The sequence below is a fragment of the Boleophthalmus pectinirostris genome, unplaced genomic scaffold (genome assembly GCF_026225935.1).
Source record: "Boleophthalmus pectinirostris isolate CB_2022bp ecotype Guang Dong unplaced genomic scaffold, ASM2622593v1 HiC_scaffold_3, whole genome shotgun sequence".
NCBI lineage: Eukaryota > Metazoa > Chordata > Actinopteri > Gobiiformes > Gobiidae > Boleophthalmus > Boleophthalmus pectinirostris.
This window is the reverse complement of record NW_026571299.1, coordinates 17,126,141-17,249,177: the sequence shown is the minus strand read 5'-3', so window position 1 is coordinate 17,249,177 and position 123,037 is coordinate 17,126,141. Positions and strand designations below refer to the sequence as shown.

Genomic DNA, 123,037 nt, shown 5'->3' with positions numbered 1-123,037 from the left:
GAATAATAGGTACTGTGACGTCATAGTGTTTTTAAAGGGACGGTACCACATTTTTTTCACATAATAATGTAAAATCTGCTCCAGTACAGATACACTGTCAAATCAGCTCTTACAGCCAAAAATGTTCTAATCTAATTATAAAGCATTTTTATCATCCATGAACTAGGCAAAAAAGGCTTGTATGCTGTTAGCATGCTAGTTGTTGTCAGTAGTACAGTGACAGCAAAAGTCCACTCTGATCTACGAATGTTATCAACATATTGAGGTGAATAAATAAACTCATTTATCATGCATTTATACAATTACAAATCTTTGAGTTGCTTAAAAAGTAGCTGTGAGCAGGGTCACCTCTCTGTGGAGTTCTTAAGTGTGATGTCTTTTACGGGTTCAAGGCTGGCAGCATTGTGGCGAAACTAAATAAATAAATAAAAAATTTAAAAAACAAAATCGTCTGTGAAGTTGTAGTTGAACTTGGAAGTGCTCTATAGATCCAATTTGCAACATGACCTGGTAGCATCACAATACCTGTTGTTTTTGCAGTCATAAATTTAATGCCCCACAATGGTATATTCTAGGCACAAAATAACCACTCCACAGAGACAAGGTGGCAGGACGAGTGCACCATTAAGCACTTAAAATCACGAGATTAACATGAAAAAGTCTGGACCCAATAATTAACAAAAATTGGAGGTTCAGCATATGATTATTCCTTCAAAAACTGTCAATCGCCCTTAGCGTTAGACCTTTTGAAACTCTGTCATGACCGCCACTTATGTTTTCATTGGGAATCTAATCTGTTTCTGCATTTGTCTTTCCAGTGGCAGCATGATAGGCAGGGACAAGCCTCTCTACCTCACCTGAAACTGAAGATCCGATTGGTCGAAATACACAGAGGATTCTACAGTGGCCCCTCCTGACCCCGCCCCCTGCATCGCCCCGCCCCTCCCACCATCTCCCCCGACCTATCAGACACACGCGTACATTCACATCCATACCAATCTCCACGCCTCCTTTTTGTCAGTGTAACCATTCTTACTCCAAAATTTGTGAGTTTTTTGACTATAGATGACTACTGTCTGTACCACTTAATGTATTAGCAGTCTTCTTGCTGTTTAAATTTGCCAAGCACTTATACAGCTCCTCCCCCTGCTCTGTTTTTTGGAGTTTTTGTGTCCTTTTCAAAGCGATCCAGACCAAGCTTCCGAGCATCAGGATCTCATCAAGCTTTAAATTACAATGAACAGGAAAAAGACTGGCAATTTTGGGGTTTATTTTTATTTTTATCAATTTTATTGTTTCATTCTGTTTTGATGTTGTTGATTAATATCTGAGTTATGGCCCATTTCCACCAGTGGGACAGTTTGGTTCAGTTTGCTACAATATATTGTAAGATTAATGATACAGAAAAGGTATGTATAATTCATTCATCACTAACTTCTTTTTAAAGGTGCACTACTTAACTTTTCTGGTAGAGGTTGCACTCGTTTCCATGGAAATGTCACTCCACAGTATGGGATTAAATGGATCAGTCACATATTCAATCTATTGCAGGTTTTTATAGCTTAAAATACCTTAAAAAAAATGTTTAAAATGTTCTTTTACTTTGGAGTCGCCTCTCCATAAAACTAACCTGTAACTCGGGTTTGGTGGCATCATCTGTTTGTCTCCATGGATATAAGTTTAAAACAATACTCTGGAACATTTCAGGCAATGCAATAACATCTCGATGAGACCAAGTTGTCCACCCTCCATCTGAAAAGTTACACAGTCCACCTTTAGTACTTTTAAGTTGCATCAGAAATACATTTATAGAATACACTCTTACTGATTTAGTTTACTACAATCACAACTGATACTGAGCCGCTAATAACTGCATTTATTGAGAACATAAACACAACTTTGAGTCATAGGATCTGGCAACTCAAAGCAAAGAGCTCATTCTGCTTTCTGATTGGATAATCAATCAGTCGACTCACAAAAGTGTAAATATAACAGGATCTGGGAACAGAGATGGTATTTTTTACACATTGCATTTGGGTGGAACTATCTGAAAATAACTTAAACACATGCATAGCCATTCATGATATTCTATTTGTATAAACAGCATTCTTATATGTGTATAATATCCAAGCCAGTGATACAGTACATCAGGAAGTTTACAATTAGATTACTTTTTATCCTTCCTACATCTTACCAAACTGTTCTGTACATTGGTGGAAATGGTGGTGTTTTTTGCTTTTAACTCCGCCCTATAGAGAAACCCCTTCATACTTATAGAAACCATCTTGTTACAACATTTTCAGAAAACCCAAATGATTATTATCGCTATTATAACAAAGAGCTGAGGTTGTAAACAAGACCATTTTCTACAGGACACGAGAAAGCTAAACTCCACTGAGCCACATGATTGTAAATATGACTTTTGTGGGATCAAATTGGGGAAGTTTCAACAGATTTTTTTTTTCCTTTTCTTTATTATAACATTTACATCTTTGCGCGAATGGTGTGTGTGCGTGTGTGTGTGTGACAGAGGGATAGAGAGTGAAAGAGAGAGAGAGATCCTGTTGAATGTAGCCCTTTTAAAGTGTATGTGCGGCAGTGTCTGGTGAATATTAACATCCTCGTGCAGCTGGCTCTCCGAAGAACATTTCACTCTCTCATTTTTGCATCAAATCTGTACTCACTGGTCTGTTTGTGTCCATGAAATTTTATCTAAACTGAATACAGGCCATAGTAAATATAACTCATTGAAGGGGCACTATGTAATATTTACAGCTTGTTTCATGGAGATGTTATTGCTTATTGCAGTGAATGTTCCACAGTACGGCTAACACTGATTTAATTTCCTATGCTTAAAGAACACATATTGTGCTTGAGCCTGCCATATAGTTATACTCTACAACATCCATGGGTCATTATGTTATAATTTGCACATATTAAATTGCAATATTCATCTCATCTACAACTTAATAAAAAAATCAAACTGCCCAATGGGAGCTGACATTGCAGTAAACATAATCAAGAGTTGCCGTGTACTGGTAGTATATGGACTGATGCAGATTTTATTTACATTTTGGACCAAAATGACTACGCAACTCTGCTGAATCCCACATGTATCTCCGATTAAGGAAATAAAATCGGGGAAATCAATAAGTAGAAAGCAGTGGGCATATGCTGGTGGCGGTGAAAAATAGCCAGGCTGGTGCCACCTAGTGCCTCCGCTCAATTTAATTTCTCCCCAGCGACTAGCTCAGGCATCGGAATACACTAGACGGTTTGTAAGAACCCCGGAAGTGCTGGCACCAGCCAGTCAGCGAAGAGCCATACATTCTGTGTTGGCAACAATTCCCGAGATCGAGGATTTAAAGCTGGAACAAAGAATGTTTTGTGAATTTTATCAAGGGGAAGACGTTATTGCCCTTCTTCCTACGGGATTTGGGAAAAGCTTAATATACCAGTTAGTCCCGTTAGCGGCGCATTGCATTCGTCACGACCAAATAGCAGTGACTGGTTAAATAAAAAAGTACCCGCCTACCGTCAAGCAAAAGGATCCTAATGCTGCAAGATCAGACGGTTTCCATGAAGTAAAACCGACTGATGAGTCAGGCTAGGTGAAAATCGCTAGGTTTGTCAATATGGCATCTCGAAAATAAGTGATTAAAGATTACTCAAACATATATAAATCACTCCAAATGCATCTCTGAGAGGGGATATTAGACAGGGAAACAACTATAGCACAGTTAAAAGCTATAACAAGTTGATTTTGCATTAAAAACATCTTGAAAAAACATGAATTTTTATTGTGAGTGGCGTCGCCTCTCCACAGATCTCAACTGTAACCTGTTTGTGCCACCCTCTTGACTGTGGAACATTCCAGGCAAAGCAAAAACACTCAGCCTGAAAAGTTACATATTGCACCTTTAAACTGAAAAGTCTTTGTTCAAATTTAAACAATACAATACAGATGACCCTTTTTCTTTTGTTTGTGGACATACAGAATTTAATGATTTTTTTTTTCTTTTCCCCCTTGTTGGTGTTTTCAGAAATTTTGGTTGGAAAAAACTTTTTTTTTTTTGCTGACATCTGTTTTTATTACATTTACTGTAGCAGAATTTTACTTCAAAAAACTATAACTTTGTGTAAATCCCTGCCAATTGTAGGTATTTGTAAAGCCAGTAATGATAAATATTTGAAATGGTTATCAATCTAATGTTGTTTTTTCTTTTTATTTTCTAGTTGCCCATCAGTCATTTTGGCATTTTTATTTCTTATTTATAAAAATGAAATCACTTTTGCTTCTTACAATGAAGGTGTATTTTTATTATTTTATTTTTTGCTTATTTGATAAATCGATGACCATGCAATTATTATTATTTTGTTTTCTACATTTGTGATGCTGCTGTTTTCTCCTCTTGTCGGCAGCATCTATTCGTGTCACAATGCTTATTTTATTTCAAACCTGCATAATAAAAAATGTTAAAACGTTTGATTTTATCTTCAGTTTTTTCTAAAATTTCCATAACTTTTGCCAGGAAGTATGAAGTGATATTGTACTAATTGAGCATACCTACATCAGCCATTTTGGGGGTCGACTTGGTATCCATATATTTATATTTAGCAGTAATAGTATTGGGTAATCAGCTGCAGTTGTTTCCACAGAGATGTTATTTCTTTCACAGTATGGTATTTAACTGATCCATCTTGCGGGTGAGTGGGGAGTCCCTGCCTCAAGTGGAGGAGCTCAAGTATCTCAGGATCTTGTTCACGAGTGAGGGGGGGATGGAGCGTAAGACTGACAGGTGGATTGGTAAAGCATCTGCAGTAATGTGGTCACTATATTGGACAGTTGTGGTGAAGAGGGAGCTGAGCCAAAAAGCAAAGCTCTCGATTTACCAGTCAGTCTATGTTCCCACCCTCATCTTATGATCACAAGCTTTGGGTAATGACCAAAAGATCGTTGATACAAGCAGTCGAAATGAGTTTCCTCTGCAGGCTGACTGGGCGCTCCCTTAGAGATAGGGTGAGGAGCTCAGTTACACGGGAGGAGCTTGGAGTAGAGCCGCTGCTCCTCCACGTCGAGAGCCGTGAAGCTTCCTTATGGAAGTCCCTGCTTAGACTGCTGCCCCCACAACCCGGCCTTGGATAAGCGGAACCAAAACGGACAGATGGATGGATCTTGCATTCATGAATTTACAAGTGATTTTATTGCTAAAAATGTATTAAAAACATGCATTAGTACTGTGAGTGGGATTGCCTCTTTACAGATCTGACCTGTAACTACTTGCTGGGATCATCTGGCTTCATGGAGATATGCAAGTTTAAATCATAGACTGCATAAAGAACTAAGCGAGTGTGACGTCCTCCATAGTGTTCAGCTCCAGTCAAATGAAGCTCATGGTGAAATAAAACCACCAGGACCATGTAGAGAGGAGTGATATGAACATTTTCAGACAAAAATGATGAGGTTGCAGCAGTTACAGAGAGAGGGGTGACAATTTTTAATGTAAAGTCAATTGAGACTCGATGGAGCCTCCATGTCCACTTCATATCTGGAGCACAGCAGCTAGCGGGTTACCTATGACCATTTATATATACAGTCTATATAAAATATATGGTTTAAATAAAGTGTGGAAAATCGCAGACAATAACATCTTTGGCACACCCTTTGCTATTTCTCGTGATATGTTGATGGTACAGAGCCTGTACCCAATTTTGTTCCATGTGTCTGTGCAAATATTAGGATGCTTGGTGTGTGTGAATCTGTGTATCATTCGTTCATTTGTTTTTCAAAATAAAACCAAAAATAAGAAAATGAAAAAACAACTATTTTCTTCCATTATTTGTCGAAAAAAATGAAAAAAACAGATAATGATCAGTTTTTTCAGTTTTTGATTTTGTGTTTAAATGAAGAATGGAAAAAATGGATAACGGCCGTTTCCCGTTTACATGACTTCCGTGACTGTGATGCCAGACTGAACCAGGACTGATCCAGGTCCGGGACCAGAGTGGGACCAGAGCGGACTCTGAGCTTTGACTCCGAGCCTCCGCAGGGTCCAAGCCTCAGCTTCGAGCTCTGGCCCTGCCGTGAGCTCTGAGCCCTGGTCCCAGTCTGGTCCCGGCCTGGTCCCAGCCTGGTCTCGGTCTCAGTCCCACTCTGGTCCCGGGCTGATCTCGGTCTCAGTCCTGCTCTGGTCCCGGTCTGATTCCAGTCTGATCCTGGACCTGGATCAGTCCTGGTTCAGTCCGGCATCGCAGTCACGGAATGGTCGTTTTTCCATTTTTCATTTAAACAAAAATCAAAAACTGAAAAATCAAACCTTTATCCGTTTTTTCATTTTGGTTTTGGAGACAAATAATGAAGAAAACAGTTGTTTTTTTCGTTTTCTTATTTTTGGTTTTATATTGAAAAAGGAATGAATGAATGATACACAGATTTGTGTGTGTGTGTGTTTTTTGTTTTTGTTTTAATTCAATATTTTACCAGGTAAGTCAACTGAGAACACCTCCTCATTTGCACTGATGACCTGGCCAAAAGGCAGTCTAAAAACTGTGAAAAGAGACATGAGACAGTGAAACATTTGCCGATTAAAGATACAAAAGTGTTAAAAGCATGCGCAATGATCCTGTAAAATACTCTAGATGGAGATTTTTTAAGTCAACAGAGGTAAAAACGAAGTAAATATACAGTAGGTGTGGTGTGCATAAGGTGAGGAATAACCACTGCAATACTTTTCAAATGAACCGTAAAGCTCAATTACAGCACCTTTAAGACTGTTGGTACCTTTTGTAATTTCAGGAATTTTCAAAACTTTTGCACAAAAATCACTTTCAATCACCACCAAGTACACATACCTAAGCTCGCCATTTTGGGGGTCAACTCCGTATCCCTATACTTAAATTTAGCTACGTTGGTATTAGCTAATTAGCGGAGGAGAGTGGACCAGATTGGCAGTAAAAATGTCTTGATAAATACAGGAGCAGATGCAGAGGAGACGTGCACTGCCTCGTGAATCCGGTGCTTCGTAGGCGTTCGTGAGATAAAGGCAATACAAATGTAACATGCACCAAACTCCAGGCACACAGCCAAATATAAGTTTACCCCAATTTAGTTTGACTTTTGACATGAAGTAAGAGAAAATTGACTATTTGGAAGATAGAAGTTAAATGGCAAACTGTGGACTTTGGAGAATTCTAAAATATATATATTTAGATCGGTAATAGTGAGTTGGTATTGGCATGCATGGTCAAGTAATTGTACAAATGCATACTACTTATTTACCAGAGAAATTTCAGTTATAGAGTATGTATCACACCAATAGACTGTATAAAGAAGTGGACTAAGGACATGTGACGTCACCCAAAGCTTTCGGTTCTAGTCAAATGAAGCTCATGGTTCCAAGCTCCATATTAGAAAAGTATTAATGGACAAAATGGCAAAATAAAAACAACAGGATCATGAAGAGTTAATACAAACATTTTACGACCAAAATGACAAGGATCAGTGCAGCAGTTAAAGAGAGAAGGGCAATAATTTCTCAAAGTAAATCAATGGGAAACGTGCCTATGTTGCCTTAGCCTTTTGTTCCCTCATTTCTAAGTTTTTGTTTGTTTGTTTGTTTGTTTTTTCCAAAATAAGGCCTTACATTTCCTTTATCATCAATTTGCATCAGATTTTATTCCCATTTCTCGCAGTTTGATAGTCAATAACCATCCATCCATTTTCTTCCGCTTATCTGGGGTCGGGTCGCGGGGGCTGCAGTCTAAGCAGGGACTCCCAGACTTCCTTCACCCCAGACACTTCCTCTAGCTCCTCTGGGGGGACCCCAAAGCGCTCTCAGCTAGCCTGGGAATTCTTTGGTGTCCCCCAGGCCAGCTGAGAGACATTGTGTGTCCTAGGTCTTCCCCAGGGCCTCCTACTAGTGGGACATGCCTGGAAAACCTCCCAAGGGAGGCGCCCAGGAGGCATCCAGAACAAATGCTTGAGCCACCTCAGTTGCTGCTTTTGACATGAAGGAGCAGCAGCTCTACTTGGAGCTCCTCCAGTGTGACTGAGCTTCTCATCCTGTCTCTAAGGGAGCGCCCAGCCACTCTGCAGAGGAAACTCATTTCGGAGAGACCCTGCCTCAAGTGGTGGTAGTCAATTACACCCAACCTATTATCCAGCAGTAGTTGACTACAGATGTAACGTAGAGGTCAGGGTGCAAAGAATAATAAAATAAGAATAAGAATAAAAAGAAAAATCTCAGAAACGAGGGAACATAGAGCTGTGGGAACATAGGGCTGACCCCTCACTTCCTACTTGTAATGTGGCGGCTAGCGGGTTGGCTTTGCCCATTTACATATACAGTCTATGATCACACCATAAAAGTACTACTATTGACATGAGAAATATACTTTTCAACGTAACATTAATCTTACTCAAGTTTGAGGTTTGGCTGCTTTTCAAAATGTGTAAATATAAAAGTACAAGAGGCTTGAACTGACTGTGAGTTATGTGTGTATCTTGAACCACAGTTTATAGTTCTGTTTTGTTTGGTTGGTTGCTTGGTTTTTCAGGTTTAAATACACAAGTCAATATTTTTAATGCTACTTTTGCTTTGCGTTTTTGCTTTTCCACAAATCAAAATGTTGGCTGCCCAGAGTGACCTTCTGCAATTCTTCAGCGTCAATTCATGGAGAATTTTGGACCACTGAAGCATTCTCCTGACAAGTACAGAACAGAGATGTGTTGGTACGTATGGTGAAAATAATAGTTCTTTACAGGTGAGTTTTGATGATAATTTGTACAAAATCTGACCTTATATGATGCCGTAGAGGACCACAGTGAATAATATTGAAAACTGTAGCCTCATTAGATAAACTACAGAGATACAATGCAGCTTTTAATACCTCAAAAAAAAGTTGTACCTGGATACTAAGAGACATACAGTTTAACCATATGTGTGTTCGTTATCAATATATGGCTCAAACTCATAACTTTAAAGTGCACTGTGTAACTTTTCTGGTGTATTCATTCATATAATGTTTCACAATATGACGTTAAACTTGTCTGTCTCTATAAAGACAAACAGCTGATGGAAACAGGCCAAGTACAGGTCCGATCTGTGGAAAAGTGACCTTGCTCACAGTAAGAATGCAAGATTTTCAAGGTATTTTAGAGGAATTAAAAACATAAAAAAATGAATGCCATACTGTGGAGTATTCCAGGCAAAGCATTAACATCTATGGAGATGAGCAGGTTAGGATTCCAAAGGTATCCCGATCTAGAGAAGTTAGAAGGTTAAAGGTGTATTACGTACATTTTCTGGTGGAGAGTCACATACTTCTTCATGGAGCTGTTATTGCTTTGTCTGGAATGTTTCACAGAATGGCTTTAAACTTTTTATCTTCATGGAGACCAGACCAAGTTACAGGTCAGGTCTGTGGAGAGGCAACCCCGGCTCAGTCACGGTAGGAATGCTTGTTTTTGTAGGGATGTTTGAGCTATGAAACCACCTGTATTTGAATAAATGTATTGTCATACAGTTGGACATTCCAGGCAGAGTAATGACATATCCACAGGACCAAGCAGGTGACGCACCCCTAAACGAAAAGTTGCACAATGCACCTTTAACCCTCTCGGGCTCAAATTAATTTTTAGTATCAGGAAAAATCTGATATTTGGGGAAAATTATAATATGGGGTAGTAATATACAATTCTGACTTTTTATCCTTTGTAAACAAAAAAAGTACTTTGCACTTCTGGCAGGCCGTTTGTGTGTAGCCATTCTTGCACAGTCTGCATTGCCCACGTTTATCAGCATGGATGGGAAAAAAGGCTCCTGAGTAAAAAAAAAGCTCATATAATATGGATGTGGAGTAAGTAGGTACTTGGAATTTAGCTGTTGCAAATCTGCAACGCCTGCCTGGAGAGGGTTAACATAATATAATTTCTTGTTGAATTGGTCCACAGTAGATAACATGCAGTGGAAAAATTGCTATATATGAATAGCATTATCAGAGCCACATCACACAGTAGCTCCTCTGCCTTATGCGTCTCAGTCCTGAAGAGTTATAGTAGATCTAAAGCTTCATACTCAGAACCCTGAACCATCACTGCACAGTTCAGCTGCAGCTCTGTGATCTCGAGTTTGTGGTGGAGCAACAGCAGCCGGAAATGTAGGCGGTTTTAGCACAAAATGCCTTTTGCTTTGTCTTCACCATCAGTTAAGAGCTTCCTTTTTATAGAACAGGAATTGCAGCATCAAGAGCTAGTGAACTAGTGAATTGAATTATAAAATGGGTTTCAATTGCAATGCAGAGCTGTGGTTTCACACAGTGAGGTGTTTGTGACACAATGCGCTGTCACCCTGACCACTGTTTTCAGTTGTTCTGTTTTAAGAAATGCTAAAAGTATTTAAAGTTCCCCCCTTCAGTCAAAGAGAAAGTTCAGGTGGTCACACATGCCTCCTAGAGATAACTCATTATACAGTTAGTTTCAAACTCACTCATCAGGTTCATTTAATGATATGCACCCTGGGTTTCTGTGTCATAATGAAACAGTTCAAGCTGCACAGAAAAAAGAAATATAGAAACAATATAGAAGAAATGACAGTTATTTAAAGCTCCTAGATTATGCAAAACAGATACTTATGATCATTAAGACACGTTATTATGCTGTTACCACATCAAAAACATACCTGGAGTTGTGTTTTGTTTCACTGAGTAATCCTGGATTATTGAGATGTCTGCGTCTCCAAAACTTTAAATGCTGTGTTCCACTTTGTGATGTCATGTCATGTAGTGGTAGTTTTTCAAGTTAGCAGCTACATTTTACCTTTTGTTCAGCAGAAACAGGCAATTCCAGGGCTGAGATTATCCAAAAGATTCTAATAAAACAAACCAGGTATGTTTTTGATGAGAAAAAAAAAAAAAAAAAAAAGATATCATAGATCAGAAAATATAAGAGTAATATAACCCCTTAAAAAACAAAGCGGTGGCCTGTTGGAGATTTTGCCTTATGGAGTTATTCTTAAATTTTAATCACTAGTTACCACATTTAAAAATAATTTGATTTGCAGTACATGTACATCTGTAATGAAAAACTAAAATACCCATTGCTACAGCACAGGCCAAGATATCTGGATTCTGTTTGGATTATGTTTGGCAAACACTGTCAGACTTTTTTTTCTGGGGACCCATATTTTCAAAGTCACAAACACAAACAAAGTCAATTGACATTATTCGTAAATAACAAAATAAAGGTGGATTTGACCATTATTGAACATTAATGAGGATATTTTATTATTGACTGAATGATTGTGTCTCTCTGAACAATTGGTATTATTTAAGTTTTAAATAATAACAGACAGTAAAGCAGAAAAAAGGATGGCAGAGGCATTCTGATTTGCAGTGAATTGATTAATAAATTCATCGCAAATTACGAGAATCTAAGCCCTCTGGTTTGATGAGCACCTGTACGTGTAAGTTTTTTCATCCAGTGTAGCGCTCCAATTTTGTTATTTTTATTCCTAATAACAAACAGTCATTGAACCAGCAATAAAAGGATTCATAAGTCGCCTATTTGGACATTAAATGAAGCCCATTTCTTTTTATTTTCAACATTGAACTGAACCAGCAATATTGGAACAAAATAATCTGTAGAACTGTATAGACCCAAAAAATATCTCTTGCAACCCAGTCTTTTGGAAACAATGACCTAGAATGTTCCTTAATATGGGCGCTCAGTTGGTAGAGCGCTTGTCTACTGATCTGAAGGTTGGTGGTTCAAATCCCGTTCTCCACTTAAACATCACTGATCCATTGACCCAAAGGTTGGAGATTCCAGCTCTTACAGATGAACGTGTCCTTTGGCAAGACACTTAATCCACCTTCTGTGTACACTTGTGTGTGAATGTGTGAATGGCTGGTTTCGGTGCTTTGAGTGTCTTGAAGGTGGAAAATTGTTGTATAAAATTTGTTGTATGGAGATCAGTAAATGATGCTATTATTCCAAGTTAAGGTTCACTTCTGTAGCAATGAAAACATCTCTAACTGAATAAATGCGGGATAGAAAAGTTTACTGTCATATGGAAAATTCTAATCCCATTTTTTAAAAGTTAATTTAAATTCAAAATGTATAACAATGGTCGCTTACGGTTACGGTATTTCATTTATTTTTTATTTTTTTCCCATGTGTCAGCCATGATTAATTCTTGTCACTGTGGGAGCTGACTCTTCTCTATAAATATGATAGTAGATTGGCAATAATCTGATGAGGTCTTCAGAGAAAAAATGTTACACAGCAGTTTCGATCATTAGAATAAGGTGAGGGAAGAGGTGGAGGAAGAGGTCTTTGGGGCATCAACCCACATCCAGTCTGCTCAGAAGCCACCACTCACTGCCTGACAAAAGTACCACAAAGTTCCATAAAGTACCACAAAGTACAGACTGTTCTGTACTGTACACAAATACATGAGTCAGTGCGTTCTGGTGTCCTTAATTCAACTACTTTCTCATCACGATTATACGAGTGGTTCTCAAAATGTGAACCGCAGGTTTCTGTTCTTGGTTCTCAGGTTCTTCTTTATATTGGGCTGTGTAAGTTTTTTAACTTTTTTTTTTTAACTTCTTTATATTTTCCATTTACATTAGGCCGAAGTTCCTACGACAAATTGAAGTAAACGTAAACCAATATACTGATCAAATTAATGTCCCTATTACAGACTCCTAAAAGTGCCATGTGATGAAAGGTCAGATTACACAGGAAATGTAGGTAAATGCAATCTAAATTAATAAATAAAATATATTATTTAGATAAATAATACATTGTCTTTTTTAATATTTTTTATGAAGCTGTCCCCTGGTTCATTTTGAAAAAAATCTTTACTTCTTCAAGCCTTTTGTAATCCAATGAATCGATAGTCAAATATAATATTAATTGTGGCCAAACTTCCTGATCTCAGAAGTAAAGCGGGAATGGGTCTGGTTCTGGGTCTGGTAGTTGGGAGGAGACCCCTGGGAATACCAGGTGCTGCTTCAGTCCTGCTTCAGTCCTGCTTTAGTCATGTTTTAGTGCTGTTTTAGTCCTGCTTCAGTCCTGTTTTAGTCGTGTTTTGGTCCTGCTTCAGTCCTGCTTTAGTCATGTTTTAGTCACGTTTTAGTCCTGCTTCAGTCCTGCTTCAGTTCTGCTTCAGTTCTGCTTCAGTCCTGCTTCAGTTCTGCTTCAGTTCTGCTTCAGTCCTGCTTTAGACCTGCTTTAGTTGTATTTTAGTCATTTTTAGTCCTGTTTTAGTCCTGCTTCAGTCCTGCTTTAGAAACTGTCATTGTGTCCTTTTGTCAGTATCTTACCACCACCAAGTGTGGAGTGAATGAATAATAACCTAATTGTAAAGCGACTTTGAGCGTCTGGAGAAAGTGCAATTTAAGACTAATGCGTTATTACTTATTATTAAATTAACAATTGAAAATACTGCACATCATTAACATCTCACAATAATGCATAATAATAAACCACTATCATTGAAATGGAAGTGAATACATCAGAGGCATCACAGTCACTTTCGATGTTTGTGGACCAGTGCAGCTGCTCGGTCGCCCACACACGCTCCACCTCAGATCCACTCATAATTGCACATTGGAGAGAGTGTTACAGGGAAAGCCTTGTGTTACTGTAATAAAGGCCCCCTCCAGATGTTTGGGATTAGGGACCTTGTTATGTGAAAATACAATATAATTACTGGGGACGATAGGTATTCAGTTCAGTCATGCTCGTGGTATGTACACTATGTGGAAAGGCTGGGGAGCAGATTGGGAGAGGATTGGAGAGAGAGGATGGCATGTTCGAAGTATGGTATAAGAAGAAGCAGAAGAAGAAGAAGACATTTGGGAAGAGGAGAGGTCTGTGTCGGAAAAATGAATGCCATAGCAACCAAGCTGTGGAAAATGCTGCTCTGCCAGTCTATAATAACCAGAAATCAGCTACATTAATAATAGTTTGTTTTTGTAAAAATATTTGTGTTTTGACTTAATGAACTGCATGTTTATTAAATTCCATAAACACAACATATGTCTGCAAATATGATGTAAATCAAATATATTTTTACTGAGGCCAATTTTAATGGCAGTTTATTCTTAAATGTTCTATATTACATAAAACTGACTCTTAGGAGCTTTAAGCCATGTTAGAATACTGTTACCTCCTCAAAAACATCTGGAGTTTGAAAACACAATGGAGAACTTCTTGTATTACAACAAGCACTGGAAAAAAAACAATATCTAGGTAAGTTAAAAAAAGACTTAAATTAAGAACATTTTACTGTATTTGCGTGAAATCTGCTTGACAAGTAAAATTATCCACCAATGGAATAAGTGTGTTTTTCTTAATTCAAGCAATATTACACTTTGCTTTTTATTTTAAGTGTAAAAAGTTGTTGTTTTTCTTATTTTAAGTGTAGCAAGATGTATTTTCATATTTTAACTACAAAAAGTCCTGTTCCACTGACAGATAATTTTACTTGTCAAATGAAATTTACTCAAATCATGATAAAACTTTCTTAATTCAAGTCATCTTAACTTGACTAGATTTTGTTTTTTGCAGTGTGACAAGAGTTTGAGAGAAGAACTCAGCCTAAATATGCACGGTTCATGTGTTAAACATGTGTGAATGAAACAAAACACAACTCCAGGTGCAGTATGTTTGTGATGAGGAAACTACATTATAAGATAGATCAGAAAATAGTGCAATATGAGCCCTTTTTATTAAAAAAAAAATAAAATAAAAAAATAAAAAAACATAGGACATGATGAAGTTGTTTGTGCTATCATCTGAAGTCCAGTTGGTTTAACCCTAGAAGGACTCTCTCACTCCTCAAATACGAGTACCTGCTACGTCAGGTTAGCCAGGCTGGTGCCACCTTGTACCTCCGCTCAATTTCATTTCTCTCCAGTGACTAGGTCAGGAATCGGAATACACTAGACAGTTTACAAGAACCCCAGAAGTTGTAAACCGCACACCAGCCAATCAGTGAAGAGCTGTGAAGCCATGACGTCAAACTCAAGCACCTGTTCGGGTCCCTTTTGTGGAACAGCACAACAGTAAACAAAGTGGTCGAGATGGATGTAGACGAAGCCATACATTCTGTGTTGGCAACGATTCCCAAGATCGAGGATTTAAAACTGGAACAAAGAGAATGTTTGGTGAATTTTATCAAGGGGAAAAAATGTTATTGCCCTTGTTCCTACAGGATTTAGGAAAAGCTTAATATACCAGTTAGTCCCGTTAGAGGCGCTTTACATACGTCACGACCAAATAGCAGCAATTGGTTAAATAAAAAAAGTACCTGCCTACCGTCGAGCAAACAAATCCTACCTAATGCTGCAAGGTCAAACGGTTTCCAGGAAATGAAACCGACAGATGAATCAGGCTAACATTAGGTACACAAATACTATCAGGTGCCTCATCAGGTGTTACAAATATGGGCAGGTGACAGAAATGAATCTTTCTCTTAGTGCAGTCTATTTGAGGGAATTACTGCAGTCCTATACTCCGCCCAGAGCCCTGAGATCAACTGACCAGCTCCTGTTGGTCGTACCCAAAACTAGGCTTAAGACGAGAGGTCACAGAGCCTTTTCTGTCAGATCCTCTCAGACTTAAGACTAGACTAGAGACTCACCTCTTCTTCCCAGCATTAGTACGAGCTAGTCAGGTTATCTTGGTGTTTTTATTGTAGTTTTCACATGTTATCTGTATATATGTATTTGTAACAGTTTCTTCTGTTTTTGTTGACTTGTATGTGAAGCACTTTAGTCATATGAAATTGTTTTAAATGTGCTATATAAATAAACTTGAACTGAATTGGAGTAATGAGGGATTGTGTCGTCAAAATGGAACTATACACCAACTTTTGTTTTTCATCCCTATGAACCATTAAACAGCTTTTGATGTAATTTTATAGTTGTCTTTTGTCTCTGCCTGTTTTTAAACACACTAGCTCTATATTTACTTCTAAAATATACTTCCCAGGGGACATGTGTTTTTGTCAAGAGTCTTTACATTTATTACAATCAAATAAAGTGTTTCTTTCCTCTATATTCTCCAGCTCTGTCTCTCTTTCAGGTAATGACAGACTCCATCACATCACGGTGTTTTCAATCAGCGTCTGCTTTCAAACATACTCCCTCCATTAGTCTGAAAAAACACATGAAAAAAGTCCATTAGATCGAGAGTTTGCCAAACCACATTTTGGAAAAGTTGTGATAAAAATGTTTAACACCAAATATTGAATCCATTGTATTCAGTTTTTAATGCTCCTCATAACATATGATTAAACCACTTAAATAAAATAGGAAAAAATACTTTGTTTTGAGCACCCCTTACATTTTGGATATTTTGTTTTGCTAGACTGAAGGCTTCCTGCGTCAACAACACTCATAAATATACATCGCTTTGCCTGAAATGTACCATGTGGCATTAAAAGTATTTATATCCATGGTGAGATGGAGATGCAATTCAGTAAGAATACACATTTTTCAAAGTATTTAAAAAAATGCCCTTTAACAGAATAAAGGCAAGATAGATAAGTTTAAAGGAACAGTCCGAAATTTTGGACATAGGACCTCATTTCCTAGTTAGTCAAAGTGTTGGAGACGTATGGAGACACTTTTAAAAAAATATTCCATCCAGTCCTTGTACTTGCAGAGGTCACTGGTGCTAGGCTAGTGCATGTCAATGGTCATAGTTAACCTGCCACCAAAAACAGTCTTACCCACTCCACAAAACGCCCAAAGCAAATCACCAGACTGTCGATGTAAATGTCTATGTTGATAGAATAATGTTTGAAATAAATCTAACCTTGCATCACATGAATCATCGCATGTTGAGGAACTATTTTCTCAGCAGTAGTGAATTTAGAATGAAGTAGAATTTTACTATACCCGTAAGATGTTCGGTGATATCAGTCCGCCGCTGCCAAGCTTTCTATCAGAAAGTACAATTCGCTGCTGCTACTCAGACATAAATCCTTCAAATGCAAGGTTTGTTTTACTTCTAAAATCATTCTATCGGCACAGACATCCACATCGACAGTCTGGCGTAATAATAGATTTGCTTCAGGTGCTTGTGGAGTGGGTAAGACTGTTTTTAGCGGCAGGCTAACTATGGCCATTGACATGCACTAGCCTAGCACTAACGACCTCTGAAAATACAAGGACTGGATGAAATATTTAAAAAAGTGTCTCCAACATTCTGGCTAATTAGGAAATGAGGTCATATATCCAAAATGTTGGACTGTGTTTTGTTTTATTCACACATGTTTGAGTAATCCTTTACTATTATTAGTCTGTCTACATCTCCAAAGCTCAAAATGCTCTGTTCCACCTTGTGATGTCATGAAGTGGTAGTTTTCAAGTGAACAGCTACCTTTTACCTTTAGTTCAGTAGAGATTGGTAATTCCAGATCTGAAATTATTCAAATGATTCAAGCGAAGGTGGAGTTTAAAAACACAGGGGAGAGCTTCCTGTATCGCCACATGACATCACAAGGTGGAACAGAGTGTTTTCAGTGTGAAAAAGAGGGAACTCAGCCTAAGGGTTTGTGAGTTAAACATGTGTGAATGAAACCCAACACAGCTCCAGGTAAGTTTTTGATGAGGAAACAACAATATAAAATGAGAAAATAGTGCAATATGGGCCCTTAAAAATAATAGGAATTCACAGATGCAAAATAACAAAATTGTCATGATTGTAGAATTTATTTTGTTGGGATCAAATTTCAGAGATAACACACCATTGTTTCATTTCAATACCAAACTCATATCTTATAGAATATTTATTAACTGTCCTGTTAATGTGGTCAGTATGTTTTTAAATTCTCCATTGATGCTTTCTTCTTATGAGACGTTTTCATCTTAAAACCCTCGACTTCAGAGCCACAGCCGCTCGCTCTGATCACCCTCATCCAGCACTTGTTTAATCTGGCCCATAAATTCCTATTACAATCACAGCAAATGCGCCTTTCATTAGAAACTTAAATTGCATTTCTTAAGCTTGTAGCCTGTAATCGTATTTGCTTTCTCACACCCACTTGTACTCGATCGCTCCTAGGGCCTGTTTTTTCCCTTCAAATTTAACTAAAGAAGAAATTGGTTGGAAAAAAGGATGACATTTAGTTTCTTCCTTTGTTCATTTGGAATTTTGGGTTGGGTATACCTTGCATTGTAGCTCGAGGCAGGACTTACACGGATAAAAGTCCTTCATGCTAAAATAATGAATCTCATTAACTACAAAGTTATACACAGTGTAAGAACCTGTAAAGTAATACAGTATGCAACAACTTTTATTAACAAAAATATAATGTATTCTACCATAATGTTTATCTACATAGCCCAAAGGTAAAACTATAGACTGTATAAATAGTGTTCGTCTCCAGGAAAATGAAGCTCACCAAGACTAGCAGTTTGGAGCCAGGTCCATATTTTTTAGGGGTGTAACAATATCCAAGTCTCACGATACGATATCGTCAAAGTATGAACCTCACGGTACAATATTTATTTCGATATTGTGGGAAAGCTCTCGATATGGTGGGGAGGCTCATGATTAGGGATGTAACAAGATCCAGATCTCTCTGTACGATATTTTCACGATATACATCTCACAGTACGATATTTATTGCGATATTAAAAAAAATAAATAAAAATACTAACCCAAAGAACTAAGAACTAAAAGTGCTTAGAGCTGTTATTTCTTCATGTAGTCTACACTGTAGTCTAGACTATATTTTTTTAGCTATTGCTGCACCATAACTCTTAATTTGAGTAGAGACTTGTAATTCGATGTATTGTGATGGTCCACGAAATTATTGAGAACTTAGACGATACAATATCATATCAATATTTTGGTTAATGTTACATTCGTAATATTTACTTATTTATTTATTTAATAGGGACAGTGCATATTAATGAACATCTACAACATTGCAGTGTGAATATGAAAGATTATGGCAAAAATTATAGTCAATTTTCATCTTTGTATTTAACAGCAAAAACAATGCCCATTTTTTTAGGTATTTTTGAGATATAAAAGAAGAAAGGATGCGCACACATCAGCCAAGTGCAGGTGCAGGACCAACAAAATCAGATGAGCAGGAATAATTAAAAAATCCGCACACTGTTTTAAAGCTCCCAACGTGAAATTTATTGGCAGAACATTTCAGACTACAAGTCCTTCATCAGAGTGCAATATAGAACAGGTGTAAGGGGTGGGGTATATATATATGCCTGGAGAGGGGTGTGTCAATGGGGAATATATATATACAAGTGGGCACATGGAGGCATCTTTACCCAAACATTATGTACACCAGGAGTACAAAACTTTACATACTTTATACAAAATATACTATGTACAAAAATAGATTATCTTACACTTGTTCCGTGGAGATTATAAAACACAGGGAAACCATCAAGAGCTTAAAGAGACAAGAGAGACAGGACAATATACATACATGCTGTGAATATCAAAAACATCAAGAAATATAGATCTACAAAAATGTTTTTATATCAAAGTCTTCATTTAAACCTGCAGGAGCCATAATGTTAAGTGTATGTATGTAGTAAGTTTCTCGCTGTAATAGTAAACATTTATGATGGCACCTCTAGGGGGTTTGTTTACTTTTTCTATACCAGTATATTGAAAGGAACAGAGGTTGTGGCCAGCCTTTTTGAAATGTGCCGCCACAGGGTTGTGTTCGTCATCTGATGCTGCTTCTGTGTTGCTTCTGTATTTGTTGCTTCTATGTTGCTTCTGTATTTTTGAGACATAAAACCATCTGTTACTGAATAAATGTAAGGTAGAGCATTAAATGTCATACTGTGGAACATTCCAGGCGGAGCAATGACATCTCCATAGAAACAAGCAGGTGACAGAAGCTCCAACAGTAAAGTTATACAATGCTCCTTTAAAAAAGTGTTGAGTACAAGTGTCAAATGTACAAGTATGACAAAAAAAAATGCTTTATCAAATTATTAGAAAACAGTCAGAAAATTCCTCCCACTTTAATTGAATCATGTATTTCGTCTCTGTGATATGTGTGTCTGTATTTGGCAGTCTCCATCTGTTTGCCCAGTACTATTAATAAGCGATTGAGATTGAAAGATGGCAACTGTTTCTCACCTCGTTCCTTGCCTTTTTTTCCTCATTTCCTTTCATTGTCATGGAAATCATCTGAGGTGCCAAATCACAGACAATGGAACAACGCCTGAACGCATCACCTGAGCCAAAAAGAACAGGCGTCTGGACTAATTACAATGGGAACAATTAAGACATGTGGGTATTTACTGACAGAGGCTTCACTTGGTAACATATGTCCTTGTGTCCAAAACGAAGCCAGAGGGAGTCTGCAGTATATGATGTGGTTGTCAGGTAAAAAGACGTTACTTACTAGTTAACCCACAGGAGCAGGGGATAATATAATTGTTCTTTTAGGCACAGGAGATTCCATTCATTTGTAAGTTGGCATCTGAATTAGTTGTGTGAAGTTTCAGCATTGATACTGCTCTATTTTCTGATCTATGTTATGAGTTTTGTTTAGTTTCATTCACACATGCTTAACACACAAACCCTGCATATTTAGGCTGAGTGCTTCTCTCAAATGGAAAACACTCTATTCAACCATGTGTCGTCATGTGATAATACAGGAAGTGCTCTGTCTTTTTAAGCTCCATACACTTTCACTAGAATCATTTGGATGATTTCCGCCCTGGATTGCCCATCTCTATTGAATGTAAGGTAAAAGGTAGCTGTTGAGTGGAAAAGAGCATTTTGAGTTTTGGAAATGTACACAGAATGAAACTCCAAGTATGTTTTGATGAAGCAACAACATTCTGACATGTTTTAAAGCTCCATGAGTCAGTTTTGTGTAATATAGGACATTGTTTCCCAAAAACCGGGTCACAACCCTCAGGGTGGTTGCAAGAGATTTTTTTTGGGTCACCTTGTCATGATCTGCTAGCCAGACTGGTGCCACCTAGTGCTTCAGCTCAATTTCATTTCTCTCCAGCGACTAGGTTAGGAATACACTAGACAGTTTGCTACAACCCCAGAAGTTGTAGACTGTGTACCGGCCAATCAGCGAAGAGCTGTGAGACCATGATGTCAAACTCAAGCGCCTGTCTGGGTCCCTTTTGTGGTACAGCACAACAGTAAACAAAACGGACGAGATGGCATGCAGACGAAGACAGACATTCTGTGTTGGCAACGATTCCCGAGATCGAGGATTTAAAGACAAAGCAAAGAGAATGTTTTGTGAATTTTATCAAGGGGAAAGATGTTATTGCCCTTTTTCCTATGGGTTTTGGCACATTACATGTGTCACAACCAAATAGCAATGATTGGTTAAATAAAAAAGTACCTCGCCTACCGTCGAGTGAACGAATCCTAATGCTGCAAGGTCAGACAGTTTCCACGAAGTAAACCGGTTGATAAATCAGGCTTAAAATCTGCATGTAGGTCTGCAACATACAGTTCTGACACATGTTGAAATATTAAGACATGTTTTGTATAATTTCTAATCTTTTTTGTAATTATTTTATTGACTATTTTGTTCCAGTATTGCTGGTTCAATTGAATGTTGAAAAGAAAAAGAAACGGGCTACATTTAATGTCCAAATAGGCAACTTATAGGTCCTTTTATTGCTGCTTCAGTTACAGTTTTTCATAGTTTAAAACATAAGGAATACTAATTGTTCACTCAGTCAACAATAAAATATCCTCATTAATGTTCAGTAATGGTCAAATCCGCCTTTATTTTGTGATTTACGAATAATGTTTATTGACTTGGGTCGCGAACGTTTGTGACTTTTAAAATATGAGTCCTCAGAAAAAATAAATAAATTTAGGAAACACTAATATAGGGCCTTTAAATATAATTTTAATCATGCAGCTACTGTTTTGTTATTGCATTATGGTCTACTCTGACAACTGGTGTGAGTAAAGGCATTCAGCCAAAAGGAAATATGGCATTAAACCCATCTGTCTCAATGAAGACAAACAGATGACACCACCAGGTCAAGTTACAGGTCAGATCTGTGGAAAAGTAAGCCTGGTTATTTTTCCAAGTATTCAATTTTAATCTCATACAGTGGAACAATCAAGCAGGAGGACTGGACAAAAGAATCACATTTGATGAATGTTTCTACAACATATATCTTCATAAACAACATTATACACCAGTATGTTTCTGAATATCTCAAAGTGCCTGTACAAAATCCCATTAGTGGCAGCCATTTTGGTAGGCAAAAACCGTCTGTATCAACAAGTCAACAGCAACAGTACAACATCAACATCGTCATAAAACAGTACAACATCAACATCGTCAAGAGTTATCGGCGTACAACATCAACAATCGTCATGCAACAGTACAACATCAACATCGTCATACAATAGTACAACATCAACATCGTCAACAGTTATCGGCGTACAATAGTACAACATCAACATCGTCAACAGTTATCGGCGTACAACATCAACAATTGTCATGCAACAGTACAACATCAACAATCGTCATGCAGCAATACAACATCAACATCGTCAAGAGTTATCGGTGTACAACATCAACATCGTCAACAGTTATCGGCGAGTTTTACCTTTTCAAAGTAAAGTTTTTGATCCTCAACATTCAGTGACTTAGAGTAAGATGATGAAGTCATGACAAAACAATTAAATGCAAAACCTAATTCAAAATAAGAGGAATTATCTCATGACAGACATACGCAACGCAACTGTCAACACAAATCGAGCGGCTCCACTGACTTTTTGCCTACCAGCCACTGTCGCACGTGCGGAAAAGCCGGATGTAACCAAAAACAACATTTTCTCGTATAGAAGAAATGTGAGCGCTGGCATAATTCTAACAAGTTGTGCATATTATAAATCATTTTCAATCTTAGTTTTAATAATTATCAAGATGTATTTTCTCTCATTTCAATCTAAGTTATCAGAATTAGTGTAGTATTAGTAGTTCACTTTTACATAAATTCATACAGATTTTTTTTTCAGTGCCGTGTATGAATTCTTTAAAAACATCACATTGTCCATCTCTCCAGAACACACACTACATCAGTCACATCTACTCCCTTTTTGAACCTGGCGTTGACATGCACACTCCAGTAGAACAAGGAACCCCAGCCCACACCTCTCAGTATTCCGATCACACACCCCTCTGCTTCCGTAATACAAGTCTACTTTAAAATTCATAACTACATTTGGAAAGAATAAAATGGCTTCTCTGATGGAATATTTTCAAAGAGCTTACTTGAGCAAAAACACAATTCGCTTTGGCATTTTTAATAGGTCTTACACGCCGTCACTGTGCAGGTCTTTATACGTACAGTAATCTTAACAATATATTATTAAAAATTCCAAAGAAAAAAAATCCAAGATCTACCACTGCATGAAATGAGCACTTATAATTCCAGCCTGTGGGAACATTGCACTGAAATTGAAACATTGTCAAGTTAGAATTGGCCTATAGCATAAGTCTCATTTTCTAGATTTCATTTTTGTAGTCTCCATTTGCCCGTGGGGTTGTTTGAATTGAATCAAACAACCCAGATTGATTAAGAAAGACTTTCCAATGACACTTGGTTGTGAATTAGCCCCGCCCACATCCCTCTGTACATATTTGACAAGCAAACGGAGGAGAAAGAGAGGAAAGGGAGACACTAGAGTTGGTTCATTTGGTTACAATATTCAGTCTTGTGTTTCAAAAAGAGGAAAAATTAAAATGAACAAATGAAGAGTTATACTGACATTGGTTATATTCACATGCCAAACCTGAATATCATCTGATTTCTGGAGCTTTATGATTATTTAAAAGCCCTATATCACACAAAAACTGAATTCTTGTGAGCTGTAAGTCATGTTATAATGTTGTTACTTCTTCAAAAAACATACCTGGAGTTGTGTTTTTTGAGTAATTCTGGTTTATTTGTCAGTTTATTTGCTAGGCTGGTGCCACCTAATGCCTCCGCTCAATTTCATTTCTCTCCAGCGACTAGGTCAGGAATCAAAATACACTAGACGGTTCGCAAAAACCCCGGAAGTGCAAGTTTGGGCACCAGCCAATCAGCAAAGAGCCATACATTTTGTGTTGTCAACGATTTCCGAGATTGAGGATTTAAAGCCGGAATAAAGAAAATGTTTGGTGAATTTCATAAAGTGGAAAGACGTTATTGCTCTTCTTCCTACGGAATTTGGGAAAAGCTTAATATATCAGTTAGCCCCATTAGCAGTGCATTACATACATCATGACCAAATAGCAGCGATTGGTTAAATGATAAAAAGTACCCACCTACCATCCAGCGAATGAAATCTAAGGCTGCGAGGTGAGACAGTTTGTACGAAGTGAAACGAAATAAAACCAGCTGATGAATCAGGATTACTGTCTATAGCTTCAAAGATCAATATTCTGTGATCCACCTTGTGATGGCACGTCATGCAGTAATTTTCAGGTTTACAGCTACCCTTTACCTTTAGATCATCCAAGTAAATCTAGTGATCACTTCATGTATTATCACATGACAACTCAGAGCTAACTCAGCAAACTTAGCCTAAATATGCAGAATTGTTGCGTTAAACATGTGTGAATGAAACAAAACACAACTCCAGGTATGTTTGTGATGAAGAAACAACATTAAAACATAGATCAGTGAATATATAACAGTGTAAGATGGGCTCTTTAAGGTGATTTAAATGACATGCAAACCACAAAATCTGATGAGACTAATCAGATGCTCCCTGATCCTAAAGAAATGAGATGAGATAAGATTAGATGTGGCTGCTAATCTGTTTTATTAATAATTTTATAACTCCAAAAATCTGAAAATAATCACGTTTAGGATTCAGCGTGCATGCAACAGCAGCACCAGTGATGCAGTTGTTTTTGTTTACTTGCAACAAAAGGGCATATACCCAACTGAATTTATAGAATGTAGGGATTTTTTGCTCTTGTAATATATTTATTTCTTTTATTTATGTGTAATCTCTTTGTGTGCCATGGTCTTGTCTTAATAATTATTTTATTTTAGATTTTTTTGGATGGTAAATGGTCACAATTTATATAGCGGTTTTCCACCTTCAAGGCATTCAAAACAAACAAACAAAAAAAAGAACCACTCACCCATTCACACACCAGTGCACACAGAAACTGGGGGTAAGGGCAATTAAGTGTCTTGCCCAAGGACACAACAACAACATTCATCTTTGGGAGCGTTTATGTCGAGAGTGGGACTCGAACTGCCACCCTTCGGATCAGCGGAAAAACGCTCTACCAACCGAGATACTGCGCTCGAATTTTAACTCTATTCAAAATATTTCTAATATTAGATTTAAGCATTTTGTTGTAATAGATATTTATCTTGTTTTTGCATATTTCTACTCTCTGTTCTTCTTGAACTTTGCGATTGCAGAACTGGAATTCCGCCTTTGTGCGCCAAATACATGTTCCTCAATCTTATCATAAAATCAAATATTTTGCACGTCTGAAATAAATAAAACTGCGCAAGACAGTTTTCTAAATGATATAATGTGAACCACTCAGATAACACATTTGCTCCGGTACGAAAATGAATTATGGATATTTCTTTGCCATCATCTCTTGTTCTTTTTGAGAGGAAGATAGAGAGTTAGAGTGAAGGAGAAAGAGAGGGGGAGAAAGAGAGACTACTGGATACAGTGGGATGTCCTCTCTGTGAATTAGGTCAGCACCAATCAAAGCCTAAACGCTCCCATCCTGTTCTCCTCCGCTCTGACGGCCTTTGTGTGCGGTGTGGTGGAGAAACAGCGCCCCCTGCTGGCATGACAACAGCACTGACCCCGGTCCAGATGAACGTTTTATGGCCTATATCGATACTTTACTGCCATCTGCCTGCTAGTCGTGTTGTAAAGTTGAATTGCAGGAGCAGCTATGAAAGATTTTATGAGAAGTGTGTTGGATAATTATGTATGTCCCCAACTGATAGCAACGGTAATAAACTTTGGAAATTGCAACAAAATACTATATATTTTTATGGTTTACATCATCACTCTTAAAATGAAAACTTCAAATGAAAAGGGGAGATGGTTTTCTATCACCACTAAAGAGAGATAGCGATAAATAAAATACTTATGTAAATGGCAATATGCTCAAATGGATACTCAGGTCACTTCGAGTCACTCACACATCAAATTCAGAGACATGGCAGGTGAAATGTCTTGCCCAAGAGTACAACAAAAGTTAATGAGGATTAAACCATTTTGGGATTTAAGATGACCACTGCACCATATGGGTCAGTCTGAATAAATAAACAAATTAACTGTGACGAATAAATACATTTATATATTTATTATGTAAAAATATATACGTAAAAAAAGACATAAACACAACCTTTCCTTATGTTTTAGCAATAGACTTATTTCAATGATTTTCTCAGTAATTTAGTAACTGCAATTGTTCTGTTCTAAATACTACTACTACTACTACTACTACTACTACTACTACTACTACTAATACTAATACTACTACTACTACTAATAATAATAATAATAATAAATAATTATTTGTGCTTGACTAAAATAATTTCTTACATTAAAGGGCCTATATTTCACAAAATGGATTCTGGTGAGCTTAAAGTCATGTTAAAATGTTGTTACCTCATCAAAAACATACCTGGAGTTTTTCTTTGTTTCATTCACACATGTCTGAGTAACAGTTTACTGTTGTCCCGTCCACATTTCCGAAGCTCAAAATGCTCTATTCCACCTTGTGATGTCACAAAGCAGTGGTTTTCAAGTTAACATCTACCTTTTACCTTTTGTTGAGTAGAGATTGACAATTCCAGGGCAGAAATCATCCAGATGATTCTAGTGAAGGTGTATGGAGCACTTCCTGTATTATCACATGACATCACAAGGTGGAACAGAGCTTTTTCTATTTGAGAGAAAAACTCGGCCTAAATATGCACGGTTTTGTGTGTTAAACATGTGTGAATGAAACAAAATACAAGGCCAAAGATTCAAGTTAATGCATCTGATATAAAAATGTATTCAACAGATACATATGTACTCTAGTTTATGAAACTGTTTACCTTTTTTCTGTACCATTTTTGGTTCTAAAGTTACATACATTTTAAACAGACCATGTATGAAACATGGAACAAAAATTATTTCCCAAATTTCAAAGACCTGCAAATCATGTAAATAAATTGATGTATTTCATCATATCTTGTGTTATTCGATCTTTGAACTGTTGATGAAGGTACATGATTTAAAAAAATAAAATAAAAAAATGTATTTAAAATTATAAAAATTAGTTTGGAAGGACTGACATATTTTATAGAAATAGTTTCCTTTCATTTTGAAGTAATATTAAAGTATTCGGAAGAAAAAAGCTGATAAATTATGCAAAATCATGCACCTTCTACTTGCTTGCACAATTTTCGCTCCGTTACCATGACCTTTCTTAATAAAAAATCTCATTACTCAAAAAGTAAGAGGTTTTTCAACCAAATCTTGTACCATATGGTAGAAAACTATATGTAAGCAAATATTCAAACCAGTTTGTTAAGGATATGTAAGTGAGAACCGCTAGTTATCACTGTTTGTATTTATTGCCCAAAAAGTGCTGCATATTTCATTCCCCTCGTTATCGACATGAGTTTTTAAATTTTTTTGTCAACAACTTGAAAGAATATCACAGGGTTAACTTTACCCTGTTGGAGTGTTAACTCTTTCCTACATTCTAATCCCTTACTTATTTCAATAGTCCCTCTAGTTTCTGAATAAGAGCTATTTGAATGTAAAAAATCTGCCCCTTTTTCCCTCTGTTACCGCTTGACCGGACCCAACTATAAGCTACATTACAGGTCAGATCTGTGGAGAGGCAACCCTGTTCAGAGAGAGAATTATTGTATTTTTGAGCAACAGAAACATCCGTAATGAATAAATGTTAGATAGATGTGTTTAAAGTCATACCACGGAATAAGCAAGTGACGAACCCTCCACCAGAAACGTTACAGAATGCACCTTCAACAAAACAAAGATGCGAAAAAAGACTTTTTCAATTCTTACAAAAACTATTTCCTCATCCAAAGAACACTATTTGCTTTGAACGTGATCCAAACCCACTTTATTCTCTACACAGGATATTACGTTGCTTGGATGAGGCCACCGGGTCAAAATCTATAGCCTATCTTTCAGCTCCTGCATGTTCTTGTAAACATCTCATTTTGTCCGGCTTGCACACATAAACACGATCCCTCTCTCCATACGATCCATTTCAACATTCCTTTAAACCTCTTCCAAAAACATCATATTCCGCAAACAGCCCCTGCCCCAAAGTGCCCCTCCAATTTTGTTAATCAAAATATATTCACACAATCTCCTCTCCCTCTCCAGTGGATCGCTGAGGCTGATTGGCAATTTCAGCAGCGAAACCACCACAGTTCAGGGGAGGCAGACGCAGAAATGGGCGCAGGGGCTGTTACCATGGAAACGCTTTCAACAAGAGGCGCCTGAATGGTTCTGGGGGGAGAAAAGATGTAGTCTGGTCAGATGTGAATGTTGTGATTTGATAGTGTGATTTATTTTAGTGGGCAGTTTGGGTTTTTACATGGATGATTTTCTGTTAGTGTGGAGCTACTATATGAACATTTTGTACTGATATTACGCTACTAAATAAAACAAATAAATAAAACAAGTAGAGATCAATTGCCCACAATCATTAAATACATAAATACATAAAGAAAGCTGACAAAACATAATATATATTTCTAGTTTCTGTATCTTCTGTGTCGTCAGCATGAGAGTGAAAAATATATAGGTGTATGTTTGCTTTTATTATTTTTAGGGTCAAGAGGAAGAAATAAAATTGTGACCAAAAGCTTCTTGTCTTCTCATATCTCCAAGTTAAGCAGGGCTGGGCCTGGTTAGTACTTGGATGGGAGAACACGGGGAATTTCAGGTGCCACGGTGGGGTGCAGGTGGCAAAAACACTGTGTCATTAGGCAAGACACTTCACCACATTGCCTCGTATGAATGTGGTGAGTGTCGATGGTGATTGGAGGGGTCGATGGGGCAGATTTACAGCCTCGTTTCTGTCACTCTACCCCAGGGCAGCTGTGTAGAGTGAATTAATAGTTAAGCATCTTTGAGTGTCTAAAAAAAGCACTATATAATCAACTACATTATTACTACACTGCAAAAAACTAAATCTAGTCAGGTTAAGATGACTTGAATGAAAACATTTCACTGGATAAGTAAAATTATCTGCCAGTCTCAAGTCTTTTTGTGCTTAAAATATGAAAATATATTTTGCTACACTTAAAATAAGAAGAACAACAACTTTTTGCACTTAAAATAAGGAACAAAATCAAACGTTGCTTAAATTAAGAAAAACACTCTTATTCCATTGGTAGGTTATTTTACTCGACAAGTTGAATCTACTCAAATAAAAATAACAATAAAATGTTTTTAACTTAAGTCATTTTAACTTAGCTAGATATTGTTGTTGTTGTTGTTGTTTTTTCCAGTGTATTCATAATTTAGAACAGGGGTGTCAAACTCACAGAGGGACAAAATTAAAAACTGGGGCCTAACTAAATATTTACTGAAAACATCTGCATGTTTTCTCCTCTTTTGAGATATGTGATGTTGAACTTTTTCTTATTAAAATAAATGTTTCATAATAGTTTTGCTTAAACATTGAATGCAGAATAAGCATAATATGAAATAATAACAACATTTTAAATAAATAATGTCTCTATAGCCTATCTGCATCTGTAGCCGGTGGGCAGCTCTAATACATGTTTGATATGATCTCACGGACCAAATATAATTATATCACATGCCAAATTTGGTCCCTGGACCTGAGTTTGACATTTCTGATTTAGATAGAGCAACAATAAATTTATATTGCATTTTATTTATTTTTTGCCCCCAAACTTGCCTGAAAAAGTCTGATGGCTTTAAAGATCCTAGATTTCACAACATTGACTATTGTGAGGTTTAAACCATGTGATAATTCTGTTACCTCATCAAAAACATACCTGGAGTTGTGTTTTGTTTCATTCACATGTTTGAGTAATCCTTTATAATTAGTCTGTCTACATCTCCAAAGTTCAAAATGCTCTGTTCAACTTTGTGATGTCATGAAGCGGTATGGGTTTAAGCACTTCCCTATTGCCCACAGAACAACTTTAATTTAATTTTGATTGCAGTGAATATTGAGATTTTAGATACTCTAAAGTCACTGTATTTTGCCTGGCTACAGTAAAAATTTAAAGTAACCCAAGAATGTTGTAAATTAAAATAATCACTGAAATATACTCCATTTTATTTTTACTGTAATAAGATGTGAAATTGGTTAACAGTATGGAAACTAAAAACTACAGTATATTGCTTGATCTCTGCTGCCAGTACTTTATTGTAAATTTTAAAAAATACAGAAATATACTGTATTTCACCAAAACAATAATAAGCTGTAAAGTCATATCACAGTATGAACAGTGAAGTGCTGGCATCTCTTTAGTTTTCATGTAAACAACTACTTTTTTCCTTTAGTTCATTAGAGATTGTCAATTCCAGGTGGGGTTGAGATCATCCAGATGATTCTAGTGATGGTGTATGGAGTTTAAAAACACAGTGGCGCACTTCCTGTAATACCACATGACATCACAAGGTGGAGCAGAGTGTTTTCTGTTTGCAACATGAAGTAAATATGTAGGATTTGTGTGTTAAACATGTGTGAATGAAACAAAACACAACTCCGGGTATGTTTGTGATGAGGAAACAACATTATAACAGAATTTACTCCAACTCTGCGTGTATATTGAAGTACACTGAGGAGGTATATCCACAAAAACATGTACAGTGAATCTATAGGCATCTGGACTTGGTGATAAAAGCAGTAAAAAGCAGCATATAGGAGAGCCGCACGTGCCCACCACATTTACAATGGAGCAGCAGGCCCCACAGTCTCCATCACAACCTGCTGACTCCACCATCATCATCATCTTCTTCATCTGGTCCTGTGCAGACGAGTGTGGACTTAATAAAAGTGTCACATCTCCAACTGCACTGTTAAATAAAGATGTGAGAAGGAGGAGGAGGAGGCTACTGCAGTCCAGAGCCGAGGAGAGAGCTTGTTAAAGACTCAAAATGGCTGACCGCACAGTTTGTTGAAGTTATATAAATGTTATAGTCTGTACAGAAGTCACCATCATGCGCAAGAAAGAACAATAAAGGTACACCATGTACCTTTTCAGACTTTTTTAATGCTTTGCCTGGAATGCTGAAGTAACTGCATCTATCGCATTTAATCTATCAGCATTTTTTATTGCTTAAAATGGAAGTTATATAGATTTTATAGTGTACAGTAGGATGCATCAAATTTGAATGGGAAATCATTTTAAAATTTCAAAATATCAATTTGGGTGCCATTGCTTTTTGTTCCAATTAACATAAAAATTACTTTTGCAAAGTTTTGAGGAATTCCATTGAGATTTGGGGTGCCACCTCACACGTGAACTTCTCTGAAATTTTAATTCTAATTGCCAAAAGGTTGACCTAGAAATGTTTAGTACAGAAATACCCAAGTTGACCAAAAACAGAAAGATCAGCTCAGTTTTTTTTTACGCTGCAGTCTTTACCTCAGATCTCCATGGCGACCACTGAGCGCTGTTTACCACTTTATCCAACAAAAACAGACCTGAGGTGGCACCCCTAAATCATCATGTACTGGAAAAATATTTTGCATTTGTTGTTTCTTCATATATTGGAACACATTTAGCACCCAGCCATATCAGAATTCAAGAGTTGTGTTTTATTGATGCACCCTAGTGTACAGACAAGGAGAAAAATCTGCAATTAAGCAACTTTACTGGTGGATGGTATAGCACCTGTATATTTCCATGGAGATGTTATTGCCTGTCCTGTAATGCTCCACAGTATGGTATTAAATACATCATTCCAGTTTTAACCAATCATATTTAATTATTGCTTAAAATACTATTATCCTCTCCACAGATCTGAGCTGTAACTTGTGATTAATAATACCATACTGTGGAACATGCAGCACAAAGCAAGGTTAAGTTATTTTGTCCATAGATGCACATTACTAAACCTGGAAGGCATGCATTGGCTAAGAAAGACGTGTATATAAAGTGAACCAGTAATAGAAATAAATGCGATAAAATGGTTATGTTTTTCATCTATGTGGAGTTAATATGATTAACTGAGATTCAGGAGCTGGACCACGCCTCAACCTCCACTCCAGCCAATCACGGCTTATCTCATCCACGCCTTTAATTACCCAGAAATCCTATTTATACTGTACAGCCATCCTGACATCACCGCCTGTGTCAGCTCTCTCGACCCCCTCCATCCCACCCCGTGTCTCTCGTCCATCCTTCTGTCCAAAGACATCATCTTAAGGACGGGGGGGTTCGAATCAGCTGGGTGACCATCTTGGATTGTAGACGGAGCCCACACCGCTTTGTCTCCCCCCAGCCATTACATCTATAGCCTGATTCATCAGCAGGTTTAACTTCGTGGAAACCGTCTGACCTTGCAGCATTAGAATTAGTTCGCTTGATGGTAGACAGGTACTTTATTTATCCAATCACTGCTATTTGGTTGTGATGTATGTAATGCGCCGCTAACGGGGCTAACTGGTATATTAAGCTTTTCCCAAATCATGTAGGAAAAAGGGCAATAACGTCTTTTCTCTTGATAAAATTCATCAAACATTCTCTTTGTTCCGGCTTTAAATCCTCGATCTCGGGAATCATTGCCATCACAGAATGTATGGCTCTTCGCTGATTGGCTGGTGCCCGAACTCGCTTTTCTGGGTTTTTTGTGAACCATCTAGTGTATAGGCGAGTTTCAGCTGATGTCATTGTTATTAAAAGCCCACGTTGCATGCTGGGAAATATTTTGGTCGGAGGCAAGAAACACAGTAGTGGTCAAACACAGTGCGTAACCTCGCATATTTATCCCTGATAATTGTAAATTTCTGCTGCATTATCAGATGCACAAATAGAAGCACGGAAGAAGGAAAATGTCTTTTTCGTATTCCGAGTGAAAAGAACCGCTAACGGCAAATTAAATGGCTTTCAAACATCCTCAGAGCAAACGTAGTAGATCCTGGCAAACCGTGGACTCCAACAAGTTCAACAACGTATCGAGGCTCTTGTCGGCTTTCATCTTTTCTGCTGTGAATGACCCAAGAGTTTCCAACAAGTCATTGTGGATATCACCGAAGTGAATATTTGGCCAGGTAGTTGGCGATTCTGACCAGAAATTTGGTTTGGTCCATGCTTTGTAGGGGTTGAAAAGGGTGATTTGGCGTCCATCGAGGCTTATGATCAATTTCTGGTCAAATCGTCTTCGGTCCTCTGCTGTTAGAGTGGATAAATAACCAGGATCAATACCCTTTACGTGCTTTCTCGCTCTGTCCGTCATGTTGAATTAGTGTTTATTGCCACCAACCAAAATAATTCCCAGCATGCAATGTGCGCTTTTGTCAACAATGAACCTCGCCTATTCCGATTCCTGACCAAGTCGCTGGAGAGAAATGAAATTGAGCGGAGGCACTACGTGGCACCAGCCTGGATATCACATCTGTTCACCATCAATAAATATCTTATCGCATTCCACTGTTATGGCGTGAAATTATCTTAACAGTGGCATAATTAACAGTAGTGAGCTGCACTGGCATTGGCCCTCAGACATCTGTGACTATAGAGAATGTATAGTTTATTTACTCACATAAACTGGTTAATATTGTACCAAAGTGAATAAGAGAAAAGCATAAAAGAATTATACGACTTTCAATTATGTACTATATGAATAAAGCCTTTTGTAAATGTGTAATGAAAAGTTTATTATTTGTTTATATACAAACAACCCAGCAAGGCACACTTTTATTTAAATAAGAATATACAATACATCTTATTATGGAAACAAAACAACTTTTAGTCTTGAAATATATTAATACAGTCTTTTAGGGGTTGGCTAAAGCAAAGGCCGCGTTTAGTTTTTCAAATTATACAAATATTTCTGGCAAAAAAAAAAAAGTCAGAAAATATGACTGAAATGTGAAAGTGTAACAGCTGATAAAATCTATCAAATAATTCAAAAAGTATATTAAAATAAATTTGTACTAAAATATTGGTAAAATTGAAACTAATAATTCTCCAAAAACAAAGCACAGTTAGACCTCTATATAAACACAAATAGGGCTTTCACATACAAGAAAAATATATATATCGTACCAATTTAAGTGGTAATCCACAATTTAACAGTCTCATTCTACAACATGTGTTAGCTGTGTGTGAAATGTAAATGATGAAAAGTAACATTTCGAACACAAATTCCTCATGTGAAACTATAATTATTTTTTCCAAATAAAAAATTCTACTAAAATGTTCTTGAATTCAATGGGATCATACTGTATATCTCGAACAGGATGTGACAAAAAAGGTGGAAAAGTTATGAAGAATTATTATTTTTGGATTAGACACGTAAATTCCTGTGTCTGATTTAGGTCTTATAATAAAATATTGTGTAACAGTATCCAAAAAGTCTGTTAATCAGGTTTACATCTTATGGTTATTGCAAATCATTTTCTGAGCACCACAGTTTATTATTTTCAAGCCATTTTAGTCCTGGTTCAACTGTGGTGTAGTAAAGACATAGTCCTGATTTGGACCTGTTTAAATCCTGGTTAAGTCCTGGATAAAGAAACATTATGCAGCTTTTCCAGCGGAGTCTGTGACCTGTTTGTCTCCATCTAAATCTTACATTTAATATTTTTAGTGCTAAAATGAACAAACTTTCTTATTGTAAATCGTCTTAGTAAGTCATCTCTCCGCAGATCTGAACTGTAACTGGACTTGGTGGCACTACCTGCTCGTCTCTGTAGAGGCGGAAACATTTAATATTGTACTGTGGAACATTCTAGACCAGGGGTGTCCAAACTTTTTTCATCAAGGACCACATATCTAAACACAGACGAAGCAGAGGGCCAATCAAGGGCCGTAGACTGATGCTCAGTACAGGGAATAACTGAAATTTGTGCATGTTTAACACGTTAGAATGAGCCATCAGTCTTTATTCATGCTAAGATCCTTAAAACCACACACTAAATATTAAATATTAGCTTTATCAAGGTAGATTTTCAAAAATCTTGCAATATAAAGTTTATTTTTTATTGATGCAAGGTAATTTGGGCCAAGTCACCTGGAAGTCTGAGGGCCAAGAAAAAAATGTCTGAGGGCCGCATTTGGCCCCCGGGCCATAGTTTGGACATGCCTGTTCTAGACAATGCAAAACCATCTCCTATAAGTAGATTGCAAACTCTTCACCAGAAAAGTTACATAGAGCACAGTTAAGACCTGGTTTCTTCTCAATTCAATCATAGTTTAGTCCTAGTTCAGTCCTGGACCTGGTTCAGTCCTGGTTCAGGCCCACTTTTGACCATGTTTTCATGAGTCAGTTCTCCCGACACCCATTAAATGTGTTCCATTGCAACAGTTGGGAAAATATGGATGCCCGAGGAAGTTTAATGTTTATTTTGTTAGCTTATGTAGTTAACGTAAAGCAGGGGTCTCCAACATGCAGCTCGGGAGCTACCAGTAGCTCTCCAAGGGATTTTTTGGAATTACACGTATTGTGCTGAATAAGTAAAACTGGATTAATTAAATGCCTTTTACCACCATACATGCCTAACCTTGTACACTAATAAGTGGATAAAGGTTTACGTTTTATAGACATATAAATGTTCCTCATCTAAGGCCGTGACTCTTATATTTGCTCAATTTCTTGTGACCGCTAAAACTAGTAGCTCTCTGGCATTTTCATTTTGTAAAAGTAGCTCACTGGAGGAAAAAGGTTGGAGACCCCTGACGTAAAGTATCACTAGCTCCTGCTAATAAATAGAGCCTGTTAGATAATATTAGCTGTCGGCAACTCAATTATGGCAGTTTGACTATGACATGTTCAGAAATCCATCCGACTCAATCTGCTCTGAACTAGTCCAAGTTTCCATTGCACTTTCTCGAGGTGGAGGTCGGTTTTCCTCGAGTCTCGAGCACAAAAGAATGCAGACTTACTTTTAATTGCTTTAGATCCTGGTTCAGGCTCGGTTTTGGACTAATTCCTTACTTGTAATTGATTTAGACCCTTATTTAGACCTATTCATTGATTTCAGAGTGATAAAACGACTGTTACCACGGCAATTAACAATTTAAACACAACAGTATATCTTTTGAACGGTGAACAGTCCTCAAAATGTTCCACGAATACATTCTTACAGCCGCACCGAGTGGTGTATTACGTTGTTTCGCACAGTGTTAATCTGCACACTTATTTATACAGAGCCTTCAGTCGTGGTGTCATCCTGTCACTCTACTCAAGCTGCCGTCATTTACAAGAAAACAAGAAAAAAAACAAAACAAAAAAATGTTTGTCTAGCATCAGTCGGCGTGAAATACCCTTTTATCAATGCTTACAGCGCGAAGAGACAGATTAAACAATGAAAAGACGTGTGACAAAAGGCTTGCTGTGACTCAAAACAAATCAAAAAATGTGCTACAATGCAGGAAACGTGTCAACTTTGAAAAAATATTAAGATGCAGGCTGTCAGAATCACGCGCGTTGGTATAATCTGTCCCCAGTAAACTTACAATCATCAAAAGGTCCATCTTTACTTCCTCTTTGACCAGGGTACCGGATAGGCTGCTCCTCCAGTTGTGCATGTCGTTTTATTGAATATTCCTATTGCTGTGTATGCATATTTATGTGTCTTTATCATGCCAGCAGGCCTAGTCGCTTCACCTTTGCAGACAGGAAAGAGTGGATGATGAAGACTAGAGTTTTGGGGCAACAGTGGAGGTCCAATTGCTGAAAAGGATACAGAAAACAAGAATAAGATTAATATACAGAGGTAAATATAGGTAGAGGTGGCATTCACATCTTAAATTCCTTCTAAAATTCCTGATGTTTAAAATTTTGCTCCGGGAAGAGGTTAGGATTGACTGACTTTGGTGTTTAATTTTAAGATTGAAGATTTGTTGACCTGGATAATATATCTGAGAGTATTTGCATGAAACAAAAACTGTCACTAAGTTCTTCTCTATTAGCATAAATGAAAGAAAGTGGTGCAATCATTTAAATCCAAAGATGTATTTTTGTTAGTCAATGGTAGGTTCAACATTTGTGGATTAAAAGTTTGGATATTTCTTTCAGAAACAGTGAATCTTCTATAGAGTTATATTATAGACCCCTGCCCTCTGTCTGAAATTAGGAAATTATTCTATAGAACAACATAGAAACAACGCATTTTGATATTTTAAGATGCACTGATCCTTTGTAAAAGACAAAAATAGCACAAACATACTATTTCAGATTCGGGGCCTCCAAAGTCGAGGAACATCATGCGGACGCCGTCGTCAGAGGACATCTTGAGACGTTCAAAAGGCTGCTGCAGCAGGACACTCTTCCTCACTCCCATCTCCACCGTGTACAGAGTGAAGCCCTCGTCTATGTGCACGCCCAGAGTGCATTCTTTACCGTTCCAGCTGCACGCTAAAACACAACACACACACAAATACTGTTACTGTGGGGGCTATGCTAAAGAAACAAATATAAGTAATAAGTATGATTCAATGCAGTTTTACGAGTTACATTAAAATCATGAAACTTTTCTAAATCAGTGATGATATCAAAGTTATTTGGAGAACTTTCAAAACACTTCCCTTTAGCGACAGCTGTTACATTTTTAGGAAGTTTTGCCTTGCTTTTCTTCATATAGGTTGATGCTATCAAATAAAATGTATGCATTGTTTATGACATTTTTAAAATAAACCACCGATTTAAATGTGAAATGTGTGAAAGCATAAATATATAAAATATTATAAAGAGTGAAATTGTGAAATATGATTGTAAACAATACACTGAACCCGAGACCTTCTCAAAAGCAGGTTTACTTTTAATATGCACTTGCATTTGCTGCCAGCAGGTGGCTCTGTAGCACCACTTTCAAAGTAACGCCCAAAACATAAACACAGTTTCCTCAGATAAGTTGTGTCAGCAGCATACAGCATATGGATAATGTTAGCACGACTCTGCATGGCACAGATACATCAATATATTGTGCTCAATCTCTCAAACTAATGACACATCTTTGTTTCTTCCTGTAAATAAATGAGACACAAATGCTCACAAATCAGTTAAATGTGGACAGCTTTCTCACTGCACAAACTCCTAATCAGATTTTCTACAGAACAATCAAACGCAACTTCTGCTGCAGCTTACAGCGGGCGCTCCCTGTGGTGAGAGCCCGACTGCTTTGAATAGAAATAACATCTTGTGCCCAGACGCTACATTGGAACTGATATGCTTGAGATGGAAATAAATGAATAATGAAAACAGTATGCACTATGTGAAAAACAAAGTAGCAAAAAAGTGCTGTTAACGCTAAATGCAGTCAATATGAGTACACTATGTTTGTCATAAAAAATACAGTTGGGTTGAGTGTTTGGATGGATTCTTTACAATTTGGAGCGAAGGAGAAGATACAAAAAACTGTTACTGACACCTTTTTTAAGGTAGAACTAGAGATAAACCAATATATTAGGTTGATATTTTGACTTTTTACCGTATCAAGTACTGGCCTTAAATAATATGCTGCTATTTTGTTTTAGTTAATCTGCTGCCAAAAATCCACAAAAGCTTGACATGAACACTTAAATACGAAGAGATAGCTGCACAAAACATGACAACATAGCTCTCTTACGGATTTGTGGTAAAAAGGGGATTGGGAGGAGTTTGTAGTGAATTAAAAAATGAAGAAAAACAAAAACATATAGGTTGATCCCAAGTCAGAACTATGTGTAATTTGTTTTGTATACAGTTTAAAGAGTCTACAATACAATGCAAAGCTCTTCTATTGCATCAACTGTCCCATTACATCACTATAATTATTATAATGTCTCTATCAAAACATGTCTAGAGTTGTTTGTTTCATTCATGCATGCTTTAGTAACTCCTATGTACGTACTATGCATAGCTCAAAACACATTCCCCTCACTGGCACTTTAAAAACACAGAGGAGCTTTATGTATTGCAAAGCCCATACAATTACATCAGACTTGTGCTCTCCGCTGTACAATATAACCCTAACATAATCAAATTTCAAATACATAATCCAGCAGAACTACAAGAAATACCATCACTTTAGTGTCTAAACTAAAAACCTATGGTCAAGGACACAATAATATCGTGGACCATCACAATATATCGCATTACAAGTCTCTTTGCTTAAATTAAGAGTTATGGTGCAGCAATAGCTAAAAAAAGACAGAGAACTACATAGACCATGATCCTTTGCTCCATTTCAGTGCAGACTACATCAAGAAATAACAGTTCTAAGTGCTTTTAAGTAGCATATTCACAGTTTTAGCTGTTTAGTCTCCACAAAATATCACAATAAATATCGTACCGTGAGATGTATATTGTGAAAATATCATACCGAGAGATTTGGATATCATTACAACCATAATCTTATATATATATATATATATATATATATATATATATATATATATATATATATATATATATATATATATATATAATATATATATATATATATATATACTATATATATATATATAAAGGTTGTGGAGAATGACCGAGCCAAGATCCTGTGGGACTTCCAGATACAGACTGACAGAATGGTGATGGCGAACCAACCAGACATAGTGGTGGTGGATAAGAAACAGAGCAGAGCCGTGGTGGTTGACATCGCAATACCAAGCGATGGTAATATCGGGAAAAAGGAACACGAGAGAAATACCAGGGGCTCAAGGAAGAGCTGGAGAGAGCCTGGAAAGTAAAGGCATCAGTGGTGCCTGTGGTGATCGGAGCACTCGGGGCTGTAACCCCCAAACTGGAAGAGTGGCTACAACAGATACCGGGAAAAACAACGGACATCTCAGTCCAGAAAAGTGCAGTACTGGGAACAGCAAAGATACTGTGCAGAACTCTCAAGCTCCCAGGCCTCTGGTAGAGGACCCGAGCTCAATGAGGGTGAGAGAGACCTACCACCGTGGAAGGTGAGAAACACATATATATATTATATATATATATATATATATATATATATATATATATATATATATATATATATATATATATATATATATATATATATCGTGAGCTTTCCCACGATATTGCAATAAATATTGTACTGTAAGGTTCATACCATGACGATATCCCTATGTATAAACAAAGATAAAATTACAATAAAACTGCATAAATGGTGCTGGTTAAATCTGTTGTACCTGATTTTTATTCTTTTGAAAGCCTGAAAAACAGCACTCTTTTTAAACAGTGTACAGTCACTGTGGTCCAAAGTGATTCTTCACCTCCGTAACATATCCAGGCATCCTAATTATGCACTGCAATAACTTCATAGGTGCATTTCACAACTTGCCTTCACAGTGCCTAACAACAACAAGGAGGCAAACAGTGTACTGAATGCAGACAGTACACAGCGGTCTTGTTTTGACCTTATTTTTAACTTAATTTAACTACATAATTGGTTACAGCCACATTAAAGGTGCACTGTGTAACATTTCTAGTGGAGGGTCTATCACCTGCTTGTTCCCATGGAAATATTATTGCTTTGTCTAGAACAGGGACGTCAAACTCAAAATCACAGAGGGCCAACATTAAACGTCATTTAATGAAAAATTTCAACAACATCTGCTTTTTTTCTCTTCTTTCAAAATATATAATGTTAAACCTTTTCATATTAAAATAAATGTTTAATAACAGTTTTCTTAAACATTGAATCCAGAACAAGCAAAATATGAAATAATAACAAAATTTTAAATAAATAATGTCTCTATAGCCTATCTGTAACCAGTAGACCAGCTCTAATACATATTTGATATGATCTTGCGGGCCAAACATAATTACATCGTGGGTCAAATATGGCCCCTGGGCCTGAGTTTGATATGTCTGGTCTAGAATATTCAGTAACAGTTCAGATATGGAGAGTCACTCCTATTCACAGAAGGAATTATTGTATTTTTGAGCAACAGAAACACCCATAATGAATAAATTCTCGATGTTTAATGTCATACCATGGAACATTCTAGACAAAGCAAGAACATCTCCATGGAGACAAGTACAGTAGGTAGCGGACCCACCACCAGAAAAGTTGCACAATGCACCTTTAAATAAATACTTGTGTACTTATTTGTACTTACTCATACTAATAATGTTAAAATGTAGTGTGTATGTGTGTACTACCTGTAGAGACCTCCTTGACGAGCTCGGCGGCGCAGTGGCAGCCCTCAACCAGCAGGTGGGTCCACAGAGACAGCTCTTTGGCAGAGTCCACTCTGAACACATGAGTCTCCACGCCCTGTTTAGTCCCTGAACGCACTCCAAAAGACAGCTCCGAGTCCAGAAGTGGAGACGACTTACCCGGGCCTGAATGCACCAGTCTGCACACACAACAAACATATATATGAATACAGTTTTCAGTAGATTTTGTTTTTATATGAGGAAAATGCATGGAGGTATGACTCATTTCATTGGGTGGTTGTATAAATATGTTCCGTGCTGCTGACATTTCCCATATTCCACTTGTGGAAAAAGTGACTGTGCAGTATGTGCTGGTTTAAAGGAAATCAGTCTTTACTTTTTTTTCTAGATTAGAGATTCTCAAAAGTAGAAAATTACTTACAGAATTGAATCCATAGAATTAAAAGTTAACCAAAACTTTACTCTTGTGAGCTTTAAGTCATGTTACAGTGTTCGTCATCCTCAAAAACAAACCTGGAGCTGTATTTTCTTTCACTCACACATGTCTGAAAAATCCTGGTTTATTAGTCTACATCCCCAAAGCTCAAAACATCTCCATGGAGACAAGCAAGTGTCAGACCACCTAGTTACTCAGTGCACCTTTAAAACTAAAATAATTCCCACTTGTCTAAAGAAATAGTATTGTTAATTGCCATTGTCACATCGTTAAATAGTCAGGGTCACATTTTTATACCTTGAAGGCACTCAAAGGACATCAAGGAACAACTCAGTGTACGCAGACACTAGGGGCGAAGTGGGTTTAAACATCTTTCCTAAGGACACAATGACTGCATTCATCTCTAAGAGCTGGAATTGCACCGCCAATCTGTGGGTCAAGTGGATATGATCACTCAACTAATGATGTTTTTATACTAAGAGTGGGATTTGAGATCAATGGACAAACGCTCACCCAAAAATCACTGAAATCATTATTGAGTATGATGCCTATTTCTTACTAACAAGTACAGAGTTTGAGATTTTAGAATTGCAACATGAGTAATAAATAAAATATCAAAATGACCTGGTAGTGATGAGGGGGTAGCTCTTGGAGGGGTTGCTGAGGCTCTCCTTGGTTTCAGGCAGTGAGGAGTACAGCAGCAGGTCTCTGTCTGTCAGAACGGCGAGCACAGGCTTCTCTGGACCCTGGGTCATCTGGACATGACAACAATCAGATATGGCCAGTTGAAATCAGATAACTAGAATAATCAAATGACTCAATCATTATAAATAACACAGGAAAAATCTGATGCAAAAATGTTGTGACCTCATTAAAAACAGACCTGGAGTTGTGTTTTGTTTCATTCACACATGTTTGTTTAACCCTTTGTTATTAGTCTGTCTACATCTCCAAAGCTCAAAATGGTTTGTTCCACCTAGTGCTGACACATGGTCGTAGTTTTCAAATGAACAGATCCTTTTACCTATAGTTCAGTAGAGATTGGCAATTCCAGGGCTGAAATCATCCAAATGATTCTAATGAAGGTGTAAAGAGTTTAAAAACACAGTGGAGCACTTCTTGTATTACCATATGACAGAGGTGGGACCAAGTTGTCGTCTTGCAAGTCTCAAGTAAGTCTCAAGTCTTTGACCTCAAGTTTTTGACCTCAAGTCCGAATCAAGTTCCAGGTCAAATACAGGCAAGTCCAAGTCGAGTCTCAAGTCACCGGCTCATAAGTCCAAGTCAAGTCCAAGTCCTGCTTTGAGCTTCAAGTCATTTCCAGTCTTTAAACCAAAGTACCAAATATAATATAGCTTAGATTTTTGCAATTTAACAAACTAAATTGTACTTAAAAAAGCAGTGTATATTATATATGAGTATTTATAGAGTATGTATGTGTTGTAGAAGTGTAATTTTTTTTTTTCTTTTTAAATGTCTTGACAATATCTTAATTTGAATCATTATGGTAGGAATAGAAAGAATTCAGATTTAAAAGTGCTTCTCAAGTCTTCTCAGGCCTCAAGTCCAAGTCAAGTCTCAAGTCATTGACCTTCAAGTCCAAGTCGAGTTATTTGGAAGAAAAGGAACAACACATTTTAAAATAACTCTAATATTTTCTCATATTTTTGCCACATTAGTTTGGCTTTTTTGAATAACTGTCCTTGTCAAAACCTGCACAGACTGAAAAGAAAGAAATCAGATTACTCACATCAGATGTTTAGATGACATTTCAGTAATCTGATCATGAATCACAAACACAGTCTCATTCTGAAGTTGGTGGCAGTGTGCATTTGAAATAAGACAGAGAAACTAATTTGCTGTTTGTCACATTTCATTTTTACAACTTTGTGAAATGTAGGATTTTCTGATTCATGCAGTGATTTCCAATTACCATCTTTTTTGAGATGTGTTTATGCCAAATTGAAAATGTGTTTGCATATTTGTTTAACAGTTTAAAGGGCCCATATTACACTATTTTCTGATCTATGTTATAATCTTGTTCCCTCATCACAAACGCATCTGGAGTTTTGTTTCATTCGCACGTTTAACACACAAACTCTGCATATTTAGGCTGAGTTCTTCTCTCAAATTTGAAAACAACCTGTTCCGCCTTGTGATGTCATGTGGAAATACAGAAGTGCCCCACTGTGTTTTTAAACTCCATACACCTTCACTTGAGTCATTTGGATGATTTCAGACCTGAAACTGCCAATCTCTGCTGAAGAAAAGGTAAAAGGAACTGTTAACATGAAAGGCTGTTAACTTTTGGAGATGTAGGCAAACTAATAATGCAGGATTACCGTATTTTTTGGACTATAAGGCACAATGTCAATAATGTTGAATTTTCTCATCTTTTTTCATACATGAGGTGCACCGGATTATAAGGCTCATTAAGCGAAACAAACGGACTAAGGGATCAGTCTCAAGTGTCGTCTAAGCATCCACGATCCATTGGCAGAACGTGGTGTAATTCACCCGCCGATCCCTCTCGGTCGTGGTGAATGTGTGTTTTTTTTATTCCCTATGAGGAGGACTCAAACATACATTGAGTAATAATGTGTTTAATGCAGCTTTGTGCACATTTGTTTAGTTTTACAGAAACAAAACATAAAATGACATGACTAATTTGCATAAACTATAAGCGCTGAAAAAAACATCTCACTCCTAGTGCGCTGATGCGATCAGATTCTGTCGGACTAAAGGACACAACTGGAATATGAGTGTTCTCTCTATGACAGAAGATGTGCTGCTGATGAGTCTTCTTTGTGCTTCTATCACATTGGAGATGGTTCATGTGAAACGTTTCAGATTATAAATATATACTCCACGAGGCTCCTGACTACGGTCGCCATAATGCTCCAACAATTCATCAAGCGCTGTCAAAAAAACATTTTGACAGATTTTTGAGCGCTGTGTATCACATAAAATCAGTTCGACGTCAGTAAGCACAACCAGAATTAATACATAAGGTGCATCGGATTATAAGCGCGGCTTATGTATTAATTCTGTATTAATAAAATACGATACTCAAACATGTGTGAATGAAACAAAACACAACATTATAACACGTCTTAAAATGTTAATTGTCCTATAATGTATACCTTTAAATATTATTGGCCTATAGAATGTTGTGATAACCAAGTAATTTTATGCATTGCAGTTCCTCTTGTATTTCAGATGTAGAGTTGTACCTGCTCAGTTATCCAGCCCAGATGTTTGACCTCCACATCGAGCTGCATGCTCCTCATCTCCTCCTTGACTCGCGGTAACAGGCTGGCAGCGCCCGCTTGGATGGCATTGTACCAGGACTGAGCCATAGCCGGGTCCTTTGCCCGCAGGAACAGAGAGCTCTTTCTGTTGGATGAAACCACTTCGAAATACCTGGCACACAAATGAGAGAAAGAGGGCGAGTGAGGAGAGCTGTGCTGCACAGAGACCCATGCACATTAGAACAAAGCATAGGTGATTACACTGTTCACTGTGAGCTATGTGAGGCTCCAGGCTGCTTAAACTTCTGCTACTGTCAGGGGAGGGAAACAGACATTTTACACTTTTACAATTCATCAAAGAGAAAATTATCTATGTACCAAAACATTGCAGTGATTTGTGCCCAATGGCTTCGTCCCAGTTTAGGACTGGCACAGTGCATATACTTGTAACTTAGGGATGGTAAAATGAAATAATAAAAGTAAATTTAGTAGCCTCAATAACACCTGCTAAAACCTGCTTTCAAAGGACACATATTATGCGTTATTTATAGTGTTATTGGCCTTTAAACATGCTCTTTTGTACCTTTTTTAGAACTTCAAATAATTGCCATATAATGAACCCGAGATTATTTTTCCTCTTGGACCCACACTGAAATCTGGTGTAGGGCAGGACTAACAGCTAATAATTAAGAAACATGCTCAGACATGTTAATATGAGAGTGCAGTTATAATGAACACAATTTAATAACTTGTTTTGAACAAGTCTAGTGATGATTTAAGAGTTTTTACCTATGACATAACAATCCTTGGTATTTTTTATTTTTTTTTTATCAAAATTCAAGAGTTTTTTGTGCTCAGGAGAAAGGGACTTACTGCACTGGTAAACAAGTGTGAATGAAGCAAAATACAACATGGTAAAAAGCTCAAAAAGTAAATTTTGCATAACATGTGTCCTTTAAATACGGTATTATGCAAAATCCACTATTCTGAGAAGAGTTACAGTTTATTTCTCTTATTTAGTCATCTTTGTTGCTGTGCTGAAAACACTGTTCTCACCTCCCACCTATGTTCCTGATCAATTCCTACTCAATGATGTTCTGAACAGGTTGTCCTCTTAATTCCCTTTGCTATGATTTATTTCTAAAAGAAAAGTACTTTGGTATTATGTAGCACATTTTGTGAAATTACAATTTAAAGGTTGTGGTTTGAGGGACTACTTTTATTCAAACTTGTCATTTTGACTTCATGTGAGTAAACTGTATGTCTTCAGCCACTAATATCATAAAATGAATGAATAAACAGAATAAAGACTGTGATACCTGTGCTCTGTATCCGGGGGGCACTGTTTCCGTGACACCTGGCACATCTTGAGCGGGATGCTGCGGGGTTCCCTCAGCTCGGCGGGGGTGGGCTCGGCAGCGCCCCTCTGTGGTGTGGAGGGGGGAGAGTCCCAGGGGAGAGCAGAGCCGGGGGAGCCAGACGTCTTAAAGAAGGCAGACATCTCCTTGATGTACTTGACTGTGCAGAGGAGAGAGGGAGGGGAGCGGTTAGATAATGAAGGCAACTCCAAAGGGACAAAAAGAGCAAATGAGAGTGGATAAGGAGCCTCAGGTTAAAGATGGGGCTCTAGTGAAACTTCAGCTTCAAAGCAGCTGGACCTGTTCTGTGCATTCACTCCAGTAGCTTCCAACATCATGGCTTTTAACTTCCTGGTTTTAGGTGACATTAAGGACATTTGACCATTCAAATTAAATGAAAAAAATTAGTTTTGAATTATTAAGTGCTATGGTAACTGTGCAGATTTGTCATCACTTTGAAACCAATATGAGCTAATCTTGTATTGGAATCTATAAAACATTTTGCATATCTTCAAAATAAAGATGAAATGATACAACTTTTTTAGTTCTGATGCCAGTATTGATACTTTAGCTTCAAGTATGTGTAGTAGTTGTAGCCATTACCTGATATTATTGGATACTACTCCAGGGACTGAAAACAGAGTGCGTTTCATTAAAACACAATTAACTTCTAACAGAATGGCTTCAATTATGTTATGTAACTGTTATTTATCCTTCAAATAACTACAGACCTGCTTTGTGTAAATGAAAGGTCAGACTTGAAGATAGTCTATGTTCTGGACAGAGACAAGCCAATAGTCTTATTACATAATTTTATAAGCCTAACAAGGACTGTACCAGGACACAAATCAAATGAGTTTTTCAAATGACATTACATTCATTTTCCTTTTTTAGTGTGTTCAGTAGTTCAGTACAGAGGAACATAAAAAGCAAAACATGTCAGGGTGATTGCATAAAATCCGGAATACATCATTAGATAAGAAAGATCTGTTCAAGCATGTTCAAAATCATAGCCGTTTGTTTTAACTTCCTTCCTATGAATTAACAATCATTATTATCCTTTCAGCTGCATTGCACAGAGAGCTGGCTTGACTTCATTTGAATTTTAACAGTAATTCTGCGGTTGCATCATTGCTCTGCTCCCACCTCCACCCGCCCAAACACAGCGTGCCCTCTGCCCCAGTGCAGTGGGCTGTGGTAGGACTCTGGCAAACTGACAGAGCTTTACCACTGCGGGTTAAAAATAGCCTTAAGGACATGGCCAGGCAGGAGGCTCAGACCTAAGAGTGGCTCTGGTTTCACTGGAGGAGGTGTGAAGAGCCGCTCCAGACGGGGGGCAAGAGGAGAGGCGACAGAGGGCAGGAGGGGAGGAGGGGAGACTGCCCTGGAAGAGGGGAGTCAGAGGAGGCCCAGCACCAGACACAGATATAGTAGATCTTTGCATCATTCACATTTAATCAGGCTGTCAGATATTAGCTATAAAGACCAAAAATTAAAGTGAGTTTTGAGTGTTTATATAAATTTATAGTAGTATTATATATGCTCTGGTGTAGGCAGGGCATGGTGTCTTACAAAATAAAGATTGTGAATCACCAAGAAACAATAAAACAATGCATAAATTATACATTCTTTTCTTTCTTTTTTGACAAAATGTGGAAATATAATAGGTCTCTGAGTTTCTTTTTGGGTGTGTCACAATTTAAATTTATTTCATCCTTCATTCAAAGCTGCACGTGCAAGCAATAATTTACTGTTGAAATAAACATGAAATTAAATCATCCATCCATCAACACCATTGCTGTGACTGAAACTCAAAACTGGGAGTGTTTTTCACTGAGCACAACGTTCTAAATAAGCAGTTCTCCGGTATCAACTAAGATAATGTTTTGCTTTCCAAGTACCACCAGATCTAAACCCAAACTCCGTGTCCCCGAGACCTTTACTATTCTTTACTATCCCCACAAAGCTCCCACCTGACACACACGTGCAAACTAGTCCCACAGGAAGTCATACCCCATGTGCCAAAGGCTGCGTGTGGACATTGTCTCGCCCTTGGCACAAAAAGATCAGGCGCTATCACGTTTCACAGAGTCCAGACTCCCTCCATAAAAGTCTCTGAACACTAGAAATCTACTGCGAACAACTATGTAACCAAAACGGGACATGGTTTCCAGCCACGGGGGGACCTGAGGCAGAGGTTGGGTTTAAAGGGAGATGACCTAAATGCCTGAACTATGAGCAAAGCGTCTTCTCTGAGTCAGCAGCAGGGCCAGTCTTTCTGTCTGCACGCCCCTCGAGGAACTGGATCCTGTATCACACTGTAATATGACATTCTTTATAAACTCATAGAATACAAGAGGCTTCAGACAATGTTGTAAAGATACTGATATCATGTTGTTAAAAGTCTCACAATTATATCATGGCCTGTCACAATATATTGAATTACAAGCATCTTTGGATAGAGGTATTGTTTTATTGCAGCAACAGCCCAAAAAAAAAACAAAAAAAAACAGAGAACTACATAGACCATGATCCCTTGCTCTGTTTCAATGCAGGCAACATGAAGAAATATCTATTATTTCTAGGGGTGTAATGATATCAAATTTTCACGATACGATATCATCACAGTATGAACCTCACGGTATGATATTTATTGTGATATCGTGGGAAAGCTCACGATATAGTGGGGAGGCTCACGATTAGGGATGTAACAATATCCAAATCTCTCGGTACAATATTTTCACGATATACATCTCACGGTACGACATTTATTGCGGAATTTTGTGGAGGCTGCGAACAAAACTGTTAATATGCTACTTTTTCCTCTTAAAATGCCTTGACAAACCTTAATCCAAAGAACTAAGACTAAAAGTGCTTAGAACTGTTATTTCTTCTAGTAGTCTAAACTGAAAAAGAGCAAAGGATCATGGTCTATGTAGTTCCCTCTGTCTTTTTAGCTATTGCTGCACCATAACACTTAATTTAGGCAAAGAAACTTGTAATTCGATATATTGTGATGGTCCACGATATTATTGTGAGAACTTTGACAATATGATATCACATATTTCGGTTATTGTTGCATCCCTAGTTATTTCATATAATTCTTTGGAAAATGACAGTAATGATTCACACTAAGGTCTTGTCAAGGCATTTTAAAAGGAAAACGTAGCATTTCTACAAAGCCATTATCACAATAAATATCGTACTGTGAAATGCATATTGTGATAATGTTGCATGTTGTTGAGTGAGATTTGGATATCTTTATGTCCTTAAAAATCACAAAGAAGATATTTGAATAACTGAATTGCGGTTTCTGAGTACTTTATTGTTGAGTAAATATTGCAGTAAACATGTGCCCATATAACCTCGCCAATGCCTGATCTCAAAAGCTTAGCAGAGCTGGATCTGCTTAGTACTTGGATGGGTGACTACCGGGAATACCAGCTGCCTCAGTGTGACAGAAGTGGCTTGTGGGAAGCGCCATTGTGTCCTTTGGCAAGACACTTCAGCCACCTTGCCTATGTATGAATGTGCGTGGGTAATTGGTGGCGGTGGGAAGGGCAGAAGGGACAGATTGAGATCTTCACTTCTGTCAGTCTACCCCATGGCAGCTGTACCAGTAGCACCCCGAGTATGGAGAGAATGAATGATGCAATGTAACACACTTTGGGAGTCTTGAAAGGCGATAAATAAATCCAATGCAATATGATGTTGTGTAATAGTATATTTAAAGTAGCACACGATAAAAACAATTGAAAAAGTTTAATTACAATTGTAAGTAGAGGAAAGTGAGGAAGATTTTGAACAACTACTTTTCAGTTAATAAATAAATAAATGCATACATATCTTAACATCTAGTTTAATGAGTTACTTTTTTTTTTAGCAACTTCCAAGATACTCAAATAGCTTTACAATACATGGTTTAATCACTCCATACTCAGTGGTGGTGAGCTTCTTCTGTAACTTCTATAGCTACACCTTCCCTGGGACAGACTGACTGAAGTGTGGCTCTGAATCTGTGCCACTGGCCCTACCACTCAACACTCACACACCCCTTTCATACTTGATTTGGCTCATTTTAACATTTTAACATTTTTTTGCTTCATGTATATTACGCTTTCTAATTTTAATTGTTAGACAGATTTTTTTTACTTAGGATTGATGGCCGGTAGTGGCTCAGTTGATAAGAGCGTTTTTCCAGCTCCCGCAGGTGAATGCCGTCGTTATGTCCTTGGGCAAAAGACACTTATAGCCTGATTCATCAGCCGGTTTCACTTCATTGAAACTGTCTGACCTCGCAGCATTAGGATTCGTTCGTGCGACGGTAGGTGGGTAGTTTTTTTATTTAACCTATTTGGTGGTGACGTATGCAATGTGCTGCTAACGGGCCTAACTGGTATATTAAGCTTTTCCCAAATCCCGTAGGAAGAAGGGCAATAACGTCTTTCCCCTCGATAAAATTCACCAAACATTCTTTTTGTTCCGGCTTTAAATCCTCGAGCTCAGGAATCGTTACCAACACAGAATGTATGGCTCTTCGCTGACTGGCTGGTGTCTGAACTCACACTTCCGGGGTTTTTGCGACCCTTCTAGTGTATTCCGATTCCTGATCTAGTCGCTGGAGAGAAATGAAATTAAGCGGAGGCAGTAGGTGGCGCCAGACTGGTTAAGACACTTAACCCACCTTGCCCCTAGTGTCTGAGTACACTGATGTATGAGTGTGAGTGTGTGAATGGGTGAGTGGTTCCTTGTAAACGCTTTGAGTGCCTTGAAGGTGGAAAATCGCTCTATAAAAATGTGACCATTGACTCCCTTTTACTGTCTTAATTTGTCTGTACAGCACTTTGGAAAGCCACATGTTTATAAAATGTTCTAAATAAATAAAGTGGATTAGATTGCACACACCTTTCTTACTATCCAATCTTTGTCAGCTGCACCACACACTGAACTCTTCTCACTACTATGGGTATTTTTCCATTATTTTGTCGAACACGTAGTGAATACTGATTGGGAACTCTGCTTGAATGACCTTTACAGACTGTTATTAATACTTCAGGCAGTTTCAGAAATAGAATCAAATAAAAAGCACTAGAATAGAGGGGCTGAACAATTTGGGGAAAATATCTAATTGCGATTGTGATTAGATTTGCAATTAGTATTACCAAAGGGGATTCTGTTTAAAGTTCAGAATTCAAAACACAAAAGAACTGATAAAAAGACAGAAATATGAACTAATAAACTATTTCAGCAGATGCACAAATCTAGCCAAAATTCAGAACTTCAGAAATTCACAACACAATATATAACAACCTAAAATAAATAATTAGTTTGGTGATTTGATTGTTGATTCTGTAAAAATCTGCCCACTGAAATTCAAAGCATGCTGTTCTGGATTGCCGGGTAAATAAACGACAGGGTTAACATTTTTTATGCCGAATAAGACTGGGCATTTTGTTGTTTGAGAAGAAAATGATGGTACTAAATGTGTGCAATGTCTCAATTTCATCCATTCAAATTGTGATTTTGATTCAATTGTGATTCATCTTGCTGCCTTACCTGATTAAATTTTTTTCCACACAATGACAGAGAATAAAAAATAAATAAAAATCAAGTTATAAAATTGTGGTTGTTTGTTACCAGGACAATCAGCAGATGCCCTTTGTTTTGGCATCTCAAGTGCGGAGTTAGATCCAGCCGAAGAGAGCCTCGAATCCTTTAAGTCCTCAAAGCTTAAAGTGAGTGTTTATACAATCGTGAGATGTCCCTGTAACTATACTGTCCTTGAAAAATACTTGAAACTATTGCTGCAAATACCATTGACAATAAAGTCATTAATTTACAAGGGTGACTTTTCAACGCTTGCCTCGTGTCTGTTTATAATTCCACTCGCAATGATCTGTTTTATCTGTTGGTAACTATTGTATCATTCAGTTCAGTTTTGTGTGACAGAAAAAATGTATAGGGATAACTATGGACAAACTTAGTCTATCTGAGGTCATAGTATTAAAAGAGTAGTAGTTGTTACATCCAGAGGTACGTGAAAGGTGCAGAAAGAAGACTGAAAAAGTATTTATTGTTAGTGAAAGTGTTACACAGTAGTATTAGCTTTGCTTCTTCTTAAAGGGACAATTTGGAATTTTGGACATAGGACCTCATTTCCTAGAGAGCCAGAGTGTTGGAGATGTGTGATGACACTTTTTTTATTTATTCCATCCAGTCCTTGTATTTGCAGAGGTCACTGGTGCTAGGCTAGTGCAAGTCAATGGCCATAGTTAGCCTGCCACTAAAAACAGTCTTACCCACTCCACAAAACACCCGAAGCAAATCTATTATAACGCCAGACTGTCGATGTGAATGTCTGTGTCGATAAAATAATTTTAGAAGTAAAACCTTTTGATCGATTATAATGTTTCCCCATCATAAACATCCCCTTAAGTTGTGTTTTGTTTAAAGGTTGTATGGAGGATTTTTTTTGTTTCAAATTGTCAATGATAGCATTATAGAGATGCAGTAGCCTTGTAATTATGATGACCAAAAAAAAGAGAATAAAAATTTATCAACTCTGGACGTGGTGGGGCTAAACATTTGCCAACAGATAACGACACTGCCTCATTATCTGTGAGCTGACAAGCTGTCAATCAAACTCCCTACGTTTCTAGCGTAACCGACTTACCTGCGCGCCGCCGGTACGTGGTTTACGTACGCCTGTCACGCAGTCCACAGACGCAAGACGCACAGACGCTGTTTACTCCACCAACGCAACAGTTCTTAGCGGCTTTTTTTTACCTATATCTTCCTCGCAGTTTGCACAAAGTTTGTTGCAATGGCGACAAGAATCCAGGAGCAGTTAGCCGCAAAAGAAAGTCCGTTTTTGAGGTCGCTGAAAGAAGAAGACAAGGGGAAAAGCAGCGAAGCCAAACTAAGGTGATTCTTGTAGATTCATTCCAGCGATGGCGCAACTGAAGCAGACGAAGGGTCTAAAGACTGACGCACTGGTCCACAAATTACTCCTGGACAGGTAACTTCTGCTTATTATGAAAACGTACTTTATTTCCAAGAGCTAGACAAACGTTTTTCAGGACACGAAAGCGATATCCTATGTCTGAAAATGTAATTTTCAAGGCAAAGAAAGAGTCCGCTTGCTGCTGCGTGTTGTAGCTAGTTCATTCGCACGGAATCTCTCTGCACCCTTCTCTGCACCCCTTTCCTGCTCCTCTCCCCGCTGCCCGCTCCACTCTTCCCCCTGCTCCTCACTTCTACGGGCACGGAATCTCCGCGCACCGCTCCCCTCTCCTCTCTCCTCTCCTCTCTCCCTGCTCCGCTCTTCTCCCTGCTCCTCACTTCTTGTCCGCGCACGAAATGTCCGCGCACCCCTCCCCCCGCTCCTCACTTCTCCGCCTTGCCTAACCAACACTGTAGTTAGTTGTTTACAAGTCATGTGCAGCTCACCGGCTGTAAACAAACCTGTTTCTGGCGTAAAGAGGAGGCGGGAGGAGGCGTTTCTACGTAGGGAGCTGTAGGGGAGGGGGGGTGGTTTCACGCATGCGCAACATTTGAAAAAGGACAAACAGTCGCTGGATTTCTCGTTCCTTGGAAAATCCTCTATACAACCTTTAAATCACAAGGTAGCTGTTACCATTAGATTTATTTATCTCCATGGAGACATCAGGTGACACCACAGGGCCAAGTTACAGAAGTCAGGTCTGTGGAGAGGTCAAGCCCACTCACAGCAAGAATGCAAGTTTTTAGATCAGTACAAACCCATGTTGAGTAAATGCAACATGGATACTTTAAATGCCATACCAGGACATTTCAGACAAACAATAACACCTCTGATATTTGGGATGAGCGCTCTGGGAACACATTTGAAGAATAAGCGGCTAGTATTTATTTATCAGGAGCACCTTTGAAGTCTCTGTCCGCTCACATTCACACTGTTTCATTAAAATCAGTTGCAGTGCTTTTGTTCCGCTGCCAACCCATTGATGTTGTACCACTGAGCGCCAACTGCCTCATCCAAACTGGACCAAGGCCATTCAAAAACCTGTGGTCAAACTCAATATGGGATAAGAAGACACAGAAACAAGGACTGAAGCTACACACTGGGTACAAAGAGTTGGGGGCATGTAAAACGTCGGTGTAACTGTGAAAAATATAATGAAATCTAATTAGACATGCACTGGTCCAACTGTGTCTCAGTACTGGTTCATTTGGATACTTTCACTCCTGGAATGAACTAAATGTAAAAGATATCTGTTCACTTGAAAACTACCAGCCTGTGTGAGGGGCCCGAGGTGACACCTAGGGGGGTACTACCTCCTACAGTCGTCTTGTTCGCTTCAGCTCCCAGAATCCCTTTAACTAAGGAAGCACTACACCACCCAACAAGATGACTGGATAAGAGAGAAAAGCAGATGGTATTTTAGCAATAACATAGTGGAACATTATATGCAAAGAAATTACCTAAAGACATGCTGATGCTGGACCCTCTGCTAGAAAAGCTGCTAAGTACATCTTTATATAATTATGCCTGATTTGACACCAGTCACTTGCTTATTTATAATTTATTACTACCACTTATATTTTTTTTCACTTTGTAATTATCTTTCCAGTATATTGTGATCAATGATGTAGTGGGTATTTTTTAAGTGGGGTATGCGATTCGTGAAGTCATCAGTGATGTTATTAATATTAATGCCATTCATAATCACCTACAGAACATAAATTATAGGCTACAACACATGTGCCCAGGACTGAACCAGGACTAAAACAGGATGGAACAAGGACTAAAACAGGACTAGACCAGGACTAATCTTGGACTTGAGAGTGAGAGAGAACCCAGACCAGGCGGAGCAGGGTGTCCGCAAAGTGCGATCAGGCGATGGTTGCGCTTAGCCCCATAGGGCGTGGAGCTCTGCACTGGTTCTTTCTCCTGCGGTTACCTGACAGTCTACTCGGGCGCACCTCCGGCCCCATCCCGACACTCAGTTCTGGGTCAGTCCTGATTCAGTTCTGGTTCAGACCTGCTTTAGTCCTGGTTCAGTCCTGGTTCAGTCCTGGTTCAGTCCTGTTTTAGTCCTGTTTTAGTCCTGTTTTAGTCCTGTTTTAGTCCTGGTTCAGCCCCTGGTACAGTCCTGGTTCAGCCCCTGGTACAGTCCTGGTACAGTCCTGGTACAGTCCTGGTTCAGTCCTGGTTCAGTCCTGGTTCAGTCCTGGTTCAGTCCTGGTTCAGTCCTGGTTCAGTCCTCGTCCCTCATGTCTCAGGTCACTATAGGACAGTACTGCAGATAGCATGAGCCTGTACAGGCTGTTTTCATCATTGCCAATAGCTCCAGTTTGACATTTAAGTTGTAGCTATTTTATATTTGTTATTTTTTTATATCTCACGTCGGGAGAAGTGGGTGTACGGCGTACCCCTAGGTACCACGCTCACTACACCCCTGATTGTGATGTGTGAGCTTCTGTGACTAAATATTTTCCCTTGTGGATCAATATAGTTTGTCTAAGTGTCTAAGTTAAAATAGAAAACGTAAAAAATAATTACCAAAGTTACACCGATTCCAAATACTCATGGTGTTTACCTCTATTATAGCATAGAATCTTTAACAGATTTTTTTCCTGTTTCTAAAATGTTTCAAATGTGTCAGTATCTTAAAATAATAATACAAGCCCTGTGAAATGTTACAGTTTAAAATGCCATAGATAAAATTAGACTAGGGAGAAGAAAAAAAAACTTGCTTTCCGTTTGCTTTCTGTGCATGTGCTGTTTTTTGGTTGGAGCGGGAGGCGGGACAAAAGTAGCACAAAAACAGGCTTTATTCTCAAAGGTCATTATTCAGAATTATGCAAGGCACAGTTTACAGATGTTCTCCATCCTCCACAAACTAGAGCAGAGTGAGCCAAAGGAGGCAAGTGGGAAGTGTACTACTGCACAGAAAACTGTATTTTTACTATACTATACAATATGAAAAGGAATACTCTTTACTCATATACTAAAAATATAAGTAAGACAGGGTACCTTTCTTTTCTGTCAGTATTTAGAATAGCTGGTTTTCAGTACTAGTAACTGTACTTTTTTCAGTACCTATTAATTATTTTATTATCAGTTATCTAGAACAGCATAATAATGTTCACAAATGCCACTGTATTTTATTGTTAATGTGGTTAAATTGTTTTCATACCAGAATCCTCTTACCCTTTAACATTGCACTGTACTGATCTTATGTTAAAACTGTACTCAGCCTTAGATATACTTGTAAAAGCTTATGTTTATGAAACATTAATAAGTTATACTAGGGAGTGGAAATGGTTTAGTGGTTAGACAGTTTGGTTCAGTTGCAGCTTTGATAGGTATGTACTAGTATGGTGTCCTTGGGCATGACACTTCACCCACTTTACTTATGTAAATGTGGTGTGTGCATGTGTAGTTGTTGGTGATTGGAAAGCCCAGTGGTACACTTTGGCTGTAGTAACTTGTAGTATAACATGTTGAAAGGTCCTGTATTACAGAAAATGGGTTTTGGTGAGCTTTAAGCCATGTTAGAATGGTGTTACTTCCTCAAAAACATACCTAGAGTTGTTGTTTTGTTTTTCGATCACATATTTGAGTAATCCTGTGTTGTCTGTCTACATGTCCAAAGCTCAAAACGCTCTGTTTCACCTTGTGTTGTCATAAGGAGGTAGTTTTCAAGTTAACAGCTACTTTTTACCTTTAGGCCCCATCCACACTAGCACGTATTCGAGTCGTTTTCGTCGAGGATGCGATGTTTGTCCACACTAATCTGATGGAAAAAGCCTCCAGAGAGGAAACGATCTGGTGGCGCCAGCTCCCATGAGTATGGATCTAATCCAGCACTGTGTGGACACCTGAAAACGCTGATACGCTGATGTAGGTCTATGCAGTAGTAATTCACTGCCATAACGTAATTCACTGCCAGTCAATGCATACAACCTGCAGATGTATAATCTCTGAAAAGTTTAACATGAACCATGTCCAACATGACAGAAACACAGAACAGACTCACCATCAGCAGAATACCCCTCTGTCACAGAAAGAACACATATGCTTCACTGAGTCATGTCTTTTTGTCCAACAGAAGCTGAGCCACATCAGCGCACAATAGCGACCTATTTTTTTAGCTCAGTTTATGCAAATTAGCCATGCAGTTTGAAGTTTAGTTTCTGTAAAAGGTAAACAAATATGCTCAAAGCTGTGTGGATAGGAAAGGCTTGCGGACACAGAAACGACATGTCTGGATGCAAATAGTTTCCAATACGGTGATACAGTCATTTGTTTCAGTGTAAACATAACCTTAGTTCAATAGAGGTTAGAAATTCCAGGACTGAAATTATCCAAATGATTCTAGTTAATGTATAAAAACACAGTGGATCACTTCTGTGTTACTACATGACATTACAAGGTGGAATAGAGTGTTTTCTGTTTGAGGAAGTAACCCAAATATGCAGGATTTGTGAATGAACATGTGAATGAAACAGTATGTTCGTGAAGAGAAAACAACATTAAAACATAGATCAGAAAATGAAGTAATAATGGGCATTTAAATTAACAAATTCTGTAAAAAAAAGAAGATTTCAGCAGTGGTTTCAACTACATGTATCATACCTGGGCACACTACTGCTGGCCATACTTCTACTTACTATTTTTACTTTATTTTTACTATGTGTGAGACAGGTCATAGAGACCCACCACTACTAAGCTCGACCGGAGATGTTGCCATGAATACCATTCAGCACATTCAATGCAGAGCTAAAATTAGCTGAGATGGCAATGTTATTACTTGAGCTTATCTGGCACCCACTGAAAGTCCATTAATACAGTGTGTGTGAGAGCGGAGGTCATGTCATATGTGCATGAGAAATACACAGAGAGAGAGAGAGAGAGAGAGAGAGAGAGAGAAAGAGAGAGAGAGGAGAGAGAGACAGCAAAAGAGACAAAGAGTGAGTGAGAGAGAGAAAGAGAGAGAGAAAAAAAGAGAGAGGTCATTATATAGAGAAAGGAATAGAGAGAGTGGGACAGACAGAGAGAAAGAGACAGAGAGAGAGAGGTCATTAAATAGAGAAAGACATAGAGAGAGTAAGTCAGAGAGAAAAAGAGAGAGTAACAGAGTGTGTGTGTGTAAGAGAGAGAAAACAAGAGAAAGAGAGACTTCCTTATACAGAGAAAGAGAGAGGGACAGAGAGAAAGACAGAGAAAGAGAGGGGGGATATAGAAAAAAAGAGATAAAGAGAGTCAGAGAGAGAGTGAGAGAGTCTGAGAGAGAGAAAGAGAGATGTCCTTATACAGAGAAAGAGATATAGAGATTGAAACAGAGAGCGAAAGAGAGAGAAAGAGAGGGAGGTATGGTGAAAAAGAGATAAAAAGCGTCCAAAAGAGAGAGTGCAACAAGAGAGAGAGAGTGCGAGAGAGAGAGAGAGAGAGAGAGAGTGCGAGAGAGAGAGAGAGGTCATTATATAGATAAAGACATAGAGAGCGAGACACAGAGAAAAAGAGAGAGTGAAAGAAAGTGTGTGTGTGGGGAGGTCCTTATACAGAGAAAGCGAGAGAGAGAGAAAAGAGAGGGGGGATATAGAGAAAAAGAGATTAAGAGAGTCTAAGAGAGAGAAAGAGAGAGGTCCTTATACAGAGATACAGTGATCGAAACAGAGAGAGAAAGAGAGAGAGAAAGAGAGGGGGGTATGGTAAAAAAGATAAGAGAATCCAAGAGAGAGAGAGAAGTACATAGAGGGAGAGAGAGAGAGAAAGAGAGAGTGCAACAAGAGAGAGAGAGTGCAACAAGAGAGAGAGAGTGAGAGAGAGAGAGTGCGAGAGAGTGCGAGGTCATTATATAGATAAAGACATAGAGAGCGAGACAGAGAGAAAAAGAGAGAGTGAAAGAAAGTGCGTGTGTGGGGAGGTCCTTATACAGAGAAAGTGAGAGAGAGAGAGAAAAGAGAGGAGGGATATAGAGAAAAAGAGATTAAGAGAGTCTAAGAGAGAGAAAGAGAGAGGTCCTTATACAGAGATACAGTGATCGAAACAGAGAGAAAGAGAGAGAGAAAGAGAGCGGGGTATGGTAAAAAAGATAAGAGAATCCAAGAGAGAGAGAGAAGTACATAGAGGGAGAGAGAGAGACAAAGAGAAAGAGAAAGAGAGACACTATGCTTGTCCTGCAGAATCCTCCACCATCCTTTCGCTGCTAGAGGCTTTAAACGGACCTGACAATTCCTGACCACACATTTTCAACCAATTCACTTTTGACACAATTCATTTAGCAACGATTTGTCTTCTCTTTTTCCATTTACACAGACATTCTAACCACATATTTTACTGTATTGAGGGTAACTGGTATAGACACTTTATATGAACTGGCAAATATCACACAGGCCTGTCACAATGATTACTGCACAGAAAATATTGAACACAGTTTTGGTCATCCGAGGTCTAAAAGAGTAAAAAGAAACTATAAATCAAAAGGGAAAGATGACATGAACCACTGTATTTGCAACAATAAAAGCTTTCTTCAGTCAAAAAAGTATGACTCAACATACAAGTTAAACCACATCAAATCCAGTTGGTCTGTATTAAGTCAAATCAGAGAAGAAATCTCTCCATTGGTAACCTATGGTAACATATATAATAGACTAATCCTAACTAATTTTGGGCTGAGCATTAGACAGAATCTTACAGCTAACCAAAAAGAGGGTTTAAATAGGGACCGGGAGAGATCTCTAGATTACTCAAACATGCATGGATGACATATAAACCCACTTTAGGCATGTTTTTGACAATGGAACATTATAACAAGGTAGAAAGCTCCAAGAAGTTGATTTTACATAATACACTAAGGCTGTGCAATTAATTGAATTCTGATCACGATTTCTATTTGTGTGTCAAAAGATCTCCAAACTCATATAATCAAGTCGAAACTATTATAAAATTGAGGACCGGGGCATGACATCTGTTGTCTGTGCATAATGTCATAATGTGTGTAATGGGTAGCTACGGTACTGATTATATTCATGGAGGAGCACATATCGCAGCAGGGTAGATATTTCTGCCGCTGGTCTTATTTTCTCTGCTAAAACAATGTAAACAAATGGCGCGTGTGATGACGTCATCGGCTATGGCTTGGTTCGGTTGTGCAGGTGTGAGTGCGGGACATAGAACCGTACGCAATCGGTTCTGAAGTGTGAGTGTGAGCGTGCCCTGAAGCTTAACAAAGTTTATTTTGGGATATATATTTTTTAAATATAGAGATTGTGGAACAGCTAGATATACAGTTTATTTTGAATACATTTATGTTTTTCTATGACTTAGTTCATGTACAAAGTATATTTTATTCATTTTATGTTTTATACATTGCAAAACTGCTCTAAGGTTCACATTTGTAGCCTATATTTATTTGCCATTTGAAAGTTTTGCATAAATAATCAATAACAAAGTGTTGATTTTGTTTTTTGTTTTTTGAGAGGGAGAGAATCACTGAATAAATGCATCGTGTAACTAAACAATAACCATCATCAATACTCTACTTATACTAATACTAATATACTAATACTAATACTAATTCAAATATTGACCAATATAATCGTGATAATGATTTTTCTCCATAATAGAGCAGCCCTATAATATACTCTCTTTAAATTTAGTACTGTTAAAGGTGCATTGTGTAACTTTTCTGGTGGAGGGTCCGTCAAATGATTTTCTCCATAAAGATATTATTGCTTTTTATCTTCATGGAGACCAAACCAGACCAAGATACAAGTCAGATCTGTGGAGAGGCGAACCCACTCACAGTCAGAATGTCTGTTTTTCTAGGTATTTTAAAGCTATAAAACCACCTGTAATTGAATAAATGTAAGGTAGAGCTGTTTAATGTGGAACAGTCAAGGCAGAGCAATGACATATCCATAAAAACAAGAAGATGAAGGAACCCCAACTAAAAAGTTACATGATAATAACCTCTAAAACTGCTTGATTACTTTGAATCTGGATAACTACCACTGCTATTGGTGCAACAAGCCTTCCTGAAAGCGAAATTTCCTGAAAAGCTTAAAATAATTATCTGTAATCTTTTAAGCAGTGTGGGTTAAGTGGTTTACAGCCATTCACTTGACAATCCTTAACTTGGCATTCACGAGCAGCTCTGTCAAACGCGGAACAATGGTCTCCGGCTGAAGCCTTAGGCCCCTCCCCCTGTCCGCCGTTACCGTGGGAGCAGCTGGAATGTGATTGGCCAGCCCGCGACCTCCGAAGCATGCACTCGTCAGACCAAGAATGTCCCAGTGTTCCACCACCAACGAGCCCCACTGCCCGCAGCCAAAACAACACAGTAAATCACAGAAGAAGAATACAGGGTCACCGGGGTTAAGCCAGGATAGTGAAGAGAAACGAGACGTTATTGGATTTCTAATAGGCATGACACTGGATATCTTTTGTAAATGTGTTTTTTTTAACTCAGAAAGTGAGGAACTGAGCGGTCTTTAAACACTTTTCAAAACAAACAACTAAATCATTAAAGGGCCCATATTAAGCACGTTTCTGGTCTGTTATAATGTTGTTTCCTCATCACAAACAGACCTGGAGTTGAGTTTTGTTTCATTCACATGTTTAACACACAAATCTTGCATATTTAGGAGTTCTTCTCTCAAACTGAAAACACTGTTCCACCTTGTGATGTCATGTGTTAATACAGGAAATGTTCCGCGGTGTTTAAAACTCCATGCACCTTCACTAGAATCATCTGGATGATTTCTGCCCTGGAATTGCTCATCTTTACCGAACTAAAGGTGAACTTGAAAATTATAGTCGCGTTTCCATAGGGCCAGAGAGAGACGGGACGGCGCGGACCACTACGTAAAGTGATCCGTACAGCTTCCTTTTAGGGGTCCAAAGCAGACGGCTGGAGATACTACCTTCCGAAGCGGTCTGGAACAGTTGGGACCTGGGATCGGCTCATGGCAGGTGGTGCTATTCAAGCAACGCATGTATTAACGAGATGTAAGCATACTAATAAAACATGTGTGAATTAAATAAAACACAACTCCAGGTATGATTTTGAGGAGGTAACAACATTCTAACATGACTTATAGTTCCTTTTTTTTTTGTAATATAAGATCTTTAAAATGACAGTAGTGTGGACCCAGTTTTAGTTCAAAATGTAAGAAAAATTAAAGATTTGGTGAGTTCTAGTTTCCTATATGATTACTTGTTCTGCAACTTCAAACAACAAAACTTTGATTATAATGGGGGCTGTATGATTTTGAAAAGAAAATTTAAATTCCGATTGCGATTTGATTTTCAGCCAAGAGCTTTAACATTCATGAGAAGATTTAACCGAACTTTCTGGAAGTGGCACATCGCCTGCATGATTCAATGGGAATAGAAATTTGTCCTATATTACACAGTTTCTGATTTATGTTATAATGTTGTTTCCTCATCAAAACAGACCCACAGTTGTGTTTTGTTTCATTCGCACATGTTTAACGCAGTTCTCAAACAGAAAACACTCTGTTCTTCCTTGTGATCTCATGTGGTAATACAGGAAGTACTCCAAAGCACTCAGCCTTGGAATTGCCCATCTCTTTTGAACTAAAGGTAAAATGCAGCTGTTAACTTGAAAACTACCACTACATGACATCACAAGTTGGAACAGAGCATTTTGAGCTTTGGAGATATAGACAAACTAATAATAAAGGATTACTCAGACATGTAAGATTGAAACAAAACACAACTCCAGGTATGTTTTTTGGGGAGGTAACAACATTCTCTAACATGGCCAAAAGCTCACAAAAGTAAATTTTATAACTTTTATTTAATTTTATATAATTATTGTGAGTAATATAGGATGTTTAAGTATTGTTCATTTAGTATTCTCTCTTAGGTAACACATCTTTATGTCCAGTCCACAGTTATACTAACTAACTAACTCCTGCCATCTCACATAGCGTTGATAACATTTAGCCTCTGTCCTGTCCAGTACATCTTTCCAGCGGCCACTCCATTAAAAGCACAGAGAAATGTGAACCTCCAAATGACTTGAACTGACTGTGCGTCTGCTTGAGCACAGCCTCGCACAGTCTGTCAGGGGACTTCATTATCCTAATTCAACAAAGTGGAAGTGAAGGGAGTTTGAACAAGATCCATCAGAGGACAAGAACACTGTGCCAAGGAGTGAGTGGTGCATATTTTCTACTTAACAGTCCACACATAACATTTTATTATGCATCTGCAGGTCTGTTTCTATCAGTCTGAAAAGTTATGAAACCTTATTGTTGTATATGGGTTTGGATTTGCTCATCTATAGCAGGGAAAGGTTAGAAAACTATAGGAGTAATTCTCTGGAGCATTTTCGATGTTATAATGTTGAGTTGTGTTTTGTTTCATTCATACATGTTTAACACACAAACCCTGCGTATATATATATATTCTTCTCTCAAACTGAAAACACTCTGAAGACGTGACATGCTCCACTGTGTTTTTAAAACTCCACACACCTTCATTATAATCATTTGGATAATTTAACCCTGCAATTGCCAATCTCTACTGAACAAAAGATAAAAGGTAGAGGTTAACTTGAAAACTATGACTCACAAGGTGGAAAAGAGCATTTTGGAGCTTTGGAAGAATTACTCAAACATGTGTGAATGAAACAAAACACAACTCCAGGTATGTTTTTGACAAGGTAACAACATTATAACATGGCTTAAATCTCACAAGAGTCAATTTTGTGTAATGTAGAACTTCTAAATGTTACCCACTGTTAATGTAAACCAGGTAAGAATGTTAAGATTGAGTCAAAAATAAATTACAATATAATATTTTGTACTTAATTAGAGCAAAATTAGCAATAGTCTTGTGAGCATTATCAACAAAATCAACTACCATATAACCTAAAACAAAAATTTTAACTAATTTTAACTAATTTGAATTGGGACAAAGTTTGACCTTTCCTGAACAGTTTTAGGAGGGTCTTGATTTATGAAGATCTCAAGTGTTTTTTTTTATTACCACCGAGGAATAAAAATTGGTACTGAATGTCAAGCCAACCTTAGATTCAAAATTGGGTTTGAAATATTAAGATTATATTGGACATTTGATTACTTCTGGACTCACAGGTGCAGCAAAGAACACAGTAAATATTATATTAGCCACCTGGGACAGCAAGGCAAAAAATAATAAAAATAAAAACAAATATAAAAAAATAAAAATAAATAAATACATTAAAATAATAAAATAACAACAACACTACTACTACTACTACTACTACTACTACTACCTACTACTACTACTACTACTACTACTACTACTACTACTACTACTACTACTACTACTACTAATAATAATAATAATAATAATAATAATAATAATAATAATAATAAAACATTTAAGAATATAATAAATAAATAAATATAAAAAACTGTTCCAGATATAGGACTACATTCATAACATACTCCATACAACTGTACAACAACTCACCTTTATGTAATAGATAATATTCCCTACAAGTGTACAACAACTCACCCTTATGTAATAGATAAGCCTATGTCCTGTCAATCATATCATCCTTGGACAGTTTTCCTTACAACCTCTTGTATATAGCTATTTTTATTAGTACTTTATTTCTATATTTTATTTTTACTTGTACATATATACAGGCCCATCAAAAGAAATTCGGGGGTCCCAATAGGAAGAGGATCGAATTTTGAGCCCTTAAATTCTGGGGCCCGGGACAATCGACCCCTTTGTCCTTCTTCCTACTGCCCTGCATATACATTTAAATAATAAGTCTCTCGCTGTTTTTGCTATTTATTTAGAATGTATTATTACCATTTATATTTTTCCTCTTTGTTATTGCGTGAACTACTGTGTCCAAGTAACTTTCCTTGTGGATCAATAAAGTTTATCTAAGTCTAAGTCTATTTTAGTAGTCTCAGAATATAAATCTGCAGACTCCTGTGGTCCAAATCACACAATGTGCCCAACACCCAAACACCTTTTATGAAAAAGATGTGCCATATGTTTTATTATATCTACTTCCAGCAACACACACACTCACTCGCATACACACCTCAGGACATATTGTAAGTGCTTGGACATTGGCGCAGAATAAAATGTGTTAAAAAGATGCTGAGGTTGGAGCTGCTGCAGGGGGAGGAACAAGATTGGCAGTGGCAACTTTTGAAAGGGACAGGAAATGATGTTCAAGAACCCTCCAAGTATCTGAGAAATCTGATTTACTTTGACAAAAGAGTTCCCATCTTTTCTATGAGCAGTCCAGACCACCCCGTACATTTGAGTTACACATTTACTAGATCTGTATTTGTCTGACTACGGATTCAGAGACAGATTTAGTCTAATTTGAGAAAAAAAAAGACAGCTAAACCTTTTCACAGAAATGTTATCACTGCAACATTACTATTTATTTATTATTTGGTCACATCAAATTCATTAAAGGGTTTGTACGCAATTGATTTCTTGTCAGATTTGTTCATTTGAGCTATACATTTACTACATTTGTATTTGTCTGATCACAAATTCAGAGGCAGATTTTGTTTAATATGAGAAAAAAAGAAAAAGTGTTCTTAAATAAAGGTTATTAATATGCTCATTTTTCCTCTTAAAATGCCTTGACAAGACTTAATCCAAACAACTAAGACTGCTAAGTGCTTAGAACTGTTATTTCTTCTTATAGTCTACACTGAAACGGAGCAAAGGACCATGATCTATGTAGTTCCCTCTGTCTTTTTTTAGCTATTGCTGCGCCATAACTCTTATTTTAAACATAGAGACTTTTAATTTGATATATTGTGATGGTCCACGGTATTATTGTGAGAACTTTGACAATACAATATCACAATATTTCAGTTATTGTTACATCCCTACTCACCATTACTATTTATTCAGTATTTGGTTACATTCGATTCAGTAAAGGGTCTGTACACAATTGATTTGTTGTAGTAAAATTAGTTTTGTAGCCAGTGTGTAATAAAAGCATCAGTTAAGGGGCAAAATACAGTCACTATGCACATCTGTGTCTCATTATAGAGCACTGGGGTGTTACAAAGGTTGTAACAAATATATATAAATATGAATAGATGTAAAAATAAAAACAAACAGCATCAAAATACTCATTTGAACAAGTATCAATACTTAAATCAGATAAAAATTGGCCTGTTCTGAATATATGACCCTGATATATTAGATTAGATATATTATAAGTCCACATAGCAATAGAAGAAACTACAGCTAAGGTGTATCTACTGATGCTTCTGAACATCACAGGTTTTTGAAATAGTCTTGTTGGTTTTTGAAATCACAAGTTTCTGAAATCGATGCATGTTACTTTCTCAAACTTTCAAAATCAGAATAGTACATCAAACTGACAACTATAGAAATCTGTTAAGAAAGAAAGATTAGTGTTAATACTTGCATTTCTTTGTGTCTTGTGTCATACTTTCAAACATTTCACCACACACTAGAATTTCTAACACTGTAATTCTCTCTTTACTGACGTGCTTCCTGTCTGAGCCAGGGCCAGTCTCTTGCATGTGTACATAAAGTGTGCGTATTCAGCATAAAGCACAAGCTGGTCGAGTGGATTCTGAGCTGGTATAAAGTCAGCATAATATAAGGGAGGGGCCCCTGTTTAAACTACCACCCACAGACCAACAGAGCCGTGGACCCCAGGGCACTGCTGATAGAAGACATGTTATTATGGCAGTTAATCCACGTCAGGGTCAGTCCAGATAATGTCCTCATGGGCCAATAGCTTTGAGGGAAAAGCACCAAGAGTCTCTGGATAAAATGATCCACAACAGACTAAAAATCACATAAGAAATAGAGCAAGAATGTGAAGCACCAACTAACATCACAAAGGGCAGTCAGTGTCATGTTTCTGCAAATAACTGTCTCTTCTCAAAAAGCCATGGAAAAGCTATCAGTCAAAAAATGAAAGCTCAAAATCACCTAAAATACTGATAATACATGTTCATAATACATGGAATTTGCATTTCCCGAATTGGGTATGTGGTAAGTTGTATTTTGAGGTAATAATATAATCACTGACCTTGGAATTCTCCTTCCATAAAAACAAGTTCCCATATTTGAACAGTTTTTACAAGGGCATTCAAATTACGTCTTTAGATCTCTACAATTTATTTCTTCAATTTATTTTAATTGGTTAAAAATATAGGCCTACAAAAACATATATAGGCAGATAATGTTGTGCCTTCTTTATCATTATTATTAGTTTGTACAACCATGAACAAAAATAAAACTGGCATCTTAAAAAAAAAAAAAAGTGATAAAAGATAAAAACAAAAAAAGTGATAGTATTTCTGTTAAATGGGCTAGGATGTAGTAGTAGTTTTTTAAAAGAGTATAAAGCGTTATGTTTTGAAAGATATAGAGCTCCAGAATGAATGAATTATGCATTAAATTTAGTTTGTTTTCATTTATATTTTATCTCTTATATATACATAAAGTCCTAAGTGAAACTGTAAATGCAAACTTGCTGTTCATACAATGCTTTTCTTTCTTGGAATTCTGTCATTGTTTCATAGGGTTTGGCATTAGAAGTACTTTTTACTTTAGCCTAAACTCTTTCAGTCATGATCCATGGGGTTGAAGTCTATGTTTTGTTTTGTAGTGCTGCAAAATGACCAAATAAAACTATAATCACCCTAACTCAGAACTCCTCTACTACATATAGGGTTCATTTCCAACTGGACATCCTCATTTTTACTTTTGTCTCACAGTTTACGGACAGTGAGCAAACCAATGTACATGCAAATACACATGTTAAATGTAACCATAATCATAACCATAGAGACCAAGGTAGTTGTCAGGTTTTATTATAATTACTGTCAAAGAGGTTAAAGTTAAAGTTATAATTAAGCTGCGCACCCTACACTTCACATCATTTTACAAAGAAAGATGTGACAATTAAAAACCAATTATACATTCTACAAAAACTGTTAGTTGTCTTGGGGGGGTCTACATGTATGTCTATGGTGGAATGTTTATCTGTTACCATGGTGACACAATGCGCACATTAGCAAAGACTGCCAATAAGTTTTTAGATTGTCTGAAAACTAAAGAAAAATACTAAATGGATTTAAACAAGACATTTTCAGGAGCCTGTGGTCAATACAAGTGTTCATGGCCACTGTAAGTGTTTGACTTTCAACAAAAAGGTGAGAGTGTCTACGGTATTTTCCGACTATAAGGCGCACCGGATTATAAGGCGCAATATCAATAATGTTGAATTCTCTTGTCTATTTTCATACATAGTGTGTATCGGATTATAAGGCGCATTAAGCGAAACAAAGGATGACACTTGAGACTGATCCCTTGTCCCAGGCATCCACGATCCATTGGCAGATCGTGGCTTATTTCATGGCGTAATGCCTCCATGTCTTTGTGAATGTGTATTATGAATGTGAATGTGGGTGGATCATTACCTCCACCAAGGAGGTTATGTTTTTGCCGGCGTTTGTTTGTTTGTTTGTCTGTTAGCAACATAACTCAAAAAGTTATGGACCGATTTTGATGAAATTTTCAGGATTTGTTGGAAATGTGAAAAGGAAGAACTGATTTCATTTTGGGGGTGATCCGGAGGAAATCCTGGATTCTGGATCACTTTGAAATTTTAGTTAACATTGTGGTAAATGGGGCCAAAAATTTTGTTTCTCAATATCTCGGTTAATTATTGACCAAACCCCATGAAATTTGACTCAGGGATGAACAATGGGATCCTCTTTCATATTCCAAAGCCCGATCCGGATCTGATCCAGAAGACTGATTTTATCTCAATTTATATAAAAAATGGGGGTAGTCCTTGGTGGAGGTCTGCGCTCTCTGAGTGCTTTTCTAGTTTAAGTTTGTTTTATTATTTCCTACAAGGAGGACTAAAATATACATTGAATAATAATGTGTTTAATGCAGCTTTGTGCACATTTGTTTATGTTTTACAGAAACAAAACTTAAAAGCACATGGCTAATTTGCATAAACTATAAGCACTGAAAAACAGCTTGCTCCTTGTGCGCTGATGCAGTGAGCTTCTGTCAGACTAAAGGACACGACTCACTTACTCCGCAAAACTCCTGACTACAGTAGCCGTAATGCTCCGACAATCCATCAAGCTGTGCGGCTACGTAGTTTACCAAAGTCGTATTGAAACATTTTGACAGATTTTGAGCGCCGTGTACCACATAAAATCTGTTCGAGGTCAGTAAGCACAACCTAAATTAATACACAATGGGCACCAGATTATAAGGCGCACTGTCGATTTTTGAGAAAATGAAAGGATTTTAACTGTGCCTTATAGTCCGAAAAATACGGTAACTTACTTGCCGTTATTTTTAAAAGTCAGACTCCATGTCATTTACTTTTCCTACATGCCATATAGCCATTTTTCACAACAGAAAAAAAATGCACAAATGAAAATCTTGTGTCTGTTACAATGAAAAGTCACTTCCTTTTCAAATGAAGGATCGTGTTTACATTGTCATATTCAGATCACCTCAGAAATGTATGCGCAAATCTAGCATACCGAACTCTACAAGCAATTCCCTGGGAGGTCTCCGAAGCTTCAAACTTGATATTTCCTTTCTATATGACAGCGGACAGTATTCATGTTTCACTTAGTACTTTTATATATAAGGAATATGACTCTTTTTCAAAAATATGAGAAAAACCTAGAATCAATTTACACATCTCCAGCTGAGTACAAAAAGTGCAAAAGTCATTTAAAGTTCCATAAACTGTGAATTATACAAGTCTCACCATCTCCACGTTTAGTCTCCCTTAGGATTCACATGGGTAAATATAGCTTTAATATCTCTTCATATGCTAGCAAACACCCACTATAAAAAAGAATGGACAAAAACAAACATTAAAAACAGACATTAAAACTAAAATTGAAACTAGATACTGAATAGCTTTAGAATGATCTTGAGCTGTATCGGACCAAGTATAAGAGCACATAGACTACAGTAGTATATGCCCATGGACCACTATGGACCAACCTGATAGATAAAACACATGGTATTATAAGAGAAAGTACCGTATTTTTGGATTATTTGTGTGGCGTATTGTCCATTCATATATACAGTCTATGGTTTGGCAACACAGCGGATGCACGTGCAGCCTGAGTGCAGAAAGTGCCAATGTTTGTATGGTTTACACATGGATCTAGGGTTCACATGAAGTTGCAGTGTTAGCGATGTTGTAAGTGCACTAAAACAGTTTATCACCGTGTGATAAAATAAGTTATGATGCTAAATGAACATTAGTGAGAGGGATACTTTTTACCCGTATGCGCTCAATGCAGGTGGGTGCGTAAGTGACGAGAAGAAACATCTCAAACTTCAGTAGCCAGACGTCCACTCATACCTAACTGATACAATTAGACCAATTAGACCAAGAGAGCTGAAATTCTACAAGACACTGACATGATATAGACAAGACTGCAGCTCTTTCTGCAGGAGACATGAGCAGTAGAGCGAGGGGAGAGAAGGGGGTAATGTGCTGAGGATGATGCTGTTTGACTGTGTATTGAACAGTTATTTTGTGATTCATACACAACACCCTTGACCCTCCTCATGAAAAACACACGAAGAAATGCAGATGATACAGGTTTTAAGTTAAAGACAATTGATGTCGCTGTAGAAGAAGGAAACAGAGGTCTGAGCATGTGAGCTCAGCATCAGTGAGTCGATGGTGAGACGTTAGCGATGGCAGCATGACGAACTCAATGCAAAAAGATGACAAAAGCTTTCAGAGGCAATAAAAGCAGACGGCCCAAGCTTGAGAACATTCTTGAAGACATGGACACCTGCGGCTTATATTCAAGTGTGGCCTATATGTGTACAATTTTAAAATTTAGTTGATGCTCCTTATATAGTACTACAATTTAATGTTGGCATTTTACTGCCTAAGGAAAATGTTGAGAGGAAAGTGTTTTCTATTATCATTGCAGTATTGTGTATTGAGTGTAGTCCTTAGCATCAAAATAGAGTTTGAAAGTTATCGTGACATTGTGACTATTGAAGACACAAGTCAAGGGTACACTATGTAACTTTTTGGCTGTGGGTCCGTCACTTTCTGGTTTCTATGGATGTGTCGTTGCTCTGCCAGGAATCGAATATTAAACAGGTCTACCTAACATTTATTCAAGTACAGGTGGTTTTATAGCTCAAAAATACCTAGAAAAACAGGCAACGTGGTAATGACATCTCCATTTTCATCTCCAGGAGAAAAGTTACACAATGCACCTTTAACTTCTTACAATAGCACAAAAACAATCTGTCCACATGTTTGCAAAACCACATTATAGGAAAGAACTGAGAAAAACAAGCCATATCCAATTCTCAAACATTACTCACCAAAACAAGACTGAATGAGTACAACATGATTAATAATACAGACTGCTAATATCAGGTTCAAATCTATAATTAATACATCATTATAATTTTAAGACACCAGCAAAACAAAACACAAAAACTTTGGGAGTAAATGAAACCAGAAAACATGGCTTAGTGGACAATTGTGCTATAAATCAAGTTTAGTTTTGACATACCAGATAATGATAGTATTTATTTAAACAAAGGTGGGTAGCAGTTAGACAGTGCTGACGGGGCATCAGGAAAAACGCACTTAGTTATAATGATACCTCAGACACTATAAGACCTGTTTCATTGTGGCTATTGGGAAATATAAGAGCACTATGTAACTTTTATGGTGCAGGTTCTGCCATGTGCTTGTCTCCATGGTGATGTTATGTTCCACAGTACGGCATTAAAGATATCTGCCTTATATTATCTCATTTATGCTTTAGGCTGAGTTCTTCTCTCAAACAGAAAACACTCTGTTCCACCTTGTGATGTCATGTAGCAATACAATGTGTTTTTGAAAAAAAAAGTAGCTGTTAACTTGAAAACTACCTCTTCATGACATCACAAGGTGGAACCCAGCATTTAGAGCTTTGAAGATGTACAGACTAATAAAGGATTACTCAAACACGTGTGAATGAATCAAAACAACCCCAGGTTTCTTTGATGAGGGAGTTGCTTTTGCAGTCCACCACATGCTTATTATCTTATTGCTTGGTTTAGAATGTTCCATTTATTGGTATTAGACTTTTCCATCTTGGTCTTTTTTATTGCTAAAGCATGCATTCTTACCATGAACTGGGTAACCTCTCCACGTATCTGACCTGTAACTTGGCTTAATAGCGTCATCTACCGTATTTTTCGAACTATAAGTCATTCCGGAGTATAGTTACACCAGCCAAAGAATGAGTAATGAAGATAGAAAAAAAGCATATATAAGTCGCACCAGACTATAAGTCACACTTTTTGGGGGAGATTTATTTTATAAAATCAGAGATCAGGAAATAACAATAGAACAGAGAACAACAGGCTGTTGACGTCACATATGAACAGTTCTTCAGATAACTATAGCACAAACAACAGAACAGAACAAGTTTACCAAACTCTCCATCTCACTCCAAATCACGAAATCCATTGAATTGTTCATCCTCAGTGTCACTTCTGAGCAACTCCGCAACCTCCGAAAGTAAACAAAGTGCCACTTCCTCTTCTGTATAGCTGTCGTCAGACTCAGCATCAACTCCAGTTAGAATTATTCCAGCCTTTCTGAATCCTGACAGGATGGTTTCAGTTGTCACTGAAGTTGATCCATCCAATGCTTTCAGGAAAGTTGCATGGTGCACCCTCCTGGTGTTACAAGTTTCTCACTTACTCCAAACTTTCTTTCTGCTGCTCGATTATCATTTTCAGCTGCATACTTTGCTACTTGCAGCTTGTAATGTGCAAAATATGATTTTCTTTTTGTGGGCATTTGTGTTCAATCTTCTCAGTTGTCTAAATAAAACATGATACCAAACGGGACAGAGCCAAGTGACAGTGGTACAGGAGCAACAGGAGTAACAGATACTGACACACAAGCCTAGAGCACCCTCTCGCAGCTGTCAGTGTGAAAATTTTAATATATAAGTCGCACCAAAGTATAAGTCGCAGGACCACCCAAACCATGAAAAAAGTGCGACTTATAGTCAGAAAAATACAGTATTTGTTTCCATGAAGATAGATAATATTAATACCATATTGTGGAAGATTGTACCACCAGAAAAAAAACAGTGAACCTCAAATTGCATCTATTCAGTTGCATAATCTGCTCATACTTTTTATCCATACCATGATTGGTGAAACGGCTAACAAAACATGTCAGATTTCAAACTGATCCTAACTAAAAGAGATTGAAAATGAAGGAGTGACAGAGGAGCTTTCGCATCTAAGCCCATTTAATCCTGGTGTGTGCAGTGAGCCGTAGGAAAAGGATAGGGCCAAGTGTGTCCTGAACTGCTATGGTCCAAAAAGTAGCTATATTCTTCTGTCTGTGATATGCACTCCACTCCAATTCTCTTCTTACATCAAAAGAAATCCTGTTTAAATGTAGGTCGATATCCTTGTAGTGATCATTAGCCTATAATAACCAAGCTGTATTTGCAGTGAAAATTATTTATAGTGAAACAGACAATAAAGGACATAGAGTACAAACAACAAAGGCACGAGAAGGCTGGTGTAGCAGAACTGCTTCTATAGGAAAGATTAATTATATGAATATAAATATGTGCACATTGTTAGTGTTTCATTTGAACTATATTTTGTTTTTCTGCACTCTTTGTTGGAATTAAAAAATAGGTGTAAAAATTAAAAATTGAAAATCAGATAATTGATATTAAAAGTATTATCAAGATTATATACTGATTTGAGCAGGTATAAATACTAAAAATGAACCTTTTTTCAATAGCTTTAGAATGATCATGAGCTGTATCAGAACAAGTATAAGAGCACCATGGACCACTATGGAACATAAATGATGGTAGTATAAGGTACATGGTAATATAAAGGAAAGTACTATGATTTAATGCTGAAAAGAAGTAATGCTTTTAATTATCAGCATGGTATCGAAATCAGTATTGAGTATGAAGTTTATTAAGCTATTTACTGCACTTTGTCAAATTATATTAAATCTGCACTGCCCAAGCTACAATATGTTTTTAAAAAAAAAAGTTTTATATAGACCTACATCTTTCTTTAATGGTGCACAGTAATAACATTAAAAGCTTTTAATGAAAAGTTGGAATATTATGACAAGCCCCTAACATTTTACTATAAAAGGTCAGACACGATCCTTAGTCTTGATCCAAATGCAAATTAACTTACTTCAATGCAGGCGATTTAAACAAAAATTGAGATAGAGGTGGGCTATATCTCGATCTCGATAAAATATATCAAGATATTTTTTAACACAAAATGGATTCTGACATATCGTATATATTGATGTAATGCTTATATTTAATTCTGATTTTGTCGCTTTGCTTGTTTGCCTTCTCTGCTCGCACCGCTCTCAGCACAAGGAGCAATTGTTTTATTTTTTTTTTTCAGGCTTTATGCAAATGAGTCATGTGGTGTGATGTTTCGTTTCTGTAAAATGTAAACAAATGTGCGCAAAGCTGAATTAAACACATTATAATTTCAAACAGGCTTATGTGGCTGTATAGTCATTATGGTTTATGTAAAGTTTATTTATGCAGAAGATTTTAATTAATAATCTGCTGCGGCATAGAACTTGTACAATAGTATTTAGTAGTAGTCGCAGAAGCATTTTCATTCAACATGAACTGTCTAACTCTCCGTACTCTTTTTATAAATGTGGCATAATTGTTTTGCAGTAGTTTTGGGAGGGTTATTTTTCCTGTACAAATATAGAGATATACATCATATATCAAGATATAGCAAAATATAACGAGATATATATTTTGCTCCATATCATCCAGCCCTAATTTGAGATATGTCTGTGTAATCCCTCAGTCGTCCAGGTAGTGTCCATTGCAACTGAACACAAATTCTGAGTGATTGAATATGGTTTACCACTCAAGCAGTGTCTTCAGTTCTGACAGAGTTCTGGTATAAGTTGCTGCCTTAAATGCAAAACTGAAAAAAAAAAAAAAAAAACTAAAAAATGTTCAGTTGACCGACGTCTATTTTCTTTCACTATATGTTGATGAGGGAACAGCATTACACCGTTAAAACCTTAAAAAGTCAGTTTAGACAAAATATAAGGTTTTTCTCTTATTTTTATTAAAAAATACAAGATCAAGTGTCCCTAACCAGTTTCCCTCTTTGCTGTACCGCTCTGTGCACTGAGATTGGACCCTCTCAGGCCTGGGTTACTGGGGGAACAGTTTTACCATTCAACCATCTCTTTCCCTCCAGCCCCTCCCTCACCCGTTCACATACACAGACACTGCCATGGTTTCCTTTAGAGCCCACTTCTGGTCTATTTGACAGAATTATGTACCGTTTGGTTTTTAAGAAATACCAAAGTAGGACCAATTAGTCTAGTTAAACAGGTATGTAAAAACATTAGCATAGAGACAACCAGATATTGAACTCTCCTACGGAAAAGTTGCATGGCTCATCTTTAACTGTAATTAAGTATTTTTCTTCACTGAAGTTAAAACAGCTTTACCGTAATGTTCACTTCTGCCAATAAGACAACAACTAAAGAATGTATAAAGGAAAAACAATATACATAATACATTTAAAGATCATATATTATATATTTAAGTCACATTATAATATTGTTCCATTCACATTTGAGTAACCCTTTAATAAACAAACAAAACACAACTCCTGGTATGTTTTTGATGAGGGAACATTATAATAACATAGATCAGAAAATAGCGTAATATGGGCCCTTTAAACTCCATCTGAAGAAGTATTCCCCTGACTCTCACTCTTCAAACAAAACATACTGTATCACCATAAATCAACGCCTTTGCAAACAAACAAAACAATAGCACTGTAAGATTTGCCCCTGATGCCCTTACGCTGTTTTCTAGTCCCAACTTGTATCAGAATGGTGATGAATAATGATTGTCTTTGAGAGTGTGAGATAGAAACAAATGACTACTTCAAACCCAGCTGGCTCCTTTACTTCTTTGACATTTAAAGCTTGCCTTTGTGTACGGGCCCATGAACTCCATATGTGTCTGTTTGTATAGTATACGGAAATGGGACGGGCGTAAGTGCGTTGCCAAGGCGTTTGGAAAAGACTGTTATAATAAATGCGCATGGGGTCTCTTTTACAATCAGGTGTATAAATAACTTAGGTAGGTCTAGTCCACAGGGTTCTATACTTGCAACCCCATATACCTCTGTAGAGATACGATACCAAACTGACACCCCGACATAGTGAAAAATTTTAATATGAAATGTATTAAATCAGCTATGTCCAAACTATGACTCGTGGGCCAAATGCAGCCCTCAGACAATTTTTTCTTGGCCCAAATTACCTTGCAACAATTAAAAATTAACTTTTTACTGCAAAGTTTTTGAAAATCTACCTTGATAAAGCTAATATTTAATATTTAGTGTGTAGTTTTAAGGATTTTAGCATGAATAAAGACTGATGGCTCATTCTAACATCTTAAACATATTTCAATTATTCACTGTACTGAGCACCAGTCTACATCCCTCAATCAGCCCTCTGCTTCGTCTGTGTTTAGATATGTGGCCCTTGATGAAAAAAGTTTGGATACCCCTGGATTAAATATTTAGATTGTTATAGTTTAATATGTAAAAGTCAGTTACTATGCAGAATATTATCCAGAACTGAAGAAGACCCTTGGATGAGCAGTAAAACATCTTCTGTCTAAAAACTTTTGTTCAGTTTATAGAATTTATTTAATTTTCTTTTGCTTTGCATCCAACCTGAACGACTGAGATTACACAGATATGCATTACATTGTTTTGCTTTAATTGCTGTAAGACCAGTTGCTGAAAGTGAAGTAAACTTAATTATAAGTATCCATAGTTCAATATAATTACATTATGCAAATGCAATGGTTGTCTCCATGGAGATGTTATTGCTATGCCAAGAATGTTACACCATATGGCATGAAGCTTATCTGTCGCCATGGAGACAAGCTGGTCAAGTTATAGGTCAAATCTTAGAAAAGCCAAGTCCGCCCTCAATAAAAATGCATGTTTTGTTTTTTTTAATGTATTATCCATCAAACATAAATGAATAAATAAACACCTGTTAGTGAAAATATGCCAAATAGGTTTTGGTTTAATGCCATACAGGGTAATAACACTAGCATGGAAACAAACACATAGCAGACTCGAAAAATTGTATAAAAGACCCAAAAAATTGTATAAAACATTTATAAGAGTATACCACAGTGTGACTAGCCCTGGGCGCGTACTCGCAATAGCCCTTCTACTATAATTTATTGACTATGATATTGTTAATTTCAGACAAAGAAAATGTCTGATCATTCCAGCTTTTTAAAATTTTAAGATCCATTTTTATTTCCAGAGATAGCTTCAATGATACCCACAAATGGACTGGAGAATATATAAGACATGGAGTTCAGAACATGCCTATTTTGGTTCTGGCATTGCACCAAACCTCTCCGAAACAGTGGAGCACACAGCTTTTTGGCAAAGCTCAGGGTTCAGGGGTCACGCTAACTGCAGATACAAACAGCTGCCACTGCACCGCTCCAGGCACTGTAGCATCTCTGAGCTTCATCAAAGACAGATCAAGAGAAGAAGAGCAACAATATTCACATATCAAGGAAACTAAAGCAGGAGCGCACCATCCAGTCAGTGTGATATCTGGGATTACACTACAGGACATGGCTATGGTTCAGGGGAGGACAGATTTTGCTTTGAAAATACTAAGATAAAAAGGTCTGAGAGAGCAGAGGCTTATACTGAAGACTTTTTGATCCGATTTCCTTGCTGGGGGTGTGAATATTTAAGTGTCTGGTGATTCGATTCTGTTTCAAAAATGATTCTCAATTCATAACAGTATGTAACTTTCTGGAGGTGGCACAACACCTGCATGATATGGGAATAAAAATTTAAAGCCATACTTCAAAACATTCTACATGAAAATACATCATGTTTTATGCTATAGTGTGGAAAATTATAGCCAAAGGAACCACACTTCCATAGAAACAAGCCTGGACAAGTAAGAGTCAGGTTTCTGGAGATGCAAGCACGCTTAGAGTGACAATGCATGTTTTTTCAGTGCAATAAACACACTCATTTTGCTTTTTTTTTTGGCTAAAAAGTTACATACTGTGGCTTTAAGAAATGTTTCGGTGAGTGGTGAGATGAAAAGACAATGTAATCATTAATATCGTGATATCGTATTGTAAAAAATCATGGACTGTCACAATATATTGAATTACAAGTTCCTTTGCTTAAATGCCTTGTTTTATAGTAGCAAAAGCTATAAACATAGAGAACTACATATACCATGATTCATTTCAGTGCAGACAACATTTTTTTACTTGAATTCTTGGAATTATGACAGTAATGATTCACACCAAAATCTTGTCAAGGTATTTTAAAAGCAAAAAAATATCCTATCTAAAATTATATTAGCCTCTCCAAAATATAGCAATAAATATCGTACCATGAGATGCATATCATGAAAATATCGTACCCAGAGATTTGGATATCATGCATACATTAAATACTTTGTCTTAATATTGCATTAATATGTGCACCATTGTGTCTATGGGAGTAAGAACAGCAAAAAATATATGCAAAAATACAAAAATTCAGAATATTTAGAATGCAGAGTCACAATCCTTCTATGAAAAAATAAGAAAAAAAATATATGTAGAAAAGTATTAAATGTATTTACTAGAATACACTCATGAATTTTATAACCACAGTACTGTCAACTAGTACAGTGAAGACATCATCTCCCAATTAATCAACGAAATGCATTCAGCCCTATCACAGCTAGTCATTCTACAGAGAAGATCTAGCCTCAGAAACATGACTACTGTGTGGGTTTTTTTGAAGAGAAATGAGAGCGTCTACACTACACGCCTTGATCTTTGTTGATGCTGCGTTTGGGCTTGGAAACATATTTCCAAAGCTCAGCAAGCTTCTCAAAGTGCTACAGTAGTCTCCATTGTTCACTCACTGCCTGCACTTGTTGGTGGAATGTTACTTTTGTAGTCCCAGCTGCCCCGGGGCTGATTGATTGAAGCATGACTGCCAACCTGCTCCAACATTCAACACAAGAAAGAGGCAAGAGGTGTTTTGCCCAAGGACACAACAAAATATGCACTTGCTTTTTTGTCGTCATGGTTGCAAATATTGTAGGTTCGTATTTTTACCTAAATTTATTTGCACTATTTAAAAAAATAAAATAATGTCACATACATATTTGTCTTACATGTTGTCTAAAGTGGAAATAAACACCTAAACCACAGCTAGGGATGGGCAAAATTAGACTAATCGATAATCGTCGATCACGTTCATTTTTACTCAACAAACCAAATGTAAGGTGCTGTGTGAAATGTAGCGTAAGGAGACGAGGCTGCGTCTGACAGAGCAAACACTGGAGCTATGGCCTCACAGTCTCACGTTTGGGCTCTGGCACACCTCCTTGGAGATCACTATATCACTCAATGAGTGCGTTTACATGTACATCAGTGTCCCGAGTATGATTGGGTTTTTTGAGTATCACACTTTCGTCATGGTGCATGTATACGCAGTATCCCGGTTACTGCAACATAAAGCGTGTATGCCTCCAAAAGACACACACTTTTCAGTCTTTTCATCACAACAGAAGCCATAAATAAATAAAGTGAGTGACATGATTGTTAAATAAAGAGCTGCGCTAAACCTGCACACGTCTGATCTCTGAAAACACGAACCATCTCTAACGTGACACACACACAGAACAGACTCAACATCAGCATCATCAACATCCTCTGTCACAGAAAGAACAGTCATATTCCACTGAGTCATGTCCTTTAGTCCAACAGAAGCTGAACCGCATCAGTGCACAAGGAAAGTGTTTTTTTTTTTTTTTTCAGTGCTTATGGTTTATTCAAATTATCCATGCCGTTTTAAGTTTCAATGTGCGCAAAGATGAATTAAACACATTATAATCTCAAACGGGCTGATGTGGCTCTGTAGTGGTTATGGTTTATAAGTTGTAAAGTTGAGTTTATTTATGCAGATTAGTAATAGTAATAATAATGATGATACTTTTAATATAAAAACATTAATGACGAAAATCAATCATTAATTCTCCCAAAGACTGATTAAGAAAATTGAATCAAATCCCCATCCCTAACCACGATCACGTTTCAAATAGAGCAGCTAAACTGGGCAGTACCTGGACAAATAAAGGTAAGAGAGGGAGGAGGAGAGGTGGGGTCTAGAGATGTAAGGAACAGTGTGAATGTTCTAACAGGGATCCACACTTTAAACTCTTCCCAAGTGTTTGTAATCAGAAACAGGGCAGTCTTGTGTGATGTCACCAACTACTGGAAATTGCAGAGGTCACTCAAGGCAACACAAACTTAGATGCAGTTATTTTTGACCAGAAAGCTGCAAATTAACCTCGTTTGCACTAAAATTGGCAGGCATGACTAAGAACAGCAGATATTATGCTATTCAAATGTCACATACACAGTTTAGTCTCAAAAACGTGGATTTGGTATTTAGTTCCACTTTAATTACAAAACGTCACGTGGAATCTGTGGCTTTGTATCACTGCATCTATCTCCTAAAATATAACCCGATCTTTAAAGCCACTCCTCATGCAGTTTTAAGTTCTGATCTCAACTTTGATCATTCTCTCCCCAAAATACTCCAAAGCTCCCTGCGTTTGATATCAGTCCTACAGTCGCACCATCTGCACAGCTCTCAAGACAGACCCACACAACCAAAACTTTAAATGCATGAAAGGTTTTCATGTTTTTCTAATCATTATTTCGTTTGGTGGGATAGTGATAAATATTCATCATAGTTTTACATCAGGTAAGTGGCAGTGGAAGCAGCAGTGGGTTGTAAAGCCTAATATCTCTATCTGATCAACATGCAAGGAATTCATCTTACATTTAATTAAGATGTTTTGATTTATTTCTATTAGTCTAATCACAATTACTGTGTAACTTAGATGAGTTATGGCTATTGTTAATATTATGGTGCCCAACCCTGAAGTAATATAATAAACGTCAAAATAGATTTAAATACAAAGAATAGGCAAGATTTTTTGTCAAATCTTAAAGCAGACCTTGACTTTTCAGAGCTTTTAACCATGCTACAGTATAGTTGTTTCCTTTTCTCATTTACCCTCTCAGCGTTGTTTTTGGAGTGATTCGTGTATGTTTGAACAATCTTTAATCACTTATTTTCAAGACGCCATATTGCAAATCAACTTCTGTTTTCATACGCCCACTGCTCTGTACTTTATTCTCCAATTTTATTCTCTTAATACGGGATTCAGCAGCGTTGGGTAGTCATATTGGTATAAATGAAGGAAAAAATCTGCTGCTTGCTGTGATCTGAGCTATCCATCAGAGCTGCTGATAACCTTTACTGCGATGTCTGCTTCCATTGGTCACCACAGTTTTCTAATGCAAAAGTCAGCAGGCTTTTAGATGAATATTTTGATTTATAACGTGCAAATGATAACATAATGATCCACTGATGTTGTAGATTTTAGCTACGTAGCAGGCTCAAGCACAATATGTGTGTGTTAACTTATCTTCTTAGGTTCTTATTTCAGACCAAGAGTTTATTTTCATACCTGACAGTTTCGACTGCTCACTGGTGGTCTTCCTCAGAGTGGTCACGTGATGTTGCTGTGATGTGTCCGGTCAGCTGATTTATACAGGTTTTGGCGCTGTCTGGTGGACGCAGGAAATGTGCTCACAGGACTATAAACCTGGACGAGGGGGCTTTTTTACTCTCACACACCTGGAATACTGTCCTGAGCAAGTCGGACTGCAGATGGCGCTGTCATCCTGCCTCCACCAGTAGGAAGACAGCACCAAAACCTGTATAAATCAGCTGACCGGAAAAGTCACGGCAACATCCCGTGACCAGTCGAAACTGTCAGGTATGAAAACAAACTCTTGGTCTGAAAAAAGAACCTAAAAACATAAATTATCAGAAGACCAAACGATCCTCGTTGGACTAATCATGTTAACTGTGTGAAATGAACAGTCTAATCCATGACACACCCTCCACACTCTTTGTTTTAGCAGCCTTCAATTCTCCTCTCTCCTCTGTGGCATTTTCAATCAGGTCCTCTAGGGAAAAGGGAAAGCCATGAAATGATTCCTGACACGAAGGATCAGCGTGGAGGCGTCTCAAATCAACAGTTTTTGACCAAGCTGGGGCCGGTTGTGTGGGTTGGTGGGACTTGTGATAATTTCCCCCGGCTGTGGTTGGGTCTGGTTGACTGACTGAAGTTACTGAAGCCTCCAAGAAAGAAACGCTGTCAAATGGAAAACGCTAGAAGGTTTTGAGCTCATTTTGCGATGTGCTTTGTTTCACTTGGGGAGAGATGCTTATGTTGAGAAGTACAAATAAAGCTGCCTCTTTCAACAATAGTCCAAAATCATTGTTTGTTTTTTTTACAGGGCGCATATTGCAATATTTGATCTGTGTTATAATGTTATTTCCTCATCACAAACATACCTGGAGTTGTGTTTTGTTTCAATCATTCACACATGTTTAACACACAAACTCTGCGTATTTAGGTCGAGTTCTTCTCTCAAAAAGAAAACCTTGCGATGTCATGTGGTAATAGAGGAAGTGCTCCTCTGTCCACTGTCCAAGGCACAAAACTCTGGTCAGATCTGCTCACGTCGCGTACAAGTTTGCGTCACAAACACACAGTACACAAAAACAAAAATGTCGAATGGGCATGCATCCCCAATAGAATTCTACACACTTTTGCATCACTGTACGCTCACAGATTTCCTCTCAAAAAACGCTCATGGAATAAAAAGTGAAGACAATGCCACTTTTGTGTCTTCTGTTCAGATTATTATCATATAACCGTAGCCTTAGAGAGACTAATAATAAAGGATTACTTAAACATGTGTAAATGAAACAACTCCGGGTATGTTTTTGAGGAGGCAACATGGCTAAAAGCTCTCAAGGGTCAATTTCACATAATATGGAACCTTTAAGTGAATGCATGAATTTACTTAAATCTACACATTCACACAAGCAGTTCCACAAAGGTAGCTTTAAAACACGCTTTCTCTCATCCACACACATTTCTTTTACAATTTCAATAAAATCACCATAAAGTTTTCAATAAGTTCAATAATCCAACCAGTCTGAATAATACATTACCTCCGATGACCTTCCATTCAAACAGCATGAGAAATAGAGCTATCCCGCTTTCCACATGTCCGCCATACAAATCCAAGCCTATCATTTGGTAACCAGTGCCTCTCAACTTTTCCATGGACAGTACCACACCAGGGATTTAGCTCACCAAGTCCAGCAACCGTGACTGACACAACGTTCCGTTCAAATACAAGAGCCATATTTTATACTGGTCACACAGGCATTCTTTGTCACTTTACTTATTCTGTTATACTGTATGTACGCCTGTCATGACAAATATTATATAGACTTATCGTTCAATATATGAAAGCTGGAACAATATGTGAAGCGTTAAATCTCTCCGTTTTGAAAAATTACCAAAATTACCATACGTCGCACTTTTTTTCATGGTTTGGGTGTTTCCTGTGACTTATATACTAAAGTTTTCACACCGACAGCCGCGAGAGGCTCTAGGCTTGTGTGTCAGTATCTGCTACTCCTATTATTCCTGTAACACTGTCACTTTGCTCAACTGCGCATGTCTCCTGCATGTGTTATGCTGCAAGTAGTGAAATATTCAGCCAAAAACGGTAGTCGAGCAACACAAAGAAAGTTTATAGTGAGTGAGAAACTTGTGAGGGACTGATGGAAAGAGGGGATGGAGAACACAGGTCGCGGAGTTGCTTAGAAGTGACACCTGGGATGAAGAATTCAATGGATTTAGTGATTTGGAGTGAGATGGAGAGTTTGGTAAACTTGTTCTGTTCTGTTGTTTATGCTATAATTATCTGAAGAACTGTTCATATGTGATGTTAACAGCCTGTTGTTCTCTGTTCTATTGTTATTACTATAACTTGCCTTTCAAGACGAAATATCTGTTCCTGGTCTCTGATTTTATAAAATAAATTTCCCCCAAAAAGTGCGACTTATACTCCGGTGCACCTAATATATGTTTTTTTCTTCTTCATTAACGCAATTTTTGTTTGGTGCGACTTATACTCCGGAGCGACTTATAGTTCGAAAAATACGGTACTAGGTATTATCAGTGACAATAATATCTCCATTATGTACAGTTGATTTTATTAAGAAGGGATGGAATAATATTTTGATTGTAGTAAAGATAGTAAAGCAGTAAAGAGATTGCTTTTTAAACTATTATTGTATTAAAGGTGCACTGGTGGGGGGTCCGTCAAATGCTTTTCTCCAAGGAGATGTTATTGCTTTGTCTGGAATGTTTCATAGTATGGTATTAAAAGTTTCTGCCATTTATTCTGTGGAGCTCAAGCTTTTTTAATACTATCTTTTAAAAAAGTGTTTTACTGGGATTATCCGACTTTGTGACAGTGCTATAAAGTATTTCAATATTATCATGTATCGCATTATTTATCTGTAGCTTCAGATTTTGTTATTGTGGCAGGCCTTATTTTATGTTTGTTTTTCTGGTCTTCTGACTTAACTTGTGAACTGAGTTTGTAAGTTTTTGATTGGCATTTCATCAGATATTATTGCCTTAATCCACTTGTTTTGTGTTGCATTGTGCAGTTGGGATGCACTGGCCTACATAGAGTTTCACTTCACTTTTGAGCTTTTCTAATTAACTGCAATAGCCGAGTCACAATGCAGACTTCAATAGACTTCAATAACATACTAGAATCTGAAATGATATCGTGCTACCCATTTTCTGACTCCATGGATTGTCATTGACTTGCGGTCATCTTGGTGGAACATACAAGAGTGATGCAACCACTTTGCAAGACACAAGAGTATTTGCAGTCTATAGCTTCTGCCCAAAAAACCTTGAATCTGGCTATAATTTTGTATACATACTTTTATTATTATTATTTACTTTTATGTACAGTAACTATATATTAACACAAATATTTTATCTAAACATGATTTATATAAGTATTAAAAGATTATGATGGTCTCAGTCCACTTTCTAAGTATTACACAGAACATTCACACAAAAAACTAAGCGTAAACTTTGAACTGTTAATTTTTTAGTAAATGTTTGTTCACCAATCTGAAGGCTGATGGTTAGATCCCATTTTCCAACCTGTGCACAGTAGCATTGTGTCTTGGGCAAGACACTTCACTATGTAACTTTTCTTGAGCAGGATCAGCCACAAGCTTGTTTCCGTGGAAATGCTGCATTGAATGTTCCACAGTATAAAAATAAAACCATTAACTTTGCATTTGTTCAGTAGGTGTTTTATTGAAAATCACTTGAAAACATTCATTCTTTCTGTGACGGGGTCTCTCCACAGATCTAACCTGTAAGTAGGCCTGTCGCTGTCGTCTGCTAGTCTTCATGGAGATAATAAGTTTTGGCACATTTAGTGGAACATTTCAAGCAATGCAGTAATTCATGGAGACAAGCAGGTAGCAAACTCCTATCAGAAAAGTCATGTTATAATTGACATATTTTAAAATATTCACCTTAAACGACAAAGAAATAACAACGACTTAACAACAACGATTTTTCAACTCTGAAGGATAGCTGCAGATTACCCTAGCAAGTCCTGGATTTTTTTTCTTCATTTGTACCAACTTGTACCTACACAGTGCTGCCGAATTAAGAAAATAAAATTGGAGAACGAAGTACAGAGCAATGGGCGTATTCTGATGGCAGTGAAAACAGGTTGATTGACAAAATAATGATTAAAGATTACTCAAAAATGCACGAATCACTCCAAAAACAACTTCTAGAGGGCAAACAAGAGAAGAGGAAACAACTATAACATGATCAAAAGCTCAAAAAAGTTGATTTTGAATAACAGGTCAGTTTAAGAAAAGCCTATATGGACTGTTTATTCTTGTCAGTGTGAGCTCTTAGTTCTTTAGCTTTATCTACGTACATTAAAACAGGCCATATACGTATCTTGAGGACTAAAATGAGGACAGAGAATGCAGACTTCTCCTCTTTGCACCGGGCCGTTTGATGTTAGGTAAGCCTCCTCATTAACACCCCCAGACGCTCCGAGCTGCAGGTCCTAACAATATTCTGAATCCTTGTTGCACTTTGAGCTGGAGTCATTATTTGGATGTTACAAACGAGGGAGAAATACATCAAATCATATTAAGGTGATTCAAATGTGGTTTCCTGTGGTCTGAAGAGAAGTTGTTCACACAGAGAAGAGTGATTTGTTTTATACTGTCATAACGTTTTTTGAAAAGCCTCATGAATATAACGGAACTCCCGACTGCAACACTAACCGTGTTACACATTAGACTCATTTGAGACGTTTTCAACCAAACAGTTTTTTCAATTTGCAAAAACAAAATGGCATTGTAAAGTTTTTGCAAAGCTTTCAAAGTGAAAAACTGAACCCCAGTAATCACTTTAAGATTTGGTGCTTTACTTGAGGGGAAAGAGGCAACAAAACTGTAACTGATCTGTAAAACCAAAGTCTGTCAAAAAATGAAGCATGATATATTGCTACAGAGACATATAATGCAATAAACGATAATACTGAAACTACTTTATGGCAATGACGCAATAACAATAATGCAGGATAATCTCATTACACCTTTTTAAATAGACAGCATTATTAAAAGACATGAGCTCCAACAAATATTCAACCTTTTACAGCTCAAATCTTTGTGCATTACAACAAATATACCCACTTTAACAAAGAGATTGTACACACGATAAATATTGAGCCCCAGAATATACTGTTCCATGTTAAGTCAATACGGTAATTATCCTGACAGGCCTAGTAAAACCATCACATTAGAAGCGCTGTTTCTAATTAGACTGGCCAGCCCTGTTGTATTCTCACATATGACCACTAAATGCTACCTATGTTATTTCAGTCAGACAGAAGAAGACCAGAGAGCACAGGTGAGTCTGAACCATAAACTATATACCATATTTACCATATTTATAAGACGCACTTAAAATCCTTTAATTTTCTCAAAAATCAACAGTGTACCTTGTGTATTAATTCTGGTTGTGCTTACTGGCCTTGAACCGATTTTATGTGGTACACGGCGCTCAAAAACCTGTCAAAATGTTTTAGTACGACTTTGGTAAGACACAAAGCCACACCACTTGATGGATTGTCAGAGCATTACGGCTACAGTAGTCAGGAGCCTTGCAGAATAATACACATTCACCAAGACAGGGAGGCAACACCGGCCGAGTTGTGCCATGATCTGCCAATGGATCGTGGATGCCTGGTCTGAGCTATTGTGAATAAGTTGAATAAAGTTTGACTTATCTGTTTTGTTTCACTTAATGTGCCTTATCTATGAAAATAGACAAGAGAATTCACATTATTATTATTCAACATTATTGACATTGTGCCTTAAAACCCGGTGTGCATTATAATCCGAAAAATATGGTATAGAAGTGGACAAAGTGAGTGTGACGTCACCCATAGTGTTCGGCTTCAGTCAAATGAAGCTCGTGATGCTTGCAGTAACGGGGCGAATTTGGAGCCAGGCTCTACATTATGAATGGGATTTTTTTTTTATGGACAATACAGCAAAATAAAAACCTCAGGATCATGTAACGCGTGTTAATACGAACATTTTAAGACCAAAATGACGAGGCTCACAGCAGCAGTTACAGAGAGAGTGGCCACAATATTCCAATGTAAGTCAATGGGAGTCAGGGTCAGTAGGAGCCAGAAGTGCTTGCATACAAACTTCCTATTTGGAACACAACAGGTTAGTTATGTCCATTTATACATACAGTCTTTGGCCTGATCAAAGGCCAGGCCAGGGGACCAATAAATTTACAGAGTCTAGCTTTAAAAATATGAAAAACTGATTTGTTTGCAGTGGTTCAAACTCTCACTTTACTTGAGTTCGCCAAACAGAGTTCAATGAAAGAATAACATTTCTGTCAACTTTATTTACTATAAAAATCTGTGAATTTCTGTAAAATTGAGAACTTCTGTAGCGATATATTCCTTATTGTGTCAGCCACTTGTTTGAATGCCTTTTGTGCCATATAAAGGAACGTTTTGTGGACACAGAATCTTAGCAAAGTGTTTAAAAAAGTTTTGGACCACCCATACCTTCAAGGATGACTTCTTTGCCCGTTTTCTTCAAGGCCTGGACAGCCTCGTCGTGCGTGGCCTCTCGTAAGTCAAACCCATTGACGGACAAAATGGCGTCACCCACATAAAGCGCCTCGGTCTGGTCTGCTGCCAGCCCTTTAAAAATCTTTGAGATGAGAATTGGCATCTTGTTCTCCTTTCCACCTGAACAACAAAGAATTAAATCAAAGTTAGTCAAAGTATTTTACAGATGTTCAAAATGAGTGTCTATTAAAATCATTAAAAGTGTAGAGTCGTGACATTTATTTGATTTTAATTGAGATTCAGGAATTTCTAAATTGCTATTGGACAGCTTTAGGGCTTTTTCAAGAGGTCTACAGCTAATGGAATCATGTTGTGGAGTCCTAATTTTGAAGATGTTTAAAGGTGCACAATGTAACTTTTTGGTTGGGGGCCTGTCTTGTTTTTATGCAGGGGTCCCACGGTCATGGAAACCCTGGAAAAGTCATGCAAATTGAAAATGTCATTTTCTAGGCTTGGAAAAGTCATGGGATTTTGTAAATTCAATAAAAGCTTTGGAAAAGTCATGGAATTTTAGTGTCTCTTTCAAGCAACTACAGCGTTCTGTTAAGTTATCATTAGGCTATTATGATTATTTCTGAACGTTTGCACCTTTTGTTTAAAAGAGACGACAATAAATGCACTAACAGTATTTTGAATGTTAAAAAACTATAATCCCAAACCATAAGGTGAGTAGAAAGGGTTAACATTTCATATTTAGCTCTAAAAGTCTGATCAATTGTACACATGTAGGTGCTGTAAAGTCATGGAAAACTCACTTTAATTCATGAAAAAGTCATGGAAAAGTTTTGAAATTTTGTCAATGAAAAAAAGTGGGAACCCTGTCTATGAATATGTCATTGCTCTGCCTGGAATGTTCCACAGTGTGACATTAAGCAGCTCAACCTTACATGTGTTAAATTGCATGTGGTTTCATAGCTAAATAGAAAAACAGGCATTCTGACTGTGAGTAGGGTCGCCTCTCCACAGATCTAACCTGCAACTTGGTCAGGTTTGGTCTCCATGAAGACAGAAAAGTTTAATACCATACTGTGAAACATTTCAGACAAAGCAATAACAAAATTATACTGAATGCCATTTCATTTGTTTTTAATAAACACAAATATAAAGTTGACTCAGCAAATTTGAACAATCAATAAAAATATGTCTGTTATAATTATTGTTTTGTATCTCCAATAAAAGTCAGTCCTGGAGGGAAGTGAGATTAAAAAGGTGTTCAAGTCTATATTTCCCATTACTGCAATAAAAGTGAGTAAAAACAAAAAACAAATAAAAGAAAAAATTGGTATATCCATTGGAACCTTATATTAACCCCAAAGAAAGAATAGAATAATACAGTTTGATGCCTATAGGGACTGATTTAACCTGATCCCAACTTGTGTTCCTCCTATAGCTAGCAGTCAGCAGTAATTTCATTTGGATCTCACAGTGCTCCTCCTCTTCATCAGAAATATTACCGTTAATGTCAGCAATCTGTACAGCAGCCTTCGGCACACTGAGGAATTATTTAACAAGAGGATTACGCCCCATTCATTTTAAACATTGCCCTTGCTCCTCTTTTGCTTATGTGCAATTCAACTATTCATCTTTGGAGGCCGCAGTCTCGCTTTGGATTAAAAATATATAGATCATTCATTTATTATATATGTTTTTAGCGCATTGTCTGTTTCTGTTACACTGGACCGCAATGGTACAAGGTTGCTGCAGTTTTAGCCACTTGAATACAAACTGTCACTGAATACCAAGTCCGTCCTTGCAAAGTGCGAGGAAATACTGGCATTGAAGTCATCTCTCCACTTTGCAATATTTCGTTTTTATGGTTTAAACCTTTTAAGAAAACTAGGGATGCCCCAGTATGATACTGGTGTTGGATATCGGCGCCATTACTGAAAATTTTGCTTCGGCTTCCAAATATTGGTTCAGTCGATATGATTTGACAATATAAATTGATGTAGTATGATTCTTTACTGGCCCAGAAAGTCTTAGAGTAAACTTTTATTTAAACAAAGCTGTTCTTTAGTTACTTGAGAGATAAATATCCAACTACATCATACATTTGATTGGTTTTGTTTATTGTTTATTTTTGTTTTAAGGAAATGCTGTTTTCAGTTTCTGCACTGGTATCAGCTGATATTAGGTACCAGAGGTGGGGACTTGCAAGTCGTGACTTGGACTCGAGTCAGACTTGAGTCACAGTATTTTTAGGACTTCAGATGTGACTTGATAAAATGGACTAAGACTTGGGACTCGCCTTGGAATTACAGGTAGATGACTTGGGACTTGACTCGGACTTAAAGTCAAAGACTTGGGACTTACTTAAGACTTGCAAAACAATGACTTGATTCCACCTCTGTCGGGTACTGGCAGATCTTTAAAGCTATAGTATCGGAATCGGTATGGGAATTGGAAAAGTTGAGTGCTGTTTTGATTTGGTGTAGGGCTGAACTATTAGCAATCGGATAAATATTGCAGTTTAAATGGACGCAATACCGTACTTTCCTCCACAGTAAATTATTATTATGTTTTATTCTGCATAAACATTATAATCCTGTAGTTCAAACAGAATTATAATATTAAAACATAAATCACAAATTGAATCGCAATGGTAACGTTAGTCACAAAAAACTCAAGATATTTTCCCCAAATCGTTCATCCCTAGTTTGGTCAGTAAATAAATAAAGGAAAGTTTGCAATTCACAACATACTTGTGGTGCAGCAGTGCCTCAAAGACCCCATTTCATTTTCCATTTGGTTCATTATAGCTTCTAGGCTATCGTCAATGGTAAACTGTTGGCTTTTATGTGTTTTCGGTCAATCAGACTTTGTGCCCTCCAATTTAGTGCAGCACCTTAACTGCTCTGTCAATACTGCAATTCCTGGAAGTAACATACAGTATTAAACCCACTCTCACTCAAAACTCCATGAAACTGATGGTCCTGCAGTAACGTCTTTATGTCATGGACAGGGCACGACCAGTGATTGGCAACTGAATTTTAATTCAAATAATTTACATTTTTTTCTGGTTGATAGTGCAGCATGCTTTTGTTCTTTGAGGTGTTTTCCACAATATAGCTTTTCCAGTTCCAATACGGATATAGACTATAGGTTTAAGGATCTGCCTAGACCAGCGCAGAGACTGAAAACAGCATTTATTTCCTTAAAACAGAACTAAATTAAGGCAAAACTGATCGAAATGCGTTATGTAGCTGTTATTTACCTCTGAAGTAATGACAGAGCATCTTTGGATAAATAAAAGTTCAAACTTTCTGAGTCAGTAAATAGTTTTATTACATCAATGTATATGTCTAATCAGGATAACAGCTGAAACGATATTTGGAAGCTGCGGTCCAATCCAGCTAAATTTTCAGTGTGAGCGCCAATATTAGGTACCAGCATCGGATCGGTGCATCCCTAGTTTTATTTTCACAACAACCAACCTTTCACTTCCAGGTTGTTGTACTGTATAACCCACTGCACCACTCCTGCTCCTTTTAGAGGGCGCTACTTGCTTAAAATGTTTTTGGTTATTCTTGACCTTTATACTAAAAACAGGACAGAACCACATGGAAAGAGCTGAGCAAGGCAAACTTTCCCCACAAATCAACCTTGCAACATTTAAACTATGCTAACTTACCCTTGCACAAATTAGGGTTCCCACTCTTTTTCATTGACAAATTTTCTAAAATTTCCATAACTTTTCATGACCTAAAGTGAATTTTCGATGACTTTACGGCACCCCAAATGTGTAGAATTTAGCATACTTTTAGAGCTAAATATTAAATGTGTGAAAAATCCCTCAGTCTTCCAGGTAGAATCCATGGTAAAAAAAAAAAAAAATGTAATTTGTCAACTGGACAAAAGTTTATTTGGTCAAATAAGTTTCACAGCTCATCCAAGCTGCTTCTTCAGTTCTGGTCAGACGCTGGTGGATACTTCTTTATAGCTGCCTGAAGGAAGGAGCTAACTACAAAGAAACTACTCTGAAACTAACATACCTACCCAGAAACTGTAAACAGGTAGATGTGTTAATTTCAGAGTAGTTTCATTGTGGTTAGCTCCTCCTTTTCCGCCAGATATAAGGAAGTGTCTACCAGCATTCTCATTAGAACTGAAGAAGCAGCTTGGATGAGCTATGAAACATATTTGCCCAAATAAACTTTTGTCCAGTCGACAAATTGAATTTCTCCTTTGTCTAAATATGAAATGTTAACAAAAGATACGTTCGGAAATAATAATAGCCTAATAATAACTTGACAGAATGCTGTAGAAAGAGATACTAAACTTCCATGACTTTTCCAGGCCTAGAAAATGACATTTTAAATTTCCATGACTTTTCCAGGATTTCCATGACCGTGGGAACACTGCATATGATTTTATTGCGCACAAATTTCTGACACACTTTACTGTACACACTTTAGGGTCACCAACTGGCCTTCTTATATAACCTATTCGTGCCTGCACATTCTTTCAGATTTTATATTGACATAATACTAAATAAACACTGGCACACGGCACAGAGTAATCCCTTGCATATTTCACCCTGCACCCAGCTGCCAGCGCTGTCACTCCATCCATACAGCGTCGTATGTGGGTGCTAGGGTGCCACTGCTGTCCTAAGCCCTGACAGGTAAATGAATGGGAGAACTTTATTAGCCGCTGACATGTACGTAATTAGCTAAGTCCGTCCTAACCGAGTGTGTTTGTTTTGATACAAGGCATGCACTTTGAAAGATTTCAGCATGATCAGCATTTAACTTTACCAGACTTGATCGGCCTGCTTGCATGTAGCTCTATTGAACGCTAACAGGAAAAGTGTCAAAACAAAACTTATGACAGGAAATGTATAAAAAGGTTGTTTGGGTGAGTTATAAATAGAAAAAAAAAAGCGCAAAGGAAGTAAGGCGCTACTTGCGTTGTTCTGTTGACGTGAGCTCACTGGCAAAAACGCTTAAGTCAGCAATAACAAGCAATCATGACACACGCTGATGAATTCATAAATAATACATCTATTCTTCAGTCAAAGAAAACAGAGGCTATTTAATAATTGAGTAATATAAAATAAGCATATCTTTACCAGTTAATATCAAAACAGTAGACTAGACTGCATTTTCTGTAAGAGTCTGGGTCTGGGTTCCAGTCTCTTTAGTTAATCGGCGTGTCACTCTGGCCAATAAGACGAATGCAATGACCGTCCTATATTTATGCCTACATTTTCATCCACTGCTGAAATCCTAAGTCCATGTCAGATGTGCTAATTTGAAATGTGTTGTAAAAATTACTCACAGCAGGAAACTTATTAAGAAAGCATTCATTATTCACAAGGTATTTTGCTATTAAAAAGGTGCTGATTTTCTTAATGAATGATTTTATTCATGAAAAACTGAATTTTCCAAATGTATTCCTCACTTTCCTAACATATTCCTAGCATCCTAATTATTCACCGTCGTGTTTATAAGCACAACTTTCAGAGGCTACAGTGGCCAACAGCGTGCTACACAGCAAAAACTGAAGAGTTAAAATTGACTCTCAATTTTAACAGGGTTTATGTGAGTCCAATCTGTTCTAGAGTTAATTTAATATTTTTGGAAATGTTAATTAAGTAACACTGGACCAAAGTTCCTGTTTAACCCCGAAATCAATAGTTATATTAACGTTTTGAGAGTAAACGGATAACACTTTGTAGGGTTATCCTGATTTAGCTAAACAACACACAGAAGTGTTTTATTTTTACACTTTATTTTGGTTAATTTAAGATGAAATTATGTACAAAACTGGTTCAAACTGGTCTTCTCTCACTGGGAGTTTGAAGTGGTGGGTAAGAGGTGCTAAATTAACACTAAGATGAATTAACTTCAACCATATCAACACTGGAAAATAACCCCAACTCCAACCCCCATTTAACTTTCAAATAGTTAAATAAGATTTTTGTGTTTAAAAACAACTCTGAACAACCTGAAATTCCAGTTTTTGCTTTGTAGTTGTTGCATCTTGGACTGAATTTTATAATTCAGTTTCATCTTGTCCCATAGGACTTTTAAAATAAATCTGCACTGGGGCAGAACAGATATGTTACTTTATTACATGAAAAATATATATATTGTACCATCTTTTTAACCACAAAAATTTTCATGTCCATCACTGTTGAACTTCCAGTCTCTCACTTCCTCAGTCAGAGCTCCATGGTTACACCCAGCGGCATCTGCTCTGCTGCTCTCTCCTTGTCTGTGGCTGCTCCTGCACTGACTCCTGCTCCCCCAGTGCCTCCTCCAGTGGGTCCTCCTCCAGTGGGTCCTCCTCCAGTGGGTCCTCCTCCAGTTGGTCCTCCTCCAGTTGGTCCTCCTCCAGTTGGTCCTCCTCCAGTTGGTCTTCCTCCAGTTGGTCTTCCTCCAGTTGGTCCTCCTCCAGTTGGTCTTCCTCCAGTTGGTCTTCCTCCAGTTGGTCCTCCTCTGACTCATTCTCCAGTGGGTCCTCCGGCGCCTCGTCCATGACTCCTCCAATGACTCATTCTCTAGGGGCTCCTCCTGTTACTCCTCCAGTGACTCCTCTATGGCTTCGCCCTTGGCTCTTCCTTGACTCCTCCAGTGCCTCCACCAGTGCCTCCACCAGTGCCTCCTTCAGTGCCTCCTTCAGTGACTCCTCTCGAGTCTCCTTCAGTGGCTCCTCCTCCAGCGGTTCCTCCTCCAGTGGCTCCTCCTCCAGCGGTTCCTCCTCCAGTGGTGCGTCCTTCAGTGACTCCTCCTTCAGTGACTCCTCCATTGACTCATTCTCCAGTGGCTCCTACAGTGGCTCCTGCAGTGGCTCCTGCATCGGCTCTGCAGTGGCTCTTGCAGCGGCTCCCGCAGCGGCTCCTGCAGCAGCTCCTGCAGTGGCTCCTCTAGTTCTCCAATGACTGCCCCTCTCCTGTCGCCTCCAGTAATTCCTCCAGTAACTCCTCCAGTAGCTCCTCCAGTGTGCGTGGGCCGCAGATCCCTAAAATTAACACCGGCGAAGAACTCTGGTCCCAGCCACATAGCTTTCATCCAGGGCCAATGACAACTGTGCTCTCCGCTCAGCTGTTCATGTGGCGCAGGCTGTAGGCCACAACTTTCCTCTCACTGCACCGTCAATGTTCACGCTCTGCTTTCTGACGCCTCTCAAGACAGCTACAGACACCACCAGTGACAAGAATTTAAAATACTTGTTGGTTCTTTCAATGTATATTTGTTTGTTTGGATTGCTCAGTGTAAAGGGTTTAAGGTGGCATTCGGAGTGAGTTGTTTTAAGGAAGCCTGTCCTATAAACATTTTCACATCCTAGAAAGCTGAAAAAATATGACTAAAATAACTCCCATGCCCTTTCAGAAGCGACTCCAAACTGAAAGTAACAACTACAGAAGTTAGAATTGCTCAGCTGATATATGTGCTTTGACTTCCGAGTTGAGAAAAGCATATATTATATTTCACTACAAAATGTATTATTTCACTGGACAAGGCAAAACAACTCAGAGAAACATAAAAGTGGTCAAATGTCAGCAGAGTTTTTAGGTCTCAAATCCTTAATATGCCAAATCATGTAGAAGTTTAAAGGTGCACTATGAAACTTTTCTCATGGATGGTTATTCCTTTGCCTGAAATTTTCCACAGCATGACATTAAACTTATAATTTGTGGAAAAGCAAGTGCATTTTCCATGATATTTTTGTGATAAAACCAAAGCAAAGCAAGATGGCAAACAACAGTTCATCTTTAAATTACCCAGCTTCCCCCACTTCCTATCTAAATTTCGACCTCGTTCTTTGGTTACAGCAATAGCTTAAGAAGACTATTCTACCATTCTTCACCTTTCTCTCCCCCTCTTGCTCCCTCTCTGTCCGGTGGAGACAGTTGGACCCACCTCCCTTCACGCTGCCTCTGAACCAACCCCATCAAAACAATGTCAAAACCACACGGGTGCCACTCTGTGATTATGTTTTAATAATATGCTGTCTGATTGCTCAAAGCCCCCCATTTGCACACAGATGGACATTGCGTTTATGTAGCTATGGGCTGCCTGTATTGTCACTGTTGTTGTAGATGCTTCAAATTACCATGTCACTGTCTGCACAACTACACTGGTGATGACACATGCTCGGGACATGACAATGGGACCCACCTGTCAATCAAATTCAGACAAAATGGTGGAGATAGCATGTAAATGAATGTACATTGTTGCCAAATCTACACTGGAATGAAGGGGTATAGAAAAACCTAGACTAGATATATTGTCTTCACGGGTAAACCACGACTATTGGTTGGACACGTGCTTTTTTTTGGCATTTCCTTTTGTTTTGGAGCGATCGTGGACGATGATCTTTGTGCCTCCTTTATCGTTATTGTTGGTTTGTGAAGCCATAAACGAAAACAAAACTGGCAGATAAGAACTAAGAGAAGAAGATAAGAACAAAAAAAAAAGTGATTGTATTTCTGTTCGAGGGGTTAGTATATGGAACAATCTGAGTGATGATTTTAAAAAAGTCTAACACTGTAGAAGCCCTTAAAAAGAAAAAAAAAAAATTGTGTAAAGCATTATGTTTTGAAAGATATAGAGCTCTGGAATGAATAAATTATGCATTAAATTTGTTTGCTTTAATGTATATATTGTCTCTTACATGTGCAGTAAGTCATATGTGAAATTTTAAATGCAAACTCGCTGTTCATGTGCTGTTTTTCTTTCTTGGAATTCTGTAATTGTTTAATAAGGTTAGGCATTAGAAGTACTTTTTACTCTAGCCTAAACCCTTTTGGTCATGATCCATGGGTTTGCAGTCTAATATTTTGTTTTGTTTTGTTTTGTAGTGCTACAAAATGACAGAATAAACTACTACTATTGTATTACTAATGTACTATTATATCTTTGCCAAGAATGTTCCACGGTATGGCAGTGAACATATCTCCATGGTGATAAACAGGAAGCCCTACAGGTCAGGTTATCTGTGCAGAGGTAAACCCACGCGGAGTAAGATGTTTTTTGATGTATTTTTGAGCAACAAAAACATGTTAGAGTGAAGTAAGGTTAAATCTATACTGTGGAACATTCAAAGTGAAGCAATAAATTTTCCATGAACACAAGACTCCCACCAGTTACATAGTACACCTTTATACAGCAAAGCAGATCTTTTAAAGAGAAACTAATTTGATGGAGGCAAAAATCATGCATATACATCTTTGAAATATGTGTCTAGTACAGGGGTGGGCAAACTACAGCCGGGGAGCCATATGCGGTCCTTTAATCTTTTTAATCAGGCCCCCCGAACTTGAATAATAATAATAAAAAGAAGAAGAAGAATTTTTAGTGTTTTAATAAATAGTAAATACTGTGCGAATTGAAAGAGATATTTTGTTGAAATGCTTTGTATTATGGGATATTTATTTATTTATTTTTCTCTCTTATGAGGTGGATTACCAAAAAACTCCATCCATCTGCTCCTGGTCCAGCCCTTCTGTCAAATTTTAGAACCTTTTGTGGCCCACGAGTCAAAAAGCTTGCCCATCCCTGGTCTAGTAGCTGTAGTAGTTGTAGCAGTAGTTGTTGTAGTAGAAGTTCTAGTACACAGTGATTTTATCTTAGTATTTGTTAAACAACTAGAACCACTTTCAAGTGTTTGGGCTAGAGTTTTTAGTGTCTGGCCCAAGGACACAAAAAGTAAGGTTTTGAACATTTAACTCTTGGTTAATGGAGAGTGAGACAGCGTCCTCTCTTCTGAGCGACTGCCACTCAAAAAATACAACATAATAGTAGCAATTTTGGATATACGATTGTCCAAAAGTTAACATTTAAGACATAACAATATGCATTTTTGTTATTTCTGTTTCTTTAAAATGTATAATCTTGCTTTCACACTTTTTGCCTCTGGTTTAAAAATAAGAAAAAATCTATAAAGACCCAGATACACAATGTCTGTTTAATCTTCCATATTTACATAACTCGAAACAGCTCAACCCGCACATTCAGAGCTCATATCAGACGGGGCATGGCAGAACAGTTGGATAGGTGAAAACTTGTAAATGTAAAACTCACATCCTACTAAGTTATGTTCAAACATTCAATCTCTCTCCATGTGAACAAGTCTGTGTCTCTTAAGAATTCTACTATTTCCAAGAGGCCAATTAGCACGTTAGCTCACACTTCACGTTATTACTTAAGTGTTTTCTTTTGGACAAGTTGTGGTTTTGAAGCAAGTTTGGAAGCAGGTAATATTTAATGAAAAGTTAATAGCTCTAATCTGTGGTCATGCTGTTGTTATTGCTTTGGAATGATCCTTAGGATAGCATTAAGCTTATCTCCATGGAGACAAAGAGCTGACGCCACCAGGCAAAGCTACAGGTCAGATCTGTGGAGAGGCATGTTCCCTAACAGGCATGTTTTTCAATGTATTTTTTTTTTTTTTTGCAATAAAACAGGTAAAATGTAGCCTGATGCATCAGCCGGTTTCACTTTGTGGAAACCGTCTGACCTCGCAGCATTAGGATTTGTTCGCTTGGCGGTAGGCAGGTACTTTTTAAATTTAACCAATCATTGCTATTTGGTCATGACATATGTAATGCGCCAAATCTCATAGGAAGAAGGGCAATCACTTCTTCCACCTTGATAAAATTCACAAAACATTCTCTTTGTTTCGGCTTTAAATCCTTGATCTTGGGAATCGTTGCCAATACAGAATTTATGACTTTGTCTACATCCACCTCGACCACTTTGTTTTCTGTTGTGCTGTACCACAAAAGGGACCCAGTCATGGCTTCACAGCTCTTCGCTGTCTACAACTTCTGGGGTTTTTGCAAACCATCTAGTGTATTCTGATTACTGACCTAGTCACTGGAGAGAAATGAAATTGAGCGGAGGCACTAGGTGACGCCAGCCTGGCTAGGTAAAATGCCATACTGCAGATCATCCAGCACAAATTTATAATATCTCATCTATCAAAACAGACTACTGATGGACCTTGGACTGTGACAATAATCAACTTATTGTTCAGTATATGAAAAGTGGAAGAATATTTTCGGTTATTCAGTAGGACTATTTATCTTGTGCACTGGTCAGGAACATTTTTATGGTAGGCGACCATAAAGTTTGATAGAGAACTTTATACTATAACTACAGTATCAAATTCACAGACAATTATCTGACATAAACACCTGACTTGTGTTTTGTTTCATTCACACGTGTGTGAATAATCCTGTAACATTAGTCTGTCAACATCTCCAAAGCTCAAAATGCATCATCCACCTTATGATGTCATGAAGCAACAGTTATCAAGTTAACAGACATTTAGATTTTGTTCAATAGATTAGCTCAAATAATCCAAATGATTCTAGTGAAGGTTTATGGAGTTTGAATACAAAGCAGAACACCTGTACTACCACATGACATCAGCCTAAATGTGCAGGGTTTGGTTGATAAAATGTGTGAATGAAACAAAACACAACTCCGGGTATGTTTTGGATGAGGAAACATTATAACACGACTTTAAATCAATATTAAAGACAGATTATAACCTAGATTGATATGTACCCCTGCTTCTGTCTGATACTAGGGCTGCGTACTGAAACAACTTTTAATTCATGGAACCTCCGAGTCCTCTACCAGCTGCTTTCTCATTTTCCAGACAATTCAAAGCATATCCAAGTTTCCTAACCTCACTGTTTGTCCTGTGCGTAACGACTTGTTAGTGTAACTTCGCTTGAACGCCATACACGGACTGTGAAATGTTGCTTTTTGTTGACCCCGGGACTCTGAAAGTGCTCCCTGCTGAGGTGGCGTTCAACCCAGCATGAGATAAGCACAGCTGTCATTTTTACTCTTACATCAACACAGACAGTTTGTACAGCTAACTTCGCAAATGGAGCAACTGCAAAAGCATAATTATACGGGCTCAAAGTTACAAAAAACGACGCCCCGGGCAACTTTTTACGCTGGTTGGGCGCATGGTGCTCGCTGACGCATAGAGAGTGCACTCCTAAAAAGTCTGCATAACTTCAGTCAAGTGAAAGTCGCGGGTTTTTGAGATTTCCTCGTTGATAAATCGCACAATTACGCACCTTTAATGCTGATCCCGAGTCCTCCAACATCTTGTTTGGTCACTCGCACGGTGCGCTTTACGTTGGTGATGGTTTCAGGCACCGGGGAAGAGCTGAGGTTCGGCGGGTCTCCGTTTATGGCACCGACCGGGCTGGGGCTGGGTTTCGCGGGCTCTTCGGTAGTTTCCCCCGGGTTAAGAGTGAGCGTGTCCTCGGTGAGGGTAGCCAGCACGCGGATCCAGCGGTCCACGGTCACCCGGAGTTCCAGCAGTCCCGTCTTCTGTGCCTTCATCGCGGCAGCCATGTTTCATCGCATTCCTGGAATAACTCCGGACTGTGCAGCGGTCCTGTAAAGAGATAGGGGCTGGGACGGGCCGGGGCAAGGGGCGCGCGGAGAGTAGACAGTCCCCCCACCCTCCGATCACTCCTCCCAGCGTCACTCCTGAGCGCTTTACAACCGGCTCAGGAGCGTGGAGTTACAGCGAAGTTACCTCCTATTTAAAGAGCTAGTCCTGTCCACTAGACTTTGTTGAATGGCAAAAATGAGAATAGTCAAATCACAAGAGTTTGGAAAAAGTATAAATTAAGATGCTCTAACCTTAAGCCTTTAATACACTCATAATATTCTTAAAATAGCTTTAAATCATTAAGTAATATTGGAAAAATGGCAAAGTTATCCGGGGAATTCCTCTATCGTCCAGGCAGCCAAACATAAATAAATAAATGAAGGAAATCTGGAATAAAAAGTGAAATTTTATACGTCTTTGCCACTCGTCCAACAAAAGAAATAATGTAGGTTCACTCATAAAAAAAAAAAAAAAAAAAAATGTATCCATAGACATAACCTCATAAACCATAACTGTCCTGAGGTTTACTGACAAAATGACTAGGGGTGTGCAAAAATATTGAAATATCGATATATTGTACCGTTTAATGTGATGATACAGTATTGATATCGTGGGCTGCTCTATCGATATATCACCAAAAGTAGTTTTTGGTGTATTTTGGCGCTACAGTTTTGTTGCTTGTTTAGAGGAAGGAAACTCATTTGACATTTTCACATTTTTTTATGAGTAAAATGGCTTTTTTCATATTAACTTTGCAAAAGAAGTGGTTTAACAAAGACTGTTAATATCACAGCCGTGATTTAACCATTATTTTTTATTGAACCGTATCGCATCGTATTTAAATATATCATATCGAAACAAAAGTGCACTGTATTGAGCTACGTATCATGGTCTATGTATCGTATCAGCATCTTCGTAATGATACCCAGCCCTAAAAATGATTGATACAAATAAGTGATAAGTGATTCTGTACCATCTTCTGAATTCATGATGGGAAGAATACTTATTAATAATGTATTTAGTTATAGAATACTGATTATCTACTTTAAAATGTATTTTGTGGAGTATTCCGATACATAATCCAATCAGAATGAGCCTATTGTGTACTGAATACTTTCATGCAGAGTTGCATAAATTGTGGTGTAAAAACTTAACAGCTTTATATTTGTTTCATCGTTTGTTATGGATTTCCTATCAGTAATTGCAGAAGGAAAACCTAAACATGCACACGTTATTTTTTCTTACTGATTCTGTGCAGTTTGAAGCATAAATTGTATGATCATGTATTCTTTGATTTTAAGTAAGTGTATTCCAGTATTCCAGAGTATCAGCAAATGAAAGAGTAACTGTACCAGAATACAAAATGTGTATAGTGAATATGTATTCTTTAGGTACATGTATTTACTTGTACTTGTACTTCCCTACACTGATACAATGCTAAGTGTCTTGCTCTAGAGCTGTAATCGAACCACTAACCGTCCATTTATAAGACATTCCGCTGTCTATGGATGTTCATGTCTGTCCCTTGCTCCAATAACTTTCTGCAAAATTAGCGACAAATTTGAGACACATTTTTGCATATTCTTTGGCCTTCTGAACAATTTTACTTTCTATAAAGTGTCTGGCAGCTTCTCCGGAACAGGAATGTGCTGATCGGCTGCACAAAAAATAGACTAACCCAAAGCAGACTCAGATTTATAAAATTCCAATTCTCAGTGGGTGTCCTTCTACAGTCTAAACGTCTCCTCTCTCCTAAAGCTCTTTTTGAAAGGGCTCTGTAGTTTTTGCTTGAGTTCAATGTGAAGTTTTATATCTTGCATAATCATGTACAGTAACATCATAATTTCAATGATAAATAATCATTTGTGCGCTAAATCAGAGGTCCACCTTCAGTCATATAAGGTGCTTATATAAAGTTCAGTAGACTTTATATTAAAGGTCTTTTATTACACAAAACTGACTCTTGTGAGTGTCAGGTTATGTTATAATGTTGTTACCTCATCAAAAACAAACTTGGAGTTGTGTTTTGTTTTAAGTAATGCTGCATTATTAAGTTTTCTACATCTCCAAAGCTCAAAATGCTCTGTTCCACCTTGTGATGTCATGAAGCCATAGTTTTCAAGTTAACAGCTCCTTTTACCTTTATTTCTGTAGAGACTGGCAATTACATGGCTGAAATTATCCAAATGATTCTAGTGAAGGTGTCTGGAGTTTAAAAACACAGTGGAGCACTTCTGCTATTATTACATGACATTGCAAGATGGAACAGAGTGCTTTTATTTTGACAGAAGAACTGAGCCTAATTATGCAGCAATTGTGAGTTAAACGTGTGAATGAAACAAAACACAACATGTTTTTGATGAGGAAAAAATATTATAACATAGATCAGAAACACTGTAAAATGTTCCCTTTAACTTCTATAACAGCAACAACCAACTAAAGAGTTTTCCAAGTGCAGTGATCAAAACATTTAGTAACATGAATAAATAAATGCAATAAATACTTGACTATATTGGATAAAAATAGATGTTGCTTACAGTGTGCAAGTAGCTGATGCATAACTACAAACAGCAATTTTGTAAATTATGCAACTCTGGTGGAGGATAAGCATATCTATCAACAACACAAAGCGAAGTTACAGGTGGAAAAAATGGATTCATGTGAGTTTTAAGCCATGTTATAATGCTGCTAAATCTTCTTGATCACGTATCTTTGAGTAATCCTTTATTATTAGCCTCAAAACGCCCTGTTCCACCTTGTGATGTCATGTCACTTTCAAGTTCACGGCTACCTTTTACCTTTTGTTCAGTAGAGATTGGCGCAATTCCAGGGCTGAAATCATCCGAATAATTCTAGTGAAGGTGTACGGAGTTTAAAAACACAGTGAAGAACTTCCTGTATTACTGCATGACATCACAAGGTGGAACAACATGTTTTCTGTTTGAGAGAAATCTGCAGGATTTGTGTATTAAACATGTGTGAATGAAACAAAACAAAACTCCAGGTATGTTTTTTGATGAGGAAACAACATTATAACATAGATCAGAAAATAATGTAATATGGGCTCTTTAATGCCATGCTGTGAAACATTCCATACCATCTCCATGGAGACAAGCAGAAAAGTTACACAGTGTACCTTTAAGTTGTGTTTGCTCAGACTTTTTGGTTGGTACGAGTTCTAACAGGCTGCAAATTCCCATGGCAACTTGTTTTATCCCTTTGGAAGAATTCTCAGTAAATGACAGAAAATTAAGTGAGCTTACTGCAGCTTTTACTTTTCCTTTAAACAAGGTCGATCCGATTGGAAACGGTGCCGAGCTCATGCCACAGTTCAAAAAGGGTCTTGTTGAGCCCTCTATTAATAGTCCGTGTGAGACCAAGTTACATAATTAAGTTTGCCTTATTTATTTATATATTCAAAGAGTATACCAGTCACCAGCTCACGCCACAGAGCTCATTTAGAGTGTGGCCAGACTTTTTGGTTACACTTAATCCAGATAGGAATGGTAAAATATACACAGTGAAGAAGAAACTGAAGTGATGGTATTGTAGAGTACTTTGCTAACATGTAAAATATTTGTACTATTCAGGGGTAAATGCTTGTTTTGATTTGACTGCAAAATATTGTAGACATAATTTAAAAAACATGCTGTCTAGAGCTAAGGTTTGCATTTTTTACCCAAATCTTAGAGAAAGCCAATTGCATCGCCATCAATAAATATTACTTGTTTAAAATGTACTTCAAGAGTAAAAAAGAAAAGTATTTCAGATCTAATAAAGCTTCAGATGTAGTGATTTGGATAAATATTTGTTCAACAGAAACAATTGAATCAATAGTTTTTTCTATATGTTTTTATTTGTTTGTTGTTGTTGTTTTTTCAGAACTGTTCTAAATCGTAAAAAGATTATTTATTTGTATGCAGGTAATGTGACACTTTCCTTGCAGAATGCTCATCAAAACAATGCAATGTACTTAAAAATAAAAAAATCTTTAAAGGTGCACTGCATAACTTTTCTTGGGGAGGGTACACCACATGCTAGTTTCCTTGTAGATGTACCTACCTGTTGGCTGAAATGTTTCACAGTGTGGCATTAAACTTTTCTGTAACCATGGGAATAAGCAGGCCAAGGTACAGATCAGCTCAGTTCAGAGGCGGATCCGCTCACACAAGAATACATGTTTTTAAAAGTATTTCAGAACAATAAAGTCACCTCTAATAAAACAAAGCCTGTATAGATTTTTAATGCCACACTGTGGAACATTAGCCAGGTTGGCGTCACCTAGTGCCTCCGCTCAATTTCATTTCTCTCCAGCGACTAGGTCAGGAATCGGAATGCACTAGAAGGTTCGCAAGAAACCCGGAAGTTGTAGACCGCACACTGGCCAATCAACGAAGAGCTGAACCAACCCGAGTTGCGATATCAGACTGCATACACTATCCTACTTTGCACTTCCTTTGTCAAATACAGACTTTATATTTTTTATTGCACCTTCAATTCGCAAGTTCATCTCGCAGAAATGACAATGATTGTTGACAGACATGTTCACTCTCTGCTTTGTTTGCTGTTGTGCAGGCAGTTACTCGACACCACTGAGCATTAGATACATCATGACCAAATATCAGCGACTGGTTAAATAAAAAAGCACCTGCCTGCTTTTGAGTGAATGAATCCTAATGCAGTTTTCACAAGTGAAACCAGCTGATGAACCAGGCTAGTAGAACATACCAAGCAAAGTATTATATCCCCAAAGAACCCTCCATCAGAAAAGTTACACAATGTAGCTTTAAATCTCTTCTTTACAAAGTTGTGGCATGGCAACAAAGCAGCAGCGTCGTGCATAAAGTAGAAAGAACAACTTGTTTAAAATATTGATAGAGAAACATATTTGCAATTCGTTACATCATAATTTGATTAAAAATGCATAAAGTCACCCCATGCATCTCTCAAATCTCTGCTGTGTTGGCTTACATAGAACTGAGTAGGTTTTACACAAGCTCTCGTCAGATCACATCAGACTCAAAGAGGTTCTCAAACAGCGGGGCACAGTCCGCAGGCAGTACAGTACATGAGCTGACTCTAGTGGTGCTTTATCTTACAGTGCCCTTGTTGACAGAAGTTACATGTTTGTTTGTTGTTGTTTTTTTTGTCTTGAGGATAGTGGAATGAATCGTGAAGTATTTTAGGTGTCTAGGAAGGCACTACCTGGTTCAGTCCTGGTTCAGTCCTGGTTTAGTCCTGGTTTAGTCCTGGTTTAGTCTGTTTTACTGGTTTAGTCCTGGTTTAGTCCTGGTTTAGTCCTGGTTTAGTCCTGATTTAGTCCTGGCAGATGCTTACAGGAGCATTGTGAGTAAACTACCATCTAATGGAAAGTTGAGGTATACTTAAACTTTGTAAAAAAAAAAAAAAAAAAAAAAAACATCACTGAGTTAAGTCTTGTCATGTTACTCTTTGTATGGAGTAAAACACCATATTACTCAATAATGTTTAGTAAGCAACCCATTTCAATGAACTTAAAAGATGCATTGTGTAACTTTTTTAGTCATCATGGAGACCAAACCAGACCAAGTTACAGGTCAGATCTGTGGAAAGGCAATCACAGTCAGAATACTTGTTTTTCTAGGTCATTTTGAGCAATAATATTACCTGTAATTAAATAAATGTAAAGTAGAGAAGCTTAATGTCATATGGTGGAACATTCCAGGTAGAGCAATGACATATCCATAGAAACAAGGTGACGGACCCTCCACCAGAAAAGTTACACAGTGCCCCTTTAAATAAACTGAACTGTTATTTCTTGTAAATATAAGTGAATAAATCCAATGCATTATTATAATTTATGATATATAAATTTATCAAAACATCCAGTCAACAATTTGTATTAGATTAGATTAGAAGTATATTCTCAAACAGAGCTGCTATAATTAATCAGAGTTATTGTTACAAATTGACAGAAGCTATTTGGATCAAATATAGAAGGTAAAACTATGTAAACAGGTTTCATCAGTAAAATAGGAGCGTAAAATGAAAATGAGACAAAACAAATGCATATTTACAAATGTAGATTACAACAAACCTCTATTTAACTTATTTTATCTTAAATCTACATCTGCAAGACACGGTATCATGTTTTACTTGAAAAAAAATAAAAAATAAGAAACTAAAATAATGATTAGCTGTGGCCTTAATATGGAAAAAAAAATAAAAATAAAAATGAGTTCCAAGTAGCTTGGTTCAAATCCCGCTCTTGACATAAACATAATTTGTAATCCACTGACCTACAGCCTGACGGTGCAATTCCAGCTCCCTAAGGACACAGCTGCTGCCATTGTGTCCTTGGTCACTTCACCCACGTCACCCCAGTGTCTGCGTACTCAAGGGTGAGTGTTTTTACGCACTTTGGATTTAAATGCAAATAAACAAACCGGCCAACTTCACATTATATTAGACCCGGATCTCTCATGTTCAGCAGCAGAAGTACTTTGAAAGGCTATGAACCATCTGAGCAGCCTGGCAGTGGGGCTGGGCAGTAGTGTTATGTAATAGTAATTAGCTGTGTTTTGTTTTTCAGTCCAGGTCCTGCTGCTACTTCTGCTGCTGCTGCTGCTGCTGCTGCTGATCGTGGACGTGGTGGTGAGTCAGCAGAGGTGTACTTAATGAGCACACGCATTAAACAGTAAAACATGATAACAGTCCAACATGCCTGAGTCACCAAAACCAGCTGAAGAGGCCACTCAGGGCCAACCGCATCTGTAAGCCATCTCTCGCTTTCTCTCTTTCTCCTGCTCCATCCCTCGCTTTCTGTCTCGTACTGAGCGTAAGAGTGTGTGAATGTGTCAGAGAGAGAGACAAATAGGTAAAGAGGGAAGAAAAAGGAGTAAATAAGAGAGAAAGAGGGTGGAAGGGAGCGATGGGGGCGGGAGAGAAAGAGATGGAGGGGTGTGGGAAAGTGAGGGAGAAAGGGGTAGAGGAGAGTGCGGGCAAAGGGGCTAAAGAGAGAGAGAGAGAGAAGAGTGATGAAGGAAGGAAGAGAGATAGAGAGAGGGAGGAGTAAGGAGATTGAATGAAGGGGAGAGAAAGGAAGAGAGATGGAGGGAGATAAAGAAAGAGGCAAATGGAAGAATGAGGGAGGGAACAAGAGGGAGGGAGAGAAAGAGAGAGGGATCAGAGAGAGAATAAAGGAGGAAGAGAGAGAGAGGAGGATTAGGGGAGAATAAATAGAGAGAGGATGTGAGGAGAGAATGAAGGAGGAAGAAAAAGAGAGAAGGGTTATGAGAGAATGAAGGGGGAAGCGAGAGAGGAGGGTTAGGGGAGAATGAAGGAGGAAGAAAGAGACAGAGAGGGGAGGGTTAGGGGAGAATGAAGGAGGAAGAGAAAGAAAGGAGAGTTAGGGGAGAAAGAGAGGGAGGGGAGGGTAAGGGGAGAAAGAAGGTGGAAGAGAGAAAGAGGAGGGTTAGGGGAGAATGAAGGAGGAAGAGAAAGAGAAGGGTTATGACAGAATGAAGGAGGAAGAGAGAGAGAGGAGGGTTATGAGAGAGGAGGGTTAGAGGAGAATAAATAGAGAGAGGAGGGTTAGGGGAGAATGAAGGAGGAAGAGAGAGGGAGCGACGAGGGTCAGGGGAGAATGAAGGAAGAAGAAAGAGAGGAGGGTTGGTGGAGAATTAAGGAGGAAGAAAGAGAGAGAAAGAGGGGAGGGTTAGGGGAGAATGAAGGAGGAAGAGAAAGAAAGGAGAGTTAGGGGAGAAAGAGAGAAAGGGGAGGGTAAGGGGAGAATGAAGGAGGAAGAGAAAGAGAAGGGTTATGACAGAATGAAGGATTAAGAGAGAGAGGCGGGTTATGAGAGAATGAAGGAGGAAGAGAGAGAGAGGATGGGGGGTTAGGGGAAAATGAAGAAGGAAGAGAGAAAGAGCGAGAGCGAGGAGGAAGGAGAGAAAGAGAGAGTGTGTGTGGTACATGTTGCATCTGCCTCACAGCAGGTGAAATAGCACAGAAGTGGCAGCACCCAATTTTAGAAAACAGTCGTGTGGGTGGGCCGGGGAGGGGCTGTCAGATGACAACAAGTTGCAGCACACCTCAACTTGGGTGGAAAATGAAGGCTTATTAAAGACGCACTGTGTAACATTTCTGGTAGAGAGTCAGCGACCCAATTGTCTCCATGGAGATGTTATTGTTTTGACTGTCACTTGTCAGAAAACACATGTCAAATTACCAGTCACATCTTAAAACAGCTGTAACTGAATAAAAGTCGGATATGTTTAATGTTGTACTGTGGAACATTCCAGGAAAGGCAACACCATGGAGACAAGCAGATGACAGACACGCCTTTCATCAGAATGTTACACAACGTACCTTTAAATCTAAGTATAATTAACAAGTATGAACAGTTGTCGTGTGCGCGCCTCAGTGAGAGGGAGCGCTGGTTCAATTTGTATTGTGGCTCCCTCTAGTGCTCAAAATGTGGTATTACAAAAGACCAACTTTTTGTTTCTGATCTATTAATTCACATGGGACCACAGCCCTAACAGTTTCATATTGCACTATATTTATATATGTGTGTGTATCTATTGATATTTATTGAAATTTTTATACTGACTTAAAGGGTTTTGCTAAATTGTATCTTGTTTTTATGTGTAAATAAAAATGACAATAAATTTAATTGGTCTGTTTTATGATCATTTAACTCTAAGTCAATTATAAGGTTTTATAGGATTGTGCATTTTATATATATTATGGGATTTCTTTTCACAAAAAAAATGGCTTTGTATAATTGTGATGGCAGCATTAACAGGACCATATTATGCTATTTTCTGATCTGTTATAATGTTGTTTCTTCATCACAAACAGACCTGGAGTTGTATTTAGTTTCACTCACACATGTTAAACACACAAACCCTGCATATTTAGGCTCTTTTCCACCTTGTGATGTCATGTGGTAAGACAGAAAGCGCTCCACTATGTTTTCAAACTCCATGCACTTTCACTAGAATCATTTTGATCATTTCAATTTCAGCTTTGAAATTGCTCATCTCTGCTGAACTGTAGATAAAAGGTAGCTTGTAATCTTGAAAACTACCAATACATGACATCACAAGGTGGATCAGAGCATTTTCAGCTTTGGAGATGCAGACAGCCTAATAATAAAAGATTACTCAAACATGTGTGAATGAAACAAAACACAACTCTTAACAGAATGTAGCCCTTACTGAAACATGTAAAAGTGGGCACGGTACAAACCCGAGGCACTCCGACTGAATATATTAAAAATCCTTTATTAGCTGGAGGGGCGCCAATGTGTTCCGACCAGCAAGACGGTCTTTGTCAGGGCATAATGGTCGAACAGGACACACTGGTGCCATTAAATACAATTACATATCATATGACCACATCACATGACTCTAGGAAAAAGAGACAAAAAACAAAAAAGGCTGGCCAACCATGAGGATGATATAGGTGATGATTGTTCACATATTTCTTTTGTTCACTTTTACCCACTTTTACATATTTCAGTAGAGCGCCTGTATTGCAGTTTTTTTGTTTGTTTTTTTTTTAACCTTTTTTATGACCTAGTGAAGCCCTCTACCTCTTTTCTTCATCTGACAACTCTGGGTATGTTTTTGATGAGGTAACATGGAATAAAGCTCACAAGAGTCAATTTTGTGCATTAGGACTAACCATAACCCTTTCTTGCATTGTAGAAAACATGTATCTGGAGTATCTTTCCAAACAAATAAACAGCTTAAACCTCATGAGAACGTAAACAAGGATAAACTTCCACCATTAAGAGACACACAGATATACAGTGTAATCATCCAGGCTTAAAACACTACAGTTATTAAGTCCAAGCATATGTTCATTTGACCTCTCTTTAGCAGACAGCAGCTTAGTTTTCTTCTATAAAGCGGGATTATATGTTTACATAAATTTGTCTAACCCTCTCCTTGAAATTCCTTCTTTATCCTCAAAAATATCAACACATGTTCATCAAAACAAAGATTATGAAAATTGAAAATATGTTTTGGTATTTTGATATATGCTTTGTGACATTATTTGGGAAATAAAATACAGTGAGAACGCATACAAGATGTTAGTCCCATAAAGATGTAATAAATCAGTGAATGGTGTTATGTAAACAGATATTGTATTGTTTGACTTAAAAAGTATATTTATATTTTACAATGCAGACTTCAATACTTTATATCGCGTGACACAGTGTAATTAGACATGCATGTTAGTTCTTTCAAGAATAATTCATGCTCAACTCTAGCCTGATTCTTCAGCCGGTTTCACTTCGTTTCACTTTACAGAAACCGTCTGACATTGCAGTGTTAGAATTTGTTCGCTCGATGGTAGGCGGGTACTTTTTATCATTTAACCAATCACTGCTATTTGGTTGTGATGTATGTAATGCGCTGTTAAGGGGGCTAACTGGTATAAAAAGCTTTTCCCAAATTCCTTAAGAAGAAGGGCAATAACATCTTTCCCCTTGATGAAATTCACCAAACATTCTCTTTATTGCGTCTTTAAATCCTCGACCTCGGGAATCACTGACAACACTGAATATATGACTCTTCACTGATTGGCTGGTGCCCGAACTTGCACTTTTGGGGTTTTTGCGAACCGTCTATTGTATTTTGATTCCTAACCTAGTTGCTGGAAAGAAGTTAAATCGAGCAGAGGCACTAGGTGGCACCATCCTGGCTAGCTCAACTCTACAATACTGAAAATTCTGTGAGAAATTTCCAGTTGTGTTTATACTGAAAATAACTTCATTGTACCTTTATGGAAATGTGTCCTCTGCATTTGGTCCATTCTTCAAACCTGCCGGGGAAATAAGATATGGATTCTGACTGAGGTATCAAAAAGTATGGATTCTGTATTCATTTTTCAAAAAATAAAAACATGAATACAGTTTTCTGATAAAAGTGTTTTCAAGTTGTTTATATTTTAGTTAATTTACACATATATTTTAATTTTTAGATGAGTTTAAGCAGGGATGGAGAAAATATGATGACGCCCACGTAAACAAAAAATTACTTTCAGTGAATCATAACATAAAATGCTCACTATCAGATCAATATTGCGATGCTGGCTATATTACCAGGGATCAGATTGAAACAAAAATCTGTATCACTAATTCAACAAATTTCTAAAAACTCAAACTACATGCAGATGTTAACAGTACTAGTTTTGTGACCATAGAGAACACTGGACTTGTCTTATACCGCTCCAATACAGCGTTGTGATCCCCCATTTCCATCTGACCTGCCCATACATCTGTCATCACTGTGTCTACATGTGTGTGTGTGTGTGCATGTGTGTGTGAGCGGCAGGTGGCCAGTCTGTTCCTCCAGCTGTAGCCTCAATACATTTTTAAAACATCAATAAAATGGAACAAGGGCCGATCCTTTACAAACGACTGCTATGTTCTCATTGTGTTTTCATACACAGCTGTGCAACCAGTCCACACTGAGCAAATTAGACAGGAAATATTGTAATATTAATTGTGATATGATTTAGTAGTGGTAATATGGACACAATAAGGATTACTAGCAGGTATTACTGTTTTTCTGAGTAGGAAGGAGTGAATTCTACTGTATATTGGTATATTCAAATCCTATCTATATGTCTTACTTTCAGATGGGAGCAAACAGTCTGGGGTTGAGGCTTGTTTTTTCGATTAATTACATTTTATAAGAAATATCTAAAAGGTAAATCTGTGAATTTTGGAACCTGATCATTTCTATTAGTGACTAGACACCCGAACCAGCAATATTACCACAAAACATTACATTTTAGCTTTTATAGAATATTATGATTTCACCTGAAACCCAGAAATAGAACTGGCAGTGCTGTAAGCTCTTGAAAATATAGCAGCGGTATTTCAAACGATGATGGCAATCAGTTGTATTTTATTGATCACAGGCAGATTTATACTATACTGCACAAAATAAATAAACAAATGGAATTGCAATCCTTTTATAATACAGGATTACATATAAACCCCTACCATAAGATATTTATTTATTTATGTATTTAATAAAACATCTAAAAAATAGAAAAGAGCAAAAAATAAATAAATTAATACAAAAATAAATAAATAAAAATACTGTAATAAATTTAAAAAAATGAATAATAATAATAATAATAATAATAATTTTATATTTTTTTTTTTTTTTTTGTGCCGTCCGTTAGTTGTTTTTTGTTGTTGTTGTTTGTAGTACTTTATTATCCTTCTAGAGAAATAGTCCTCTGCATTTCACCCATCCTTTCAGGAGCAGTGGGCAGCACATGGGGCACCCGGGTACCCATCTCTAAGATCTTGTTGCTAGGTCAGGACTGTCTTAGCTGGAGGATTTTACTTATGGTGCATGTTTTGGGTTGATGGGGGAAATCCACCCAGACAAGGGGAGAACATGCAAACTCCACACAGAAAGGCCCGGTCAACGCAAGGACTGAACTGACCGTGCTGGCCATTGACCCACCACGCTGCCTTTTGTTTTTAGACATTTTTTTCTCTAGCGTTGAAAAAGCACAATGCTACTTGTATTCTGCTGTGTCAGAAGAAATGGAACAATGGCAAAGCTGTCACTGCATTAACGTTAACAGTACCTCCTCCTCTGCGGATACCAGCTGATCACCCTCCTCAACCCCCCTCCCTCGATCCCCCCGTCCCCCCCTACTCCTCTCTTCTCAACCCTCTCCCTGAGCCCCATATATACAAGTCTAATCACACCACATATATGCATGTCCCCGAGTCCCCAAAGACCACCTCTCCGCCACGGGACAGTTGGAGTGGTCCGCTGATTAATTTCACCCCCCCTTCACGGACATCCTCAACACTGCGCGAGGGCCACTGCTCCTGAGGTCCACCGCCATATGGACAGCTCCTGCGTGTGCGTGTGTGTGTGTGTGTGTGTAGCGACTGTTAGCTTGGCCCACCTGTTTCCCTATCACAACAGAGCAGACCCCTCCTCAGCTGCAGCAGAGCGGTGCAGAGGGAGATGGATGGCCTGGGAGATAATGGAGATGGATAGATGAAGAGATGTGCCATGGTTGGTTGATTTTATGAGAATTCTAACCATAAATCTGATCAGGGGCAACCATGCTAACTATGACTAAATGTATATCAGGTATAAATCAGTTCAAATTTAACAGCGATTGATCAAGACAGTTGGCATGGTGGCAAATAGATATATCCCATTGAAACTTGTATAACTACATTAAATTGATATTTTGAAACCCTCTCCTCCTACAAAGGTTGTTCAAGTCAGCATAAGACCATCTAAAATTAGAATGCACGTCTGTGACTCTTTAAAATCTAAAATCTATGTTTTTTTGTTTTTTTTTTCTTTTTAAACTCCATATATGTGAAATATCCTTCAGTCGTCTAGAATCTATTCTGATTCATCAGCCGGTTTCACTTTGTAGAAACCGTTTGACCTCGCAGCATTAGGATTCGTTCACTCAACAGTAGGCAGGTAGCTTTTTATTTAACAAATTTCTACTATTGTACGTATGTAATGCGCCGCTAACGGGGCTAACTGGTATATTAAGCTTTTCCCCAATACCTTAGGAAGAAGAGCGATAATGTGTTTCCCCTTGATAAAATTCACCAAACATTCTCTTTGTTCCAGCTTTAAATCCTCGATCTCGGGAATCGTTGCAAACACAGAATGTATGGCTCTTCACTGATCAAAATCGTACTTCCAGAGTTTCTGCAAATTGTCTAGTGCATTACAATTCCTGACCTAGTTGCTGGAGAGAAATGAAATTGAGTGAAGGCAAAAGCCTGGCTAGTAGAATCCATGGCAAAAGGCTAAATTTAATTTGTTAAGTGGACAAAAGTTTATTTGGTTGAACACATTTCACAGCTCATCCAAGCTGCTTCTTCAGTTCTGGTCAGACACTGGTGGACACTGCCTTATATCTGCCTGAAGGGCAGCTACAATGAAACTAATACATTTACTTGTTTACAGTTTCTGTTAGTTAGCTTGGCCTATCAGTGCTAGTTCAGTAGGCCTAGCTGAAAGAAACTGTAAACAAGTAGATGTGTTAGTGTCCACCAGCAGACCAGAACTGAAGAAGCAGCTTGGATGAGCTGTGAAATGTATTCGACCAAATAAACTTCTGTCCAGTTGACAAATTGAAATTCTCCTTTTGCCAAACTCTATATAGCTTCACTAGAATCATTTGGATAATTTCAGGCCTGAAATTGTGAATCCCTACTGAACCAAATGTAAAAGGTAGCTGTTAACTTTAAAACTACTAAGCCACTCTAACACGTGTAAATCAAACTCAACAAAACTCTTGGTATGTTTTTGATCATGATAACTTGACTTAAAGCTCACGAGAGTTCATTGTGTGTACCTTTAACAGTTGGAGTACCGTTCAAACCCAACAAAGAACAAAGATTTCAGTCAATGACAAAGGCTAACAGATGATCCTCCATTAATCAATTCAAATTCAGATTCATTTATTCTGCAGAAATATGAATAACAGGCTGTGTGGTGAACAGGGAGCGTCAGGCAGGCTCTCCACGCTTTTCCCCAAACGCCCAAGGGACCCCCATCATAATGAACCAGGAGCCGGGGTGATAATCAGGGGTCAAACACAAGAATACAGCCCAGGCTCGTACACCTGTGGTCCACCTTCTGCCATATCTGAAGCCTCTCTCCTCTTCTGTGCCGTATCATTATAAACTGCTGAATAATGTAAAGATATATATAGACGGGGATAGGGGATGAGACAGACCAGAGATGTGCTGATCTACATAATAAGGCTATCTCTCACTCCATCTGGTTCATCATTTCCCCTCCTCCAGCTAAATCTGTCCCACTGCAATGGTTAGAAGTATAATATATTGAATGTTATATATCTGGGGGTTCATAATGCAGTTCTGAATGGTAAAATACAGACAAATCAAAGTTAACAAACCTAATGAATATTGCGTATAGGAAACTTAAAAGTGCACTGTGTAACTTTTTGGTTGGGGGTCCATCAACAGCTCATTTTTATGGATGTCACTCTGCTTGAATGTCCCATAATTTGACATTAAACAGATTTACCTTACAAAAAGAAGTATTCTGACTGTGAACGGGGTTGTCTCTCCACAGATCTGACCGGTAGTTTGGACTGGTTTGGTCTCCATGAACACAGAAAAGTTTAAATAAGGACATAACGTTTGAAAGAGAAGAAAGCATGGAAGACCTAATCGGATCTCAGCCAGAACTGCTCAGGTCTGAATGGGATGTAGGCCAAGACCAAAATTGTCAAAAACTCCAAACTGTACTAAACCAGGGCCAAAATATACAAAATAACCAGTGTGTCTAAATTAATTAACATAAAAACTAGGCTATCCTGTGTAAGAACAAGGTCAAAATGCAGGACTAATTAGGATGCATGCAGGACTAAGTAGGATATAATTAAGTTGGACAGTTACAGTATAATCGTATTTCTCAGTAGTAGTGTTCCTGCACAATACTTTCACTCCTACTATAAAGTATAAAGTCTACAACGTAACAGTAACATTTATGTTTCTTCACCACTCCATGTTTTGAAATATAACAAAAGATAAGATAAGAGAACCTTTATTTGTCACACAAGTGGGAAATTCCAGTCTTGCAACACAGTTGACACAGAAGACAAATAAGCGCTAAGCTCTGAAATATTCATATTAAGTTCATTTCAAATGATAAATCTGAAGTTAGTTCAGAAAGGTTCATTTACAAGAGGTTTCTCCAAATAATTTTGTGTGCTTACTTGGTAATTTCTTGGCGCTCAACTTTGCACTTCTACTTAAGTAATTTTATTTTGAAAAGTAGCAGTACTCCTATGTAAAATATTGTCTACTCTACCTACTTTGGGTAGTAACCATCATAGACTATAAAACCTAAAACTAGCAATTAATTCATTTTATTTGTTTGAGCAAGGTAAAACAAAATCAACAACAATAATAAACACACACACACAAAAACAACTGCAAGGATATGTACATGTATATTTGGAACCTGGTGCTCAAAAGGAGTAGGATGAAGTTTAACACACATAATGTCCTACCCCACTTGTTTTTTGTTTTTTGTTTTCACCTCTGGAGTGCTTACCTGTCGTATGCACTACATAAATATGAATTCAAAACTAGGATTAAATCAAGTCTAAAGAAGATAACTTCATAACAAAGTTGTATGACTGTGAATGAACTCAAAACAAAAACAAAAACCCATGTACCACTTTTGTACGTGTATCAGTTTGGGATCCATAACTCCAAATTACAAACCGCCTTTACGACTTCTCATTTCCACAGAGCACTCTCCATAAACAACGGCCACTCACATATCCGCTCATGCTACACGCCTATCCATATGTGTGGGTGCATTTCCGTTTGCAGCTTGCAGGAGATCTGGCCATCCTCGGGAGAATTAACCAGGCGTCTGCCATCTGACCCCAGCAACCAGGAGAGGGGTGGGGCTCAGCTGATACGCGTGCCGCCCGATATGACACAGGAGCGGGGACAAAAAGACGAAGAAGTGTGGAGAGGAGGAGGAGGGGGGACAGAAGGACCTATGAATGATTATTATGATGGCTGCATTGGGGGACATCTTGCAGAGTCTCCTCCTCCCCTCCTCCTCCGCTGGCCTTGGCCCTGGCCGAGTCCCACATGGAGCGGGGGGTGAGAGGTGGGGGGTCTGGTGGAGGGCAGGCGTGGGTCGGGAGGGCCAAGTGTCAGCACCAGGCAGGCGGCGTCTGGCCTCTCAGCTGTTAGGGGCTGACAGCACCAAGAGAAGAGAGAGAGTTAGAGAAGAAAGAGAAGAGGTGGACTGTAGGTGTACAGGAGACGAGAGGAAGTGGTTTGCACAGTTTATAGGACAATGAGTAGGTTTACACTTCAAACTTGGAAAATATAAACAAAAATATAGTTGACATATAGAGTGCATACACATATAGTTTAGTTACATGTTTATGGTATGAAAGAAAATCAGGTAACCTCCTTTAAAGTACAATTTGTATTGTCCTAGTCCAGATAATAATACATCAGACTTATATAGACTTTTTGGACACTCAAAGACTCTTTAAAAACAAATGTGAAGCAACAGGGGAAAAAAAAAACTGTAGAAACCGCTGAGGAAATTATGGGGTGAATGCCAGATTGAGCAGGTGAGTTTTGAGTCGTGATTTGAAGTGCTGCAGTGGATTGTGGGAGTGAGTTCCAGGGGGCTGATTATGTAGCATTTTTATCACTGACAAACAAAGAAGTAAGGCTGTCACACTGTTAGCATGCTAGTTGTTTGCGTTACTGTGACGGCCAAACTGCATTCTGGCCTCTGAAAGTAGTGAAAAGTGCTCATAAACTCTTTGCAGTGAATGATTATTTTAGAAATGCGAGAAATGAGATGAGGAAAGTTTGTACCACTGCAAAAATCAACCCTTAATTTTGTTCAGACTATGAAAGATATAATTTGTTCCATTAGATTTTGAATACCATTGAATTTCTCACCTTGAATTTTTTAACTCTGAAAAAATATGTTTGAATTATTTTTATTCTGACTCTTAGATGCTAAAATTTTAAGTATATTTTTTCAACAGTCAAAATTCAGAGTGTAAAATTTGCAGTGAAATCTCCCTGTGTTTGATTATCCTTCCGAATCAGTTTTCCATGGAAGTTGCCAAGCGACACACGTGACAAGCCCCTTTTCCTGGGACAGCACGACTAGGACCTCAGTGGCGGAAAAAAGTAGACTGAGCAAGGATTCCGAGTCAGGAGCCAAAATGGCTGCACCCACTGTGACGTGTAAACATGAACCGTTTTCATTGTATTTGGACACTTTGGTTTAAATGACAATTTCAGTCACTCGTGTTACTGCAATACTTTACTGCGTCCGTATCACTGCCTATGGGTTTGGTAGTCAGTTTTGTGGTGAGGCCAATATTGGACAAATACTTGATTTAGAACGAAAGAGAAATCATAACATGAAATGAAGTGCATATTCCAAAAATGTAATTAATTAAAGTGGCAGCGTTTTCATAATAGTCATAATCATAATCCACGTAACACACGAAACATAATACACTTCAAATTCAGATGTGACGTCAAATCCGAGGTCCAAGTGGGAATCGGAAGATAATCGAACGCAGGGTTTCACAGCAAAGATCCAAGAAGTCAAGGCAGAAGCAACTGATCAACTGAACTGTGTGAGTGAGGAGGACAGAGGCTGTTTCCTCTTGGCCGTTCTCATCTGTGGGCGAGGTTTACACTTAAAGAAATAAAAAAGATAAGGTTTTGATCAGGTTAATTCTGACCAATCAGACAGGTACAGGCAGGCACTGCTGCATTTCCTGCTTGTTATGAAATTAGATTGGATCACTGTGGATCGATTGCTTCTGCCTTGGCATCTTGGATCATTGCTGCAAATTTTACACTCTGAATTTTGACTGTTAAATTTGAGGGCTTGAAAATATTTGTTCTCTATATTATAAAGGTGTACTTAAAATTTCATCCATTGCCATTTAGAATAAAAAATAATGTAAACATATTTTTTTCAGACAAAAAAAATTCAAAGTGAGAAATTCAACGAGATTTAAAATAAAAAATCTAATGGAACAAATTATCATCCATATAGTAAATATAAATATTTAGGAATCTGAAGCTCTCATCTGCTTATCTCCATGACAATGTTATTGCTTTGCTTCATTTTTAATGTTGTTTTATGTTGTGCTTTGGAGCATTCAAGTGTCCATTCTTGGACACAAGCAGGTGGCAGACCCTCCTTCAGAAAATTTCCATCTCGCGCTTTTAATGTAATGAAAGCTACACTGACTAAACACGCAATAACGAGATAAGTTTTCATAACGTTTATAACAGGAGTTGAAGAGAAAACAGTGAAAGTAGCCAAGTGAAACAAAGGATAAAGGAGCAGGTTTTGTGGAGGTGTGTTCTATGCTGGGCCTTATGCAACCTACAGTGTATCTGCAGATGGCACGACACAGAGCCAGCGAGTGCCACGGCCTCTCCAGTACCAGGTAAATCACATTTGAATGCTCTATAAGAATATATGGAAGAAAATATGGAAGAATGTGTATTGAGAACAGCCCATAATAGAGCAGGTGATGCAATATAATGATTACAGCATGTTTTTTCCCCTGAATTTGGCACTGCAGGCTCAGCACAGAGGCGATTACTTAACACAGGAACAGATGGAGAGGAGAGGACAACAGCTCGTCTCAGGGCTAAAGCAGTCTTTCCCAATCACCAGGTCACGATCCAAGATGAAAATGTAATCAGAGCATATTTTGTGTACAGAAACAGTGAGACAGTCAAATGAAATGGTGAAGTTTGAAAATGTATTGGTAGAAAAGAAAGGTATGGAAGAAATGCATGCAATCTGGAGCAGGAGGCAGTGGCTTAGTGGTGAAGCATTGACTCAAACACACAAAGGTTTTTGATTCCGAGCATATGTGCTGTTGTCTCCTTGGGCAAGACACTCCATTCGACTTTGTACTCTACCAAAAAATACTAAACGTTAAACTTTTAACTTTACTTTTATTGCTACAGATAAACCTGCTGGCAGTCCTACAATGTACTTGCTACAACTATTATTACTGCCACTACTTACTTACACTACCGGTCAAAAGTTTTACACACTTTTTCCAGTTTTTTACAGTTTACTGTTGGACAAAACATATTCTAAAGTTTTGGCCCACCAAAGTAGCCAACTTTGGCAGATATAACAGCTGAACACACATGTGACTCATTCTTTTTACAATAGAAATCAAATATTCTTCCAAAGGTTCTTCCCAAGTCTGTTGCAAAAGTTCCCATAAATGTGTGGCACTTGTAGTTTGATTGGCTTTCACTGTTTTGTCCAGTTCATCCCAAAGCCAGCTCGATGGGGTTGAAGTCTGGAGACTATGTTGGCCACTCCACGTTTTCAAGTGTACCATCTTTTTTCCTGAGGTAGTTTTGGCAGAGCTTGGACTTGTGTTTTGTTATCTTTTTTTTTTTAACCTCTGACTGTTCAGTTCTTATCTTTGTACCATTTCAAGCCTTTATTGGACTTGCAAGACTTGAATTGCAATAAAAACCTGGAAAAATTAGGGTTTTCTAAAACTTTTGACCAGTAGTGTACTAATATTACCACAGCTAATGATGCACAATAAATAAAACAAGATTACAACTAATTTTACACAAAACACCTACCAGTATTACTCAGTAATGATTATTTTAACTCTTACAATAAACTTACAATAAAATTAAAATTGCATCTGGTCTGCTCAGCCTCAATAAAATAGTTTAGTTAAATGAGCCAATTTTCAAAGGTGCACTATGACACTTTTCTGGCATAGTACCATAGAGATGTTACTGCTTTTTCTGGTATGTTGCACAGTATAGCTTTAAATGTATCTATCTGACATTAATTCAATTACATGACTTGGAAAAATATTGAAAAACTTCTTACTGTGAGCAGGGGTGATTTCTCCACAGATGTGACCTGTAACTTGGCCCTGTGGTGTCACCTGCTTATATAGTGCAGTTCAGTGAGAAGTTTAAGCAAAACAATAGCATATCTATGGAGACAAGCAATCTTGATCAGAAAAGTTTCACAGTGCACCTTTAAAGGTTGTATGGAGGATTTTTTTTTTGTTTCAAACTGTCAGTGAAAGATTAAAATACCATTACAGAGACGCAGCAGTTTTGTAATTATGATGACCAAAAAAAAAGAACGAAAATCTATCAACTGTGGACGTAGTGAGGCCAGATAAACATCAGCCAATAGAAAACGAGGCTCCCTCATTTTCTATTGGCTGTTAGGTTGTCAATCAAACTCCCTAGTATAACTGACTCGTCGGAGCGCGGGGATTACGTGGTTTACGCAGCGGTTCTTAGAGGCTTTTTCAAACTGTCGCTTCCTCGCATTTCGCACAAAGTTTGTCGCGACGGCGGACGAGAATCCACGACCAGTTCGCCGCAAAAGAAAGTCCGTTTTTGAGGTCGCTGAAAGAAGAAGAGAAGGGGAAAAGGAGTGAAGGCAAACTGAGGTGATTCTTGGAGATTCCTTCAGCGATTGCGCGATTGAAGCAGACAAAGGGTCTAAAGACTGACGCTTCGGTCGCTAAATTACTTCTAGACAGGTCACTTCAACAGTAATTCTGAACACGCACCGGCTGTAAACAAGCGTGATTCATGCACAACATTTGAAAAAGGACCGTTGCTGTATTTCTCTCTCCTTAAAAAAAAAATCCTCTATACAACCTTTAAAGTATTATCTCCAAGTTTTTCCTGATTCAGCCATTTCAGTTATTTGGTCATGAGACTTCCATAAATAGTTTATCGACCCCCTCGTGATTTGATTTCTAATTCAATCAACCTTATCCCCAATAAATCACAGTCGGAGTCACACCTCATTAGTATAGTAGTACATTTGGAGTCATGTTCCCCCTCCCAGCAGGCAGCAGGTCCTGAGATCGGACAGTGGGAGGATTTGGTCAGCTGATTGGTGTCATGGAGTGATTAAAGGCACGGTGACAAAGATGCTGAGAGGAGCAGGAGGGACGGGAGGGGGGGTGACGACCAGCTGTCATCCCAGAATGCACTGCAAATCCGGGTCTGCTCTCTGTGACTGGGGCCTCCTGCTAACTGACTCAGGGCCTTTGTTGACCTGTCACAGAGCGGACGGGAGAGGACGTGGAGAGACATTGTTGCTGTTATCAAAGGTTTGGTTTGTAGAGTGATTGTAAAACCAGAGGCCCTGAATGCTTATGCTGTTTAAATGACACTAATGCGTTTACAGAGGGACAGCTTGTACGATGATAGGGAGTCTTTTATTTGCTGGAAAAATTGGCTTTTTTTTTTTTTTAGTGTACTGGGGTTTGAGTTGTCCAAGTAGATTGTTTTAAAATGAATGTGCTCAGTTAGTTGTTCTGGTAAAAAGTACACTTTCTTCATTGGGTAATTTTCAGGGATAGTCTGGAA

The 123,037-nt window shown here is 37.9% G+C and overlaps 2 protein-coding genes across 5 annotated transcripts in view; one reads left to right on the top strand and one right to left on the bottom strand.

Annotated features, from left to right (window-relative positions):
• The window catches only part of tox2 (TOX high mobility group box family member 2), a 256,805-nt gene extending 252,348 nt beyond the window's left edge, over positions 1 to 4,457 (top strand). For all 4 annotated transcript variants that reach the window (XM_055160671.1, XM_055160672.1, XM_055160673.1 and 1 more), the window contains one exon: positions 819 to 4,457. In XM_055160671.1, coding sequence (XP_055016646.1) covers positions 819 to 861 — 43 coding nt within the window. In that variant the 3' untranslated portion in view covers positions 862 to 4,457. The remainder of the gene's footprint in view (positions 1 to 818) is intronic.
• Positions 4,458 to 33,917: 29,460 nt separating this feature from the next.
• snta1 (syntrophin, alpha 1) lies at positions 33,918 to 101,132 on the bottom strand. Its single transcript, XM_020939770.2, has 8 exons — positions 100,748 to 101,132; positions 88,633 to 88,818; positions 46,354 to 46,552; positions 45,017 to 45,206; positions 42,408 to 42,538; positions 41,330 to 41,526; positions 37,407 to 37,594; positions 33,918 to 36,910 (listed from the first exon to the last, which is right to left on the bottom strand). Exons 1-8 carry the CDS (start codon positions 101,028 to 101,030, stop codon positions 36,818 to 36,820), a joined length of 1,467 nt encoding a protein of 488 aa, XP_020795429.2. The 5' UTR covers positions 101,031 to 101,132; the 3' UTR covers positions 33,918 to 36,817.
• Positions 101,133 to 123,037: the final 21,905 nt, after the last annotated feature.

Excerpts from the sequence above, each read along its gene's own strand:
- snta1 (XM_020939770.2), bottom strand. The coding sequence starts at position 101,030 with ATGGCTGCCGCGATGAAGGCACAGAAGACGGGACTGCTGGAACTCCGG. Across the intron at positions 42,539-45,016 it reads TGGGCTGGATAACTGAGCAG|ATGACCCAGGGTCCAGAGAA; the intron begins GTACAACTCTAC and ends TGTCATGTCCAG. Across the intron at positions 36,911-37,406 it reads GAGGCCCCGAATCTGAAATA|CAATTGGACCTCCACTGTTG; the intron begins GTATGTTTGTGC and ends TATCCTTTTCAG.